This window comes from Gallinula chloropus, assembly GCF_964237585.1.
Source record: "Gallinula chloropus genome assembly, chromosome: 2".
NCBI classification, from domain to species: Eukaryota; Metazoa; Chordata; class Aves; order Gruiformes; family Rallidae; genus Gallinula; species Gallinula chloropus.
Window position 1 is genome coordinate 131713425 of NC_140086.1, and position 144179 is coordinate 131857603.

The following is a 144179-nucleotide window of genomic DNA, read 5'->3' on the forward strand; positions in this document are numbered from 1 at the left end:
CTTTGCCCTTTTCTGGACACTCTCCAATATTTTCATGTCCCTGTTGTACTGTGGTGCCCCAAACTGCACACAGTACTCGAGGTGAGGCTGCACCTGCCACAGTGTAGAGCAGGACAGTCACCTTCCTGGACTGGCTAGCAATGCCATGCTTGATGCACCACAGGATACAGTTGCCCTCCTAGCTCCCTGAGCAGTGAGTCAAATTTATTCTTGTATTTAGACATTGGCATTTTACAAACATTAAAAAGGCCCCACAATTTTTTTTACTAGTCTTGTTGGAGTGGGATTTTGAAGCTGTTTCACCAGTGGCCTTTAAACTTCTTCAGTCCTGCCTCTTTTCTCAGACAGAAAGCACAAGACCAGTTTGATTTGAACCTCACCAGTCCGTCAGTCCACCACTTGCAAACAGAAGGAAATGAACTGATCTCTGCTGTGCATGCCTTCTGTTAAGTCCCCTCCTTCTTCAGATGGCCTGTATGATGTACTTTTTGTGCCTTGACTTAAACCATTTTTGATAATCAGAAATATTGCACAGGTGGAAATAGTGCTGTGTTTATTGAAGTGAAGGGTAATACCACCTAATTCTAAGTTCACAGGTACCTGTTGTCTGTAACATTGATGTATAAAGTTCTTAATTCAGTATCCTATTGCAGTTGGAGTTGTGGGTAGGAAGATGAACCTTGCAGATTTTCTTCTGAAGGGTGTTCATGAATTTGGGGACTTAGTCTGAAGAGTATTAATTGCTTAAATACAGCTGTGCTGTTATTACAGTTTTATTTTATTTTTGACTTGTTTCTTCCCTTAACCCCATACTTCTGGGAGTCACGGGGTAATCCCAGTTCTGTTTTAAATAAATCTGTGTCAGAATGCTACTGTTTCATAAATATCACTATTTTAAGATCATTTATTCCTGTTGTTCAGTATATTTTTGCAATTCTAAGAATTGCATTTCTAAAAATTTCTTCTGGTGCCTCTGAAGTAGTGTAGGTTAGGCTGTGTCTTTGTGATGTAAGGGAATGAACTTGAGCAGGAAGTTTGAGTTGCTACATATCCTGTGGGATGCTCTGCATTTCCGTTCTTCCTGTCAGTGCTGTCAGACCAGGCCAAATAGTAAATACCCCAGAAGTTTACTGTGAAATTCTTGCCACTGCCAACTAGTGCTGATTATGAAACAGCGCCTCAAACTTGGGATAATTTCACTCATGGCTCTTAATTGGTGCCGAAAGCAATGAGAAAGAATTTGCCTGATGTTCCCAGGCATCCTGTATTCAGCATTTGGCATTCCAGACTGCGGATGAATTAGAAATCTGGTGGTGTATGTGCTTGAGGATATAACTATCCAACGCATGTAACTGTAGAAAGTGATTGCTTTAAAGTTCTGCTGATCATGAAAATTATCTTGGAACTGTCTGACATAGAGACGTGATGATGAAGCCTTGCTCGCCCTGCTGCTGTTCTCACTGCTGTGGCAGCCTGAGGAGGGATGTCTGTGGTGAGTCGTGGATCCCTCTGTGAGGCCTGGCACCTCTTGGCTTAAACTTTTGCCTCCCATGTCCTCTTTAATTACTCAGTGTTGTTCATTTTTAGCTTTCCCAAATGTTGTGGTATTTTATAACATTGTAACTTCTTACTTTATTGAAGCACATGTAATGATTTTTGTGCTATCTTGAAAATAATAGGATCAGTAATAGTGGTAAGAATTTCTTATCTATTGAAGGAACTGTGTGTTCTTGAAATTGCATCTGTATTTTGGTCTGTGAGGTTTTGGGTTCTTTTTGTGTGTTTTTTCTCTTAAAATGCTGTACTGATTATTTTCGGTTTGTGTTGTTCTGTGCCCCCATCGTGTATCTTGGCACATTTGTGCTAGCTAACCTCTTTCAATGTACTTGGAAAAAATTACTTTATTATGGTTTATATACTCAGTATTTCTAATCACAGTGCTAACAAAATGCAATTTCAATAACTGTGTGAAGTAAAATCATGTACGATGGAAATCCTAAATCCCATGATCTCTTGATTACGGATTCAAACTGTTGGTACGTACAATGAATTGGGAATTGCTGTGGTTCACTTATTGCTTACTTGTAACTTAAAAATTTTTGTGGAAAACTAATTGGTTTGTGTGAATATAATTTTCATTGTTTTGACAAGATAGTATTTCCTTATAATGGTAGGCTAGGAAAATAAGGCTGTATTTTATATTTGCACTCTTACCACCATTCTCCTTGTCACAGTCAATGTTTATTTTTCCTAAATTAAGTACTCTGCTGTAGTTATGTTAAACAAAATTTCCTCTTGCTGTGTGTGTACAAGCATTGAGTACTAACACCTTGCCTTATGGTCTTGCAACTATATGCTACATTCTCTCTTTTGTGCTTCATGCTTGCATTAATTTGACTTGCAGGTGTGACTAAAACTTTGAAATAAGTATTATTTCTTCATGTTGCTTTTAAGGTCTGAACTTTAAATAGTATTGGTCTTGTGTCTTTCAGTTGGCAGTTGCCATACTGGAGCTTCTTAAAGAATTCTTGAGATGATTACAAGTTAGCAATAGTGAAGTCAAAGGCAAACTTTGTGTTTCTGTGAATGTTCTGAAGCTCTTCCATTACTTAATTGGTTATTATCATTTATTGAATTTTCCAGTTGCTTATGGTCTGTTCTTGGCCATTACTGGTTCCTTTGAATGTGCTCTATTTTACCAGTACATTCTTTTGTTTTCTATTTAAAATTAGTTTTGTGTTAATAATCTCAATATGCTTTCACTCTTCTTTTTTTCTTTATAGATTTCTAGAGATTTGCTCATAATCATTCTGGTTTTTAATGCATTATGCAGAGCATTTTTCTGTTTTCCAGTGACCAAAATAACTGTGTTGCTGGTGTGTGGAATATTATACCTAGGTTAGTCTATGAATGCTTCCACCTTGCTGCCTGTATGGCTCTTTTTTATTACTTGGTGCTCTTCTATATTTCCTTCATCTTCCATATTCTGCTTGTTTTCCTGGTGCTCTCACTGTGGTGGCCATATGTTTTTTCTTAAGGTATCCTACACCATAAAGGAATTTAAGATACAAGAAGTGCCATTTCATATTTGATTTATCTGGATCTAGTTTGGGCTGCTACTAAAGAGGTTTGTCTCCTTCTCACCAGACACAAGCTGGTGTGGTGCTGCTTCTTCTCTCAGGTCTAGCAGCAAAACAGCAACTGCATGAGGAGTTTGTTTTCTCTTGGTGAACTGGCTGCCTGGAGAGGTATGAGGGTGGCGGTGCAGAAGTTGGGAAGTGCCTAGTGCTTTCCTCTACTTCTTGCTCTTTAGATCTAAAGTGAATCAATATCCAAAATAATTGCTGAAATGAAAGCAGGGGTTGTTGTAATTTTTCTGTGACTTCTGAATGCATCTGTGACTCCAGAAGGAAGTTATGAGTAGGGTTAGCTATCTCTGCCTTGGTTAGGTTTCTTTTTTCTTCTTGATGTTCTTGAGCAAGTCAAGTAGGAATGATTGAGGTTTTTAGATATCTTCTGTAAACTTGCCCTGAGATCTGGATACTTCATTAGTTTAATCTATAATTAGTTTCAGTCTATAATCTTGCAGTATTAGTGGCAAGAGTTGATGCGTCATTTCTCTGGTTTCCTTCCCCTTCCCCCCTCCAAAGTTATTTAAATTTGTTGGAAGTATTCCATACCCTGATGTTTGAGAATGAAGTATGTCATCAAGTTTGTGGAACTCTCCCCCTTTGTAGACTTTATTTGCAGGTATTCACACCTGCTTTGCCTCTTCAGTGTCACAGTGTGCAGGAGGTAGTATATGAACCTGGGAAATATCCAGGAAGTAGTTGGCACAGTAACAGTGTGGGATGGGGAAAAGGGATATTAAACACATGAAGGGGATAGGTTAGGAATGTTTTTATTAATATTCCCATTAGATTTATCCCATTGGATAAAGGCAGTAATATTTAAACACCATTTTCCCCTCTTAAGTAAGGCATTTTTGCCATAGAAGTGCTGCTTTTTATGTTGGCACTGTCCATTCTGCCAAAAGCTAGGCATCAGTCACTCAGTAAAGTAGTTGTCTTTCATATTGTGGAGTACTGAATAATTTGGAGACACAATCTCTTTCTCTTGCTTTAGTTTATACAACTGAATGATATTCAGTCTACAAAACAGTTGCAAGAAACTGGAAATTTTGAGACTTACTGCTCTGTAAGTTTTTGTCATTTTGTATAACATCTGTTTTCACAGTTATTTTGTCTTCATCCAGTAAGCGTGCTTGTTAGGAAATTTGGCCTTGTAGGAGTTCAGATGTACTCTCAGGGACTACTGGGAATAGGGGGTTGTATCAGTGTTTTTATTTTGTAACTGAAGAGAACCTGTGATACTTAAAGAAATGTAGCAAGGTTAAACTTCAGAAGGAAGCACTGGAGGAGTATCACAATGTTCAGAGGAAGGTGCTAGTATTCAAGGTGGATTTAAGTTTCTTCTTGAAAACGTACTGTATTTGCAAATTGGGATCTATTTGTTATTTGACTACTGAAAACTGCTCCTTTGTGGTGCATATACTGGTCTTTGAGGTTCCTATATTGTTACATCCATTTAATTTTGTAGTTGGTTAATTAGGATTATATATATTTAAAAATACTGGTGAAATAGCAGTAAATTTTTGAGAAATCAAATATAGTGAAGGAGTGATGATTGCAAAGCAGAGTCCCAACTGAAACTAGATTCATGGTGCTGGCACTCAAGTCTGAGGTCTTGGTATCCCAAAGTATTAAAATCAGTGAATATAATGTTGGTAGCAGTTTCTTCACATTCCTGTGTTTAGGCACAGGAATGTTTATGCCCTTCACTGTGTTGGTGGTAGGTGTGTAGGAAACTATTGCTCTTGCTTGTTTTTGAAGATAAAGATGAGCACTGTGGCATGGAGGAGAGGGGTAAGATTTCTCAAAGTTATGCTACTTCCCAGTCATAGAAAGGAGGGTCAGAATATTAATTAGGAACACCAATAAACTTTTAAAATGACCTGTTCCCTTGGTGTCCAGTGTAGCCTGTGTATGGCTTCAGTGTGTGGATGTGTTTAATTTTGGCACAAAATATCTTGTGGTGCAGTTGGACATTGTACACTGGTTTCCGCTGGATCTGCTGGTGACACTTTATCTGATACAGGCTAGGGTACTGTTGCCTGCACCTGCTACCAGGAGGCTCTGCTGACTCCTGTTCATCTTACTGCCCACCAGGACCCCTGGGTCCCTTTCTGTAGAGCTGCTTCCCAAACAGTTGGCTCCTGGGCCACATTGTGGTGCAGGGTTATTCTACTCCAGATGAAAGCTTGTACTTGTTTTTATTGAACTTCACAAGGTTCCTGTCAACCCATTTCTCTAGCCTGTCAACACCCCCCAAGCAGTAACTCTACCCTCCGGCATATTGAGCACTCTCCCCAGTTTGGGATTCTGTTCAGGTTTACTGGTACTCTGCCCCATCATCCAGTTCCTTATGAAGACATTAGGCAGCATTGGTCCCCATATTGATCTTTGAAGGTTCCCACCTAGTTACTGGCTGCCTGATGAACTTTGCACTGCTGGTCATGTGTCTCTGCGTCCAGCAATCCAGTCAACTTTTCACTTATGTTATCTTCATAGCTCACCAATTTTGTGATAAGGAGACTGAGGGATACTGTGTCAAAGGCCTTGCTAAAGGCAAGATACACAGCATCTAAGCCCCCCACCTTGTCCTCAGCATCAGTCACCTCATCACAGAAGGCGGTTGGGTTGGCCACACATGACTTGTACTCAGTAAATCCATTTCAATTGCTCACAACCTTCTTAGGGGACTGAAATGAGGCTGACTGACATGTATTTTTCTTTCTTTCCTGGCCTGGACCTTCTTGCAGATTCTCATCAGCTGCCACTATAATTTAAGAAATTGCTTATGTTGGTTTTCTCTTGAGCTTTGTCTTTCTGGATTGTAGTACTGGTTACAGTCCTGCCTGTAGTCAGGATGCCATTTGACATTACAGTTGAGATACTCTGTGTGGTTTTCCTTTCTGAGCCCTATATTATTGTTTCAGCTTTTTCCCTCTGTTTAAATAAAGAATAAGATTGCTTTTTTTCAGACCTGGAGAGGGATGAGGCTCTTTTGACCACATTATTTAATTTACCAAAATAATTCCACAAAGATATGTGATATAACTGTAGTTAGAGAAAACAGCCTTGATCACAAGGCACAACATGGAAATTAATTTTTATCCTAGTTGAGCATGCCTTACTGCAAGACTTAATGATAGATAATGTGAATTAGCTTCTTCCACTTGCATTCCATCACATTTGTAACCTGACCTAATAAGGCAATTAGAATCTCTTTATATTTAGTCCAATCTCAGATAAAAATATTCTAAAGCTATGTTGCTAATTTAGTATTTTTAAAGTAACTTTTTAAATTTAGATGAGTGTTGCTTATTAGACAACTTTTAGGTTGTGGTAAGTATTTTTAAAATACTAAAATACTGGACTGCACCCAAAGCAGATTCGCGTTAAAATGGTGGCATAATGTTGTAGTTGAGAGTACTCTGAAAGTTGTGCTTCAAGTAGCAGATATAATGGTGCCAGTGGATTAAAGAAATGAACAAAACTCTTAGGAGACTAATTTTATAGCCTGAGGAAGCCAGGGTACTAAAAATTATGTAAAAGTTCATGACTAAATCTTTCTACAATAAACTTATATATTAGATTTTGTGTGTATGTATTTCACATGTACATAAATATTATATAGAAACATATCATAAGTTTAATACTCAGTTAATCACACACATCCTGCAGATATGTCATCGAAATGCTTGTTTTATCACTGTCTTTAGAAGAAACTACTGCTTTTAAGGATTCTGCTTGAAAATAATTATTTGCTTACAGATGCTTTTGGGCAAGCTATCAGGTGGTAGAAACAAAATCTTCTTTCTCAGTGTAAAATTTGAAGGAATTGTCTGTTGCTTCACGTGATGAGTTCTTTAGGAAAAAGGAAAACCACAATAAGTGCTGCTGTTGTGTGTAGTTATAAAATTTCATAACTTTATGGATTTAATATTTTTATACCTTCATGTCTCAGATGCTTCTATATTTGCAAAAACTAAGCACCTTCGTTTCTATTCTTGTGGGACTGTTTGAAGTTTCTGAGATTTCCTAAAGTAGATACTGTATTGTTGTGTGGCTGGGTTTTTATTTCTTCTTCTTTTAGCTAACTTTATCAATGTAAGATTGCACAAAGTATTCTGAACACAGCAGCAGTTTTTAAATTGTGTGGTATCTCCACAGAAGAAATAATGGATTTACATTAAGGAAAGTAATCATTGTTCAACCATTTATAACCCGTTACCCATCTTTTTCCACTTTCTCCTCCTTATGAAATCATGGACAAGAATGGGTTCCTTTTGAACAGATGAGTGCGCTCCAAAGGATTTTTATATATATATATGGATATATAAATCTTTCTTAGTAAGTATGAGCTGATACAGATAATGGCATAAATTGATCAGTATAGTGGACATTTGTGTTCAAAAGTAGGCAGCTGCTTATTACTTGGCAGTAAGGACGCTCAGCTTAAGTTGTCATTAGCATGGAACAAGAGCTTAAAATTAAGGAGATTTCTACCTTTAAAAAGCATAGCTGTTAAGCATGAAGAAACCTTTTAAAAAAGGTGTCTTCTGCAATTGTTTCTGCAGTATCCCTGAGGCTATGCTCACAAGTTTTAAATTAGACTGAATATAAAAAGACGGCCTACTAAATCTCACTCTTTTGAGGAGAGGCTGATGTATTTCTGTCAGGTTAAATATTGGAAATCTTAATTGGTAGAAATTGTTCTAGAGGCCAGGTTGATGATTCTTTAAATTTGTTTTATGGGACCAGGTTTTGTTAGCAGTGAAGGAAAGAAAACATTGTTGAAAAACTTCAATTGAAACTTTTTACTTTTTGCCTAAAACTGCAGAAAGGATTTAAGTGCTGCTTGAGCATTAATCACAATAAAAATATGCAGTAATGGTTTCTGGACTAAAGAACATATGACTTCATTGTTTGTAGCCATTTTGGAGAACAGACCTTTTGGGGTTTTTTTTTTTTTTACTTTATAAAAGTCATAGGGGCTTCCTTCTGTCTCCCCTTACCAGTGATCTGTGATAGCAAAACTTGAAATAGATATAATCTGTTTATCCAGAGTCTGTACATAGTCCAGATTATTTTATTGGCTTGAATTCAAACTAGGGTTAGAAGGATTACTTTATATTCTCATTTTGGATCACCTTAGGTGATCCTGTCAAGCAGTGAGCTTGGCCCTGTTTGGATCAACTAAGGTGATCAAAATCTTTGATCCTTTCTGTTTTCTATCCACGTAGCTAAAACAGACTAGATAGAATCTGTATTTACTTGTTACAAAGGAAGAGAATTATTTGATTTGGAATGATATTAAAGCTGAGTTTCAGAATGTCACTTAGGTTTAAGAAAGTAGCTGAAAGTAGGCTTGCATATCCTATTTCCAGTTGCTATCTTAGGAGCTCAAGGGCTTCTTTTAAATTTCACCAAAACTCCATATATTTTTAATCTAGAATATAGTTCAGAGTGGGTTTTAATCATAGATTCACAGATTGGTTTGGGTTGGAAAGGACCTTAAAGACCATCTAGTTTCAACCCCCCTTACCTTGGGCAGGGACACCCTGTACTAGCCCAGGTTGCCCAAAGCCCCATCCGACTTGGCCTTGAACACTGCCGTGGGGGGGGCAGCCACAGCTGCTCTGGACAACCTGTGCCAGGGCCTCACCACACTCACAGGGAAGGAGTTCTTTATATCTAATGTAAATCTACCCTCCTTCAGCTTAAGGCTGTTACCCTTTGTGCTGTCACTCCATGCACTTGTAAACAGCCCAGCTCCACCTTCCCTGTAGTTCCCCTTCAGGTACTGGAAGGCCTCAATATGGTCTCCTTGGAGCCTTCTCTTTTCCAGCCACGCCCTCTCCGTCTGTCTTCATAGCTTTCTGGTCATCTTTGTGGCCCTTCTCTGGACTCACTCCAACAGCTTCATGTCCTTATGTGGGAGACCCCAGAGCTGGACACTGTACTCCAAGTGGGGTCTCAGAAAAGTAAAGGAGGGGGAAATCCCTACCTCAGCCTGCCGGTCATAGTTCTTTTGATGCAGCTCAAGATATGGTTGGCTGGAAGTGCAGGCTGCTGGTTCAGGTTAAGCTTCTCATCAACTGACATCCCCCAGCCGTCTTCCTTAGGGCTTCCCTCATTCTCTGCCCGGACTGTAATTGTGCTTGGGTTTGCCATGACCCATGTGCAGGACCTTGCACTTGGTCTTGTTGAACTTCTGGAGGTTTGCAAAGGGTCATGTCTCAATGCAAGCATGTGATCAAAAAGAGTATTTATGTCTGTGAAGTGGCCTCTTGTTTTTCATAGTAAGACAAATACTTATTCCACTTTCAAAATAAGGCTACTTGAAACAAGGCTTTTATGTCCTGTGCTGGTGGTTCTGCTGTTTTATGATAGCTGAAAATAAATGATAGTAAAATGAAGATTGATGTAGAATTAAAAAAAAAATCCACTCCCTAATGTGGATTCCTGTGCTAATCGATGTTGTGATCAGCAAAGCTGGCAGAGCAGGTGTGAGAGGGGGAGAAAAACCCATGAACTTGACTCTTGAAGGCAAGCTGAATTTTACTCTTTTTTTTACTTGAAAAGAATGCTTGGTGTTGAAAATATTTATAGTTTCTGATAGAACAATCATCAGTGCTGATTGGAAGTTGCTTATTTTTCTTCTTCAGTTTTATTTAACAAATCAGTCGTGTCAAAACACAGAACATATTACTATTAAAATTTCAAAAAAATATTCTGACTGCAGCAGGCAGGTTATTTTTAGCAGTGGAATTTTTTGGTGTCTGGATAAATACTGAAGTTGAAGTAATGTGTGCACAATAGCTTCTAAACTTGCATAGACTACTTCCATGTTATGTGCTTTAGGAAAATGTTAGTGTGTGTTTTCATTTAAAGGCTTACGCTTTCAAAAATGAATTTTGTGAATTGTTGAAACAGTGCTGTAGATTGGATTTTTTTTTTTTTTAAGGCTATAAATGAAAAGTTACTGTGTGTCTGTAAAAGCTTTTGTAGACCACATAGTGTCACTGTGGATAAAGGTAGGGGAAAGTGATCCCAAAAGCTTTGCTGTCTCATTCAGTGTGAGAAGCAGCAGGAAAATCCAAACTAAATACAGTTAGACAGTATTGCACTCAAATTAATCCAACTGTTAACCACTTGAGCCATATGACATACAAAGCATGTGTTGAGCGGAAGAAGAGGGGGTGAAAAAGAGTGGACAGATGGACTCTTGCTTAGCAGAAGAGAGGAGAGCTGCCAGGCTCTGTAACCAGGAGGGACCAGCAGGAATATTGCACTTAGACCAATGACATTTATTCTGGTTGACTTCTTGAAACTTAGTATTAACTGTGTATTTTTTTGTTTGTTTAGAAGGTGATTAGTGTGTATTTATATACTTCAATATTTTAGGCTTGCTTTGAGGGAAAAAAGAAACTAACTTTAGAACAACAAAAACAAAATAGACTATAAAATTCCTGAAAAAATCCACTTCATAAGAATTTTGTTGTGAGTACTGTAGTAATTTGCTGTGTAGGTTCACTACAATTATTTTTATGTAATCTGAGGAAGGAGTGGAGCTTAAGGGTTTTCTTTGCCTTGCCTTTTTGGGCTACGGAAGGGAAAGGTCAAAGGAATAAGAAGGGAGAGGTTAGAGACCTGTAGATGTAGTAGGACTGAGGATATGCAGAACCCCGCTTGACATGTCTTTCACTTGATTGCTGTAATTTTGACAGGTAGGAGAATGGAACTATAAAGATGTTAATGGTTTATTTCGCAATTGTTAAATATTTCTCCTAGTAGTATAACATAACAATTTCACCACAGATAAAATTGGCACTCCAGTTGATACAGCTTTCCAATTTTACTTGTCATACTAGTGAAGAGACAGTAATTTAAATCCTAAAATAATGTTTTTAATCACTTGACAAAAATGACACTCACCTTAATTATGGAAAGGTTTATACATGAACACGTTCCATTTACACTCAAAATGGAAGTCAAATTAAAAGGCAGATGTGTAGAATTAACAAAATTAAACTTGACATCTACTGTACATGCAATCCTTGACAATTTTTTTTTAAATGTGAGACTAGAGGTGATGCTGAATACATCTGGCAAAACATCAGATTAAACAAAAAATATTTTACACTTCCCAAATGGTAGAGAATCGTTTGCTTATCAGTGTCTAGTGAGGGACAGGTCAGCTACTGCCCAATTTAATTTTTAATGGACAATTATGGTTGGATACACACAGTGAAAGTATGCTTTTGTTTTTAAGTGGCACTGTTCTTTCATTGTTAAAAAGCATCACAAATGGGAATCATCAGAAGTCGTGTGGGCTTGTTGGATACAGCTGAACCTTCAAGGTCAACAAGTAGATGATTCCAACCTTGGTGTCTGGATGTTCTTTGTTGCCCCTCCTGCTCTGTCTTTAAACTTGAAACCACAGTTACTCTGGGTGTGTAGTGGAACCATGAAGAGAGTGGAGTGCCAGGAACAGCTGCTTCTGGCTGGCCTGGGAGGACAGTGTCATCCAGAAGCTTGTGAGAGGGAATGTCTGTCTTGTTTGCCACCAAAGGGAATGATACGATGGAAAGGACTACCTGCTGGGCAGGCTTCTGGAGCTTTGCAGTAAACCAGAAATGTGTCTTCCTGCCACTTGCAAGCTGAAATCAACAGTACCAGTTTTAAATCCAAACAACAAACCTGTACTTACCTTGGCAATTTGTGTTAGTGAAAGCTGTATCGAGGCTCAAGAGTTTGCTTAAAGATGGGATAGAGGCAAAGCTCTGAAGGATGTCAACTGGATTAAGTGCAAGAAAGCTATCTAAGCTACTTTGAAGTGTAGTAAGACAGTTGTGTTTGTTACTGGAGTAACTCGTTGTGGTTGGTACATTAAATTCTTGCCACACTCCCATTGATTTGCCTGCAAAATAATCTTCCTAATTCATAACTAGTAAATTACGCTACACTTAACTGCATGCATACTAAATTACAGTAGGAGTTTTCTTCTCTTGAAGTGTTGATTCAAGACTGTCAGTGTGGCCTTAGTACGCAGTTCAGAAGCAATGAATCTTGTGGGTTTACATAAACTCCCATGTGAATGGTCATGTTATGTAGCCAGTCATAGCTCAACACTGGTAACAGTAACAGTGTGCAACAGGGGCCGTCAAAATGTTGCATTAATTAGAAGGCTGAAGCCAAAGAGGAAAAGCATGATGTACATGCTTTATGTAAGTTCTTTATGTACTGTTTCTAGTGGTTGGCTGTATACTATGGAAAAAACATTCAGTAGAAAAATGAACAAAGAATAAGTAGGGTTCATTGGAGTTAGTAGCCTTGTTATCTGTAACAGCTGAATCAAGCTCATGTGAATATTCACCTTGCTGTGTCTCTTCTGCCTGTTAAGGCTTTTCAGTGTGCTGTTGGGCTTACAAGCAGCCCTTTCCTTCCACTGTAGTTTGCTAAAGCAATTCTGTAATGTGGGAAGAAAAATACAGAATGAAGGTCTTTCATGTATGTATGCATGTAGTATAGACCCACGTATGCCTACTCCCTTATTAAGGCATATTCTATCTTATCACTGAAGTCACTGTTACTGGAAATTCAGTATGTGACAGTTCAGTTTGGAAGTTTGCCCTCCCAGCATAGGGCACATCAGCTTCTTTTAAAGGGTTTGGGTAGCTGTGACTCAAAGGCCAGCATTATGCCATCTCTTTAGAAGGCTGGCTTGTTCTTTCTGTCAAGAGTGACGAGTATTCACCCTGCAGTGAACTTTAGGCAGAGCTTTGGTATATCTGTGACTTTCCTAAAAAATGTATTATAAATAAAACTTGCAAGTAAGTTGTGAGAAGTGAGATTTGAATTTAAATACGTGAGCTAGTTCCACAGTACTGACCAGCTTCATAGCCATACTTTTGTGTAATGTTTGTAATATTTTTTGCTTTAAATAGCTGTTTTTCACATTGTAAAGGAAATTTAAACAAAGTTTTCGGTTTTGCCTGGGACTCATACTGTTAAAGCCCCTTTAAGAAGTGAGAAGTTACAGGAAGTTTTACTTAAAGTTGGCCTAAATAGAACCATGCTGATGATTTGCATGTCTCCAAATCCCTAAGACTATAAACCACTCATCTGAAATATACAAGAATTGGGCCAGTATCTGTTGTTCTTACTGCAGTGCACCAAGTTGTGGAGTTTTAAGAAATCCTATTAAAATACCAAATGAGATTTGAATCTCTGTAGCCATATGCTAAATTGCAAAACTAGAGTGTAGGACAAAAGGTCGCTGTTTTATCTATTACAGTTATAGAACTTTCTTTGTTAATTATGCATTCATCTAACTCTGAATATGCATCCTGCTATCTAGTTTAATTAAGTTTTGTTAAGTCATTCAGACTGCTTATCCCATATTTAGAACTTAAACTTTTTTGAATAATGACATTAAGCATACTGATTTTTTTGACAAAAAAAGACTGTGATTAAATGTTATCTTCTGTGTGTGTTGTATTCCTGTTGCTTGTGATGCTCTGCAGAAGTTTTAAAATGTGTTTCTGAGGGCATGAATAGGAGGAATCTTACTGAAATGTAGATGTATAATGAGAGCTTGTCTTTGCTTAGTTAATTGTTTTATTTACCAGGGCTTTTTAGCTTGGTGTCTCTCTCCTCCCCACTCCCCGAGCAGTTTATCTACTGTGTTTAATTATGAGTCAATATAATCTTCTACTCAGCCGTGGCCAAGATTTATTTTTTTATATTGTAGCACCATTCTCCAGGGTTTTAGCTATGTGGATTGTATGGTTGATACCATCTAATAAAGAACTTTTTCAGCTTAAAGAGAATTGAATCACTTGCAATCTAGCTTTTGAATTGCAGCACTTTTTTAATTAAATACTTAAGTATATAGGCAACAGCAATTGTTTCCAGCCTCAAACACCAAGAAAGAAAAAGAATACGACTTTTTCATTACTTACTAAGAAACATAAACTAGGAAAAAAGTAGAGTTTAATCTCAACGTTCCAATAAATTTGTAATACACTAGGAAGAGTTAAATTATTACTATGATTTATATCTGTGAAGACCAGTCGTAGAGCTGTGGTTTTGCTTTTGGGAAGTCTGATGTCTTGCACTCAGAAAAGAACTGAAGCTGTTTGATTTGGGAGACATGTAATTTTTCATTGTTTATAGGACTTTTTTAAACTTTTTTCTGAGGAGGTTGATTTTCTGAATCCCATGCCTTAGATGGAAAGATGAAATCTAAATAGTCCCTTAAGAGTACTGAGAGCTGTAGGCAAGCTTCCCCTGTCCTCTGTATTAAACGCTAAAAAAGGGCTTTTTGCAAATACGGTGTTCAATTTCTGCTTGTTTACTAAATGTCAAACTGCAAGACGAGTTTATTTAAATACTTTCTTAGTGTTACTTGTTGACATAGCAGTTGTCTGAGTTCCCATCAGGGTGTCATTTGATCACTGGTAGGAAAGGCGTAAATTAGACAACAAAAAAAAAAAGAAAAGTTGAGAACCTTAGAGCTGGAACAGTTTTGGTGGCCTATAAATACTTGTCATCATCAGTTTCACACTCTTGGGACTTGGCTGAAACATGCTTTCCATATTGAACCAGAGACTAGATTGAATTAAATTTATATAATCTTTGTTGACTGCATTGCAGTATTGTGAAGGTCCAAAGCTATTGGACCTCAGTTCAGGTTTTCATAACTTTGTTTTTAAAATTGCCTTACGTATACTATGTGTATTTGTACATATACACATCTATCCAGATCAAGAGTGTGTGTGTATGTATATGTGTGTGTAACCTATATGGGCACAATAACCTGAATCTTGCTGCTTTTTTCATACTCAGGTGAATCTGCCAGTGCAGGTGAAGTTTTGCCTGTTGTTTTCCATAAAAGCATCAGCTCCCAAATCCCACCAGCCCCACAGTTGCTCTTGAGGCTGACTTTAGCTTCTACCAACCCTTGTCTCCCCCCTGCCAAAGTGTCAGTCCTGCCTGCTAAGTCAGTTCTCTTCTAGGAACATGATAATGCTTGCATGGAGAAAATGTTTGTCTGGGATCTCTCTATTTTTATATTAAGTATCCTGATTTTTAAACAGAATTGTATTTAGATATTTTGAAGAATGCTCATGATTTCTGTGGTAATAATTATTAGAGGTAGTAATAAATTTCTTAAGTTTCCCTTCCTTTTATTTAAAAGGAAGAATAAAAGTAAATATGCACCCAAATATTTGGTGCACCTGCTGACTTTCGTGTGACTTGACCAGAGAAAGGAACACTTCTTTGGTCTTGGATCTACTTTGATCTAGGGAAGAAATACTGCTGCTTGAATGTGGAAAGTTGCATGGTTAATGGCAGTTAGAGGTTGAATTAATTTCTCCCTGTTCTATTACAAAGCCTGCATTTTTCTTGCAAGTAGCAGAGAATTTCATGGGGGGGCAGGGGAGGGAGGGGGAGGGATCTCAAGAAACAAAGGTGCATGAAATGGGGATAGAGAAGAAAAAGGTATCATTTAAAGGGTGGTAGTTACATCTGAACTGAGAGATGGGTAACAATATTATAAAGAAAATGCTCTAATCTTGGCTAAATGGGACTACTAACCCACGAAATAACTTCATAGCAATATGCTTTCTGAAAATGATTTCTATTTCATCAAGCAAAATTTGTGTCATAGCTAGCTAAAACGTACCAAGCTCTGTAGAAAGCACAGATAGTGCTTTGGAGACTTAAAAAGTCATATGAATATCACATTAATTACTCCTTTTCCATGTGTTCTTATTTTACAGACCAGTCTTTCCATATGGGGATGGGGAAGTCTTGGCGTCGTGCTTTTTCTAGTAACTTTTGGACCCTTCGCTATATTTTACTTTGCATTTTATATCCTCTGCTTTGTGGGTGGGTAAGTATACTACTCAGTGTTTTGTATAATTTACTATGACAGTAAAATTTTAATGTGTATATTAACAAATAGTTCACTCTGAAAATCTGAACTGACTTCTATGTAATTAGTGTTTCCACATTTAAGTAGCAATTTGAGCCCAGACTTTTTTTTTTGAAATTTCAGTTTTATCAAAAGGATTATTTTTCTGTATTTATGATACCTTTGCCCAGGCAAAAAAAAAAAAAAAAAAAAAGTATCTATTTATGACAGGTGTTGGAGGACAAATACATAAACCCACTGATTTCAGTTCATCCATTCTATTGCTGTGTTGGTTTCCTTATTGTAATCCCATTTTCCTACCTAAGATACTTCATGAGGAAAGTGAGTGTCTTCCTGGGAGTGTGGAAATGATGCTACAGCTTGAACAAGCAGATCAGTTCAGCAGCTGTAGACATTTCATACTTTGTCTATAGACAGGAAGGGAGCAAACAGGTGATAATTTCATAGTCTTTAGCCCCATTGTTACATACGTATTATAATGTCTGTCTTGTAACCATTTAAACACTTTTAATTTCAGCTCCAAATGTATTAGTGAGATATTCCTCTTTCCCCTCACTCATAAGACTAGTCTGCAGGACAATAACATTTATTGGCTCTCCAAGACCTGTTTGACTTCTAATGGAGTATTTGCACTAGTTTAAATACACCTTTTTAACCTTCGTGTTGGATACAACATGGAATGTATGTATATTTCTATATGTCTCATCAAAAAATGTGGTAGAGTTTAGTGGCTAGAATTAGAGCTACTACACTTGGATTTCAACTGCCTTTATCTTGGAATTTCATTGCTGAGAAACAAAAATAGTTGGTCTATGAGAGCAAGGATTACTTGGAGTAAAACTAATTTTTAAGTAAATGCTTTTTTTCTAACAGAATAGCCAAGTCTTGATACATGCATGATTGGCATATTTTGATGGCTGTTTGTCCGGGCCAAAAGGCCAAGAGTTTGTCCCTTCACTGTTTTGTGTCACCACTTCCTTAGTATTTGCAGTATGAAAAATAATATGGGATATAATAATTTATTACAAGCTTATCCTTCCTTGTTCAATTTCATTTGATTCACCTTTCAAAGCTAACCAACTAACATACTCTTGTGGAGTTTGTCTGAAGGCAGGTACATTTTGTCACTGTGAGATTGCTTCTAGAGACAGAACTCTGTCATTTTCAAGTCAGTCCTGGTATCCCTCTGCTGTGATTGTTTTGCTGCTTTGGTTCATTTTTGTAAGCTAGTCAGTGAACAGTAATCATCTTAAGCATGAATTAATCTTTTAGTCGTGTCTGTTAAAACAGAGTTTGTATCCATCTTGCTGTTATGTGTTTACTTATGTAGACAGATGTGAAGTCACAGCCCTTCCAGTGTAATGCCATTACTTCATTAACATTCGCATCTTCTTGCTAAGGCTGTGATCTGGCCCGTTTTTACACTGTTAATCTCTTTTAAAGTGACATGCCTACTTTAAATGTTAACATTCAGCATACAGATCTGTGAGTGTTAACTAGGTCAAATAGATTTATGTCTAAATTATTCTTGTCTGCTTTTTCTTTTTGAATTAATTCCTGTGACATTATGCAATGCTTGGTCCTCTTTCTCTTAGAAAAAAACAAATTAATGTCATGGAGTAACTTTTTCATGCATTATTAGCAATTGCATATTATAACATTATTTACATTTTTGTTTTCTTAATTTATGTTATTTTGGGTCATGATTATAATAGTTTCCTCAGTACTTACTGTATCCTTATCTGGAGCAAAATAAAAATTTTGGACATAGATTTCTATGGTAGAATTTTATGTTGAAACTTGGGAGTTAATCAATCTGGCATGCAGTTTTCTAGAATTTAAACTTGCTCAAAAACAGGGACCTGCATTAGTAGTTTCTGACTTCCACTAGCTGGGAGTCCACTTTTGTCCCATTTTGCAATTCTATCAAAATAAAATGTTGAATTGCAATTGGCTGCACCTTAAAATTGACCTAAACATTTAAAGTATATGCCAGTGCGTTGTGAAGGAAAACAGTGTTGATGCAATAGCTGTATCAACATAATCTGTTTACATGGTTTCATTTCTGTTATGTGCTAATTATTTATTTTTGATTTACTCTCAACTGTGAGTTCCCTCTTACCCAGATAGCTTAAGTGTACTGTTGCTGTGTGCGTGGAAGGCTACTGAAACCATTTGTGTGCATGAATAAAAACTTAAATTGAAAGTTGTCTTTGAATTTTTTAATTTCTGTTGAATTTCTTATTACATTTTTTCAGGACTGATATATAAAATGGTAGGATTTTTTACTTATTAGTACATCCTTCTTGCTTAGGGATCTGAGCTCTTTCCACTAAAATCAGGAGGCAAAAGATAGATTGCAATAATCTGCGTAGTTGAGACAATTACAAGATACTCATCTTCCTGAAATAACTTTTTACCTCTAAGTTGTCCTGGAGTAAGTACAGTATCCAGCTCTGGGGTCCCCAGTACAAGAAAGACATTAAGCTGTTGGAGCAAGTCCAAAGGAGGGACACAGATCATCAGAGGGCTGGAGCGCCTCTCCTGTGAAGACAGCCTGACAGAGCTGGGCTTGTTCAGCCTGGAGAAGAGAAGACTCCAAGGAGGCATTCCAGTACATAAAGGAGCATACAGAAAAGGTGGAGAAGGGACTGTTTACAAAGGAGTGTAGTGATAGGACAAGGGGTAATGGGTTTAAACTAAAAGAGGGTAGAGTTTCTTGCTAATATCTGACCTAAGTCTTCCCTGTGAGGGTGGTGAGGCCCTGGCAGAGGTTGCCCAGAGAAGCTGTGGCTGTCCCCTCCCTGTCAATGTTCAAGGCCAGGTTGGATGGGGCTTTGGACAACCTGGTTAGTGGAGGGTCCCTGTCCATGGCAGGGGGGTTGGAACTAGGTGGTCAATGAGGTCACTTCCAGCCCAAACCATTCTGGTTGGTGCATACCCCTTGAGTGCTGGGCCTGTCATACCATCTGCCTTTGTGTCATGTATGTGTTTTACCTTACCTTTCTTCTTTCAATCTGAAGGATTGAAATTTTTAATTCACATTAAAAATAATGTGAATTGCAGCTCTGCCAACAGTTTAGTCTTCCAGTGCTATGAGAATTAAAATTTCTTGGACCACTGATAGCTTTGCCATTTAAAGAAATATGCTCTATTGTGAAAAAATGTAATTATTGATACTTAATCACATCCATATATGTGACTGGCTGCCTACACTGATTCTAGCTGCTGATCAAATCAGGAACTGTTCCAAAGCTGCTTTTTGACTTTCACAAAGCATTCAGCTGAGGCTGTTCCTTTTTAGACTTGATGGGAAAATGATAAATCTACAGACTTTCCCTCCTTACCTTCCCCCCAAGCTGCTGATGCATGTTTGAAGTTGGAACTAGTTGGGCCAAAAAAAGAGAAAGTCATTTTGGGTACACTGCTTGCTTTAAAGGAAGACTGAGGTTTCTGATAGTAAAGTAGTAAATAAGAAAACCTGGAGTTTCTAGTAATTTAAACAAAAAAACAAACAACCCCTCCCCCTCCCGCCCCCCCAAACCAAAATGCATAGTAACTTTTAAACATAGCTAAACTAATATTGAGATTTTTTTTCAAAATAAGTTTTTGTCCTTGAAATGAATTATGATGCTATTAACTGTCTGGAAGTATCTGGAGCAGAAGATCAGTTGGACCTGGTTTGGGTTGGTTTTTTTTTTTTTGTTGTTCTCCCATGTAGAATGTACACGCCTGTCAGATAGAGATGGCCAAAAAAGGGTCAAAGTACAAAGTGAAATTTTCTTATACATTCTCAAGTTCCCAATAGTAATTTTGTGTAGTTTGGGTTTAATTATTCAGGGTGGTTTTTTGTTGTGGGTTTGGGGTTTTTTTTATGCTGTTGTGGGGTTTGGATTGTTTTTGTGTTCTTTTTTGTTTGGGTTGTTTTTTTGGTCCTGGAGATGTTCATGTAAAAATTACCACCTATCTGCCTCTGAGTTACTGAGCCTTTAGAGTACTTAATTCTCATACTGGGAATCATTCTTTTTAACACCCTCAAATGGTGTATTTTACCTTGGTTAGGAATTAATTTCTGATCATGTAAGAAAAGAGTATCATATATCAACTGCAATCTGTATTAATAGAATATATCATTTCAGCATGTTTCAAGCCTGAAATAACTCAGAGTGTTCCTGTGGCCACAAAATTTGGTCAGCTGCCCTTAAAATTGAGTGCTTTGTAATCTGTGTGGAAAGCTGTGTATGTTTAGCCATCCCATGTTTGATCAACGGTAACAGTGTATTCTCTTTTTTCCTCCAATGCTTTACTTTTCAAAGGCTACTTACTTTGGTTATGGAGTAATTGGTACAGTCTTTCAGTTTTCATCTATTTCATAATAAAACAAGTTATATTTGTGTGATTTTTTTTGCTTTGCTGTCATAATCTGTAAATAAATTTATTGCTGTTGTGGCAAGGTTGAACTTTTTGTAATGGTTGCTTTTTTCCCCTATGCCTTCATTGTATCATAAAGAAAACAATAATAAAACTAACTGTTGTCCTGGTCAACTAGAAGTCATAATTTAAATTGTAGAATTATATGGGAAGAAGGTAATGAATTCCTGATCGAACATTCTGAATGGTACAGGAGTGCATGATGTAGATTTTATATGCTGTAAAAATACAGAGCAACAATAGCAACAAACCTAACACTCAAAAAAAAAAACAAAAAACCAACTCCCTTACAACTCCATAAACTCCAATGCCTTGTGTTGGACTTCAGGTATCTAGTTTTTCTCCATGACTCTGTTCTTAGGCAGCCTGATGTGACTGCTGGGTTTTGGTTTTGTTTTGTTGGGTTTTCTTTAGTCTTTCTTTGCAGCTTAAAATAAATTCCCGGTTGAAAATTCCCTTACTTCTTGTTTAAATGTATGCAATCAATAGTTGCTACAGTTGCTACATCCATTTCTAACTGGTTTGTGTTTTTGTGGCTTATGCTATGATGTAGTGGCCTCAATATATATCCAAAGAGTTTATTTCTTCATATTATTGAAGTAAAAAAAAATGGTGTATAGATACAAACAGAGCAGCTTATGTGTTTACTCCTCTTTCTACGTACTATTGTTTGTGAGCATAGGTAGCGTGCCATCCCAGGCTTTTCTCCTGCAGCAGGTTGTGTAGCATGGACTGTGCTGTAGAGATCTGCTATGTGATAAGAATATATCAGGACTGATAATGTAAGACTGGGAAACTTCATGCTTAATATTGTGACAGTTATTTTGGGCAGCATGCTGCACTGTTGAAGAGGGCAGTGCTAGAAGAGTAAACAGAAGTCAAGTTGTCACAGTGAGAATTGTCATACTGTCATTTTATAACTTGCTGTGTAATATTTTCTGGGGGTGGAGGGGAAGATAACTGTGTTTCTAGCTGGTCTTTCTTCTTCCGTTTTAGGGGTTTTGTGGTTACTCTTTTATTTGGAAAAAGCAACTCAGAAAAGTATCTTGAACAGTGTGAACATTCATTTCTTCCTTGTACATCAGTTGGGATCCCTAAGGTAAGGAGAGTTTACTCGTCTTCTAGATTAGATGTATAGCTTTGAAGATTAGAATAACACTAATAATCAGTTTTAATTTAAACATTGTACCCATTTGCCAAGGTAAAAGGGCCTGCCCTTATGTTTTGACTCAGCTGCAATATGCAAGTGAAAGGCAAGATTTTTCTTCTTGGAAATACAAGATTTTTAAGCATTTATTGAAAGTTTCTTTGAAGTATTGTTTCTGGCTTAATTATGAGAAATGAGTAAGATGTAACTGGCTAATATTATATGTGAGGGAATTACTAGACTTTCCTTTCTGGACCACTTGTGTTGGGTTGTTGGGTTTTTTTGGGAGGGAGTTGGTAGCTCCTTCTTGGTTTTTTTGGAAGATTGTCATGACTCTAGGATTCTTCCATCACTAGATCTGTGTGCTCTCCAGGTACAATTCTTTTCATTGTTTGTGGTCGTAATGTTGCTCACCTAACTATGAAGAGTTGACCCTAAATAAAGTCTAGATTTACAGTACTTCAGGGATGAGCAATTTATCTTTGACTCTCTTTAAGACCAAGCAAAAGTCCTGGAAATGTGGGATTTCCTTTCAAGTCTCTCTTTTTTTTTTTTTTTTTTGAGTTGTTAACAGACACATCATTTTGGTTGATGGGCATAAATTCTGGGTTTCTAACTGGATGCATCTGCACCTGTTCAGTGCAGAATAAATTCTTAATAGCTAAGAGGTAGAATTTCTTGGAATTCCTAATTTATGAACCAATATATCTTGACAGCTCAGAAATTTACATATCGCTTGGTCTAATCTGTTCACATTTACCAGAATAGAAGAAACACTTCAAACCAAAGATTGCTAGCTATGTTGTTATATTTAATCCTGTAACTGTTTTGACTGAAACATCCTGCCCTTTTTTAGCTGTCAGGTCGCTACACTTAATGTTGTGTGTGAAAGGGGGTGGGAGTGTGTGTTCAACTTTATCAGCAGTGCATAGAAATAAATTTATTGTGGGGATTCAGCAGTATGTTTTCTAATAAGAATTTTTTTTTGTGACTGGTTCATAGCTCAGTGGCTAAGTGGCCTTTTCAATGAAGTTGGTAAATCTGTTGAGAGAAAATCTGGAACTTAAGTATATTCTGAAGTATAAAATAATGTCACCAATCCAAATGAAAAACATAAAGTGTAAGGCTGAAAAAGGGTAGGACAGCAATCAAGTAATGATTCTGTTCCATTAATGAAAGCTCTTTTTAGGGGACTAAGTTTCTTGGTGCTATATGGATTTAAGTGTTTACATTATATGGATTGTGGAGTGTTGCTCATGTCTCGTGTTTTGAGAGCAGATTTTCAAGAAATTTTCTGTCTTTTAAATTTCCTCTACATTGCTGAAACTTCTAACACCACTACTTTGAGCTTAGTGCATATGTATGCTTTGCTTTCTTTAGAAAGGAATAAAATATGGCTGGGATGTTGAGTTGTTTGGTTGTTTTTTTTCCCATAATCCTTCAAATGCCATTTGAAGTTGCTCTACAACTAAAATCTATTTGTCTTCTACAATAGAGTTTTGTATTTCTTTTTTGCCACTGTATTAAAATAGCATTAGCTAGTTCACCTGAGCTTTTCAGTACAAGTTCAAGAAGAGAATCAAATGTGTGATTTGCTTGGGGTCCCTATTTGTCATTTTTAAATTCAATTTCTGCTGACTTACCTTTATAGGGAAATAAAATTTTTAACTTGAAATTGTTTTCATGTTTAAAACCATTGTATCTTGAACAATGAGTCTCTTCTCTGGAGGTATTCAAGACCCATCTGGACACAACCCTGTGCAACGTGCTCTAGGGGATCCAGCTTTGGCAGGAGAGGTGGACAATGTGATTTCCAGAGGTCCATACCACCCCCTACTGCCTTATTACTCTGTGAATATTCTTTCAAGTGGCTACTGTATAGGTTGTGCTTCTTCCACGAACCAAGTACAAACTAAATTCCTCCATATTAAATTTTTGGTAGTACTAGATTTTGAGAAGAAATTGAATGATGTAGGTTATTTATAAGAAACTTTTCCCAAAGGCACTCATAGTCTTACTGATGGCTTTGAGGATTTTTTTGTTGTTTGTGATGTTGTTTAGGTTCTTTTTTTGGTTGGGGGTGTGTGTGGTGGGTGGGGTTTTTTTTTCACCTTCAGGAGAAATAATTATGTAAATTTGATGGAAGATTGTTTCTGTTATTTTGGGGTTTTTTTTCTGCATACACACAGGGAGGTTTAAAAACTAGGATTAGTCTTGCTTTTCCTTTTGTAAGTTTGTATTTTATAAATTCTGTGTCAGACGTATACTTGATGCCATAATGTACTGGCTCTGTGAGATACAGTTGTCTGCAGGTTTGTATTAAAAAGATGTTGAATGAAAGGCAAGTTTAGAGCCTTCTGAACTCTTGACTGGAATGCCATTTTCAATAAAGATTCTAGATTTGGTCCAACTTCAACAGAAGTTTGGAATGTCCAAAAGACAAAGAGTTTCTGTAGGCTGGGTACAATTTTGCAAAGTTACTGCAAGTTGTTATCACTTCTAAGTGCTGGTTGTGTATTTGATGCCTGACTAGTCTCTGAATCTCTTTAAAGAGTCAGTGGTTATATGCTGTTCTATGGGTTTGATGGAGATGGGCAAATCCCCTGTGTCTTGTTCACTCATGAAAGCCTGTGACCTGTATGTGATCTGAGAAATATTGGCATAGTCCAAATGAGGCATTTTTTCATATTTAGCAATTACCTAACATAGTTTAAAAACAGGACTTGAAAAATATCTATTAGTGAAGTCACTGCAATTATGTGCTTGTGTTGCCTGAGTTTGTTGATGCTGCATCTCATTTTGTTAGATGTAATGTTCCACCTTACTCATAAGCGCGTCCTACCTGCCTAAAATGAAATAAATAGGTGTCAGACTTAACAATAGGAAGTATATTAGTTTTTCCTGACTAATGATTTAATATGTCAGACTAGTTTTATTTTATGAAGTGACAGTCAAGTAGGACAGTTGTTGAGCCATCTTTTGAGTCAATGTCTGGATGTCCAGGCTTAATAAAACTAGCAGTGTTTTCCTAGTGAGAACTATGGTCAGCTCTTGAAGTTTCAGTGAAATAAAAGCAGATATTCTGAATTTCAGACATATCAAAGGCAAATCAAATACTCCCTGTACATAAGCAGTTCCCTGGAGAAGAAAATAATATGATGGAATGGTCTAACCTCATAGCTGGCTCTGCTTTGAACAGAAGGTTGGACAAGATGACTTCCTGAAGTCCAGGCTGAAGCCTGAATCCTGTGACACTCTGAACATTCAGATTTTTACCAAGCACCCACTGTGTTTTTTGCTGCTGTTCTGTATTTTCCAACTGTGGTTTTATGCATGGAGTCCTCAAACTTCAAAACTTTTTTTTTCAGTTTGAACTACGCTGTGCTTAGTAAAAATATTTGTTCTCTAGTGCGGTGGTTTGACACTGTCAAGACAAAAGTATTGTGCAAATTCATTAGTTTATAGCTGCAGTATTGTTTGAATAGGAATAAACTTTATTCATATTAAAGTAGCATTGAACTATTCCCTTTTCTTGAAAGTTAAAAAAAATAGAATTTTGCAACAAAGTACTTTTCTGTTGTGATACAGAGTTGGTTCAGTAGGACGAGGAATGTTTTCTGGTCTCAGATATTTCACTGCCAATCACTGTTAACTGGTTTGAGACATATGTAGGGAGAGTCATCTAGACTAGAAATACTGGATGTTTTGGTTTATAACTTTTTCATTTATGTTTTTGACAGTCCTATGTTTCCTATACAGTCATAGCTTTCTAGCTAGATGAAAAATAAAATAACTTGATTTTTTTTGAACAATATTGTAGGCTGTTCTTTCTGTGAAAATAAAGGGATATATTGCAGATTTCATCTGAAGTTTGTAGAAAGACACTGTGTGGGTCCACTCAGAAGCACTGATAAAAGGTGTTCTTTTCGAGTATGTCACTTGCCAAATGTCAGCTCTGAAGTAATTTTTGGTGTTCTGTGTTGCAAGTCCGTCTATAAAGTAATTATTTCTAAAGACTCATCTCTCATGGAGGGATGGTACAAAAAAGTAACTTATTTTCTGGTCTGTAGAATAAACTGTGATGGATAAAGAAACTGGTAAACCCCCCCCCCTCCAAAAAAAACCTTAAAAAAAAATGAAAACAGAAAACCCAACTGAACAATTATCTGCATGAGGTTGCACAGGAAGTTCATTATTAAGTATGTAATTTGGGACTTCCCACAAATTAACCTGTGCTGTTGTCATGTCTGTGCCATACCTGCCCCTCCTCCCTTTTATAACCGAGTTTTATTTTCTTCTGATCTAGTATTTTAGCAAAATTTGCTCCTTTACAGTAAGCAAGCAGTAAGTTTTCAGGTTTGTGCCTCACCCTTTGTAGGTGCCCCAAGGTCAAGATGAACAGGGCTCTGAGCAACCTGATCTAGTTGAAGATGGCAGGGTCCTTCCAACCCAAATCATTCTATCATTGTATCTTACCTGCTCTATAAAATTACAGTAATAGGGAAAAGTTGTTATGATACATGTATCATAAACAGAAGAGCTAACTTATAATTATAGCAAAAACCTGCAAATTTACATTTTCTAATCTCTCAAGTGCATAGAAGAAATGAAACGTGAAGCCAGACCTATTAAGATTGACAGAAGACTGACAGGTGCGAATATAATTGATGAGCCTTTGCAACAGGTAAGTTCTAACCAGGTCTGTTTAACCTATTTCTATTTTTATGCAACTGTTGACTGTGTAATACCTACATAGCTGAGGCACAAATAGCAGCTGAGAAATTTTGTCCTATTTGAGAGTGGTAAGTAAAGAAATGTTGAGGATGGGCCAGTGTTTTTGTTCATATTTGAGTCTGATTTCTTCTGTGTGCTGGAGTTCCTTAGCATAGTTTTGAAGAACGCATGTAAACCAATATGAAAAAGAGATTTCAGTATGTGAGTTGCACTTTTTCACTCTCAAATTCATGATGATAGGGGAGTATGGTTCATTATGTTAACCTTTGAAGACAACCACTGTTGCGTTATTGGGCACAAAAGCTGTTTTGTATTTTGTTGCCTTTTGTTCATCAGTTCGTCTTTATTTTTTTCCTTTCCAAATTCAGGTAATCCAGTTTTCCCTGAGAGACTATGTGCAGTATTGGTATTACACACTAAGTGATGATGAATCGTTTCTCCTGGAAATCAGGCAAGCTCTTCAGTATGCACTTGTTCAGTTTTCTGCCAGGTAAGATTATTTGCTATTTACATCAATACATTATCTAAGCAAGTGGGCAAATACCTCTGTGGGTTATATGGTAGGCGATAAATGATGAAGTTTATCTGTTGGCATAGTTCATTTCACAGAAAAATGTGAAATTTTAAGATGATAATTGAAGAACTACAGTCTCTTGGTGATTCCTTAAGGAATGAATGCAGATGATGTTTATAGTCATGGCCTTTTCAAAATTTAGACTAATGTGTAAAATTACCAAATAACTGCAACTTAAGTGTTGTGTTGCATGAATCATCACCTTTTTATAGGCAGACCTGTTTCATATAAACAGCAGGACTATTCCCAAATAAGGTTGCTCTGGAAGTCTTTAATTCAAATATCTGCATCAGCTCAGATAACTTTTAAAAGTGGTATTGCTCCTCAATATGCAAGAAGAGAGAATATTTTTAATGGGATGGTAATCTGGGGAACAAAAAGCTATGCCAATTATGTCAGTCTTTTTTAAAAGTAGCATTGGTTCAGAACAAATGGATAGTTTGTTATCTGTTCCATGTTTTTTTCTGCTTAGTGAAGTAGCAGTTAGTGAGGGTACTTGTCTGGGAAATGATTTATATTTAGTATGGCTTATTTCTGAGCCCAGGTACCACATGCCTTTATATCCATTCATCCCCCTGTGATGATTTGTTATCTTTTCTCTTCAAAAGAGGTTGCGGGTCACCTAAATACCGTAAGTTTGTTAGCAGTTTTGAGGTGTTGTATCCCTTCCCTCTGTTAACTTCATGTAGGTCAGTGTGCTTTTCTGGCAGGAAAGGTCAAAGACTGGGAGCTAGGTTTAATGCTGAGAAAAATTTAATATAATAAACTTGTATTGTGAAATAATGGAAGTCCTAGGAAACAGCATTGGAAATAGTGAAAAATAGGATAAATCAACTGTATGTTATAGAAAGCAATCCTGAACTTACATGAAATACACCTGGCTACTATACTTAAGCGGTTTTCTCTATTTGGTGAAGTTATTTTATTGAACAGTTATCGAGCACTGGGTTTGTGTCAAAGCAGGTCAAGTTATAGCAAATTTAAGTGTATCTTTTTTTTCCTGCAGTTCTATAGCTCTTCAAAAATACCCACTGCTCCCGTTCAGTCCTTGTATACAAACCAAATTGGTTTCACAGGGCTGCAGCAGTTGTTGTTGTTATTAAGAGAAAATGATCTAGTGTATTTATAATGACTGTAGTTAGATATAACTGTAGCAGTCTTAGGTTAGTACCATCATCTCTAATTTCATACACCCTGTGAGCTTCTGGAGAGTGAATGAATACGGTGGGATTTTTTTTCTCCTTCCTTGAGAGCTTTAGGTTTGGGAGCCTGATGCCAGGCTGCCACCTAGTGTTTGTGTGGGATTTGTTGTTTGAGCGGGTGGTGGATCTGGATTACTGATAGTTTTGATTGACTGACTGCTCTTTGGGACAGCTCTGCTTCTTATTTCCACATCTAGATTTTCCAGTAGGTTTTCCCTCTCTTTCAGAGTTCTTTATCCCTGTCCTTTTCTCAGAGGGAGGAAAGAGCAGATAAGGGAACAAACACTAAAAACTTAAGTGTTGTAGAGAGAATTTGAGCAGTGAAGTACTTAGTGCAGGGTAAAAAGCCATCACTAGCATCTAGCTTCATTAAAGCTATAACCCACGAGTGCCTTTTCAGTTCGGCTGGTAAGGCATGGATGTCATAAGAGTCTCTGCATCTTTTTCGTACTGATAAGGAAATAACGTTATGCAAATCCAACAACAACTATTTTCTGACATGAACCTATGTACATTGTTGGAGATTCATGCGAATTAAGTGGTGAAATCAATTGTTGATGATAATAACTTGCTTGTAGCTTCATGTGAAATGTGTGTTTTCTCACTCATGCACATACTGTAACTTCAGAACAAAATGTTGCTACCTTCCAGAATGATAGAAAGTTTGGCTGAAAAGAGTGAGGAGTGTTTTAGTGTTGGTTTTCTTTTGTTTGTAGATTGTTTCTGTCAGGACTTTTTACATATATTTGATAATTTCATGGATCAGAACTCTTTCAGATACTAATACTAATGTTGACATTAAAGTAATTCAAGTATGAATAGTAGTGTGGTGAAAGTGGTATTTTACAGTGTTTTATTTGTTTTCAGTGTATAGGAAATTAGGAGATGAATTTATTTCTCTGCTTTTCCATGTTTGCTATCAGGGAGGCTCTTGGCAGGGGGTAAGAAATAGACATGTATTATTATTCTATGTGTTCAGAATAAAATTATTAATTTTCATAGATGTTCTCTTCTGCTAGGTCAAAGGAAACAGACTGGCAGCCTTATTTCACTACGCGACTTGTTGATGACTTTGGCACTCATCTTCGAGTTTTCAGAAAAGCTCAGCAAAGAATAGCAGAGAAAGGTGATCAGATGAAAGGTAATGTAATGATTTAAAGATTTTTGATTTGTGTCTAAGTAGGTATTTTACATGTGTGAAATATAGTTAGCTTTATTTTATACTTCAAGTTTACTCTCAAGTTTCTAACCTACATAAGTGTGTTTCTTTTTCATTTTCTTTTGTATAGACCAAGCAGAGGAACTTGTAGATACATTCTTTGAGGTTGAAGTTGAAATGGAAAAAGAAGTCTGTCGTGATCTAGTCTGCACTTCTCCCAAAGATGAAGAAGGTCTCTGAAAATTATGTTCTAAAGTTATTCTATTATAGCAGACATTAAAATACTAACGGCTCACAATATGAGCTATACTGAAATCTTGGCATGTGACTTTCAAAGCGTGATTTTCTACTATACACGTATATTTCCTCTACTTTGTATGTACTAATGCTGTAAGTATAATGAAGTGTGTACATACAGTTCTCTTCCTCTTTTCATTGCAAGAATTTTAAGGTAAAAATATTTTCTGGAAGGCAGGGGATGGCTTTGCAAATTCTTAGGGTTTTTTGTTAGAACTGTCTTCCTTATCACTACTCCGTAGTCTTCATAAAAAAAATTTCTTGGGCAAAGTGTGAAGGAGGGGACAAACACCCTGTATATGTAAAGTAAGGAAAATACATTGGAGTTTCTATTGTCTTGGTTTTGCCTAAGATTTGTCTCTAGTCAACTTAGATGTGTCTCAGGTTTACATCAGTGATGCTTATACTCAAGTCTGAAAGGTGTTTGTCCTGGTTTTGGTCAGGATGGAGTTAACTTCATTTGTAGCAGCGGATGAAATGCTGTGTTTGAGAGTTAAAATGGGAGTAGTGCTGATAACACCCTGATGGTTTTAGTTGTTGTCAGACAGTCAAGGACTTTATCAGCTCTTCATGAGAAAGGAGGGGAGAAGCCAGGACAGGTGAACTAACTGATCAAAGAGAGTATTCCATGCCAGTTATGTCCTGCCCAGGATATCGAGGGCTGACGGGAGGAAGAACAGGGGCGGCTCCGGGACGTGCGGTTCTTGGGGGACAGTCAGGTTCTGGGACGGCTCTGGGTGGCATGGCCTGAGTTGTGTGGTTTGGTGAGAAACTGCATTGTGTATCAACAGCTTCCTATATTTTTGCTCTAAAATCCTGTTAGCATTGTTATATTGTATCTTTCTGATATCTTAGTAAACTATCCTTATCCCAACCCACGGGCCTCTTAGTTTCTTGGTTTTGGGGTTGTTATTTGCCCCTTCCTTTTCCTTCCCTTGCCTTTCATCCCCCCCCTTCCCTCTTCCCCTGCTCTTTAAGGAGCAGGCAGCAGTGTGGATCTCTGCTCTCAGCCAGGGTGAAACCACGACAGTGTTACTGTGATAGTCTCATGTATTCTTATAGTCCAAGTATATTTTAATTAAATTTTAGGGGTTTATCAGTTGGTATTTATTATATCAGGTAAAGATGTGAAATAACATAATGCAAAAGTTGTGCTGACCTTTTTTTTTGCTCCCTCTCTAGGATTCCTAAGGGATCTGTGTGAGGTTTTACTGTATATATTGCTACCTCCTGGAGACTTCCAGAACAAGATCATGCGATACTTTGTCAGGGTAAGTGCAGACTCTAAAAGCCATCCCAATTCTTTCTTTTGGTTTCATGCCATGAAAAAAATCTAGATCTGAACCCCTGCTTTTTTTTTTTGTCAAAATGATCTAATTTAGCATTAGGTTATTTTAAATGCAGTATGATCTGGTAAGTATTTAATAGCTTGTGTAAAACATTTCTGAAGTTGCTTTTGCATCTAGAAACTTTAGAAATGTGTCATAAAATGGATGTTTTTATTCTTATGATGTTAATCTCTTCTAATGTTAAGTGGTAGGGAATGTGCTAACACCTATTGAATTTTTTCTGTAATTACACCTTTTTACTTAGCCTCTACATAGTGATTTTTAAATTGTCGTTATATTAGCTTTATGAATAAATAAATAAAATTATTCTATTTGTTTTTCAGGAAATCCTCTCCCGAGGAATTCTTCTTCCATTAATAAACCAGCTCAGTGATCCTGATTATATTAATCAGTATGTCATATATATGGTAAGATATATAATGTTTATATTTCCAGAATATGTTCATACAAAGTTGTACTTGTTTCTTGGAGTTAGGGCAGATAGATATCAGGTAGAAGTTACCAGTGGATATATTGGCAGATAGTGAAATTATGGCTGTTATATTAAACTATATATATATACACACACGCACATATTCAATATTTACATATGCACACACATATATTCACACTTGATTTGTATTATCTTTACTCTGTGTGGTGGTTGTTTGGCAAAAGTTGTGTAGCTGAGGACAGATACATGACGAAGTGTAAAGTTGAGTCCTTTTACTTAACAGTTCAGGAAGTAAAGCAGTAGCCTTTGAAGTTGGTGTTTTTTTTCCTTGACATCTTTTTATTGTGAAGTTTTTTTATGATTAAGCTTTTTATGAAGCTGAAGAGACCTTCAGAATGGCAAGTAGTAAGATTTGTTTGTATTTTTTTTATTTCTAAGGAATCTCAGGGTGATTGTTTATGCGATATTTGTGGTAATCCTTAATAATTTAACTAAATGGGAAGAAACAGAGTGCTTACTTATATAGCACTCTAATGCACCTGCCAAAAAAACCCCAAAGTTTTAAAAGTACTGTGTATGTAGTGCCTGGAGAAGAGAAGGCTCAGGGAGACCTTATTGCAGCTTTTCAGTAGTTGAAGGGGTCCTACAGGAAAGGTGGAGGGGGACTGTTGATCAGGGAGTATTGTGATAGGATATGAGGAAATGGGCTTAAACTAAAAGAGGGTAGATTTAGATCAGACATTTAGAAAATAAATTCTTCCCCGTGAGAGAGGTTGGTGAGGCCCTGGCATGAGTTGCCCAGAGAAGCTGTGGCTGCCACCTCCATGACAGTGTTCAAGGCCAGGTTGGATGGGGCTTTGAGCAACCTAGAGGAGGGTGTCCCTGCCCATTGCAGGGAGATTGGAACTAGGTGGTTTGAGGTCCTTTCCAGCCCAAACCAGTCTGTGATTCTATGATATAGTAAAATTAACATAAATAGATTTTTCACACGTTATTAATATTGCGGATTTTTTGCGAAGCAATTTAAAACTTTCTCTTGCAGTTTATTATCATCCCTTATAGGTCATGAATCAAGTTCAATTTTTTTTTCCCTTTCCCCATGTTCTCTTTACTTCATATGTTTTAGTCTTGGGATGTACATTTGAGTACTATGTGGAAAATACCCTTGAATTTCAGAGTAAAATTTCTATCCCAGCTGAAACCAAAACAGGAATGATTTCAAGCGTAGGTGTATGTTTAATTCACTCCAGCCACCTCCATTTCATGTAAATGTTTGCATGCTGCTTTTCTACAGGAAATCCAGCTTTAATAAGAAAATACTGCTGCTTATATGGACCAAGCTTTTCAATTTTTTTCCCCTTTCCTCCTATGCATGTTCTTTATTTGTAACTTGGCCTCATTCTTTATTTACTGAGCACTGCCCCTGGCTGTATACAAAGATAGATTGCAGTGGTTTTTACAAAGCTTTCTGTTATGGTGATGATGTCTCAAATATTAATTTTCATTATTTCTTTCTGATAAGAGGAAGCAAATGTGTTGTGAGAAAGTTAAGGAAGGATAAATGCTTTCAAAACTTTAATACAAGATCTTAGGAAAATAAAGATTGTTGAAGAAGTTAAGGTCAGAAGTAGAGATGACTGAAATTCTGACTGCTTTTGGAACCTTTGACATAAGGTCAGATTGGAATGAAAAAAAAATCAGTTTCTGAAAAGAAGTTTCATTCCATGTTTCTAAGCACACCACAATTAGGTATTTAATTATCTTGCAATAAATTATAAGGCTTCAATTAAAATTAGAAGTTAATCAAATGTGTCTCTTCACTATGAAATTCACATTACTACAAAATGTTTGAACTTGAAGTATTACTGTACTATTACATTTAAAAGCAGATGTCTAGGAAGATTTTACCTTCACTTTGGTCAAAGGTATCCAGACTTCATTCTCTCTGCTCCGTGCAACTCATGTCAGTGCACTTCTTCAGTGCAAAGTATTACATTACTGTATCAAGGTGAGCATTTGTGAAAGGTGTGGGTGAAGTGAGTTGTTTTTACTTCAGATGGAAAAGACAGTATTAGAACTCAGCTGTCCTCACCTGCGTGTGTGTTTGTGGTGTAAAGCTGGCAGCCTTCCCCTCGTAGCCACACTGCATTCACAACACTGTGGCTGGTGATCTCTGCAGCACTTCGGGCTTCCTTCACTGGCACAAATTCCTTTGAGTCCCCAGAGCAGATTCACACTATGACAATGCTGGGAATGTAGTATGGATTGCAATAGATAAATAGTGTTCATGGGGCTATTTGGATTAGGATGACAGAGAGGTTATTTCCTTCCCTCCCCAGTTGGTTATGGCTACACTGTAGAATGTTTTAATTATTTTTGTAATTCTGTGTCTTAAAGTATTACACTGGGAGCACCCACACTTGGAAGGGACCTTGGCAGAGCTGCAGCTTTTTCAGTAGTCTCACCAGTTCCTGCCTGCTTAGCTAGGGAGATAAGTAATAGCAGGAGAAGGTTGACTGAGTTTTGGACAAGATCCTTGTTAAGGAGGGTGATGCACTTTTCACGTGTCCTTGTACCTCTTGAAACCAGGCAACGATGGTATGAAATAGGTGTTTACTGGGTGCATGGTTGGACTTTCTTGGACCAAGCAAAATTTTCATGTCAAGATTAAGGTTTAGAAGCATCAACGTGTTTTCAAAATGCCACTTTGTGTTGCTGTATTAAAGGGATTTAACTTAATGAAAAATTGTCATGTGCTTTTACCCATTTTGCATTATTCACAATGTAAAACTTTTGTTTCAGATTCGTGATTCCAACTGTAATTATGAGGCCTTTATGAATATTATTAAATTAAGTGATAATATAGGAGAGTTGGAAGCAGTGAAAGATAAAGCAAGTGAAGAACTGCAGTATCTTCGATCTCTAGATACCGCTGGAGATGGTTAGTGCTGTTTTGTTTCCCAAACATGATCTCTGAAGTGTATTAAAAGAAAATTAGCAAACAAACTGATGCAACATAGTGTAAAATATTTTATTTCAAAATAAATAAATTACATGTGAAGTGTTAAAACTCGAATCTTCATATGTGAAGGCTTACTGGGTAGGTATATATACTTCCACTGAATTGAAACTTGGCTGACTGGTGGTTCTGAATTATGATAGTACATGAGGTATTAACGGGTAATCAGTTAACTGTAAATCTAAAAAAGGAAGGAGAAAACCATTATTTTTCTTGTTCACTTCTATCAGTGAAGTATTTGAACTGAAGAAACCCTTCCTGTCAAAGCTGATGTATTTTCTAAGTCGTATGACAATTCTTGTATGATATTTTTAGAGCATTTCAGAACAAAAGTTTATTTACTCATACACATTGCTTAATTCTCTTTATTTTTGTTTTCAGATATCAACACTATAAAAAATCAAATAAACAGTTTATTATATGTTATTAAAGTATGTGATTCAAGAATTCAGAGGTTGCAGTCAGGAAAAGTAAGTGTTCTAGAATTTTTTTCATTCTGAAAGAGTGAAACTGGAAATGACTTGCATTGAATCACAACTTGAAGTATGAAGTTAGAGGAATCGTTATACAACTGAAGTTAGTCTTGTATTTGCTTTTACGTATGGGAAGAATTTCTAATGGGTCATGTTTAAAGCTTTTTAAATTTTGGGTCTAGCAGTTTAGCTATGTCAGCACATCTTAGAGCTATTCTTACTTTCTCAATGCAAGAGTTAAGCAAAAATGTTACCTAGATGCAAAGCATCTTTGTATTTATACACCTAGATTCAGTGCTCTTTTTGCTGATCCAGTGCATATCCTGTGTCCCTTAAGCTTAGTCTTTGGCAAAGATCTCTTTGGTACCACTGGGTGATTATTTTGCTGTGCCCTGTAGGCTCTTTTGTCAGGTATGTTTCCCTCTTTAGGTATGAGAAACCTAAGGCAAACTGGATGTTAAATTTAAGAACATCATGTAGTTCTGTTTGCTTGTTTTTATATGTTAAGGCTGATAGAGGCAGTATGTTTGACTTCATGTAGTTTCATGGCTCTCTTAATTGGACCTGGATGTGATTCCAAGATAATATAATCTTGTGCATATTGAGTGTTAAATTCTACCACTAGATCTGGAAGTATTACTGTGATACCAAGGAATGTCTTATTCACAGAAGGAAGTTGAGCAGAGGTGAATTGAAGTTGTGGTGACCTGCACCCATCAAACTCTGAAATAAGTTTGTATTGTTAATAAGTTTTCATGCTACTGTCTGTCACTGTTTGTGAGGGACCTGGTTAATTTGACCTGTATGATAGGCAGTGTCAGTAGCCAGCCTCACATGCAGCAGAAAGCATCTATGTTGAAGGCAGAATTATGCGAGCATGACCTTATGATCTAGATCTTGACTTATTAGTGACTGTGAAAGTAACTAACCATTGAGAGGCTGCTTCATTATCTGTAATGTAAATGATTTCTTATGACGTCTGCTTTGTGCTAAGCAGGAAATTGTAAAAGCTAGTTTTAAAAAATAAAGCCTGAGAACACACTGAACTGTGTCTTACAGGAAATAGATACTGTGAAACTGGCAGCAAACTTTGGAAAACTTTGCACAGTCCCTCTGGACCACATTCTGGTAGACAATGTTGCACTACAATTTTTTATGGGTAAGTGTTAATTTATCTGATCTCTTTTGTTTATAAAGAATATGCTGACTCACAGGACGGTGCACTTGAAATTCTCTCTTCTAGGATCCACAAAATAACTATAGTTGTGTGGTGGCTGTTTTCCCTAGATTACATGCAGCAGACTGGTGGCCAAGCACATCTGTTTTTCTGGATGACAGTGGAAGGATACAGGGTTACAGCACAGCAACAGCTGGAGGTACTTCAAAGCCGGCAGAAAGATGGAAAACATCAGACTAATCAAACCAAGGGTCTATTAAGAGCAGCTGCATTTGGAGTTTATGAGCAATATTTATCAGAAAAGGTAAGAACTTGGAATTGTTTGGAATTTCTTCTTTGTACAGATGAGTATTTGGTAGTTATGACTAGATTAATATGAAAAATTGAAATAGAGGTGGTGTAGCACAAGTTGTTTACATGTTGTTATTTAAGCCATTAGTTGTGAATCTTCTCTCTCCTTACATCAAGCAGTAAGAAAATTACTACTTTTTTTTTCCCCATTCCTCTCTATTTAAAAAAGCTCATACTGGCAATGACTATTCAGTCAAGTGTACTGAATGTGTTCCTCAAGAAGCTGACTTGCTAGAATAAAGAGAAACTAGAGAAAACATGAAGACAGAACAAGAAGTTCTGTCCCTGGAGTGTGCTGTTTTTTGCCTTCCTTTTCTCCTGCCCTCTGCTGTGCGCTGCTACCCACAGGTGTTTTCAAAAGGATACAACCCAGTATATATACAAACTTGGATTAAGATTGGATTTTCAAATAAAATAGTCTTCTGTGCATCTCTATGTATAAATTGCTCATAAATTGGATACCTTTCAGTAGGCTATCTTGAAGGCTTCCACCAGTCTTGTAATAACAGAGTCTTCTTTGAATGAAAACACTTGTTGACTTGTTAACAAAACATCTTTTTCTGAATTTGTGTATGCATAAAAATCACATTTCAACACACTCAAAAGCTTTCCTTAACAAATTATCCCTCAAATCTCTTCTATTTTTGCATTGCTGCTTTTGCTTTTTTTTTTCACCTCAATAGTCCATTGACACGGTGGTCTTTAGACTGTGCAGAGATTGCTCGAGTGATTGCTTGAGCTGACTGAAGTCAGGAGCAGAACCTAACAGCAGAGCTGATCCAAAGCTGAGAAACTCGGCCTCTCAGCTTTGCTTAGCAAATCAAGTGAGCTAGGTTGGGTCTGTGTTACTGCTGGCTTCCTCTCTGTCACAGAAAATGGGGAAAATGTGTGAATTTGGGTCCATCTAAAAGAATACATAATGAGCATTTGGAATGTCATGTCAAGGGGTCACTGTGAATCTGATGGCTCATATAGTTAGTATGCTGGTAGTTGTAATAGTCTACATAACAAGCTACCATGATTGCAGCTACTGTTAATCTTTCCAGAAATTATCAGAGTTGGCAAACTGTTAGTCTTTCCTCAGATACTTCCACTTACTTTCTTACTGGCTTGTTCTCCATTTCTGAATCTATATTTCTCTATTTATAAATAAATAAAATCTGTTTTAAAATCTGAGTAAATCTGGTTTAGATATTGCTTCAGAAGAATGTGCATAAATTGTTTTTGAGGTGATTCTTAGTATGTAATCCTGTAACCTCTGGGTTTCTGTTAAATCCCTGGACTTAATTTTTTGGGGAGGAGGTGTGTCTGACTTGTGTTGTGTGTTCTATGCAGTTCTAGACCTAGAAATACCAAGAAGAGATGTAGTTTGCTGAAAATAATTTTGAATTTGGATTTTATTTTATTTATGAGAGTAGGAGTTTTCTTACATTTATGCTGCAAGAGTTGATTTAGATCTCTTGGACAGGCATCTCCAAGAGTCAATATTGATGACAACTTAGTAGCAAAACTGGCAGAAACACTGAACCATGAGGATCCAACACCTGAAATCTTTGATGACATTCAGAGAAAGGTATACTCTTATCCTGTATTTCATATGAACTGCTAAGGCTATATAGTATTAAATGTCACTGCAACCATTGAAAATGGAGGAAAGAACTAAAATATTGGAAACCTAAATCTTGTTCTACTATATTTCTATTCTATAAAAATTATACTGTAAATTGCCAACTTCTGATTTGCAGCATGTAGTCCAGGCTTTTCAAAGCAGTAGACTGAGAAAGAGTTGATGTCCTGTATGAAATTAATTGTGAAGCACTATTTTGAATTATGGGATTGTTATTTGTGTTTATGCACCAATTTAATACAATGTACCAGTGTAGAATAATGAAGTGCTGAAATTTTGATCAAGTTTTAGCACTCTCTTTCAAAGGTGAATGTAAGCACGTTACCATATATACATACACACGTAGAACTTCCCAGAAGTTAATTTGACTGTCCTGTTTCTGCAAGCCTGTGCAGTGTGGCAATCAGAAGCAGAAAATACTGAAGATAAGTGTTTTAACTGCCCACATGCCTGGGCTTTATCACTCAAGTCTAAATCTTTTTCTTTGTTTTTTAGAAAGCGAATTAATATTTGGCCAGTAAATTATATACCTAGTCAGGTTTTTATTTTAGGTCATTAACTTAATGCTCTATTCATGCTAAAATTTAGTGATATGAGCTGTAGAACTTAGAATCACTCTGCTGTACTTCAGGCTCACATTTAGTACTACTGAAGACAACCCTGTGAAATCTGTATTGCTCAAACTAGGTTTCACAGGCTTTGCATGTGATTCCTGCCGAAGACCGTAAATTACTACTGTTACATATGAAGCTGATTTTATCAAACCAAAATGAAACTTTTCTCCATTCTACTGGTGATGGCACTTGTGCAAAGTGTTCCATTAAAAAAAAATTAATATAGTCTAGAGGTGACATGAATATACAAATGTTATTAATTCCCAGTATAAGTAGATATATGTGAGTGTATCTGTACACTGTCACTGTATAGGCTATATGGATAACTTTTTGAGGTGGTGTGATTAAGTCTTTCTCACGTAGGGTTGTAGTGTATTGACTGAACTGGAAATTTTCAGGAAAGTAGTATGTGGTGTCATCCCTCTCTTCCTTTTCCACTTCTCACCCCTCTGCCTAAGCATTTGCAGATCTGCATTTATAGTCTATTAACAAAGAAGGACTCTGAGAGATAACCTGTTGTGAAATGGGTAAAGACCAAGTATGTTTACATTGTAATTGGAAGGGTTAAGAGGAAAGGATGGAAATGTTTACAGTTAATGTGCTGCTTTTCTTCCTATATATGCCTGTCTCACTAGCTGGAAAGGTTCTTTCTGAGGCTGTATTATACTTTTGGCACAATTAGTTCTCATGACCTTTCCGTTAAGAGTAAGCATGATTGAAATTTCACAAACTCACATTAGGGTTTTAAAAGAAACCCAGAGACCCATGTTAGAATGGACAGGGTACATGTTGGTCAAGTAGAACTTATGAAAGCTTGTCTAATGAAGTATTTCTAAGGTTGGCATTTTTATTTCAATAAGGTGTATGAATTGATGCTGCGAGACGAAAGATTCTACCCTTCATTCAAACAGAATGTGTTGTATGTGCGTATGTTAGCTGAGCTGGATATGCTGAAGGATCCTAGTTTCAGAGGATCAGATGATGGTGAAGGAGGTGAGCTCTATAACTATAAGGGAGATGTCCTAGAACTGTTCTTTTTTCTGCTTTAAAATTAAGAAAATTATCTACCCTGTTTTTGAGAAATAAAAAATTCCTGTTGTGTCTTTTATTGTTATATTCACGTTTCCTCCTTGAACATTTCTTGTAAATTTGTTATTGGAGTCAAATAACGGTTTTTAGGGGGGTTTTGTTTGGGTTTTTATTCTTCTGTAGTAACTTTTATTTCTCTCCTGTAAATTTTGGTTTTGTCAAGTCTTGTTACCAAGGGTGTCGCTAAAATAAGTATTCAACTATTTCATTCTTACATTTATTGAAAAGTACTTGAAGTTCTTCAGCATCTTGGGTTGTTTTAATACATAACTATATATTCTTCATCTAGTAATAGAAATTGAAGTACATAGGAGATATGGCTTTTTAAGCAATTAAAATAACTCTTCTCGTACAAGTCTAATGGAAATTGTTTAACTGACGCCTTAATGAAGCTATTTTATGTGGTATATATGTAACAAATGTTCTCTGGAGTATTTACTGCATATATATAGTTGTATAAACTTACTGCGTTTTCCTTTAGGTGTCTTCATTAGAAATTTGATACTTATGTGTTGGATTCAACATTTTGCCCAATGATACAGTTTTCCATTATTTTCCATAATGTCTTTGCATTTTATTTCTTGTGCATGCCCCTACATTGGAGAAAGTCTTCTAACCTGGTTTTTTTTTTCCTTTCTCCTTCCTCACTACTCCCAGAATCTTTTAATGGGTCTCCTACTGGCAGCATAAATCTGGTAGGTTCTTGGATTATGTTTTTTAATTACTATTTTTGCCCCCCAACTCTAGGGAACCTGTTTTAAAATGGTATAAATTGTGTACATTAGAGGTTTCACTTGATTGCAGTTCAATGTTTTAACATGTTCTTGAATCAAATTGAAACATGCATACCTGTGAGATAAAACTGTCCCTTTTCTGGTTTCCCTTGTGTTTAATGAAGTTTTGCATTGTTTCTCACAGAAATAATTTATAGTTCATTTATGCAAAGCATAGTTCCTTATCCATTTTTTAGAAGTAGATATAAATTTGGAGTTAGTTAATAGTAGGTGAAAACAAATCCTTTGAAACAGAAATCTTGAAGGATTAAATTCAAATAAAATGTAAAATGAGGCATTTAATTAGATATTTATAGGTTGATTGCTTTAGTTTCTTAAGGGAGGACTTGATTTAGAAACATAAGGATCTGGAAATTATCTATTCAGAATAAGAATTTTTATTTTCTAATCTGAACAAGTTCACTTTTTTGGCAATTCTAGGTCAGTTTGTGAGAATTGTTTCTCTGCTACATGAATGTACCTAGATATTTGAAATATGCTTCCATGTGTATGAGTGGTTTCATATGTACAAAGAGAACTGTATACTTTTACCAGACTTTTCCTCAATAATCTGTACCACACAGAGCTTACTAGGTTTAAAAACTTTTAAGGTGAAAATCAAATCACAGTTACTAAAAATTGAAAAACATTAAATAATTTGATGTATTTCCTCCTCTCCCTCTTGCTTGTTCCTTCAGACTGCACGTAACTGAGCTATGAGATATGCAAGATGCAATTGTGCGTAGGGGAGAGAGTATTTTTCCAAATCTCTTTATTTTCAAAAGGTTTGCAGTCTGCATGCTGTTTCCTGGTTTGTGGGACTCATAGGTCCTTCTAATTCATTCTCAGAAGATGCTGTAGGTCCATTGATTAGATTGTGCTTGCATGCAGAGGATTAGAGTTTATTTTGTAAAGGAATACATTTAACATAAATGTGTTTACATGTGGGAGTTGGTTGTTTGTGGGGTATGTTTGTAGTGGTTGTTTTTTGAAGCTGGGGTTTGTTTTCCTATTGTTTTCCTCTTGTTTACATTTTGAAATGAAAAGGAGGTGGTCATCTGATACAACTTACAAAAGCTCCTATAAGATGCAGAAGGAAAACTTCATTTAGTCATATTTATCACAATTTTACATGCACTTCTGCTAACATTTCACAAGAGATTCTTTTAATTGACTAATCACTTAAAAAAAATCTTTCAAATGTCTGTACTTTTTTCTAAGAATGGTTTGTTATGTCAAAATCATAGAGTCATAGTGGTTGGAAAAGACCTTCAAGATGAAGTCCAACTATCAGTGCTACACCACCATAACCTCTAAAACATGCCCTGAAGCCATATATATCATATCTTATGGATAGGTACTTGTCAGTGCTGTGGCTTTTCTGGCTAGTGCTTATCTGCTGCTTGGTTTTGTGTGGCCTTTCCAATCTAAGCTAGAAAGTCTTACAGCCTTTATGCAAGTGCTGTTATAGTACAAATAGACATTTACATGGAATACTTCCAAGGCTTGTTTTTTGGTGGTGGTGTGAAAAGTGTATTTGCAGATGACATGTATTATCAAGAGTGAAGAACATCCTAGCAGAACTGCGTACTAAAGTTCTGTTTAAGCAGAAGAACTTTGGATTTCTGCAGTCCATATTGTTTAGGGCTGTTCAGGGTTTTCAGTGCTTTTACAGGTGTTTGAATACTGGAAAATTAGTTTTTCCTGGCTGGATTCCATGTCAGGAGTAAATTTCTGTACACATAGTTTGGCTCCCTTGTGTTAGTCAGTTACATGAAGAAAAATAGACCTTGGAGAGGTTAGTACAAAGGTCAGGGAATTCCTGTACTGTTAGCTAATGACAATGAATTACATGGGTTTTAACTCATGTTCCTGTGAATATACCTAATATCAGAGATACTGGGTTGTATTAAATACATTCTGTTGTGTTAGCTGTTGAAGTTTCAACCATTTCATTTGCTTGTCTTAATTGTTGCTGTATAGTGCCTTGCCACAGCAGTTGACTGTTTCCTAAAGTTTCCATTATAAAATAGACCACCCGCAGTTTACACTGGGACTTCAATGTGGGAGTTTTGTGCTGTAAGACTACAAGCTGTTTCATAAGATACTTACTTGCTGCAATACATGTTAAAGAATAGCTAGTGTGTTGAGATCTCTTTTAACAATACCATTGATACAGTATATAGACTTTATAACAGAAGTGTTATTTCCACAGTGGTTATTTAGGCAGAGACTGATGTGGGTGGTCGAGGCAGAGAAGAGCCATTTCCTTTGGGGAGCTTGAGAAGAATGGAGTAGAGTATTATGTTGTGATATTGTGGAGATGATAAAGATTTAGATGAAGAAGGGGCAAGAGAAAAGTCTTCATATATTCAAATCCATCCTATCTTTTAATGTTGATAATGTAAGATTGGTTGATGTTTAAGGAAACAGACAAGTTTAGAAACTTGATTGATTCTGGTATGGCACCCAGTAGGTCCCATGCTAGGTAACCTTCTGAGGAAACTCACTATTAACCTGGCTTGGTTAAATTATAAAAAATAGCCAATAGCTGCATATTAATTCTGAATGTGCATCTTTGAAGAATTTTAGGGTTTGGGGTACTGGGATCCCAGTGCCCCTGAATTCTGTGGAAGTATCACCTTTTGGTTTGGTTTGCTTTTTGGAACCTGGTAAAAGAAGATTAGAATTGCATGTGTAGTGACCCATCCTCTCTTTCAGTTGCGTATCCAAGTTTCTCATCCAACAACATGCAGAGCTTTATTATGGTAAAACTTAGTGGTCAAGTGTGTTTATTTCAAACAATAGCAAAACTTCTCTAAAAGACCTGTTAGGTTTCTTTTGATCCCAATAATTACTGAATAGGGAGACAGGGCATTATGCAGCTGAGGATGTACCTGTTCATTTCTTACAAGGGAAACACATTTATGACAAATGTATTTGCTGGTTTTTACATACAACAGAGAAAATACTCAGATTTTACTGCAGTGAAAATTTTTTGTAGCACTTTTAATTCAGTTGAAAAAAAGGAGAATGGTGTAAAGACAAACCCAAAAGACCCGTTACAGGACATCTCTATCTCCACGGTTGCTTGGTTTTGTTTGGTTGTTTTTTTTAATGCTCCATAAAAGACTATTTCTAGCTGTACTTCTGCTGTGGTTGAGGTATCAACTGAAAGGGGCGTATATGTTAGAGTGATTACAAAACATTGTGAAACTGGTAGTAGCGATGAAGGTAATAGAAGCACTTAATTGCACTGTTATACTGCATTAAGCTATTCTATTAGTGTAATGAACTGAAAATCTGAAAAACAAATAGATTAAACAAGCATCTTTCAAATGAGATGTATATGTGAGCTTACTCTCTTTTGCCCACTTCTTCCTTCTCCTTTCTCTCCCCTGCCCTGCAGTCTTTAGATGACCTTTCAAATGTCCCTTCTGATGAGACAGTTCAACTCCATGCATACATCTCAGATACTGGTAAGTGAATCTGTTATGATGGTTGCTCTACTTGTTTTCCACCATTTATTATGAGTTTCTTAATATTGCAGTCCTTTTAATTCTAATCCTTTCATTTTTTAACCTCATAAAAAATTTGAATTCATATTTCCCATGAAGGTCTTGTAATGGAAATGGTTACAGAATTGGTGCTGTAAGTCATAGGCTATATAGTCATACATAAGATGTGATTAAATTTTTGTAATTTATGGTGTTATTTTTTCCTACCTCTGGAGAATCATTCATGAAACTTAATATTGAGTAGCATTTATTTTAACAATTATTTAAAGAAAAAATTTTAAGCCATCTTCTTTTTTTTTCTTCTAGTCACACAATTGTAAATCTTAGCTGTTTATTTTTCTTGCTATAATATTTTCCCCTATTTTTGGTGCTTTCTTATTGACCTTAATATAATGACTTCAGCATTTACAGTCGTGGCATTTTTGATGGTCTTTTCAAAAAATCTGCCTAGTAATAAATTATTATAGGAAAGTAAATAACAAAATGTTCTCAGATATTATTTGCAAATATTCTAGTTAGATGATATTGCACTGGGTAATTAAACTATGACTTGAATTTCAGATACTTTTTTGGTAGACTTTACTGTACAATAAACCTTTAAATCTGTGTATTTATATAGCAGGCATGTAAGTTGTGAGAAAGAAATCAATTACTTGACATCTTAATTAAACTCTTACTCCAACCTAGTGTGAGTGCATAGTACAATTTAAGTCACATAATCTGTATCTTGGGGTTCAGTGCTCAGCATTCTTCTTCTGGAGGGTAGATGGCAAAGAAAAGATGCTCAGTGGGCACTGAGCACCTTGCTAGTGAGTACTTCTTACAGTGGCTGCCCTTGTCCTAGAGATGCTCCCTGTCTGCTTACACCTAAGTATTTTACTTGAGAAGTCAAGGCTGAAAGCACAGCAGAGGTTGGAGCTGATGGTTTGTCAGCGAAAGTGTATCTTCTGGAGTGTGTGTGTGCATTGAAAAATTCACAGAACTGGATTAAAAAGTGCTTTCATCTAGCCACTGGAAACTTGTAGTTACTGTGTATTGGCTTCTCTACTTAAAGATACAGCGTGTTACCAGTTTAAACAGAGCACAGTGTAAACAATATTGGTTCTAGGCTATTCTGTGGATTAAATGAAAATTTTTGAAACAAACTCTATGCTGGGAGAACTCTGTGATGGAGTACACAACTCTGGTGGAGGACAGTGGGGTGGATTGAAAATTGCTGAAAGACAGAGCCCAGAGGGTTGTGATCAGTGACACAGAGTCTAGTTGGAGGCCCCTAACAAGTGGTGTTCCTAGGCGGTCAGTCCTGATTCCAGTCCTGGTCAATATATTCATCAATAACTTTGAAGGGACACTGTACCCTCAGCCCTCAAGTTTGCTGACAATACAAAACTGTGAGGAGTGGCTGAAACACCAGAAGGCTGTGGTGCCATCCAGTGAGATCTGGACAGGCTGAAGAGTTGGGCAGAGAGTAAGCTAATGAAATTCAACAAGGGCAAGTGTAGGGTCCAGCACCTAGGGAGGAATAATTCCCTGCACCAATGCAAGTTAGGGGCTGACCTGTTGGAAAGCAGCCCTGTGGAAAAAGACTTGGGAGTCCTGGTGGACAACAGGTTAACGATGAGCCAGCAATGTGCCCTCATTGCTGAGAAAGCCAGTGGCATCCTGAGGTGTATCAAGAAAAGTGTAGCCAGCAAATTGAGGGAGGTCATCTTCTCCCTCTCTGCACTGGTGAAGCCTCATCTGGAATATTGTGTCCAGTTCTGGGCTTCTGAGGTCAAGAAGAACAGGGAGCTACTTGAGAGGTTACAAAAAAGGGCTCTGAAGATGATTAGGGGACCAGAACATCTCTTATGAAGAGAGGCTGAGGGACTTGGGACTTTTTAGCCTAGAGAAGATCCCCTGACGGGGGATCTTAAACATACTTGAGGGGCGTGAGTGTCCAGAGGATGGGGTCAGTTCTTTTTCAGTGATGTCTGGTGACAGGACAAGAGGTAATGGGTACAAACTTGAATATAAGAAGTTCCACCTGAATGACAGGAGGAACTTCTTTACTGTGAGGCACTGGCACAGGCTGCCCAGTGAGGCTGTGGAGTCTCTGTCTCTGGAGACGTTCAGAACCTGCTTGGATGCTGTTCTGTGCAGCCTGCTCTAGGTGATTCTGTTCTGACAGCGGGGTTGGATAAGATGATCTTCAGAGGTCCTTTCCAACCCCTATCCTTCTGTGATTCTGTGAACAATGTCCAAGAAAACACATACTCATTGGAGGAAAAAAAAAAGGGTGTCTGCTTCTGTTTAAGATGGCAACCTGTGTCCTTTCTGTTTATAAACTGCCTTCTTCATAAAATGTGTGTGCACACATATGTACACACAGATAATACATTTTATATATATGAACACACAAACATGCAGAATACATACATGTATGTATATATAATCCCTCTTGACTTAAAGGAGGAGGGGTGGTACTTTTTTTTTGTCTTACGGTAATAAACTGCTGATGTTACTCGCAAAACCGAATGCTTCCAGCTTGCTACCACTCTTATATTTACAGATTCTTTTTTTTTTCATGGACAAACTTTTGCAATATGATTAGACCATTTTGTAGACTGGAATTTCTTCTGGTTTCACAGTTGTCTTTCACCCCTATCTTGAGTTCTGTTGGTTAGAATTTTTTTTTAAGGATTTAGTCACTATTCTTATAAGTTGAAACCTTTTCTTTTTGTTTTGCATGTCAGTGAAACTTGACTAACTTTAAGGCTGCTTGAGCCTTCTGTTTAAGTTTACATAACTTTCTAGAGGGTATCGCTTATGCAGTGTTTTGGATAAAGGGATGGCTTATTCTTCTGCTTGCATGTCCATTTTTGTGTCTCAAGTCTGTCATTCCAGACATTTCTTCACTTCACGTTTGTGTCCTTTCGTCTTCCTTCCTTTCTGTTTGTTCCTTTTTTTATTTTTTTTTAAACTACTAGTCTATGCTGACTGTGACCCATATGCTGTGGCAGGAGTGTGTAACGACCACGGCAAGACGTACGCGCTGTACGCGATCACAGTCCATCGTCGAAATCCAAACAGCGAAGAGACGTGGAAAACATATCGACGCTACAGTGACTTCCATGACTTTCACATGAGGATCACTGAGCAGGTAACTAGGCTTACAAAAATCTTCTAAGGTTTCTTTTGAAAGGTGCTTTTTTGGTGTGATGGTATGGCATGAATGTTGGCTTTCTCAGAGTGACTCAAGGTGGGGAGTTACAGCACTACATTATTTTCCATGGAAATGTACTTTTTTACCATTTGTATCATGCCTTATTTGTACTAAGCAGTTTACATGTGCATATTTAAATACCTGACAATTATATAATTGCTTTAACAAAAGGAAATGGAACTTAGAAACCTTTCCCCTACACACACCCTCCCGTTGCTTAATTTTACTTTGAAATGAAAGTTCCACTGGTCTTGAATAGTGATGTATTTACTGTTATATTTGTCACAGAGATTAAGAAATAAAAACTGAGTTAGGAATTTAGGTTTTAAGTGAAATGCTAAGGATCAATAGGATCTCTAAAGGGACAGCAGCTGTTGGCAGTTCAGTGTACTGCTAGACAATCTGCCTTTTATTGCTGTACTTGTATTCTCAGACTCTTATCCTTCCTGAAAAGAAAGAAATTTTAAAAAAAGAAAACACACTTGTAATTCACCAGCTGGTGCAAAGTAGAACCTGCTGACACAAGTGTTAAAAATTCAGTGCTTTTAAAAGAGGGGTGTGGAATGCTTTTTAAACCAAGTCTTTGGAGAAGTCAGATTTGACTGAATAACCTTTGAACTAGTCAGAAGTGTTGAATTACATCACTTTACTGTTATTGAGAGGCACAGAGAACAAATTTTGTACAGGTAGGTTAGCATTGTAAAGTCACAACAGTAGTAAAAATGGAAAAGACTCTAGTAAAAAAGTAAACATTGAATACCTGTATTAATTATAAACAAAGTCTGACTTTCATTTGAATTTCTGATTTACCTTAGTGTGCCACCAATAAATTTGAAATAGCAATTTTTGTACTTGTGTTCAAATTGTGTGGGTTTTCTTCTTTGTGGGTTTTGGGGTTTGTTTTTTGGAGTGAGTGTGGTTTTTTGGGGAACTTTCTTCCTTAAAGTACTGAGTAGATTCACACTGATTTCTTTAGTCAGTAATGTAATAAATATTATTTGAAGTGGAAAGCTGTATTTAAAATAGAGACTGTTCTTTGCTTAGATTGCTTCTGTTTAGGTACAAGTATCCAAATAAAAAAGATGACCATTTCTGTTCAGTTATTTTCCCACATGATCCATTTGTAAGGGTATGGGATTTATAAAGTTGGGAAGACTAGTTGGTGCTTCCTACAGACTATAAATGTACGACCTTTGTACCCTTCCAAAGTTTAACGATGTCTTTGCAAAATGACACCTTGCAGGGACTGAATGCAATCAATCGCTTATTAAATCTGTCACTTTGTGGCCTTCCTAGAGAGAAAAGGATACAACCCTTTTCTGGGGTGTTTCTTAAAGCCCAGCTATACTATACCTTTCTCTCTTTACTGCTTGAAGAATATTATCTGTTATTTACAGGAAGTCTAGATTCTATATGTGGTTAGTCCTGTGACTCTTCAAGTTTTATTTTTGTCACTTATTTTTGTGCATTGTGGAAAATATGTTCAAACAAGTGTTAAGGCCTCTTGTTTCCCTGCTGCTTCCCTGGAATACCCATGCTTTCTGTAGAATGGGAACAGCAGAAGGCATGTCAACCAGTGCCAATCACTGTCTGGCCTGGAGAAAAGGCACAGGTGATAGCATATCAAGCATGGTATGATAACATGTGTAAACTGGGTGCTGCCATCCACTCCAGGGAAAACAGCTTAACCATTTCTTCAGAGGGTTTGACCAGGAGAGGAAAGGGAAGATGTTTTAGAGTGATTTGCAAGTTCTTTTGAGGTAGTCTCATACTCCTACTAACTTCTGCTCAAATAATAATGATAAAACTTGAGCCTAAACCTTTTGTGTACTATGTTAGTCTTAATTTCAAAAGTATGACATGTGGGATCAGAAATTAAGTATCACCTTTGACAGTCTCCTGATGCTTTTCATGCATTTGTTCTTGATGTTCTATCTTTCCTTTTGGCTTCTCCAAGGAATCTTGAGTTCCGTGCTTGATGCAGAAATTATTTGTTGGGTGTGAAATGGTAGATACTAGGTAAATATAATGACCCCTGTAACTTCTGAGCTTATATGATTGATTTGGAAATCTTTTGAAAACAGAACAAAAAAATGTGTTCCTCTTCTTTTCTAGTTTGAAAACCTTGCAAATATACTGAAGCTTCCTGGCAAAAAAACATTTAATAATATGGATAGAGAATTTTTGGAAAAGAGGAAAAAAGATTTAAATGCATATTTGCAGGTGAGCTGATGCGTGTTTTAATTGAGTTCTTGGTTGGTTTTTTTTCTGAGGAAGAAAACTTGGTAGCATGTTTTTTTTTCTAAAAAAAAAAAAGGCTACGTTGTAGGTGATATACAACTCTAATAAAACCTTTGTATTATTTAATAAGTTTGCCTTTTCTTTCCTGTTTTGGTTTATTCTCAGCCAGCTCTGTCACTGCTCCTATGAGCTGGTGAGATTCCAGCTGTGTTGGTTTTGAGCTCTATGCCATTATCTTTCTTCTGACACGTGTCTCTGTGGTTACTTTCTCTTGTGGTGTTGCATTTGGATTGGTGTGGCACCCAGTCTGGTGGTGTAGCAAACCAGACAGCTTCTCCTTTCAGATAAGGCCTCTATCAGCCTGTATTTAGCACTAAAATATGTTCACCAACTCAGTGGACGTGTTAACAAATAATAAAGGTGGATAAAATGTTGTGAAATCGTATTCTTCATTTTAGAGTGCCAATACTTTTTCCTTTGTGTGAGGTGTGCCCCATCTGTAGTAGCAATATTTTTTTCAGTCACAGCTATTTATCTTTTTTATTGGAGTTATAGAAGTTTGAGTGGTCATGAAGGTGTGTACTTCATCAGATGCTGCAATTGACATACTACTTAAAAATGTGGGAAGTGCCAAGAAGCATGTTGTTTACATCTTGAGAATAGTGGAATAAAATTGGAATGAAATTTATAGAATGAATGAGAAAATAAATTACAAGATTTAATGTCTTTTATTGTGCATGATACACTTACTAAACTGGATGCTATGACCTTTTTCATTTTTTATTAAAAAGCACCTTTAAAATTTATTTTCCTCAGCTCTTGTTAAATCCTGAAATGATGAAAGCTTCTCCAGCTTTAGCCCATTACGTATATGACTTCCTGGAGAATAAAGCCTACAGCAAAGGGAAGGGGGATTTTGCACGAAAGGTAAGAAGCTTTTGCACTGTCCTGGGAACTTCAGAGCATCCATTAGTACAACGATTGCATTAAACTGAGATGTTGAACTGATATTAAACAGCTATACAGCACGTTCAATGCAACTTCTGAGTGTTGTTAATGCTTTGTGAGTGACAAAGGATCTGAGGACGTACAGAACCAAAAATTTTTACAAGTTAATATATTTGATAAAGAAATAAAATTTTCAAATCAGACACAGCATGTTGCACCAAGACTATTTTAAAAGTGTGTTTGGTGCAGGTTTCTGTCAGACATCTGTGATTGATTTTTTTTTTTTGTAGTCTCATTCCTTCTAATTTCTTTTTTTCAGTTCTTTACTCTGTATTTGCTGCTGTTGTCGTGCTCTCCACTCTTCGGCCCAAAAGATGAAATGCACTTCCCTTTAAAGGCAGCTGTTATGTATTTAGCTGTTGTAACTGTTCAAAGTAATTGGTCAAATTCAAAGCTCTAAGCTATGCATCCTTTGTGTTAAGCCACCAGAACTGTCTTCAGACAAGTGATTCTTTGTTCAGTTTGTGTGGGCATCTGCTTTGCAAATATACCTGTTTCTAAACTTCTGGTGATTTGGATATAAAAAAGCATCTGCAACTGTATTGTCTCTTCAAGTTGTTGTTCTACCTATATTCCTTAAATATTTAACAGGGGAACAGTTAAATATTTATCAAGGCTTATATAATGACTGAAGATGATTTGATTTCCAGCTTATCAGGTTTTTCATAACCTTAAAGGCGACTTCATAAACTTAAAGGCATCAGTCTAGTATTTTTGCCTCTGCTTGAACTGAATTTAAACTTCAAGAAAAATTAGAGCAGTTTCTATGGAACACTTTATGGTTTTAATTTTACTTGCCATGATAGTAAAGCATATTACTTCAGTGCAGTTTGAGAGACATGTTTCAAATGTGAGGAGTTGAAAGCAGAAGTGAAACATATTAAAGTAGGAAGCTTGGAAGGGAGAAATGGCACTGAATGGAGAAGAAAAGCAAAATAATTTCAAGCTAAGAAAAGTTGAGGATTGGTAAATGGAAATGACTCAGGAAAAAGGTCTGTTGAAAGATGTGAATAGCTACAGTAGGGCTGTAAAGAATCAGAAATATAAATGAAAGTGAAGCTAAAACTTTATTCTGCTGTCTGTACAATTTGAGTTGTTCTTTATATTATTGTTCTCTGGAACAGTGTGATACTTCTCATAGTGTATTAATATACTGGTGTCCTGATAGATTATACAATTGTGGTTAAACATCTTCCCCTTCAGATGGACACATTTGTAAACCCACTGCGTAACTCTATGAGAAATGTATCAAATGCAGTCAAGTCTCTCCCTGACAGCCTGGCAGAGGGAATGACTAAAATGTCAGACAACATGGGTAAAATGTCAGAGAGATTGGGACAAGACATAAAGCAATCATTTTTCAAGGTAAGAAAATATTTGGTAGTTAACACATACTAGTAAATGAATAGGAGATTAGCTATCAACTCACTTAAACTTATGTTGTAAACTATAATGAAGAGTCAAGTCATTTGACAGGAGAGCAATCTGTTTTCTATGTATGCGGTTTTAATAAGGTTCAGCAGTCATTGTACTGCAGATGTGGAGTGATCTTTGCATCTACAGGCTGTTACAGCAATCCTTCTTCATTTAAACCTGTGCAGCCACTTTACAAGAATGAGAGTCACTGGTTTTCTTAAATTCCTTATAACCATTCTCAGAAAGCTAGCTTGCTGCATCTGCTGCTTTCATCGAAAAAGAGAGTCTTGAAACTTACAATAAGGAGATAGATGGCCTCTTTTCAGCTTATTCCTTGCAGAATTCTGGTTTTAATTAAATTTTCTTCCTGTCTTTCCTGCTATCTTTACTTGTCTTCTATATTCCTAAAAAATATTGCCTTCGAAGTGGGGAATGGTAGCATGGCATGCGAAGTCAAATGAAAGTGATAATCTTCCTTAACATGATCTTGCTTTCTTTTCTCTTACCCTCCTCTTTTTGTGTGTAGCTGTAAAGTCTGTGTTCAGAGATTGTTCCTTTGTTCTATTTGGTATCATTAAACAGTTATATGTGGCAGATGTAGAACAGCAACCAAGATGAGTTAACCCTTAACCTATGAAAGGGAATAATAAATTGGGCAGGTGAGGTGTTTGGCGGGGGGGTGGGGAGGTGCTTTTTTTTTGTTTAGGTGGGGTGGGTTTTCCACTACTTGTGAGATAACAGGGAAGTTACCAGTAATTTTGTGACTAACAGTGTATCTGCATACTCAATGGGAAGTTTGTGACTAGGCAGGACTTTAAATCAAGAGGAAATACTGAAAGACTTATCAGTCCATGTGAATATCTAGGTGTTGTTCAGTTGAAGTCACTTGAAAAACTGTATGTGGATTGTCTTAAAGGTGATGGTAACTATAGGAGAATACCTATTGGTTTGATTTGTCAGCAGATGAAAAGACTGCTGTATTTATCTGCAGGAGTATGCCACTGACTTTTGACAAAATGTTCAATTTTTATTGTCATAATCAATTTTATTATGAATTTTGATCTGATTTATTGCTATTCTAAAGTATTTTTCTCCTCATAAACAATAACCTTTTTCACTGTAGGTGCCTCCTTTGATCCAGAAAACCTATTCGGATCCTGATCACTGCCGTGTTGCAGCACCAATTGATGACAACGTGAGTCTGACATTGTACTTTCAAAGTTGGCTCCCCTAAAAATAAATGAATGAGTTAATCTGTATTAAACTGTGTATGTATTGTTTTCTGATATTATACCAGGGGGTTACTACTTAGCTATTTTTAGAAAGAAACTTATATGCTTCTCTTTAAAATTAAGATCTTTATTAGTATGAAAATTGTTGTCACAACAGTGCAGTAACTTAAGAGTGTATCCACTACTGCTTCTGTGTTCTGTTTTTTCCCTTCTAATTTTTGTCTGTTCAGAGTTAGTATAGTACCAGACTGCTAGCATCATTTCAGTTGACATTTTATGGATTCTGATTTCTGATGTGACTTCTTAAGGAGCGTTTGTTTAATGGGTCAGAAGTAGTGTTTGCTATGTTGTAGAAAAAAAACACTTCCATTTCCTAAATAATAAACTTACAGTATGTGGATATCTAAAATGTATAAAGTAGTAGTATTAGTAACATGAAAGTGAAGTTTAAGCCCTTGATGTTGTCATAAGCTACGGTATTTTGCTATTGTTTCAGTTCAAACATGATCATACATGTGAAAACAAATGGGAAAAAAACCCCTTTTATCTCTAAGTAGGACAGAAAGGCCATAAGATTACCAGCGATTATATGCCATTTGCTATGGTCATAAATCTGCACCTGTTCTGCCCTTCACATTTTGGGTTTTTTGGTCACATCAAAGCATTCCAGTTTGTCTTCCTGTGCATGACTGCTATGATGGCTTGGTAGATGTAGTTTTGCTCAAATAAGAGACATGAGTTCTTCTGCATTTTCTCTTTTCCCATTATTTTTCATTCCCGTTATGTGTCTGTAAATTCACGGTCACAGTTGTGTATCAATACTCATGATGCTTCTGTTCCCCAAAGGCAAAACAAAATAGTATCATTCCAGTATACAAACAGCTTCTCTGCAAATATTTCATTGGTCTTCTATAAAATGAATAGAGGCTGCAATTCTTGATAGCTTCTATGTTAACATACCAAGTGTTTATGAAAGACACATTCCAAATGTTTTAAAAGAACCTTTCAACTGCCTACTGCTCTTTTAAAATGCATTGTTCACAACTTAGTCACTAAATCAGATCAAAAATAGGCCAGTTTAAATAGAATTTTATGTGGAGAAACAGTACTGTGAGGCATGGATTTATCGAATCTTCATCTGGATTATGAGTCTCCTGTCTGTGTTCCAGTTGTATATAAAGATGTACTTGTGTAGTCCACCGAAAAAAAAGTCTGCATAGCTGAGAGATCTTTCTGCTTCTCTGTGTAGGATTAAATACACACTATTAGTCTTCAGGTAGAGCTGTATCAGATGGCAAATATGCAAATTTCTGAATGTTATGCTTAGAATGTAAAGATTCCAATGGGAAAAAAAAAGGCAAACCAGAGAAAGTGCATTCAGTCTTTCAATAACCTTTCTGAGAATATAGTAAGATTTTCAATTTTACTTTGCTATTCTATGAAGTTTTAATAATAAATGCAAATTTTAAAATTTTTTGACTGATACTTAACAATATGTTTTGGTATATAAGCAGGCCATGAGAAACTGCTGTTGTTTTTGTAAGAGGAACATTAGTAGCAACTAAGATGAAAATCTAATACTTTAATACTACAGAGTTTATTAAACACTATCTCAAATTAATATTTGAAAAAATTTTGACTGTTATCTACAAGTGTATGCCATCAATCTTCAGAACTTTTTCATAGCTACTGAATCCTCTGGTTTAGGTTTTCCATTCAGTGTGGTTTTTCCAAGCCGGTCTGGGTAACATCATCTATTAAATGATGAAATTGATGATGCTTCTTTAAATCTACAAGCATAAAAGCACATAATAGCAATTCATGTTAGAACGGTATCTAAACAAAATGCAGTTCATTGCAATGAAGTGTCATTGTTCTTAGCAGGTTCTGAATTTGGTGCAGTGCATCCCTAAAAAGGATTGCAGAGAAAAGCTCCTTCCAGAGTTCTAGGTAGTTGGAAGCTGAGCTACAAAAAAAAGAGTTCAGGGACAAGCTCTCTAGGACACGTTAACTTTATTCAACTTCGGTGAAATAACTGTTCCTTTTGTCCTATTTTTAAAGTTCAATGGATTTAAGACCAGTGTATCTTTAATTTTCAATCTTTGCTATTATTGATGTTACAGAAAACGCAGGGAAGATTACAGTAAAATATGAAGAAAAGTGTTTCTCATTGTTCTGCATATACTGTGAGGTGGCTACTAGAATTGTACCGTGCTGGAACTGAGGAGTTTACTGATTGTTCTACTTCTCGCTTGATCAGGTGGATGACAATATTCCACTGAGAGTGATGCTCCTCCTTATGGATGAAGTCTTTGATCTAAAGGAAAGAAATCAGTGGTTAAGAAGAAATATAAAAAACCTGCTTCAGCAACTTATTAGAGCAACTTATGGTGACACAATTAACAGGTAATACTTTTCTTATATAGAGGAATTGTGTGAGTGAGACTATGTAGACTCTATCTATAAATTTTTTTTGGTGTTACTAAACTATTATGGTTTGGATCTGCATGCATTCCTTCTTAAAGAGGATCAATAAACCAAGTACAAATGTGTTATAAAATGGAAATGGATACATAAAAACACCAATTCCAGTAACTCTGACATGCCAGAAACCTTCCCAAGGAGCTTTTGCATATCAACAAGAGTTCACGTTTCTGTAGATGTAACTTCAGTACTGGTGGTGTCTGTGCTTTTTGCTGGTAATTCCATTGATTACTTTTCGCACTATTTCTGTTTATATTTCTTTGATGCAACAAATGATGCACTGGCACTGTCAAATTCTATGAAGGGTACTCAGTTGCTATGTGAAGTTTTTGCTCTCACACTTTAAAAGATGGAGGGTAGAACAGGAAAGGACTGTTACGGGGTCAGTTTTGACCCCTCCGTATTCTCCATAGTTTACATATGCCCCTTTTCTTGCAAATGTAAAGCAAATTAGGAGGGCTGCATGAGTAATTTTTTTTTTCCTCAGCTTAGAAATCTACTGTTTTCAGGCTTTCACTTGTAATATTTTGTTTCTGAAATGTAAATTAAAAATATAGAACAAAAAGATTCTAGAACCAGGATTGGCACTAAATTGCACTTTGGATTAGTGCCATGAACCAAAAAACTGAATTTCTGGAAGGTGAGACATAGTTTCCTATTAGTTTTTCAGAATGTTCCTCCACTCTATCATTGCTTTTTACCCTTCACAAGTATATTTTTGACGTTATTTCTTTATTGCTGTTAAACATATAGATATGTATATACCACATATGTATGTACCACGGTTATTGTTGTGGTACCAATAGTGATGCAGCCATGTAATACTAATAGCAGCTCTACTGGCATTTGTCAAGTAATTCCTTGTAGCTGGTGACAACTACCTTGACACCTATGTCTCCAAAAGCATGCTGCCTTGTTGAAGAACGCTGAATACTTTTTCCTGTTTTCAGATTGTAGTCTTAACTGGCTGAGCTTGTGCATGGGCTGCTGCTTTTTTACTGCAGCAGTGTGGGCAGAATTATTTTGTTTCTGCATTTGAAGCTATTCCAGATGCTGACACTTCCTCCAGTTCAGCAGTCATACCTTGTCCTAGCAGATTCCTGGGGTTTATTCTGCAGCAAAATTGTGTTTTCTTGTTCCTTAGAAAATTAAATTTAAATTATGTTTAGGAAAATAATCCTGGGATTATGGTGATACACGCACGTGTATCACGTCTGTAAGCATACTAGACTGGGATATTGGGAGGTGTGTGTGTATGTTGATGAATGAAAGTAAAAGTTTATGATCAGTCTGTATCTCCTGTGACAGATTACGAAGTAACTGTATTATGTAAGTATGGTAATTTGAGATTTTTAAATGAGTTCTTTGCTTACAGAAGCAAAAGTTGAACAGCGCTCCATGAAGAGGAGTGCTCCATAAGCAGAGCATTTATCTAATGCTGACTGGGGATGCAACATCAGTTTTCCAGTCTGCTTAGTCATTGAACGTTTACTCAAAAAGGAAATGGCTTTGACTTCAGGAGTAATCAGTGATCTTAGATGTTTACTGTGAGAATCAGCACTTGCCTCCCCAGTTTTATAGAACCTACTTATGGAGTTAGAGAAAGCTGAAACTATACTTTGGTTACTCTCCAGTGGTCTTTAAAATGCTATACTCATTTGTTCTGTGTTTTAAAAATTAAAGGAGAGACTTGTTGCTTTGATTTTAGAAAAATAGTTGATCATGTTGATTGGATGACATCTCCTGAGCAAGTAGCAGATGCCGTGAAACGCTTCAGGTATGTCTTATTGTCGATGCTAAAGATGAAGTACTTGCCAATCAGTGTCTGATATCTGTGTATCCTTCCCTTTCATTTGTGAGGAAATTATTACTGTACAGTATTGCAGTTGGGGCATACACTGCTCATTACACGTCTTTTAATGAGAGAAGGTGATTGTCACATGAAGAAAATATTCTCTCTTCTTCCTTAAAAAGTTCTTTGCTAGCCAGTCCAGAAGAGCTAGAGTACTTGAGAGTATACTTGAGAATTTCGTTGTATCACTGGATAAAGTGTCATGTATACCTTGATGAAGGTATGTGTGTGCCTTGCCTTAAAAGGTAAATGGTTATATCTGAAAAAACTCCAAGTGGGCAGATACAACAGAACTAAGTCTGTGTTTGAAAGTATCAAAGGCTCTGTCATTCCATTTCCTAGAAGTCTTAATGCCTTCTGCTGTGTTGTTGCAGAAGAGGCACCCCAACCCCCACCACCCTCTGCCTTTTTTTTTTTTTTAATGGGATAAAAGAGATAAAGCAGGGTAGCATACTAGCAAAAGGGTCATGCTTTGCACATAGTTTGTTAGTCTGTTATTCTTTAATAAAACTAGCTAAGAATGTGAGCTTCTCACTCAGAAGGAGATTGTATCATTCACTGAGACAAAACACCTTTTTAGCCGGAGGCATATCTTTTGTATCAGGCTTTGTACTACACTGCAGCTACTTCATCTCAACTTCAGATTCTTAATAGTTTAACTACTATCAGAATTCTAATGAAGCAATTAATAGATCAAAGTTGAGCCTCTCAGTGGCAGTAGAGACTGGTAAAAGCAAGTCTTAGGTGTATGTTACAACTATGTAGTACTCAAATGTTTTTCTTAATATTTTCTTTCATCTGATTCTTGTACTAAAAATTTAATATAGCACCTACTAATAGGTTGCATTGTACTTCTTGCTTTTTACTACTTTTTTGCCTTTTCATTGCCCTTTTCTAATATTTGAAGTGTGCACTAGGTTATGTGCAAATTACTTTCTCGTATTTATTTTATGAGAGCTTTGAGAGATTACAAAGTGCCTTTCACTTGATACAATTTTAATGTATTGTGACAGATTTGCTTTTGTTACAGAGATGCTTTTTGGCCCAACGGCATTTTAGCAGAGACTGTTCCACGGAGGGACAAAGCTATTAGGATGAGAACAAGAGTGGCAGGGAAGACCAAATTACTGGAGGTAATGCCAGGTGAGTCTGGGATTGTAGCCTAGTAAATCTTACCATACACTGTTACTGGAATTAATGTCAGTATTCTTGTTGAAACATTGAAAAGAAATGGTGATGTATGAACTGTATTTAAATGAAAAAGCTTTTAATTATTAAAGCACTGAATATTTTCACGTGTACTGTGACTTTGCAATTGTAATCCTTTGAGAACCAACCTGGTATTTATTTTCACTAGAAGATTGAAGTTCAGGGAATGGAATATCTATATTCCAGTACATCATTATTTCATGTAAAAATAGCATGGTTTCACATATATAGTGTGAAAGTAAATAATTCTCAGAAATCCTTTCAGTTGTAAGAAAAATTTTACCTTAGTCATATTGTGTAAAATAAGAGGTGCTGTTACTTCAAATTCCAAGCGATGTCATTGGAAAGATTTCATATTGAGTTTGTTAAATTTGTTTCTTTGCAGATGAACTGAAGCACATCATAGGTGCTGAGACAACACGGAAAGGCATTCTTCGGGTCTTTGAAATGTTCCAGCACACTCAGCTGAATAAGAGAATGGTGTATGTGTTTCTGGAGAGATTCCTAGAAACCTTATTTCCACAAAATAAGTTCCACGAGCTCTTCAACAAACTGCATTCACGGTCAAAGCAGATGCAGAGGTATAAGCAGAGACTACATTCTACTCAAGCGCCTTCCTTGCAGAAAAGGTGACACTTCAAACCTGTTAAGCTGGTGTACGTTTGTCCAGGACTAATTCCTTGGACAGATTCTCTGGGGCTTCAAACTCACATGCTGTTATTTCTGCACCAGTCTTCTAGTGTCACATATTAGATTATTAATGCATCTGTAAGACCTGTGGATCTTCTCATCTTCACTTGTAATTCAACCACTACCAGAAGGGTTTGTGTGTCTTAAATGATTTGGTGCGTCTTCATGCAACATTGAGAAGAATACTGGCCCAATATCTAAGAATGCTGATTCCTTCCGTTCCCGAGTCGATGTTTTGCCAGCAGTGAAAAGTGCCAGACTGTCCAAGTAAAGCACAACCATGGTGATACAATGGAAGAGAATGATGTTTTGGCACTGGGAGATAAGTGCAATGTGTGAGAATCAGGTGGAATTATTCTACGTTCTGATTGTTGAGGCTCTGTAGGGCTCTCTTAACATTCCTGTAAATGCTGAGCTAGCAGGAAAAAACACTTTCTGGAATAACAGATTCATAGGAGAAGGGGAGAAATAGTTAGAGCCCCATCGTAAAACTACATTTATTAAAGAAAAGTTGGAGTAGTGTGACTTTTATGCCACATTTACTTCACCTTTCATGTTTTTGAAAAATAAATTAATGTTAGATCTAATGGGGGGTTTAGTAAAGTGAGAGGTGCAGTAGAAATAAACCCTTTATTCTGATTATTCTGTAGCTTTAAGGGCCATATTCTGCTCTTACAGCACCTGGCATACCTTTTGCATGTATTTTCAGTGGAGAAGGGGCATCATCTTTACGTTCAGTTGGCATATGTGAACATGTCAAGTTGATAGTCATAAAGGAAGGGGGTACATGTTTCAGAGAGGATAGACATCATGATTGAAGATGAGGAAATTGCACTAAGGCACAGTTTACACACAACTCCCCACTAAATTTGAAACTTTTTTGGGTATAATTGAAAGATTCCTTATCTTTTTGTGTGTAAGCCTCGTATGGAAAAAAGCTAGAACTAGTTGGTTCCTCACAGGTAAAGGATTTCATTAGTCACATGCAAACACTTGGAAATTCCTGAATGCATCTCAGTGTATATATGAAAATAAAAAGGAGATAAAACTACAATATTTTTTTAAATAATTTTTTTATTTTTTGCATAGTGTAAAATTTTAATAAAAATTTGACATCAAGGCCCCCCCCCCACCCATCTGTTTAGTTTCAGTGAAGAATTTCTGTCAAATTAAAAATAAACTAAACTGAATAATCCTGTTTGGCCACAGCGTATCTCAGTTTGTTTCCTTTTACATAGTCCCCAGCTGTTTGAGCACTACTATCTGGGTGAATAGAAAGTAATCCTATAGAGTCCGTTTTTTTCTGAATGCTAAACACAGGGTAAGATACAGCTATTGATCAAGGATCCTTGTAGTAATTTGTGTCTTCATGGGAACAAATGATCCTTTTTATGAGCGGGAGGAACACAGACCTTTCATGAAAGCGTTCTGAGAGAAGATAGAAGGCTCTCAAAGGACCTAGTTAAAGTGAGTGAAGCCTCTACATAGAGCATTTTTTCTCATGGACTCTATAAATGCAATGTAGCCTTTTATCATACTACTTAATGATGATCATATTGTACTGTTAACATTCTCATACAGTATGCATGGGCTCAAGTGCACTTGGTTTTGGTTTTTTTTTTTCTCCTTTAATGCAGAACTAAATACTGTAAATGAAATCCCTTTCTTTTATAATCCCTAGGAAGACAAGTTGGTGAATATCTAAGAACCCTTCCCCCTTCCTCTCTGCAGGTTCTGTAGAAGTGTGATGATTTCAGTGCTGTTGAATTTAACAAAATTCTTGAGTTCTGTGTAAAGTAATCAACATAGCCAGCTCCTGTTGTTTACACGCCTGTATCCTCCTCTCATGTCGGGGTGCTCAAGCATGCCTGCAGCTGACTGATGAAAGATCATTCAGCAGGTTGTTCTTGGTGATATAGTAAATATATCATTGATCCTACCAAATCTAACTTAGGTCTTTTAAATCACTGAATTTGTTAAGCAGTATGAAAGTGGGAAGGTCAAATACTGTTTTGTCCAATCTGTGGAACCTTTTGTCTATCTGTAGGTACCATGAGAAATTTCAAGATAATAGTGATCCTGTGCAAATTTGGGATTTTTTTTTTAATTATCTGGTACATTTCTGTAAAAATAATATCTCTAGGAATGTGAACTGAACATAACACGCCATGTTTATTAGTCATTTTACTTAATGAATTTATTACATATATATACCTATACACACATTTATATACATGTGTGTGCATATGTATATATGTATTGAAGTTTTGTGTTCTGTATTTAATTACAGAATGTGGCTTCCTAATTCAGTGGTGCCTGTTGGCTGGCAAGAATCATCAGAAATTAATTTTTTTTGTTAAAAAGAGTTTGTATGTATCTTTATTTAAATGGTTTTCCTGTTGACCACTTCAAGTACCTGCCCTGTCAACCCATGCAGCCTATTATCCTAGAAAGTGTCCAAAACTGAATGTTAATATACAGCACTTAAGTGTCTGGATCTATCTTCTGGCCTTTGGGTGCTGTGACTGGCCGCTGAAAATTGTGCCATTGTCAACAAATGCACTTGTTTTAGCCTTAATTATTTTTAAAAGAAAATGAGCAATTCTATTTTTCATTTGGTTCATCCACAAGCTTGTGCTGCTGGTGTTTGCTAGAAATAAACAGTAAATTTTAAGTGCTACCAGAATGTGTACCAAAATAAAAATATATGAATTCCACAATCTAAATTTTAATTTTGTGCAATATTTTCATTTAATGCATGTGTATTTGAATAACTGTAAAATAAATGAATTTTTAATGTTTTGAAGTCTAGGTTAAAAATGTCTTCTCAGCTGCACAGTTTTGCATTCTGTTGCTGCGTTAGCTTATTTAAGGACTTGTTTTAAAAGTCTTGTTTGTTACTCCTTTGTTAATTCCCTTGTTCTCAATGATCTTTGCTCATCTGAGCAAAGCTCATATATTGCAGGGGAAAAACCTGAAGAGCACATCTCATGAATATAGCTGTTATAAATTACTTGTGCATATCATTGTACAGGAAATGTCAGCTGTGTGCCTAATTGTTCTATTGATGCTTTTCCCTTCCCTCTCCCTCCTCTCGTTTCCGTAACAAAGAATGAACATGAACAGGCTGCCATGGTCACTTCTACTGAATGGCAGAGAACTCTGAATTTTTTATTTTTGAGTTTGCATTTATGTTCTGTCCAATAGAAAGCTAAAAAAAATACACTAATAAAGTATTAACAGGATTACTAAGAGTCTCTAAATGTTTGCTTTCAAAGTAACGTCCTTGCTAGCAGGTATGAATGTTTTTCAAGTCTGGGGAAAAAAATCACTGAAGAGAAAAAAATAATGCTGTTAAGTGATACTTAAAAAAAAAATCATTCCTTGAATTATTTTTAAAGCAATTTATAAGCTGGTTTTGCTTTTAAAAGATATTTCTCTGCCTTCATTTTTAACCAGTATTTGCAAGGTGTCCTCTATTTTAAAAGGGCCTATGTGGAAATGCATAGTGTGAGAGGCTTTTTTGTATTGTTGGGTTTTTCTACTCTTTGGCTTTTTCCCCCAGGGTTTATTTTTGCAGCAGCTGGATCTACCATGGAAGCACAATTGTTGCCCTTGATATATTTATTCCAGCTGTTTCACATTCATCAAAAAGATGTCCTGAGCTACAGAGATGTTAGTTCTTTGACCCTAGGGTAAAGTGTTTACCACGTTTGCTGCAGGATATAGGCACATCTCAGGGATTTTACTAGCTGATTGCAAGCTCTTATTTGTTGAAGCTATTGCTTTAGGATAATTTTACAGAAACAAACCCATTATAAACTTCTAAAAAGTCTTTAAATTATCAGCCATTTTTAAGTGAGGATAATGTGTCTGTGGTTTACTTAACTCTCAGGTCTATCACATTATCTGGTTTATATCTGTTTTGGTGTTTAGTTGAATGTGTGAGGATTGCTGAGGTGTTTGTAAAGTTCAGTAGTTGGCATGCTCTGCAACAAGCTGAAAGGTACACAGCTTATCTTTTGGAAGAAAAGAAATGATGTGAAAACAATTAGTTCACTGTTGTTAAGAACTTAAGCTTTATTTTCTTGAACCACTTGAAAGGTCTGTGCCACTGCAGTTTCTCCCCTGTCCTAGCCCCCCAAATGCATCTGAACAGTTCTGTATTCAAATACCTCAACCCCCTACATCATTTTTGCCATCAAAGTCTGCCCATACCTATGGTAAAAAGCATGAGATGTAATTTGGGGAGAAAAGGGATAGAAGCCTGTTCACCGTTCAGCTGTCTTGGGTGATCATGTCAGTGCAAAGTGAAACTTGGCTGTCATGGAATTAGGAATTCCCCTATTTTGCTACATCTGCAGTGCCATGTAGAGGAAACATGGGCCCAGGTTCTTGGGTAGATCACACATGTAAAATGACAGCTAAGATAACTTTTTTTTCATTACCTGTAGGTTTGAACTGGTGCTGAGGCTTTGGTTAATAGTTGTGCTAAAGGACTTCAAGTATGCCATAGCCTAACAGTTCTGCTCATGACATAAGTACAACCTGCAAAAGTGTGGGTTTCATTCACAGGGGTTCTTTAGAACTGGCTCCCAACAGTGAAAGAAGTTGCTGAAGTACCTGAGCAATTCCAAGTCATATAAACTTTTGGGCCAACTACTTATCTCGCTATATAATCAATCCATCCTGTTTTTTCTGTCAGCAGTACTGGTATTACCAAGAATACAGTATCCAGAGAGTCATCTTGAGCCATAAGCAGTGTGGAAATATTCAGTAGTTGGCTTTTTCTATAGGTGGACTGTCTTGGCTTGACATCACTGGGGACATGGATAACGGTATAGATAATTAGTTTTTCCAAATATGTAATTTATTGAAATAACACACAAATGGAATTACTTGAGCAGTCACTTGAGTTCTTCAGTTAAGTTTTGGTAGTATAGTACTTTATGTGATAAGATTTTTTTTGTGGAAAAGGCTGTACTATGATTTGAACACTAGAATCAATCACATAGTAATTGTAGCAGTCTGTCACAACAGATTTTGACCACCTTGGGCAGAGAATGGATTGAGAACAGCCTGAGGAGAAGGATTTGGGGGTGCTGGTGGACAAGAAGATGAATGTGACCTCGCAGTGTACACGTGCAGCCCAGAAAGCCAACCTGGGGATGACCAGCAGTTCGAGGGAGGCGATTCTGCCCCTTGACTCTGGTCTTGTGAGACTCCCCCTGGTGTACTGTGTCCAGCTCTGGGGTCTTCAACATAAGAATGATGTTGACCTGTTGGAGCCAGTCTGGAGAGGGGTCATGAAAATGACCAAATGGATGGAGTACCTCTCCTATGAGATCAGGCTCAGGGATTTGGGGTTGTTCAACCTGGAGAAGAAGTGGCCCTGGGCAGACCTTAGAACAGCCTTCCAGTGCCTAAAGGGGCCTATAAGAAAACTGGAGAGGGACTATTTACAAGGGCTGGTGGTGATAAGACAAGGGATAATGGCCTTAAGCTAAAAGAGAGTAGATTTGGTCATTCTTCCCTATGAGGTTGGTGAGGCCCTGGCACAGGTTGCCCAGAGAAGCTATGGCTGCCCTTTCCCTGGCAGTGTTAAAGGCCAGGTTGGATGGGGCTCTGGGCAACCTGGACTAGTGGATGGTGTCCATGCCCATGGCAGGGGGGTTGGAACTAGGTGGTCTTTGAGGTCTCTTCAAACCCAAACCAGTCTGTGATTCTGTTCTGTGAAACATGGCCTGCTGAGATGGGAGAGTGAGTTGTACGTTTTATCTAGCTCACCACCAAAAAAAAAAACCCCAACCAAACAAAAAGCCTTAAAACCAACCCACAAACCTGAACAAAGAAAAACTGTTGAGAGCATGTAAGTACCTGAGCTGTTAAAGAAACTTGTTCCAGTATAAACGTGGGAAAGGACAGAGAGTGAAATCTTGGTGAGCTGCAGCCAACAGTGGAACAGGCAAAAACTGAATGAATGAGATTCCTGTCCTTGCGCCTGATTTGTCTATGTATGTTTTTGCCTTCTATGAGGTGGCAGTTCCTTAAGTTAATTGAGAAAGAAATTGCATTTAGGACTTTCATGGGCCTTGAATAATTTCATTTAAATTGTTCTTCTCTTTACTATTAACAGCTCGATGTGCAAGGTAAATTCTATTGTTTAATATTAATATCCTGCTGCATCTTTTGAATCCTTTCCATTCACAAGAACTAAGAACAAAATTCTGCAAGGATGATTACCTGACACTTTCAACATTTCATTCATGTTAAAAAATAATGATAAATCTGCTGCTGATTTACAAAGAAGCATTTGATGCAAAGCAGACATTTCTAGCCCTTTTTCTTTTTTTGTGCTTAGTAGGTTTTGCTGTAGCAACTATTGTTTACTCAGTGTAGGAATATGTATGAGAGGCTGCTTTTTGTTAAACTATCTAAACTTAAAAAAAAATTCAATACAGTTCCAAATACATTGAAACCAGATAAAACGTGCTCTGTTTCAATTATATAGCCTGTATTGAACCCTTTTTAACTCATTAGATGGGCTTGTTCTAAGTGCAACCAAGACAGTCTGCTTCTAAAACAGAATTTATTTTGGAGGAGATTGCATTCTGCAAGTGTCCATTGAGTGACATGGGAGATAAGGTGCTCGTGGACCGGTTAATGAAGCTACTGAGAGCAATTAGGAAGAAGTGGGATGAAGAAGCTGAAGCTCCGTACGTAAGGTCCCTTGATTGCAAAGGTTAAAAAGAAGTCAGGCAGTGAAGTTCTTGGATCTGCACCACTTCCACCCATCCTTCCATCCGTCATTCCCGCTCCCTACAGAGTGCTTTGGGTATGGTTTATGGCTTCAAAATTCAAGGAGTCTGTCTCCTGGCTTGGTTCGCTGCTGACGTTTCACAGGAATAGTTGGTTATATGAGATGAAAACAAATACTTCAGAAATATTTATGAATTTTGATCCGAAACTTGGACAGCAAGTTCCAGACCTCTGTTCTCATTTAATCTAACCCTGAACCCCGTTCCCAGTCTACATTCCTCTCTCTTTACAAAGCGTTTTATGTGCTGTGGTTTTTATCAGTGTGTGATGGGCCAACAGTGCCTAAGATCTGCTTGGTATAAAGAAAGTGATTGTATATGACAGTACGAGCAGTGGGTGCCGTAATGGAGCTGCAGTGGGGGAAAACTGACACACAGCAGGTGTGCAAGGAATAAGGAAAAACATTTTATTATGATAATGATCATGAAACTGAAGGCCAGAGAATGTGAACTATTTCTAAGGCCCCTGACATTTTCATCAAGTGGTCTTACAGAACGCGCTTGCCATCATCTGTTCAGCCGCGGAGAGTTGGGAGGGGGAAAAGTTAAATCAAGGCTGTTGTGTTCAACAGAGCCCCAAAACTTCACGTTATCACATAAAAGTGAGCTTAAAAATGATGGAAGGCATAGCTTGGCGTACTTTCCCCCAGAGCACTTGGGATCTGTGCATCATAGCATGTTTGGGAAGGGTCGTGTTTTGCAGTTAAGTTTACAGGGGGCAGGAACAAGTGTGTTTCTGAGCCCCACAGAATGGGGTTGAGTATTTGCTGCAAGCCAAGCATGATCAGGATGGGTATATCCTTACCTAGCTGGTGGCAAGCTCCTCCAAAATAATTTGTTCTGGTTCTTTTAGGAAAGAGGGAAATGTCTGCTTTGAAAGTTGCTCTGGGGCTGCAGTCCCTACTTAAGAGACCTGTCCATCTTTTTGCTTCAAGGGAGACTTCTTTGACACTACCAGAGCTGGGGGTGTACGAAGAGTTTCTCTTGGATTTAGCAGTTAGACATGGCATATCTTCTACCTGCTGTTATGCTACCGGCACGTTTCGTTTGAGTCGGGGACCTCCTTGGCATCTGAATCAGATCAAGAGAAATGACCAGTTTGTTAGTAGGTTGATTTGCAGAAAATCTTCAGTAGCTTTCCTGTGAGGAGAGAAGCTTAGAGTAGGACCTAGTTGTGTGGAGCCCACATGGAGCAGGAGAAGCCTTGAGAAACCTCTGGAGGGCCTTTTCTTCAGCCAAGAGTGGGCCAGGCTCGGTGCTGAGCCCGTGGGAGCCTCCATGCTTGAGTAGGAGAGGCTACCCCAAGTAGTGGAAAAAGTTTTACTTCTCACCATGCAGAGGCCAGCTGCAGCTCTGGTGGAATTGACGTTCAGTGTTGTGGTACCAGGGTGATCTCCTGCACCCTGTCAGCTAACCCCTCACTTTTGGGGAGCCCTGAATGGAGCTTATACAATGCCACAGTCCCACTTTCAGAGGCACAGAAATAGCACAAAGCAATGCAGGGAACAACTTGGCCTGCTGCATTTTGCTTTGGTCCTTCCCAGCAACTTCAGGATGGTGCCTGCAGGTTTTGGCTTAGTCTCTGAACAACAACTATTCATAGAATCATAGAATTGTAGGGGTATTATGGCAGGGGTATTATTGTAGGGGTATTATGGCATCCATGAATGATGCAGATAACTAAATCCAGCTTGGTGGTATTTAAAAGCCCCGAGTTTAGTGCTACTTATTGGACTAATTAAAAAATTAATCCGATTGGAGTCACCCAACATACACTTAAATTTTTGCCTTAGTGTATCAGCCTGGCCATTCCAGCCTCACAGTAGCTGGGCACTTTCACTCTCTTGGAAAAAACTTTCAAGCTACAGGTGTTTTTCTTTTTCCATAGGGGGGTTCTCGAAGGTCACCCAAGCATGAAATCTATCCTAATTCAGCTTAGCTGCTAATCACATAGAGAGAAAGGAAAGTGTGACTGAGTATTGAGTAAATGTCAGTTGGCACCTGTTTTCACAATCTCAATTTGTTTTTCTTCTCACACCATATTACACCTCTTAATTTAATTTGCGACTGGCCTTTTCTCCTCCCAGCTGTCCGGGGCTGCAGTGCACACGTTCCAGCTGGTGTTACCAGGGGGTTTGTTCTGCCCAAGGACCAAGCTGAGCAAAACACCCAAGTCCTGCAGCCGCCCCAGGGTCTGGGCACTCTCTGCCTGCCTTATCTCACTTACAGGCTGGTAATTCGATTCCCTGGAGCTGAAATGGAGTATGCATACTTCAAATACCTTTAAAAAGTCTTTCCCATCCTAACTATGTTGTTTTGGGATTAAAATGGACTTTGGGTAACAGAGTGACCCATTCAGCAGCTTTGCAGTAATTGCAGTGCTAATGTTGGTTTAAGTTTGGGTTTTTGAACAGAAAAGTTCCTAATGGCATTTGCAGAAGGGTAGGCTGCCTGGCCGCTGTACTGTGAGCGTGTCACGTGTAAGGGCTGCGTTCTCTTTCCTTCCCATGTGCACAAAAAGCAGCAGAGCTGGAGAAATCCAGCATCCCACCCCCATGCCCCAGAAAAGTTTAAGGCAGTCCCAAAGTGACGTTCAGAGAAGTGGCAAATTTAATTTCTTGGACCTCGGGCTATGATAGCTTAATCCTTCCTCTCTAGAACAGCTATCTTAAAAAATAAGATGCATGGATGTCTGGCAGAATTAACAGACCGACTGAAAGATGATGAATTTGCAAGGTGCAGCAGCCAGTGTTATCTCCAGAGCTTCCCTTTGTAGAGAATCACAGCGTTCCACGTCAAGAAAGAAGAAAATTGCCCAGCCCTGTTCTCCTGGAGCAAATGTTTCTTGTCTCCCCTCAGCTCCAAGGATTTCTAAAAATGACAGTGTTCCTATGGTGGTGCATGTGATTAAATAGCTGTTAATTTTCTCTACCAGAAGATAGTCCAAGTTACCAGCTCTGGCTACCACTGAAACCTGTTAGCTCAGGGTATTTCTGTCCTTATAACTTCACTGCCTCACAAAACTCGTCACTGTTACTAGTTTGTTATTATTGTTGCAAGAATGTGACTGTTGTCACTAAGTTTTGCTGGTTTAACTTAGGGAAAGCCCTGTATAACAGTGCTTTCCCTATGCTAAACAGCACCTCTCCTTTTCCTCTCTGTAAGTCATTCCAGAGTGAATATGTTAACAGCTGTCTTTGAATAGTAAGTTAGATATTGAAAACATATTTCTGAAAATGGGTCCTGAACTGAAGACCTGCATGAAGGTATTTTTAAATTTTATTTTTATGTTCGGTTTAGGGGTCTTTTTTGTGGCTTCATGGGAAAAAATTAAAGAACATTTAATTCAGAAGCAATTTTGGTCAGCACAGTCTGTGATTGCTGATGGTGTTGGCAGAGCAGGCATCAGACACATGGTCTTGTAGGTGGAAATGGCAAAGACCTGGATGGAAGCTCTCAGCCCTGCCAGCTTGCAGGGACTGTGTAAGGAAGCTCTAGAAACTCTTCTTTTCCCCAAACCCAAAACATTTGCCTTGTTTGTATTATGGATGGCCCGATGTCCTATTTGGATCCATCAGGTCATTCTCTACTACCCTTCTCTGTCATTATCTCCACATATCTGTAAAAGCTCCTGGTGGGCAAGAGAACCACCATCTACCAAAACGTTACCCTCGTTCTGCATTTTTTTTCATGGATGTAGGATGGGCATTTGAGAAGAAACAATCTTTCAGTCTTGAGGGTTTGATTCTTACCAAGTCTCTGCTTGCACATGATGACTAAAGAGGAATTTTTAGAAAAGTCACTCTTGTCACAGCCGGTTGCTGCTTGAAGCTTGAAACTCAACATGTGTCAAGGCTATCGTCATTCAGGTTACTGTAGCTTGTTTTTTTCCCTGGCTTTGGCAAGCGCAATCTTACCTCTCCAGAGTGCTGTCACAAAGACCATATTTTTAACTTAGGCTATTCTAATTTTCTGCTTTCCTGCTCTAGCTGTTCTCAGAGTACTTGATCTTTCTAGTCCCCCGGAACCTGTAGAATCAGTAATTGTAACAGAAAAAAAATGAAGCTGCAGAGAGATCCCAGGACAAATCCTGAAGAGCTCTCTTCACCACATTTTGATCTATGTTATTTAAAAATCCTCCATGGACTGAGCTTCATTTGCAGTTAAAAAAAAACAAAACCAACAAACACACAAACTGTCCCTGTTGTGCTACATTATTGTCCTCTTAGACCTACTTTATGTGTACAGCAAATATTTCTTTAAGCAAATTTGGTGCAAAGTCTAGTGCCCAGGTGAAGTCTGGTGGCTGCTGTGGCAACTGGTCATAGACCTGCGCCTGCTCATGGCAGCATCTTCCTAATCACCCAGGGCGAAGCATCATGAGATCCATCTACAGAGTGATACAGGTTCATTTTACTGACACTTGCTTTCCATGCATGCAATGTTTGACAATATTATGACAGTGAAATGGGGAGCTACATTTTACATCTGTTTTGAATTTCTATATATTCTTTTTCCTGTCTCCTAGTCTTGCAGGTTTGCCATTATAGAACTATGGAGTTGACTTTTTTTTTACTTGCCTGAATTTACTTAACATTTCATGCTGATTGCCACTATTTTGAGTCAAAAATGTGTGGATGGTAAGGCTCTGTTTTGACAGATTTCCAGCTAAACTCAGAAAGTGGCAGGTCTGTGTAAAATGTTGGAAGAGATTTCTGGCTTGCTGGCAGCCTTCCTTCTCCCTTGCCTCACTTCTCCCTGTTCATTTCAACCCTTACATTGAACCCTACCCCTTCAAAAGGTATCATGGGGTGATATTGCAAATAACTGTGTGCCTGTTATTGATGACAGAAGTGACTGGTAAAACTCCATGTATGGGTTAATCTCTGGAGGCTTCTGAATTCCTCTTCTATTCTCTCTGATGAAGGATGCTGCTGCTTAAGATTGTCACATAGAGATAGAGAAAATAAACGTAAAGCTTGGAAAGAAGGTAAACGCTGGCAAAATGCATTTGCCTAATTAGCACTGGTGAGAGTGGGCTGGATTGGATTTCCTAAGTTCATTCTGTCTCCTGATGAACTTTTATTTTTTTCAGTGCAGGGAAGTTTGTTAATAAAAGCTGAAAGATTAAGGTGCTTGGCTCAAAAGTAGCATCACTTAAAAAGAAGTCATCTTCTTTCCCTGCAGTAAAAGAGAAGTTGCTATCCTGAGTGTTTTTCAGACTCCGCACATCTTGAAAAGTCATGAGGAGCAACATCCAAAGTTTGCAAGGAGAAGTGGTGCATCCTTTTCCTGTGAGGGGTGGGGAGGAAGATAAATTTGGTGGAACATTTCTCTTGAGGGGAGCCAAATGTTCATTGAAGAGATGGAAGAAGGCTTCCCAGCTGAAATTGCAGCATGATTTTGTATGTTATTTTTTTTATCAGCTCTGAATAATTTAGCCAAATAAATCAATAAAATGAGACTTCTAAAAGAATTGCCTCTCTGTTCCAGAAGGTCTGGGCTGCATAGATACTTCAGTGTCTACATGATTTCTTCTGTCTGAGATGAACAACTCCCACTCTTGTGTTTCTTAAATTGCTCATACACAGCTCCATGGCCCACCCCACCGTGGTGGGGGAAGAACACAGTAGACCTTTTACCATGCAGCAGAAGAAGAGCAACAAAGCTGGTGAAGGGTATGTAGCACAGGTCTTATGAGGAGCTGCTGAGAGAACTGGGGCTGTTCAGCCTAGAGAAAAGGAGAAGGCTTAGGAGAGACCTTACCACTCTCTACAACTGGAAGAAGGTTGTAACTAGGTGGAGGGGTTGGTCTCTTTCCTTGCAAGTAACAATGTTTGTCAATCATTGGAACAGGCTGCAATTTGGTCACTCTCCCTGGGGGTATTTAAAGGACATGTAGATGTGGTGCTTAGGGACATGATTTAGTGATGGACTTGGGAGGGCTAAGGTAACAGTTGAATTTAATGATCTCAAAAGTCTTTTGCAACCTAAAGAATTCTATGATTCCCTAAAACTTATCCGAAGCCTCTGCTGCTAAAGGAGGTGGCCTAGGCAGTCCCTGGTTGTTCTTGCCTGAAGGACAGCATGGAGGAACCCCAGTGATGTAGTGCCAGTGTTATGTCACTGCCTCGACCGCCTATGCCCACTTGGATCTTTCAGCATGTCTGAGAATGAACACTGGTGGATAAGGTCCCTTGATGACTGTGCCTGGTACCTGGTAACTGATGTTGGTTCAAGCTCTCTTTTTAAAACATGCCCAGCTGCCGCTCACCCCTCATGTTCTGTAGAAAGGCATTTTCAGACTAGATGTGCTTCAGTACTGAATCTACTTGTTAAAGGAAACTTTGCTGCCTCAAGTTTTTATAGCTGACTGCCTTAACTTAAACACATGTGCAGATTTCTCTGGGAGAACATCTTTTCCCCAGCAATTTGTGACTTTGCTTTGGGCTGCCGGCTTCTTCAACCACATGATAGCATATAATAACTAAGGTAGGAAATACATGGCTGTAGTTGTCCTGTCTTGTACTTGCCTTTGCTACTGGCAAACTCTTAGACAAAGGAAATGTTCAGATAAGCATGTTTCTCACAAAGTTCATTGCCAAATTGGAGAGTTCAAATAGCGGATAATATTTTGGTGCCTTAAGACAGAAACCTCTTCTGTCCTTGCTCAACTAAAAGTCCTACTAATGACTGTAAGTGCACTTATTAATAAAGCTCATATTTTATGTAAAGCACCTCTGAAGTAATACTTAAACTACTGTATATATAGCATTTACTGGAAGATGTCTGATACTTCCCAGATGCAACTATACCTAATCTAAGGGCAGCGAAATATGATGTAATGGTACTACTTTTCACATTTGAAATGTGCAGGTACTGTAAGTATCCTAAACTGCTAGCAAGTACAATGCCTTAATAATAATAATATATAACTCATTTTATAGATTAAATACATGATTTTGCTAAAGTTTGTCCAGCTGCCTGACTATTCAATCTCTCTTACAACATAACATTGCCTTGCCTCTTGTGCATCTCCACACTCCAGAGTTAAAGGAACTGAGAAGAAAATGATGGTTACACAAAACTTTGCAAGAAATTTATATTGTCACCATGTATTCTAGATCATGCTTTTACTCTTCCTTCTGGCTGTTTTTTACAAGGCTCCACAGGGGGTTGGGTACATTGCCAGTGGTGCCCCAGCAGGTCTCTGTTTAACGTGTGTCTGTGATCCTAGGGTGAGATAGAGTGCATGGGATTACTGGGCTTCAGAGCGTTACTTTGGACCCCACGTGTGGGCTCATTGGCAGCACAGCTTGGTTCAGGGAGTGCTTTGAAGCGGAAGCAGGGTAGTGGCTCGCTGAGCAAAAGGGAGGGAGAGAATGTTCTCAGGTCTAGAATGTTCCTGGAGTCCATTTCCAATTCCTCAATAATTCATGTTGTGCTGTGTTCGGTTTGGGGCACACATGGAAAACTGGCAGAAATTGCTCTCCGTCCTTCCCTGTAGCCCCTGACGTTCTTCTGACAGGGCCCAGGAAGACAGCTTCTGTGATGCGTTAACAGGCTGCACAGTGAGTGCCATTCTCTTCTTGACAGCTTGTCGAGGTACTTTGTTAGCACAGTGCTCTTAAAAAGTGCTGTTTTACTTAAGTGTTGATGTGATGTAATCTAAATTCAAAGGGAGGATTTTTATCATACTTTCTGGAAAGCTAAGCACAACGATGGTGCCCTCCAACATTTCCTCTCTCAAGGCTGCAGGGCTTTGCAGAATGGAGCACACTGCTGCTTTTTCCTTTCCTTGTATTTACCAAGAGGGAGGGGTGCTAGCAGCAACCGTAATAAACTTCAGCAGAGGGCATTTCCCAATGAGCTGATGACTGATTGGTTTTAATGACCCTCAGCCTTTCTCTGGGTCATTAACTCTCCTAGGTAGTTATTAATCCCCAGGAAACATCCTGGGTCTCAATGTTCAGTACTTAAAGACAAGACAGTCTGTTGCAGATATTTTTCCTACAAAGCATCCAAGACACACATTCAACTGAATATTTTCTTTTCAGTCCAGATGTTCCAGTGTTTTTCAGACTCCTGGAGAAATCTCCTGTTATCTTAGTGATTTATTTTGGCCTGATGTTGAATTGGGAGGTTGCTGTTATTCTGTGGCTGCAGGAGATGGAAGGTTTCTACACCTTTGGTCTTTGGGGCCTTTGCTCTCACTTCATTAAGCTAATGGCAAATGTCTGCACACAACATCATGATTGTTGGCCTTTGAAGCAGGTAATTTATTGGCTCAATTCTTGCTTTCTGTCTTTTTCAGTTACTGTGCTGCACTGATGCCCAGAGCAAGAGCCACTCACAGAGGATGGAGAGATTGATGCCATTACAGAGGCTGGTGCAACCATGTCCTCTCCACGTTAACAATTAATGCAATGTTTTCGGAGCTGGGGATGAGGACCAATGTGGTTCAGCAGCCACAGCATGGAGTGAATGGAGGATGCCTCAAAGAACCAGAAATACTGTCATTTTACTTGTACGTGCTCTTATTTCCTTTAAAATACAAAGTCTCAGGGAGGGACTTTGGAAAAATTTACATGATGATGAAAAGGCATCTGCTGTAAAGCACGGCTGAGTCTTGGGGGAAAACCATTTTGGCTGCCACCTTTGCAGGCACAGAAGTACATTAATGCATATTATGGGATGCTCCTGAGAAACCTCGGGCGCTGTTTATGGACAAGCTCTTCCTTGAACATTAAATGTTTTGGAATCTTTAACATCAGAAATGGTTTACTGCTACCTGATTAGACTAAATTATGTGAGGTATCACACATATTAGAGTAATCCTTCCAGAGAGCACATGCACTGGCAAAAAATCTATAACTGACCTGAGACTGCGACATCTGCAAAAGTTTCCACTAAAACCGCTTTCTGTGACACACTTTTGTGTCTCGGTGTGTCTCTGGCTGAATCCAGGATCTTGGGAAGGCCAAACTGTCCCAAAAACACGTGGAAAAGGAGAAGAGTAGACCTGAGGAGTGACTCTGGTTCAATAGGGATCACAGACTTTTCTGTGCTAAATCTCTCATTTCCTTCATTGAGTAGGATGTTGGCGGTGGGAGAAGGCCCTGTGCAAGAAGTAACACCTTCCCTGTGCAGAGCTTTTGTATTACTCCTGGTTCTTCTAGGAAGCAAGCTTTACAGCACCTTCACCGTGCAGAGAGCTTCCCTGGGCTCATTTTATGAGCTAGAAAAATTACACTTCCAGTAAAGAAACAAAAGCTTTCCATTGCACATAGTTTGACTTAAAAAGTTCTTCTTCTAAAAACAGGCCTATGATCAGCTTCTCAGTCCCAAAGCATAATTTATAAAAGGACAGTTGTAAAATAATTCTACCTACCAAGAGCAACCTTTTAAAAATTATAGTTTCCCATCTAAATGCTCAACTCTTTAATATCTTTATCTCTAGAGACAACGACTTGTTTGGGATTTTTCCCTTTGCTTTGGCGCCCATGACTAGTCTGTAGCTGCCAGTTTAAAATCGAGTTGTTGTTTTCATTTACTCTGCAGGCGCTCGGGTCAGTCGGGCTGCAGGACTGTGGCTGGAAATGGTACAAATGTGAAACAAGATTGCCACCTTCTGGAAAGGCCGTAGAAACTGAGCTGAACGGGATGTGTTGCAATTTGGGAGATATTTATTTATTTTAACAGATCTAAGGTGATGGTCTTTATTAACGTCTGCCTTTCTGGCTGTGTGGTAGGTAACTGTGTGGCTGGTCAGAGGCTGAGTTCCTCTGCTGTGATGAGTCCGTGGTAGCCTGGAGACAGCCACGCAGGGAAGCCATTGCAGTCATGGCGAGGTGCAATCTTCACCTTTAGTAACATTTGCTGCCTCTTGAAAGCCCTGAAATACAGGGAGCATGCATAATAACCAATTTAAAGATATTAAGTAGTTATAGATGTGGGATGTGTAACTGGTTAGAGCTGTCTTTGCTGTCTTAAAAACTTAAAAAGACTTGTAGTAGCTCAAATATTCCAGTTGGGGATAACAAAGGACAAAGATTTCATATTTGATCCCTTTCAACTATCTCTATGTAACCCCAGTGATGAGAAATGTGGGTGTTTAATAATAATGCTTGGTTTTCAGAATTTCTTTTTGATTCCCTCATTTAATGCCTGGAAGTGAATTTAGCAAAGATTGTTTCAAGCACCATGGTAATATCTCAGTGTCAAATGTGCAGTTGTGTGGGTAAACACTTGCAGTCCCAGCTAGTTCCAAACCAAAGGTGACTTCCCTAGAAAGCAGAAGCTGCGATACCAGAACTGAATCACTTCACTGACCATGTAGTTGAGTACTTCAACAGTGGAGCAAGCAACGTTTGCATTTACATTTCTACTGCTGTTATTCTCCTTAAAGACATGTATGTAGCAATTGGCATAAGTCAATGAAGCAAGTGAGGCTGTAGACCTCATATGCAGTATTTAAAAAAAAAATAAGTATATCCCTAACAATTTTTAAGGAACACTTTTCAAAGCTGAATATCTGGGACCACCGTGGATGGAGAGCCCTGCTACAGGTCCTCTGCCTCAGTGGGTGCACTTGGCTTGGCCATGTGAATGGGTGACCATGACCAGAGGTCTTCTCAGTTGCCAAACTACATTCATGCTGTTTCTTGGCTCCCAGTTCTGGCTGTGACTGATGTCTCCCCTGGGATGCCAATAAGAGATAAGCATTGTGTTTGCTTCTTTGTACTTTTGGCACAGTTTGCGTAAAAACATAAACTGGTCTTTCTGACCTGTTGTCTTGAAGTGGTGCACTTGCTGTCAACGTTATTCTGCTGTTCAAAAGCCACTTGAAATGGCACTTCTGCTGTATCATCACGATGCAAAATTATTTGTGAAGACTGAAGTTGCTTCACTGATCTTTTTACAACAGTAAGGGAAAAGCAAACAGACTGTATGGAAGCTGTACAGCCGTACATCCAAAGTAGGGATAAACCCACTTATCCAATATCTATAGAAAATGGCTAAATGCTACATCATCCAAACAAAACTGGGCAAACTCCATCTACCTTAACTGACCTCTGAATATGTTAGTCTGTTGTATTGTATTTGTACATTATGCATTTATATGGCACCAATATGAATAATTATTTGTCATTATTGCTTACAATATGCCACTTCAAGTGAACTAAACTTACGTCTACTAGATACAGCTGACTGAAGTCCTCTTATACCATTACCCTGCAATAAGGAAAAGCTTCAGAAGAAAACCTACTCATGAAAGAGACCTTTTCCGTGTACATTTTATTAGGGACGTCCAGAAAACAGAGGCAAAAATAACCCTGAGAGTACCAATTACTTGATGCTTATTGATGAAAGAGAAAAAGAAAATTCCCAAGGTTTGGAAACTGGACCCTTCCAATGCTCAGAGGTGACTCCGGTCTTGTTTAATGTTGTTTCTGAAAAACACAGCAACCCATAATGAATTGCACGTAATGTGGGAAGTGCTGAGCAATGTGATGTCTGAAAGTAACCTTGGTGTTGGTAAGATTGGGAATGATACCCTGCAATGTGTTTAAGTTAGTAAATGTCCAGAATAAGCACCCTAAGATCTTGCTTTGAAAAAGAATCAGCTGAGCTAAGCATTCATTGCAGACTTGACTTTGGCTTTAAACAACAGCAACAAAAAGAAACTCCTCATCTTACAGCTTTGGGTGATTGTGCATTGGCTGAGGCGATGATGCAATGAGCCACTGACACAGCATGAAACAGAAGGAAAACTGTGCCCAGGTTCCGTGTTTAATGAGCTGACGCCGTGTGGGAGGCTGTTAGTGCTCTCAGGAGGTTTGTGTGACAGGCATGTCCCGTCACGCTGTGGCTGCGAGGGCGCAGCAGTGCGGTTAACCTCGCATGTGTTCACTTAGGTACAGCTGGCCGTGCGCAGCCACAGCAGGATGAGGCACGGATGCACTGTTTTCTTCCAAAGACAGGGTCTGAGAGCTGGAAGGTAGGTATATCAGCTGTTATTTATCTGATGGGAGTTGGACTGACTCATTTAGTGGAGGTCATTACTAGCGCTTTGCAGCTGTCCCTGTTGCATCACTGGGAGGAAGACTTCAGACTCCCGGCTATGAAGCGCTTGTGAAGTAACGCATTAACTCCTATCAGACTCAGTGCTTGTTTCTTCCTTTTACAGGATTTGCTTGGTGAAACAGCAAAATGAAGGCGTGTGCCCAGAGACAGACATACAGCACTAAGCATAACTGCTGAAAATTTGGGGAGAGCTGCCAACTAATTAACACATCCAAGCAGCTTGGCTTTCCTGCCGCGTTACAGCTGCAGAGGGACTATTTGAGGGAGCCAGTTGGGAGCACAGTAGTGCTCTGTGCCTATTTCTGAACTTCTGATATGTGAGCAAGTGACAAACTGGAAGAGGAAAAAACATTCAAATAAATGCTTTAAAAGGATCTCAGGAATTACTTAGAAGCACCTGTTCCCATGAATATTAACATATGAATTAAAAAAAACCCCAAACCCATGCTCTGTATGGAAGTGCTGGTAATATGCTTAATACAGAAGGGCTGATTTAACAGGGATGTTCATCTCTAGTATTTATGATTCTGACACCTTCTTAGAGTGAAATTGATTCCATCTCCTATTTCATCACCTGAGATCCAGGTTTTCATAATGAACCAAACCGTTAAGTGGCTTTGAAAACATAACCCTAGAGGCCTCTTGGCCATTTGGAAATCCAGTGCTTGATTTACTCTCCGAGCAAGGCTGGAGTTTGTCCCCTGGGAGTTCTGAGACAGACATGTGGTGTGACTGGACCTTTCTTTTCTGTGATGCACCAGTTAGACATTAATTGTTACCTTCATAAGGACTTTGCAAGAGCTCATGCTCCTTCTCCCTAGGTACTGGGTGGCTGTCAGGCCTGCACGAGCACTCTGGTCTCTCCTTTTTGGGTCTCACATACAGAAGCCTCCAGCATTAGATCTATGTTGTAGCTAGACCACAGACAACTTCTTAAATAATGTTCCTTGTGCATACAGGCCTTTTCTGCTATGCAAGTGGGAAGGAGCTTTACAGCAGAACCTGTCTGTGACTTTTACATCCAGGAGAAGAAGAATCCCAAGGGGAGCAGGCACTGGTCTTCTATGGGTAACCATCAAATCTTCACTTGGACCAAACAGCTATTTCTTATTTTGGCTATATTTACAGCTATTTCTTATTTTGGCTTTTCTCTGACTTTTCCTTCCCTGGGGGCTGGTGCTTACCCATTCCATGGCCCATGGACAAGATGCAGTGGTCTCCAGGAAAAGTAATGCCCTGAGCATGTTGGAGAAACAGCCAGGCATAGAGCAGGGGCTGCTGCTTTCCTTCCCCAGCAAATAAAAATCACCTTTTTTTCTTTCACCCTTTGTCTTTCTAATTGGCCTTTCGGATTTTTGAGTGACTGAGGAAACCAGCATCAGAGAGCAGGCCAGGTTTAAAAGTGTTTTGCTGCATGTCAAACCTGCTGCATACTTTAGTGAACAACCCCTGGGCTGGCACATCTGCTCTCCCTGTTAGTGCACAGGCCTTGGCAGAAAGCTCTCCGTGCTGTCGCACTATCAGCTCTTCAGACTAAGAAAAGTCAGGCTCTAACTTCAGTTCCCTGTACTTCCACATTGTTTTCTCAACAAAGAACAGCAAACCTCTACCTTAAGTTTTAGTAATCAATAACCCAATGGCTACAAACAAAAGTAAATATAATCTATTATTATTATTACATCTTGGACTCCACAACTGAATGTTTAGAAATGCATAAATTTTTCTGGTGCCTCAGATTTCCCCCACTCCCCTTAATATTTTCTTGTGCAGAATATAAACACTTTCAGTGAAGGTTCAGTTGCATGTTAGTTGTCGTTCCTTTCCCCCTCTCAAGTGCCAGATCTTTTCTTTTATGTGGTTGTATCACCATTGAGAGCATTATAAATACACAGCCATGTATGGTTGTGCTGCATTTTGTGGCTTTAAATCCTACAGGCTTTTTGAAAAATTTCTCTCCTGCTCAAGAGGGAAAAACACGCCAAGTTAAAACCCAGAAGAACTCTTAAAGAAGGCTTAAAAACATAATGCTGCTTTTCAGACAGACATCTGCAACAGCTACCGGAGAAAAGGCTGGTGAGCTGTTAATGTGTTAGTGCAGGACTGACAGGCTAGTAGTGCCACCTAGTGAATAAGGAAGAATTCGCAAATTTCTACACCCCTCTAGTAAATGAAGTTACAGCTTCTACAGTTATAACGTGTAGAAGAGTTGCTTTAAGAAGTAAATATGTTTTCCTCAGATTTCAAGCCTGAAATGCTTGGACTTGAAATAACAGACCGTATTTATGCTACTTGTCTATTTGGCAAAGTGCTGCCACAAGGTGGTACACGTCAGGTCACAGGCTTCATTTGTCAGACGTGTAATGGCTCATAAAACCAGTGCTGGTTACTTTTCATGGACACTTTGAAAAGCTTCCCACTCTGTCTCTGTAGAAACTTGTTTTATGCTCAAGCATGCACACAGGGGTAGCATGTGCATTTGATGCTGCTCCTGAGTGACATCTTCACTGGCAGGCTGCAAGGATGTGACAGCAGGAAATCAAGTGCAGCTGCAAATTTCCATTTATTTATTTATTTATTTAAAAGAGGAACTTTGAAATCTCATATTTTGACTCAAAAATATGCATCTGTACGTTGTATCCATCCTCTCCAAGGTGATCTGGGGGACTGCTTTCTGTTCCTTGAAATGTTTTAAATACGATGAAATCCTGAGTGATTTTGGGTACTGTCTTGACTACTAATGACATGCTTGGCTGATAGGGAAAAGAGATTGTAACCAGATAGTATAGCTTTGCAGAGAGCTGCACACTGTAAAGTGTTAGGTCTTACACACACGTTGAAGATATATACAGGAGACTCAGTGTTTTACTTTTCTTGTATACCACAAGATGCGGGTTAATGCAAACAAGTTTTTGAAAGTATTTCCTTTAAGATATGCACACACACACACACAAAAGGCTATTCAAGTAATGTGGAAAGAAAAGCAAGGAAAAAAATTGCTTCTCTGTTGTTGGCTGAAGTGGGTTTTGTATTTTGGTGTTGTTTTTTTTCTCCTTTCTTCACTTCAAACCATCTGAAACACACATTTGAGATCAAAATAGTTACTGGAAACCAGAATGCTTACCATCAATAACCTTGATGCGTCACCCTGCTTGCTTCCTGCTTTGATGTATTTGTCTTTTAAAAGGAGAGAGATACTTAAGCAAAAAAGTTTTTTGCAGTTTCTCTCTGCTTGAATTATTTAAGAAAAAAAAAATCTGTCTGTCTGTCTATTCTGCAGTTTTTGTTGATTTTGGTAGTAATTGCTGTCATTCCCCTTCTTATACCATTATTCATATGTTAGGAGCTCCCTGCCTGCAGTTGAGTGCAAATAAAGGCTCCCTTGTGGCCCAGCTCATGCTGACTGGACCCTGTTGTGGGATGGCTCTGATTTAGTTGTATATTATTATTGTTGTTTGGGGTTTTTTCCCCCCTTCCCCTGCTCTGAATGGATCTCTTTGGTTAGTTTTACTGGCACGTGGAGGTCTGTGATTGCTCTGCTTGGCAGGTCTTTCTCTGCCAGAAATAATGGAGCAGGCTCTGTTCTGAATGCCTCAAAAAGGTTTTCCAGCCTGGATGAACCCCTTCTTGAATCACCACCACAAATTGTTGTAGAAAGGAAATGCAATTAGGGAAATATTAGCCCCAGCGCCTAGATGTGTCTTCAGGAAAACCAACCAACAACAGATGCACAGTCTATTGCTGACCTCCAAGGTCAAAAACTTGCCCATTTAAGAGAAAAATGCTTTGGTGACTAATGGAGATCTTTAGGCAACATCCTTTCCCAGCCCAGGAGAGTGGCCATTTCAGCTTCATCAGAAAACTGCCTCTGAATTGTGTCATGAGCCCTGATAACTAACCCGTTCAAAGTAGAAAAAAATTCTAAAGCCTTCAAAAGGGACTCTGATCTTTCATCTTTAGCCATACTGGGTTGTGGGTGAAAGAGCATGAGCACCCTGGGCATGCTAAGAATAGATAGATCTTGTGTCAGTGTAGCAATAAGCATGCTGGAGGCTATTTGTTTTTCCAAGAAGCCATTCTGTTTGATGCACTAAATCATACTCCTATGAGGTTAAATTTCAGATATAAATAAAGTAGAAAAGTTCAGGTGGCTTTTTGTTACGTTAATGCTACCCCCTTGTGCATAATGTGCATTTGTTTTGCTAGCAGAACCTTTCACAACACAATTGTGCAATATTGACTACTCATATCATTTTTTCCCTTCGATGTCTGTGTGTTTAGGGTGTTTAGGACAGTGGGCTAGAAAGTCATGAGATTTATTCAGAGTTTCAAACTGAATGTAGCATTTTTCTTTCATATTTAAACAACACTTTACTAAAAATCCAAGGTTCTTGTCTCCAATGTCAGAAGAAGGCAAAGGAGAAAATGGTGAGGAACCCAGGCTGGGGTGAGGTTTTGGCACGAACTGTTTACGGCACAGCACAGAACAGTCAGCTCCAAAGGGATGGAGATACATGCCTTTCAAACTCATTCTTTCTGAGAGCCAACACAGGCCTTGGCACAGGATCACACAACTCAGACACTTCAGAAAGTCCCTATTTGTTTGGCTGGACAGTCAGATAAAAGGCATTTACTTGCCCATCGGTGAGGCAAGCCAATGGCATACCAGGTGTTACTGATAGTTTCTTGGGGCTGGGGAGGCAATCTTTTGCGTCATAGATCCTCCTCTGCTCACATTCTTCTCTTTAATGCATTCCCAACCCATCAACAGTCAAGATGTTTGAGTAACTTCCCATCATGAATGCATAGAGAACACCTCATCTGGCAAGTACAACCCCCTTCATGATTCCTCACGGCTCTAGATTCTTCCCCTGCTTAGTGGTCTGGGTACATCCTGAAGAAGCAGGTTCACTCACCGGTACTTATCACAGCTTTTAATGCTGGCTCTGCAAAAAAACCCCAATTCCCACCAAAGTAAATAGCTAGCTGTTAATATGATTGAAATGCTCTAGTGTGTTTAGCCAGTTTCGCTATTTTTGGTGCTATTAGGTTAAGAGGCACTTTTGCTTTCTGTGCACTCTGTCTTTCAATTTCTGTTTGATTAGCTGTGGGCGAGCTGCCTTTTTTGGAAGAGAGAGGAAAAAGACACTCAACAAGCTTTCAAGGCTATTTGATTTTGTCCTTTCCAGCTGAGAAAGCTATCTTTGATCTCAAACAACTGAAGTCAGATGGCAACGAGTGACTGCAGTCATTCTTTGCTATGAAAAACATACTGAGGGTCATGTATGTTCATCACTGGTATCAGGCTACTGTAGGCAGCTTGCTTCAGTACAGTTCAGATGGTCAAAATCAGAAGCCTAAATTTTCAAATGCAGTGCAGATGGATATAGATATTGAGTACACATAGCTACAAATTATCACTCACGCTGACGTGACTGTAAGGAAAACTCATCTTGCTTCCATAACTTCGACTTGTATGCTAGATACAGTTGAGAGTTCGCTGTGCCTTTCTTGTTTCTGTGCAGTCTTTCCTGAGGGAAGGAGCAGGATTATGTTTTTGTAGTGTTGCATTTGCTTGTTTGTTCTGCTGAAGGTGGTGACAGTGGAAGCAGTGGAAGAGTTCAGGCTGATTTTCCTTATCAAACTGATCTTATGCTTTGACACCCAGTAAGTGCTTTTGTATTCAGCATTCATAATGAACTCCCGTGACCCTTGCTGAGAGATTTGAGGTATTCCCACTCTAACAGGATTTGCAGAGAGATGCTGGGAACATTGGCCATGAGCTGGCTGGCCAATGCCATGTCTGCACTGGTGACATGTCAGTACATGCCTGCACCAGCTGATGGCTGAACGATAAGTCCTTTTTCTATGGCTAGATGGCATTGTGTCTTGAGGAAGGAAATGCTGCATGACTATCCATGCTCATTTTAATCAGCCTATCTTTCTGTTATGCTCTAGCAGCTGTTTGTTTGGTTTTGTTTTGTTTTGTTTTCCCCAGTATTTTTTTAAAATTCTGATTCAAAATACCTATTCAGTTAAAGGAGGTGTTATTACTGTGCCTCACAATTCGGAGGAAACCATATCCCAGGTGCTTTATCTTCATTGCCTTCTAGAGGTAACTTGCAGCCTTAAATTTGAAGCTTGCTGCCTAATGATGTGCTAAAGGGTAGAGCTGTGCCTTTGAAAAGTTTTCATTCTGTTGCAGAATGACTCAAGAAAGATCCCTGTTTGAGAACTACTGAGTAGAAAAGGGTTTAGGTACCAGAACAGGTACTTTCAATGTGAAGATGCACATCTAGTACACATTTACACATCTAGTAAGTTCTTGCAGGCTTATGCAAAAAATGCATCTAGTTCCAAGCTAACCTTGCTTCACTTGGGGGGAGGTGGGGAGGGAAAGAAAATGTTACAGAAGGAGCAAAGAAGAAAATTTATGCCTTCGACTGACAGAGGCTTGGCACAGCAGGCTACCTTCAAAGTGTACTAATACTCTCCAGAGATCAGTAAACATGATTAATATATAGGCTGTGGGATATTTTTGTGTGTGTGAAGTTACATAGACTTCTAAAAACAAAAACAACTTTTATATTTAATGTCTAATGCATTCCATCTGGTGGAGTGTGTATCAATATGTTCTTATTAAGGGCCGGATTAGGGACACAGCACACATGCTGGGTAGTAATTTAGTCTGCAAATAGTGCAATAGTGCTGTTCTAATGAGGAAATCATCAGCGTGTGAATTTAAATCTCCCGTATCACTGTGTTTTGAAAAGCAGCAACATACTGCTCCAGGTTTTCTCTTCTGTGCCATACCTATTGGCCCCCTCTAGCAGACAGCATGTGCAACCTCGAAGCTCTGATACTCATTTTTATTCTGTGGTGGGTCTGCTCTGTGTCAGACTACATGGTCTGTGTTACTCATGCCAGTGTGGCTTTACTGGAAATTCTTTCCCAGAAGTTGCTCTTCCTTTGTGCATCTTAATTTAGCTTAATGGGTGATACATCTTTTCATCAGCGGATGCCATGAGCCCAGAGCACTGTACTGATGGGTCTTTTGTTTCATGTAGTAATCGTGCTCTGATTCAGGTGTCCTGAGTCATCTGTTCATATGCCTTTGCTTTCTTTAAATGTCAACATTTCTGGGGTTTGTGCATTTGTATTTTGTAGACTTTGAGGAGTCTGCTTTGGATAGTGCAGGGCAGTTAAACTACAGTCCTTGTCCTGTCTAGCAAACAGTATAATCTGTGCTGTTCTGTTACTACTGGTCTTCCAGCTAGTGCAGAAACTGGTGCTTGTAAATGGCCGCGCCAGTTTCCTTCTAAAATGAAGGGGGCAGGGGGACATGTTTCAAGTATTTTCTTCCTTTCTGCACTTCTCCCTGAAATAATTTTTACCAAAGTTATAAGCTGTTAATTATAAATTAAGTTTCCCTGTTCTTCCTCCTCTGCAGCTGTTGAACAGTTGGCAACCAGCTGTAGGTTAAAAGAAGACCTCTGAGGGCATGGGGGATTTTCTGCTGGCATCACTGCCAGCTCTGCCTGTGGCCCCACTCAGGTTTGCTGAATTGGTGCAGCACGCATGTGTTCCCTCTGCGCTCTCTGCTGCAAATGCTGTAAGCCTGGAGAACACAGCCAATTCCCACTACCTTGGCTGGCCTGTGTCAGCTGCCCTTTCATCCAGGGCATTGCCTGGTATAGTCTATGAGTGAATGCAGTGAAGGGTACATTAGTTTTCTTCATTCAACTTCTTGAAAGAGGGGCTATCCAGTGTATGACCTAAACTTGTGTCCTGGTTTCTGCTGAGATAATTTTCTTCATAGTAACTAGAATGGGGCTGTGTTTTGGATCTGTGTTGGAAACAGTGCTGATAACATAGAGATGGTTTTGTTATACAGAAGCGTTTTTTGTTATTGCTGAGCAGAACCTACACAGAGCCAAGGCTTCTTCTGCTTCCCACAGTGCCCTGCCAGTGGGATGGCTAGGGATGCACAAGGAATTGGGAAGGGACACAGTTGGGACAGCTGACCCCAACTGACCAAAGGGATATCCCACACCATAGGACTTCATGCTCAGTTTATGAGGGGTTTGGGGACGAGGAAGGACTGAGGGGGTGGTAACATTGGGAGAGATGTCTTTTATCACTGATGACACTTAGGGAGTGATGGGCATTTGTCTTCCCACATAACCATGAACGAGTGGCTGCATGGTGCTTAGTTACCAGCTGGAGCTAAACTGTGAGAACTTGTGAATACCAAACAGTGAAACACTGTGGATTTCAACCTGAAATCCACAAAATACTTGCCTGCAATGTGCAGAGAAGTACCTGGTTGTCTAGTATGGATTGTATCCTGTATCTCAAACAGCATGGTAAGTTTGGATGCTTGGTGATAGGACCATGGGTCAACTAATATCTGTATCAGCAATAAAGACATGATCATCTCCTTTCTGGAACTATTATTTAAAACAAACTATTTTGAAGTATGAACCTACTGCTGTTACTGTGGGTGCCCAAGAGAAGAAGAACAAATAGTTTTTATGAGGGCTTCAATCTGTTCACTGTACACTGCTCTGTTGGTCAGAGTGGGAAAACTGGGATGTGGACACATCCTAACATTACAGAAGAGATACAACCCTCTGAACTTTGGCTGTCCACTTAGAAATGGGCCATGGGCATCCTGGAGGCTGGAGCTCTCCCATTCTGACTAGCATACCGATATTATCAAGGGGAGACATCCAGGGCTGATTTTCTGGAGGAAGACCCATCTTCATCAGGCTGAGTGGGATTGCTGTGGATCATGGCTTTCTTGCAAGATGGAAAGAAATGTCTTAGGGTGTTTCCACTGCTGCGGAGTTACCAGTATTTGGGAGGATTTAACTGTTGTTGGTGAGATACTATTTGGGGATTTTTCTCTCTGATCCATGAAATGAATTTATAATAACAAAAGCACTAAGTACTTGCAAGGATTTGGATTTGTTACAGTTGATTTAATTTTGAGTTGATTGCTGAAATTTGTACCTATATTTTTAAAATGTATTTTTATTGTCCTGTAATTTGACCATGGATCAGAGTAATAAAACCCTGTTATACAACGTTCTTGGCAGCGTGTTTGCACTGGAAATCTGTTTGAAATCCATTCAGTATTCTAAAATCTTATGAAAATTTGGTGCTTTGTTCAATAACAACAGACAATTAACTCAGAAACTTATATATGCAACCTTTTCAATCTGGTTCCCTTGCCTGGGATTGCACAAGCAACAGGATGCATCAGGTTTTGACTCAATATACGGTGTAACCAACATGTGCAAAATGTGAATAGGGTTTCCAGTGGGGACATTGAGCTCTAGGATGGAAATAGTAATCTTTTCTAAAGGCTTTTAAAATTCATATTCCATCAAAACCAAATATTGGTGTGATCAATAGCTTCTTGTTCGAAGAATTCCTCTCTTGAGGATGAAAATAAAAGCCTCAGGGCACTATTGGATTGAGAGAGAGCAGGCAGTGAAGTTCTCCAAAACCGCCAGGATTCTTTCAGATTGAAATCCATTCCCTTTTGCCATCTGCTATGCTAATCTTGATCTGAAATGCCTTAAGCTGTCCCAGGTTGCAAAGGGTTAATTAAATATTAATATGTTTTCATTAAGGTTTCCCCCTCTGGATTTCTCTATCAAAGAGAAATAACACAATAAACCACAATATTTTGGAAGGTATTCCTCCTCTGGGAGAGAGACATTTACAGAAATCCCGGACATGAAAATGTCAAGCGTTACTCATCCTCTCTGTGTTTTTTTTTCTTTCCCTTTTTGAAGTATGTTTGCTTCCACTTGGTAGCTGAGGGTGTCACTGCTTGTTATTTGATACGTGGAACTGGGGCACACAAAAGAATGACTAATCCCATTTACTGGAATTTTACAGTTTTCATCAAGGCCACAGTTTCCATTTCAGGCTTTATAGTAAAAGCAAAACACAAACTGGCAAACTGACTTCTGTTATTGTTGTTGTAAATGAATATGGATTACTGTTACAGTAAAAGGCTCCTTTTTGAAGATTGCTTCTTGAATTGAAAAGAAACTTGCATTTAAATATTTAATGAGGGGCAGTTTATAGTAACTATATATACAGAACAGAAGGCTCCCTGTTCTTTGCTCAGCGGTGCCAGCCAGTGTATTGTGTCCTGTTGCAAATAGGCCAGCTCGCTCTCTTTCTCTCTGTGTCTTAGTCTCTCTTTTTTCTTTTTCATTTTTCTCTTCTCAGGACCAATGCATAACTTTTGTAGTAGCCTTGTAACTCATAGTTATCAGTGAAGAATATGTGCCTCCCTGCTGACTTGAATAATTTTTCCTTAATGTTCTTGAGGGAAAAACAAAACTTCATAGTCATTGTCTCAAGCTGTTCCTTGCATAAACCTTTTCTGCTTTTAGGCTCTCTTATGCTTCTACTGCAGTGGTGTTTCTAGAGTCTCGGCAAGGGCAGCTAGTGCAAGTCTTCAAAAAACAGTCTGAGCTTATTGTGACAAATCTGATTACCTTTTTTTTTTTAAAAAAAAAAAAAAAAGAAAATCTAATTCTAAGGTAGCCATCTGCTTGCATTCCAGATCTAAGCCCCTTTCATTTAAATCACTGTGCTGGTCCCTCCTCGGTAGTCTCAGATCACTCCTGCTGCTTTTCCCTGCTTCCTTTCTGCTCCTGGGAGTTCCAGTGAGCACGTTATGTCTCCTTCCATCTTACACTCTCCATAATACACCTATTATAACCCACCTCTCAACCTCCTGTGCAGTGGATTGGTGCAAGAGGGCACAGCCGTTGGAGTAACAGCACAGATGTAAGCGCATTAAAACGAGATTAGATTTATACAGAAATAAAATTAAGGTTGCCTGCTCTTTGTTTTACTGTGGATCCTACAGTACCTGGTATTTCTAAAACCGCCAGCTGCTGGGGGCTTGTCATATGAGGACATGACCTTCTAGGGGAGGCTAGAGGACTGATGTAAGTCAATTCGAAGGGATGGAAATCACAAGTCTGGAAATTTCATGGGTTTTAGACCATATATGTGATCAGCCCTTATTATGTGAGATCTTTTTTAATGCCTCATGGATTTTTCTCCTCTTGTCTTCTGGAAAGTGTGTCTGTGTAGCAAAGTCTCCTTGACTACTTTTTGTGATCACAAAAGTATTTTGGGACAGGTAGAGTCCTCATTTGAATGGAATCAGAAAAAGGAACTACCAAGACACAAAAGATAATGGCAACGTTTGGAAATAAATTATTAGGCTAATTACCACTGAGAAGACTTCTGTTGTGAATTTAGCACTCTTGAAGATTGAAACCCCCTATTGCTGTCGGTGCTGGGACCATTTTCAGTTTCTTCAGACCAAATGCAGGTTTTTTCCATGTGCTGGTTCCATGTTGGGACCAGATGAGCCAGTTGTGCAGCCTGACCTGCTCTGGGGCTCTGAAATCTGGGATGTTGCCATGACAGGTAAGTCTGGGGACAGCCTGGCTGTATAAGTGGCAGATCAGACAAGGGTTTGCCACACCGTGATGCCAGCCTGCTCCACCTCTATGGGGTGAGGGCTTGGTGGTAGCAGCACTCAACTTGTGTCTTCTGGGCTGAGTCAGTGCCTGGTGGGTTTGTTTCAGTCCCCTAAGAGGACAGCCATGCTCACCTGACATACTTTGCTTTGATAGTTGGAATGGCTCTTTCCCATATAATACAGTTTCCTTTCCCATATGATCCTGTGTCCAAACTAAAGGTCAGCCCCTCATCTGGTTTATATCATCATGGTTATGCTGATTTCATGCTTACATATACTAACTAATGAGCTGGAAATTTACAACCAGCACTGTTACACAAATGGCACTGGGGTCATCAGTGACAACGTAAGGAGGTTGAGACATTTTGGAGTTCCTACTCATGATGTCCATAGCTGAGAATTTGGGAAAATCACAATGCCATACTCTTTGTGGGGCCCTAGGGCTCTGCTTTCAGTTAGGTTTCAGCTTTTTATAATAAACTGTCTCTACTCCTACGCCATTCCTGCACAAGCTATTCTTCAGCGTAGGGCTGCTAACGAAGTGAACGTGGCCAGCCCCAGATGCCAGACCTTACTTGTAAAACTTGTGTTTGCTTAAATGGCAGACAACCTCAAAGCCCTTCTTGTTTGTAAGTCTAGTGAGACACAACAGAGCTGCTATTGCGACAGTGTATTGCGAGCAGCATAAGAAACTACTGTTGATGCCGGCGTAACTCCCTTCTGACTTAAACGCTGAGGGAGCAGTGGATGAAACTGGGAACTGTGCCACGACAGTGGATTGTCAGCAGCTGAACTGCTGTCTAGAAATGGAAAATGTATTTAAACATCTTCTGCTACTCTCCTCTCATGGAGTTTGAGGGATATTTTTCCTTGTTTCTCCCACCTAACCAAGTTAGAAGTGTGAACTTCAACTTCTATTCTCCCTTACAGACTTCTAGTATTATCACAAGTGTACCTCTCAAAAGACAGCAATCTTTTTAGAGAGAATTTGAAACAGAATAAATTAATATCCATCAAATACATTCTATTTTTCTTCTTTTTTAACTCTGTGAAATGCTAGGCAGAGCCACGCTACAATTGAGTGTGCTTTTATGTCTGAAAAATCTATATGACCAGATTAATTACTAAGCAGTAGGTTAATTTTCTTACAGCTGAAGTTGTAGGATGGCTATAACAATATTGCTCAGGTATTTTAACATCAGAAGTCTGCCAGGAGTGAGTAGTCCAAAGCTTCTCTGTGCTGATTCATGCTTGTCCACACGTGTTCATTCCTCTATGGAGTAGGTTTTCCCCTCTCCTAAGTTTTTCCAGAAGGTGTCACTGTAAGGCAGTGATGGTCAAAAGTACGTAGATTTAAAAATAAACGAGTGAAAAGGACTTAATAGCTTTTATTTTCTTGCAATGATTATTCAACTCCTAGTAAATCAACCTCAACAGTTTAAAACACTAGAATGGGAACAAGAAGGGGGACCATCAAAGTTTCATCTTAATTTGAATTTATGGTCTGTCTAAGAACATGTAATTCCAAAGAAAATCCAGCTTCCCAGGCTATCAGTTTAATAACTGAGAGTGTGAAACTATCAAAATGACTGAGCAGTTTTACAGCCTACTCTTTTAATGCTCATCTTCTGTGTCTGCACACAGGGGTTCATCTGAGAAGCACATGTGCGCACCAGTGGATGCAACTTCGTAATGAAAAGCTGCTAACAAAAACATCTATTTTTCCAGGTACTCAGTGAGATGTGGTCTGTTTTCAGACTTCAGATTCCATGGTCTGGGGGTCTCAGCCCAACGCACTGGAGGCCGTTATGAAACGAGTGGGTGACACAACACTTGGGAAATGTCATTGTTGTGGGTACGGACTGGGATGTAGTTCTGTGAGGGTGGGTGAGTGTGATGTCTCCAGCTGTCCAAAGGGGATGTACATCTTGCAGTGAAATGCAAAGGCTCACACCTAGCAACAGTGAGCCAGAAGTGCATCAGTGGGCAACAAAAGAAGAGAAGAAAGCTTGAGTTAAGGCTGTCGCTAATGGGCTGCTGATATAATCTGTCATTGAAAAATGTAAGTACGGCCTGGAACAAAACAGAAGAGGTTTTGAAGAGGTTTTTCCAGTGAAGCCAGAAGAACTTTAGCACCTCTTGATCTGAGGCCAGCTGAGCACTCACCTGGACAGATGCACTCAGCTCTGGTCCATTGGTTAGAATGGTGGTGAGTGCGGGCTGAAAGTGGAGAAGCACTAACATGCCTGATTAAGCCAATGGTAGCATGCCAGAAACATGATCTGGGTTCAGGAGAGTGTGTGTCCTCCCTATGTCTCCATGAGATAACCATGTGCAAGCACTGGATGATTCATTCTTCTCTCACTTGCACCCTGTATAGGGAGGGTGCAGCCTCAGAAATGATCCTATGTGACATTGCCATTGTGCCAGTTTACCAACAGGGAGACAAGGTCTCTCACATTCTGCCAGACTAGCAGACATCACCTGATGTGGGTTTTGAAATTGAGTCTGTATGGTAGGACAGTGTCTTTGCTGTGGTCATGGTAGTCTTCCTAGAAGAACTTCATCTTGTGTGAAACCGCTCTGGCAGGAGCAGTTTTTGGGCAGGGGTAAATGGAGCTCAAGAGGCTCCTTTGAGTCCAGTGAAGAGAGAAATGCCTGGGAAAAGTGCAGTGCCCTTGGCAGTCCTGGTTCCGCTTTTGCAGACTTGGTTTGTGGGCCCTTTGGAGTGAAAAGCAGACCTGAAAGAGGGGAACAAAGCCATATTTCTCCTGCAATTTCTATTTCCTGAGGACAACCATCAGAGTGGGAGAGGGAGAGCAGGAGGGAGTAGGGAGGGAGGCAAGGCTAGCATCTGAGGTATGTCCCCGAAGGACCCTACCAAGGCAGACTTTCAAGTACTCATTCTTACAGCACAGTCTTAGGCAACAAATTTTCTATTTAACCGATGTGTTGACAAATCAATCCTGATCTGAATTTGTACGTTGCTTTGATTCTTCAGGCAAGTCTTGGATATGTAGCCAGATTCTTAATATAGAAGCAACTGGAAGTAGGTCATTTCCGCCCTTCGAATGCCATTAAAAAGCTCAACTCTGCTATGGAAGAAAGGGAAGTTTCCCCCGTCTTTTCATCTTCCGAGGTTTCTGTTGCGCAAAGCGCTCTATGAAAATTAATTGGCTTCAAATAAAAATGTTATTTCCTTTTTCCTTCAATTTTACTCTTCATCAGGACAATTTTAATGAAATCCATCTATTTAGTTTGTGGGATTCTAGTAACGTACCTTCTCATTATACCATAAATAATGGTGAAGTAAGAATCTTGTGACTATTACTTTTAAATCAAAGTTATGGGTTTTCTAATGGATTCCATAATACAGATTTCAAAGTTTACAGTAGTTTAACCATAGACAAACATTGTATCCTTCCCTCCTTTGTAATTCAGCTGCTCTTTATTTTCTTCTGCAGCTTCATATGGTTTAAAGATCTGTGCCTTCGGAGCCGTTCCATGCCTGCTCTCTTTATTAGGGGTCTTGGTGTTGGAGCCTACAACCGAACGCCAGAGTCCTTCCCTTTGTGTTCTTCAGTGACGTACACAAGAACTTTGAGGTGGTGTAAGAACAGAGGGATTCATGGCTAATAAATGCTTCATCTAAATGGGTGAGTGTTTGAGCTAGGCTGTTAGCTTAATTCTAACCATAAGGAGCAGTAACCGCAGCATACTTTGGGTGGGAGAAGACATCAATCACTGTCACTTTTCAGTGGAAGAAAATGAGTGGAGAGGGAAGAAGCTGGGGTAGATTTTAGCTTTTGGAATCTGAGATGTAAGCTTTTCATCCAGGTTAATTCTCTTCTAGGTTGTTGATGTTCCTGACACTTTATTTCAGTGCTAAGATTACTCCTGTTATTAGGTAAAATAAGATTATTATTGTGTGTATTCTGACCACAGCTGGCTACAGATAAGTTATCCAATTGTGTTTGATATTAGGAAGATCCTCACTAATGTCGGTCTCTGGGTCTGCAGGGAGGTTTTGCACATCAGCTTGCTTGACATACCAGAATTAACACACCTCTATTGTGCTCTTATTTCAAATTATTCCGCTTAGGGAGATGTCTTATGACTCCTGTCACAAGTTAACACGCTGCCATATCAAGCATTCTGTAATTTCAGAAGCTTCTTTCTCATGGTCATTTCAAGCTTCGTTTACATTGACATTAGTAGGCAATGAGAAGATTTGCTTTTAAATCAGGTTTATCAGAGGAAGTGATTCCTTGACAGAACTCTTTCTGATATGGAAATTATTTGCTCCCTTTACTAAGCTTTGCATTCACTGTTTTGCATGCTGAGGGTGAGCTCCTGGCCCTGCAAATGCCAGGAGAAGTTTTGCCTTTGAGTTCTAAAGGCAAAGTCTTGAAATTCTGTCTTCAATGCAGTCTGTCTCTCCCCACAATCCTTATTTCCCCAGCAATCTCCTCCAATGATTCGATGATTATTAAAAAACCTCATTGACACTGTCCTTTCATATTTGGTTTTTGGACTCTATGTGCACCCAAGAAAACCTCATTTTCAGCAGCAGCAGCATCACTGCTGTCACTGTCATGGGGAAGGGGCAGCTCTGACACTGCCTTGTTGTCTGTGCCCATTACCAGGAGAGGATAGAGATCTCCTATATGTCTTATTCATTTAGAGGGATGCTTTTCCAACTGCAAAGCTTCAGCCTTGTAACTGTATTCACCACAGATATTTTTTTCTTACAGACATATTCTGCCACATTGAAGCAGCTGAGATTTTTTAAATAAAATGAATATTTGTCTTTATTCAAGAAAACGGCTGCCATTCAGATGACTTGCTATTTCTCTCAAATCTCTGTCACTGCCTAATTCATTTGAGAGCCAACTGACTCATATACAATACATAAATGAGAATTAAATGAGAAGGACATTTGATCTGTATTCTTTTCCTAATCATTATTACTCTACCATGTCAGCTTCAGATTTATATCAGATTAAATTTTGAAAAGAAGGAAAGCTAACATAATCCAACAGGATCTCCCAATTAAACTTTTTCAATCTGTGCTATTTTTTCCCCTTTTTGCTATAACTTTTGAAGCTTTAGTGGCCTGATCGGGTTGGAAATGTTCTGTTTGTACCCTTTGTGAAAGCATGGAAGAAATTCTTGTACTGAAATAGTCATAAACAGTTTTGTCATTCACTTCAGTGGAACTGAGACTTTTCTTCTGAATCAACAGAAAAAAACTCTAATGTCTCTTGATAATGCTTTTTATTTACAAAAGAAAAAAAAAGAAAAAAGGCATAGCTTTTAAAGGCGATACAACTGAATAGGTTCATCATATAATTTTTCCCAAGAAAATAATTTTCTAAGCAGAATGTTTTAATTGAAAAAGTTGAGTTTTCTTTTTCTACTTTTAATTTTAGCCTGACTGTTAAAAATTTGATGGTTTGAATGTTTTCTTATGCTTTGTTGCCCATTTTTTTTTCTTTTTCACTACCATTTCTTTGAATCTTTCTTCCATTTTCACTTCATGTCTTTTTATTTGTTTTCATTTTTATCTCCTTATTTATATCTATATTTATGTGTTGGGTTTTGTTTTTTTTTTCTTTTGCTTTTCAAATGTCTTCATCATTGGAGGTATCTATTCCCTTCTCTCCTCTATCATATCTCATTTCCTTAATCATACTGCTGCTCTATTAATGAAGAAGGGGCTAGAACCTCAAAATATAATTAAGAGGATCCTTTTATCTACTTTTTTTTAAAAACTGAGATTTTTAATACCACCATCTAGCATGCAGCCACTAAGGAAGGAAGGTAATTTACCAGGCATCTAGAGACTCCCCGTAATACTTATAAAAGGATAGGGACAGTGTGAAGTACTTCTCCTGAGATGGGAATAATAATGTGGGTGGTGTTGGAGGAAGAGAAGACTGTCAACCATTGCACTTGACCTGACTAGTCAGAGACTCAGCATAAAGTGGAGTTGCAGTGGACCTGTGCAACCCAGCCTGGGAAAATACTAAACGGTTTTACTGGGTCTTTCTCAACACATATGTGCATGCAGAGCCATAACTGCTTTCATAACTGCAAAGCTTTAGCTAAGCACATGGTGGGCAAGAGTTGCAATAGTAGTTAAGTTGCAATTTTGGTACACAATTTCTGATGCAACAGCTCCCAGCCATGACTGGCAAAAAGGAATTTTTGGTCAGAGATGTTGATTGGGTGTGTGTCCTCTGATTTCACTCATCTCCAGCCAGTAGCCTGTCTTCTCCTCAGTGATTACTGGGGACAAAAATGTACACTTCCAGTTGCCTCATGTATTTAAAAATTTTGTTTCTAGACCTGTGATTTTTAGGGTTTCTGAAACATAGGAGGAGTTTGGGTGTGTGCATTTTATTTGCATTTTACTTGATCTACTGGGGAAAGAGTTATCATTCTCCTTAAATCTAGTTCTCATTTCTGAGGCTCTTTACAAATATTTTGAAGGAAGTACTCTCTCTAAATTAAACTTTCAGTCTGTGACATTTTCTTTTTAAGACCATTTTTTTCTTTCATCCAGAACAGCATTAATATTTCCAGCCACTCCATGCTGTTTTGTTTCCTTCAAATCAGTCATCAAACTGAGAAAAGCAATTAGTTGAACTTTTCTGTTTACCTGTTAAAATCATTCACTTCTTGCCATGAAATGAAGTGTGAAATGAAGGATAACTGCTTTGAAAGGTTTTGTGCCTTTCTTCTGTTACACAAAATAGAAGTGGCTGAACAGACTAAATCTGCTCTTATTCTTGAAATAGTTCTCGACTGGGAACGTTCAGCACACTGGTTGGTGTGTTTATGTGTTTGCCATTGAAGAATAAATGTCTCCATGCTTACACTGTAAAACAAACACTCTCCCTCCCACAACTGGCCACGTCCTCTCTTGAGCGTTATTACTGACCAGGCAAGGACAAAACACATCAGCCCTGAGAGATTTAGCTGATTATGTCAGAAGTAGAATCCAAACCATATACCTAAAAGTTGTCTTGCAACACTTCTGATATGACACTAAACCTGAAGGCAACTTGATCTGGCACATCTCCCATAAATGACCATCCTTCACCCCTTTGGACTAATTTATTAAAACTGTTTGGCAGTGTAACTTCAACAGTTGTCCAATTCAGTGTCATGAGTTTCAAGAGCACCTTCTCTCTTGTGATAGTAAGGAAATTGACCTTGATATCCAAATAATTTCTGCCTGTTCCACATTGGATCTCTCCAAGTGACTACTTCAACTAATTCTCTTGTAATTTGTGTGTTACTACATATCTTTTAATCCTGTTAAGAAAGGAATAGTAATTATTTAGTAAAGGACCTCATTGGAAAAATGATCTAAAGTGTGCTCTGAATGATTAAACAAAGCCCATAATTGAATTATGTAACACTTGGGAGGATTTTTTTCTGCTTGTTCTGGTGGCTCAGCAACGAATATCGTTTCACATTTATTTAACTTTGACTACAAGCACAAGGAAGAATGCTTTTCTTCAGCAGTGTTTCTTATTTCTCCCCATGTTACCACTGAATTGATTTAAAAATTTGAGATTGAATGGAGTCTAAAAAAATCCATGAGAATGTATTGTCATGCAGCTGTAATTTTTTTTGAGCCATCTGAAGCATCTGTCAGCTCATCTTGATGACACAGTTTGACTATTGACCTGCTGATTAGGTTCAGTCTGGCCTTTAGTGTATTTGAAAAAAAATCAAACTTTTATTGTATTTTTCTTTTTATAGACAACTTTATTAATTTTGAATATATTAGCTGATGTTCCATTGCACTCCCAAAGCTCATTCTCCCCAATTCCTTAAAGACATTGCTCTTCTGAAAAGCCAAACCTACCTGCCTAGGTAGGTAGGCTTGGTAGGTCAGCCTGACTTGGTAGGTTTTGCCATCCAGCAAAAGTCAAGAGAATAGATTTAGCAGAAGTCAAGATAATTGGGAAACATTTCAGAGGAATGGTGGAATTCTGAAGTGTGGTGGTGATTGTGTCTCTTGAAAAGATCTGATTACTCTTGCAGGAAGAAGATTTATCTACTTATCTGGTAACAAATTATAAATCAAACCCTGTTTTTAATTTTGTTCTTCTCGTAGGAATATTGTAGCACCAAGTGACAGGACAGACCACAATGACAAGTGTTTAAAATGCCTGTTTTCAATATTATAAAAGTTGTAGGATTTCCCGCTATTTCTTAATTCTGAAAATGTTTCTGGAATATTGAGCTCTCTTCTGTACTTCACCTTTTGGTAGATAAAAGAGAAATTCAAACCCTGTGTTAATGTTAGAGGTAATGCCTGGCTATGCATCTTCAGCAATATTATATTAGACAGATGAAAGCAAAATAGTGTTCAAAATAGCAAAAACTGTAAAAAAAATTCTCACACCCCCTCTCTTAGTGCTTTGAAAGAGCAGTTTCATAAAGCTGAAAGCAATTAAGACCTAAATCATTTGGGAGAAAACATTTAAACAGAAAAATGTGAATGATAATTGGGAGCTGCTTAGGAATATTTTACCAAATGTTCCAAAAGCCACAATTGAAAGACAAGGCCATATTTTTTTAAAAAAACAATACTACCCAAACAAAACAAAACTCTGGCTCAAAGGGAAAGTGGAAACAGATATGAAACACACACAGCTCCCCAAAACAGAAAAAAAGAAAAAAAAATTTTATAAAAATGGGAGAGAGGAAAATTTGGTAGTAGTACAATTTGGAAAGTGTAGGAATCAATCAATGCTTGTTAAGGAAAGAAGAAAAAGAAAGAACTCCAGTTTACTTCTAGAGTGTAAGAGAGTTTTAAAATATACCAAGGAATCTTACAATTGTACTGCTTCTTAGCTAGAAAGTATTGGTAGAAATATCTATAATGGCACAAAGGGGTGGAACTGCTTAGTAAGCAGTCATGTCCCGAATAAAGAGAAAGAACGAAGAGATATATTCGCAGCATTCATCCAGTATTTAAGAAGGACGTTAAAAACATACCATTCAAGCTATGCATTTTTATATCAGCTAGCTTGATAAACCTCCACCTAAATGCATGGAAAAATTAATCCCACACTGATATTTTAAAAGATGAAGAGGGTGACCCCAATAGCTGAGGAATGCTGGGAAGGTGTTGAAGAACTTATATGTAAAAAATGCAGTAAGTGCACTAGTGTCAGCATCAGTTGACAAAGGTTTACAGAAAACAGCTTTTGATATTTTATAAAAAATGAGATAACTTTGGTTAATAAAGACATTGGCACCAAAGTGCTTTGTTGTTCTGTTCAAGACATGAAAGGTACAATCCGTTATGCAGCAGAGATGAAAACCTCAGCATGAGATCCCAAATTGTAACCTGTCATTAACAAGAGGACATTACTGTGGTAACATTTTCATCACTGACACAAAAGAAAATACAACAATTATTTCTGATAGGGTTCTTAGAGGCCACTGAGATGGGGCATGAAGAAAACCATCCAAAAAAGAAGGGCTTGGAGTACTGATGGAAAAAGACTGTGGGGTTTTTTTTTTCATACTGGAAGGACATCCATCCCAGAATAGAAATGTACAGCAATGCAGCAAATGACTATGCAAAAGTGGTGACAATTTGAGCAGGCTCAGAGAATGGCTGTCCTGCAAAGTTTGGGTTTGGCTTTTCAGTATAGCAACAAAAAAAATCAGTATGGCTAGCAAGTATAGTCATGGGTTGTCTTTTCCTGTAATTCAAGGCAAGCCTGTTTTAAGAATTAATTCTGCGAAGTCCTGCAGTCTGTGAGAGGATCAGACTAGATGGTCCCTTGCAATCTATGAAGCTGTAAAGAAAGAAATGACCATCCAAACCAGGAAATTCTGGGGAGGTGGGGGGAGGGGACGGGGGAAGAGATCTACCCAGATCTGAAAATATTGCTGCAGATGTCACAACTCACATAACATTTGGAGAGTTTTACACTAATGTAATCCATCTCTGCAAAAATGACACATCTGTTTCCACTTTCTGTTCCTTATATTATCTTTGTAACATCACTGTAGACTCCATCTGGAACTGAAATTCTCTTTAATTTTTTTAAAGCAACGTTTCTGATAAAATCTGGCATTGTAATGATTTGAAGGCAAGTATAAGCTTGGAAAATGGAACATTTTCTGTTTCCTGCCTGTGTAACTATGGTCCTTCCCTCTCTGCAGGCACACATGGTAAAGATATATACAAATATGAATGCATTTACACTTCATGTATACCGAGAATAAAAAAAACACAATTAGACTAAAAAATTGATTCTTGCTTTCTATCAGTTACATGTATACTAATCATTAAAAAAAATTAAAACGCGCATTAGAAGTATTTTAAATATTAATAGGTGTGATTTCTAGTTTTGTAGTATTAATATTTGTTTGCTGATCCTTCTTTTTTTACTACTTATATTTTAAAATCTCCCTTGGCTTTGTAGTGAATCCAGGCTGCTGAGGCTTGCTCTTGTGTTACTGCAGCTTAAAGGAATTTTGCCATTGGTTTCAGTAAGAGCCAGATCTACTTTTACTTTTGTTTTGCAGCCTCTTTTAATTTCCTTTACTATATACATTAGCCTAGAAGTAATATTTCCAATCCTTTTACGGGAAGGTCTTTTTTAAAATTTCAGCTTTTAACTATTTCAGTGTAAGTGTGAATCCTTTTTGTGTGTGTGTGTGTGTGTGTGTTTTGATGATTAATACTGTGGGGAACTATTAATCTGTAACCTTAAACTCTTTATCTATATGCTTAACTGGGGGAAAATATATTTGGAAATCTTAAAAATGTTCTTTCTTAATAATGGGTGATCTCAGGTGTGTCTTATTGTGCTAGGAAGAAAAAATAAATGCAATTACTGGAAAACCTGTTTAGTCTCATTATGTTTCTCCTAGAGATCACAGTACAAAGCCTACAGGAGTCAATGGAGTCTTGGAGTTCAAGCAGTCTTCCAGTGCCTTTGGTTTAGCAGTAACAGTGATTTATTAATCTTCAGTTGCTAGACTAGAGTGGATATCTGCCCTGGTATCAGCTAGGATATGTTTTCTTCCTTGCATCTGGTATAGTGCTGAGTTTTGGTTTTAGAATGAAAATAATGTTGGTAGCACAATGGTGTTTTAGTTGTTGCTGAGCAGTGTTTACGATTAAGTCAAAGACCTTTAAGTTTCCCAGGCCCTGACAGTGAGGAGGCATGAGTCTTCTGCACAACACCCTTCTGCACAGACAGGACAGCTGACCCAAATGGGACAAAGGGATATTCTACACATATGATGCCATGCTCCTTATAGAAGCTGGGGAGAGTTGGTTGCAGGGTGCTGTTGCTTGGGAACTAGCTAGATATTGGTCAGCAGGTGGTTAGCAATTGTGTTGTGCATCACTGGTTTTGTGTAGTATTATTACTAATATTATTACTATCATAATCTTCTTCCTTTTCTGTCCTATTAAACTGTTTGTATCTCAAACCACAAGTTGTAATTTTTTTTAATTCTCTCTCCTATCCCACTGGGGGTGTGGTGAGTGAACAAACAACTATGTGGTTGTTTTAGCTGCCTGCTAGGTTAAACCACAATAATATCTTTCCAGGAAAAAATGAGCACTAATGTTTTGCTCAAGAAAAAGAAGGAAAAGAAAATAATTTTAAAAACCCACTATATTTTTAAGCAACAAATCCATTCAATCCCCTTTAAAATGAGAAGGAGGTAGTCAGGAGCGTTTTCTGGTAATTTACCAATCTCTCTGTGTCTTTTTCCTGGATGGCTAGTCAGGGACTTCAGGATTTTTGCTGGGCTGGAAAGGAAAGAATAAGTAATGCCAATCATATGACAAAAGTTTGAACATGGAGTAAAAGAGGGCAATACCAGGGAGATCTGAAGACCATTTCTCATTCAGGTTCATAGCTTAGTTTAATTTAGATGGTTTTATGGAGGAAGAGAAGGGAACTATTTTGCAGCATCACATGTGGTTAAAATGGAGCTATCCCTGGACTTCTCTTTCTTCTTTTGTTCCTCTGTGCTCCTGTTTCCTGCCTCAGGTTTGGGAAGGAAATGCACTGTAGCTCCAACACAATGACCTAGTCCTTCACAGCTTGCAGGCAAGGTCTGAGAACTTGTAAACGGTGGTGGGCTGGCAATATCCTTTCTCTTATGAGAGTTGGCATAACTCATCCTTATGACTTCACTCCTGCTTTTTCCCAGTGACTTATCTGTGTGATGACAATATTCAACAGGGATTTTTTCTGGTAAAAGCCAACTAAAATCTCAAAGCTGTGGTCATTCTTCAACTTTTCCACCTAACACAGAAGGGATATTTAGGTGGTTTTCCTGTGTCCAAAATAAACAACTACTTAGCTAGTAATACTCCCATCAATCAATTCTGTCCATCTAGGACTGATGTTTAGACTCTCTCCCTCACTCTGTGCCAGATATCTACTTTTCTAATCCAGGTATCTATCTATTGGTCTAACATAGGTAGATAGACAGACAGACTGATAGATAGATAAAAAAATGGAATCGCTATGGGAGGAGCTTTTTTACCAGCTTTTAAAACACCACAGAGAACAGTTCATGCAGTCCATGGAGACAGGCTAAGAGAGTTGGACTTGTTCAGTCTGGAAAAGGCTCCAGGGAGACCTAATTACAGCCTACCAATACTTAGAGGGGTCATGCAGGAAAACAGGAGAGGGACTGTTCCTCAGTGAATGTAGTAACAGAACAAGGGACAGTGACTTCAAGCTGAAAGAGGGAAGGTTTAGATTAGATGTTAAGAATAAATTCTTTACTATGAGGGTGGTGAGGCACTGGAACAGGTTGCCCAGAGAGCTTGTGGAGGCCCCATCCCTGGAGGCGTTTAAGGCCAGGTTGGATGGTGCTTTGGACAACCTGGTCTAGTGAGGGTGTCCTTGCCCATAGCAGGGGTTTTGGGACTAAATGATCTCTGAGGTAGCTTCCAACTCAAAGCATTTTATGATTCTATGATTCTATTTAACTGTTAAAATTCTGTCTTTCAGGGAAGACTAAGCATAGTTCCAAATACTTTAGAAAGACAAAAGAAATCAAGAGGTAATCGTTAAAACAGTTGGAAGGTTTCTATTGCCTTTAGAGGAGACTGGATCAGCTCTCCGGCCACATCATTCAGTCTTGGCTATCAAGAAATACTGATAAATAGTCATACTAATATTGAAGGTATTGCTCAAGGAACAAGACAAAGTTGTTGTGTATGCATACATGTAACATCAATCCTGTATGTTAACAAATCCTCAGTAATCAGGAATGTTGTGTGATTCCCTGGTAAGCTGCTGGTTGTACACATTTTTCCTTTTACAAGTTGTTTTTGTTGGTGGTGGTTTTGGTTTTGTTGTTATTACTGCTAGTAAGCAACCCAGGCGGTCACAGTGAACCTCTTACAAACCATCAGTGTATGAAAATTACATCTTACCAGAACTGGAATTTAAGCTAAAGAGGAAAAAACTTAAGACTAGAATTTAGTAATACTTACAATCCTGTGAAGATTTTTTAGTAGCTCATCTGGTAATAAATTGCATACCCAACAGTTCACCTTTTTGTTACCAATTCAAACCAGACTGAGACTGAAAAAGTCTCAAAGTTAACATGGAGTAAACAAACTGAACCTTCAGTAATAAGTCATTAGCAGGGATGGCCACATCAAAAACCTGCCCTCATATCTAGCACAGTTTTCAACAGAGGCATCTGTTTCTGTTCATGAGTAGAGAAAAATAATTGTCATTTCAACTCAAAAGGAGTTAGCTCAGGGATTGCCATCTTAACTCCCCGTTGGCCAGATGTGAAACATTAAGTAGTCTGTCGGGGGAGAACTTGCAGCATAATAGTGCTGACTGGGTGCACTGAGCACTATTTCCATCAAAACATTCATTACTGCATTGCTGAAAGGTTATTGCAAGCATCAGTAGCAATATAACTTAGGTTTTAATTCACATTTTACATTGCTTTGAACCTTCATAGGAGGGAGATAGAAAATTAAAGTGAAAATAAATAGAAAAGAAGTTAGTATACCTTATGTTACTAATTTATGCTGTTCAAGCAATGAAAAGGGTACTCACTGCAAGTGGTACAATCTGTTGGCTTTAATCAGGGCTCATGAATATGTATTTTCTGAAAAGCCCCTTGTAACTTCCTATGTTTAAATGCAAGATAAGGAACTTATCACATTTGCTGGGAGCTATTTCTGATCTGTGAAATGAAACAATCTGAAAATAGTTGATTTTAGGACTTAAGCAAAATTGATCCATGGAAAGATAAGGAATTATTACTTTTCTGCAGTTGGGATGGTGTTGAACTGGCTTGAGCAATATATTAAATTGTTTAGTTCTTCATTTTTTTCTCACCACAGAAATGGAACTGACAATTTGTTGTAAAATTTTCCCATTTTGCATTAAGGAAGATCTATAAAGTCTGGGTTTACTTTTGATTTTTCTAATGCTTTTGATGTTAAAAAGGTTGGTTTCAAAATGAAAATGTTTTGTAAGCAAAATGCCAAAGATGCATTCCTATTTAAAATGTTTTGTCAGGAGAAACAGAATTTTGCAAAAGCCTTGTATTTCCCAGAAACTGAATTCTTTCATAGAATTTCTACAACTTGTTAAAAAAATATTAATCCAGTATTAATCTTAACTTGCACTGATATGAGTGTGAGAGGAGTGTTTGGTCATGTGTTCCCATCTGTTCATTCTAAGCCCTTTTATAAAGTGTCCAATTTCAGTACAATCATGTCAGATTTGAGATATCCACAGATCTGTTCTGAGATCAGCCATCAGGAAACATTTTTAAAGGTCAAGTTGTCTGCAAGTGCTTGTGTGTGTAAGTGTGCACACACATGGACCTTTGGAGTTTTCCTTTGAGGCTATGGATTGAGATTTCATCCAATTTTACATAGACCATTTAGTTTTAATGGAAGCTCTGATCATTGATAGAAGAAAACAGCTTTCATTAATCAATTTTAGAATGAAAAGGATGACTTAACAGTGAAGTGTGTGCTTACGTGTGTACACATGCTTCAGTCCCAGTGTACTAATTTTTGTACTTTAATTAGTTCCTCCCAAGAACACTGTGTTCTATTCCAAAGATTGAAGCCGATAAGACACAAAGATGTCTCTTTCATAGATACTGAGTCCATAGGATCACCATTCTTGTTAATTAATCCTACTTTGGAAATTTTCAGAAGTCATCAGTTGTGGAAATGATGATAAACAAGAGCTGTATCTTTACAGAGAAAGATTTCTTCTTGGGAATGAATGAGAACGGTCATTCAAGGATTGGCCTTGGATGAAGCATCCAGCTCTGAAGGGCCTGGGAATTGTGACACCATTTCATAGACATTGCAAAATGGATTTTTACAAAAATAATAATAACAAATAGCTCCTCTTAAAATAAGATTTTCTTCTAAGGAAAGTCATGTCGAAAGATAGGAGACAATAGCGACATGAGTCAAATATCAAGATATTGAGAGAGCAAGATAGAAATAAGATGACTAAAAGAAAGACCTGGTCTCATTCCCTGTTCTACTGTTCGGCCACAGGAAAACATCTCAGCTCCAGTAAAATCCCTGGGGTTTTATACTAAATTCAATTGATCTTGGCTTTGGTTTTGGTGCTTTTGTTGTTGTTCGTGGTGGTGGTTGGTTTTGTTTTTCCTCTAAAGTATGTTGCATGAAGAACATAAAGCTGTGCCTTTATATGCATTTAGTGAAGAAATAATGAGAGTAGCTAACCCCATAATGTGGATTATTCAACTAATTATCTGCATGGAAAAAGAAAATGACACAAAAATGACATTTAAAACACTTTAGTAGCTTGCTAAATCAGGAAATGCAGATTTGAATGGATTTCTTGTAATTAACTAGGCCCACATAATCCTATATATATAAGCATCCCAAGTCTTTTAAAAGAAGTCTTTGAATGTCGCTCTGTGTGTTGAGGTTGCAGTTCCAACCATCATTTTTTGCTTCCTCTGCCCATGTACATACAATCCAGAGGACTAACATTGTTGTCTCAACATTTCTCTGTGTTTGACTATGTTTTATACAGCATGTAGCCAAACAGCTAGGTCAGAATGTAAGAAAGATCAGTCTCTCTCTTGCTTTTTTGTTTCTTGTATGGCATGTGTCAGCAGGACGGGCACAGCGTGAGTTTTGCCAGGTCCCTTTTTCATCTTTCCTCCAAAAAGAACTGTTTCTCCTGTACTTTTCTGAAGATGAATGACTTGCACTTCCAAAGGCTTATTACTGTTTGACAGTGGGTAGAAAACACTATTGCATATGATCTTTTTCTTCACAGTTAAGTCTTTCGTCTTTCTGAACTCTTCAAAGTGTTTTCTTTGAAGCCTGCTGCGAGCTCAGAGGGAGACTGGCAGCCAACCAGGATCTGACCCAGCATCCTTAGGCTTCCTTGTGCAACCAAGTGTTGTGGCTGTGCTGGTACTACTACAATGCACTACAATAAGCTCTGGACAAGAAAATGAACAGAAAAAGAGTGTTACTTTTCTTAACATGATATTCTTGTCTGGTGAGAAGTTTTGGTTTTGCCTTCATTCTTAAGAAACTTCAAAAAGCTTGTAAAGGTGATGGATAGGAAAGACTTTCAGTGGAGATGTATTATGTAGTTAAACTATATACCCTCTTACACAGGCATGTTTGGATGTAATGGAGAACCTGGGTCACTCCATAGCTGCTTGGGCATTCTCAGCAGTAGGTTTGCTGTGATCTCACAGCTCCTGACCAGAAAGCATCCCTCTGATGTGACCGCAGAGAGTGATCAGATCCATCCTTCCAAGGATCATCACTGCTAAATCCTTTCCATGTTCAGCCTATCTCCTTTCTGTCATCAGAATGTTGATCTCACAACCTGTTTACTAGTGAAACAGAGGAAAAACAGCTGTTATAGGTCCATCAGCATCAGCATTTTAGTTTACATCAGGAGTTAACTTCTGAAATGAGTCTCCTATTATGCCCACTTTTTGAAATTTGTTTACTCCAATACTATGTATAATGTGGACCGTATTGGAGAGCTTTCAAATCAGAAGATGAGATCCAGTCAGCCAGGATCCACAAGTGTTCACACCACTTCTGACCCACTGCGACAGACTCTAACTAGTCTGAAATAAAATCCTCTGTAATGAGCAAAAAGTGGAGAATCTGGGTCCTCAAGAAGAATTGTTTCTCTCTAAAATTATGTATCTATTACAATCCACCATATAGTAATGTAGGTAGAGACAGTTGTGTCATAGAGATTGTTGTGACACAGATATACTTTGGTGTTTGCCAAAAACTGATGACTGAACAGCTTTGTATGATGGTATCTTCTATGCACAACTGTCCTCCAGAGCTTGACCCTACCATATCCACCATTTAAGTATGGATGTTTCCCTCCTTGGCTGCTTCTCGTGACTCAGAGTAAAGGCTAAGGCTTCCTTCCTGTGTGACACTAGACTGACCAGCTGCCACACCTCTTTACTGATGGATTGAAGTGTTTTCAGGCCTGAAGTTGCATTCCCTCCAGCTGCTATTGATGTATACAATTTTTACTAGTCAAGAAAAAAGGGATTTAAGGGAAGAAAGAATAAAAGTGAATTGTCAAAGGAAATCCTGCTATTGGTTTCCCCTATTTCCTTCTATTGTTGAATGTCGCAGATGCTGAAGTAAATTTCTACTGAGACGAGAATCCCACATTAACTATTGTCATCTATGTTTGGTCATGGCCAGCAGTTAAATCATTTTTCCTTCTCATCTGAGCAGCTGGAGTGTACAGTGGTATTTCAGCTATTTTTCTGAGTAAGCATGCATAGTACTTCCCACAGGTCACTGTCCTCTGGAATAGGCCAAAAGGATTGAAATAAAAAACTTGAACCTTTCATAAACTGTCTGGCAGTTCCCATGGAATGGCATAGAGCAGGATGCTTGCCAAAACAAGCAACTTATATAAGTGCCATCTTTTTTGGGTTTTTTCCTTCTCTCTGTTTTTAGATTAATTTGTATGGGAAATAATTGAATTCCTCCATGATACTGTTGATTCAGTCCCTGATGAGTTATCGAGGAAATTTCTGAGAATTCCTTCCAGCTCTGAAATGCTTCTCAAAACACTATCCCCTGAAGGCATAAATTCATATTATGGGGCAATCCCTTTTTTAAATATGGTGCTTAAAAGAAGGTTTAAAAACCTCATTGTGAATCAGTTCTAACAGTGCTATGTCTGTAAAGGGAACTCGTGGTCCTCCTCCACCGATCAGACGTGACATTACCCTTGCAGGCTTGATTGTATTTTCTCTGCTTGAACATGAATATCCTTTACTGGGTGAATGTGGGTCCTGAATGTTCACTCCGATCCTCAGTTCTGCTCACAAAGGCACAAAAAAATATCCCAGTGAGAAATCACCCGAAGAAAGAATCCAAGTAATAGGGTTAAGCTGCTAACACTTGTTAATATGCTGCAGATGCAAAGAATGGAAGAGTAGAAAGACAAGCAGCAGCCCAACATGTAAAGTGATATAACAGGCAGTGTCTTTAATAAATTGTTACTTAAGAGATGGAAAGAATCTAAAATCTGTGGCCTGTAGATTTTTCCTTCAGAGAAGTCTCCTAAGTGAGGCGAAGGCACAAGTCCTCTGCCCCCCACTGCTCCCACCCCTGTTGCAATAGGCAGCATGAGGACATGCTGGGGGGCCAGCTGTGACAGGACATACTGTAAGCAGCTACAGGCTCCACCTATGCCAATCTTAGCCCTGTGGCTGAAATTACTCAAGACGTTGGCATTGCTGGAAAAACTGGCTTCAGAAATTTCCAGCTTCCCCCCCTTCCCTGCCCTGGCGCCTTGTATCCCCTGTGCTAGTGTTTACCATACCCTCAGGTTTTACTTCTGTGACAAATTAAACCAATCTGAGTCAGCACAACCATGGTCAGACCTTAATACTTTGCTCTGGCTCTCCCACCGTCTCTCTTGCACTACCCCTGGCACTGAGAGTGCCAGGAAACCCTACAGAAAGCCCTAATAGGTTTCTGTTAAGCCCTTTGAACTAGCTCCGAGTCACTGGGAACCATCAGTGCCAGCATAACAGGGGTGGAGATCACAAGAAAAAGGGAGGGAGGATGGTGGCAAAGCCGCTTTAGATTGGTTTAAGATGTTGAGAAACCTCATCCTCGTTGCACAAGAACAGCAGCATGTGGGGCTGCTCAATGAGCTAAATTACTGAAAGGATCTACATTAAAAAAATATAAATAAAAAAAAAATAAATCCCTTGTTGTAAAGTGTTGCATTGGTGTGGCTGAAGTGGCAGCAAACTCCTGCAGAGTATTTGTTCCTGTGGGGTCACTATGGCTCTCAGTCCATCCCATAAATGTTCTCCAGAACTAAGCAGAGAATGTAACATGCAAGACCAGAAAACAAGAAAAGTCAAAAGGCCTTTTTTTAAAGAGAAAGATTTGGGTTAGAGGTGCTTAATTAAGCAATCCAATTAAAATAGCCTGTTCAAAGTTATTGAACATATATGTAGATACTCTGCATCATAGTTCAGTTAACAAAAACCTGTTATGTCTTTCAGGAAAGATAATTAACTTTCCTAAATGTGTTTGCCAGAAATATTGGAATATAAATCATCCCAACAGAGTGGTTTGAACAAATTAAAACCAGTCTGTTACAGTGACAGCATGCTTACTTAACTAGAGATACTGTAATGGGCTCTTTGATGTTGTTCTCATTGAACCAGCTTCCTCAAATGCTTTTCTATATTCCATTTTAATGTCTTCAATTCTGGGTTTGTGTCTGATTGAAATAAAATCACATCTATTTTATATTTTTAGGAGAAGCACCACCTGCCTTGAAATATTTTTATACAAAATATTTATAATTTCGACAGAATTTTAGGCACCAGATCATTATGGGTTATTTATTTATGTGAAAGACAGCAGAGCTTTCTTTTTCATCAGTCATATAGATAATCTGAGTGGCCGAACAAATGCTTCCTTCATCTTTCTTTTTGGATGTTTCTATGTGAGGAGAATATCTTGTGTAAAAAAGCTCTGTTCATAGTTGAACAGATCTTTTAACATTGTTTACTTCCCAGGGGAGAGCATATAGCAGGACTGTCCTTAGTAACATGCTCTTGACATCTTGCTGTTTATTAAAGAAGGACATAATAACATAGCAACTGACTTACTGGGTGCTTGTATGTGAATTTTACCCCTTATTGTTCAGGGTCTGTGCATCTCTTCCCCAGTCTCATTTGTTCTGTTCCATTAGTACCCATATCTCATGATGTTTTAGTTTCCACAGCACTCAAGGGAATCTCCTGGAGATAAAAGTTCTGCATAGTACCTGTCCTTTAACTATGTGGTACTGGGTAGTTCGTATGACATTATTTCTTTAGTGCATCTATGCCTTCCTGTTCCTGCACGTAGACCTTAATGCAAAGTTGATTTTCTTTCATAGACAGTGTGGTTGCAACAACTCTACCCCCACTGGAGCTGACAGCAGCACTGTATAACGTGTGGACATAAAAATTCAAATCATTACATGCCTTGCACCTTTTTCTTAGATAAAGTAATGGATGGTCAGAATAGATCACTCAAGATGTTCGTAGCACCTTTAAAAGAAAAAAACATCTAAAGCAAACAGAAGAGTGGTGTGACTTGTTCACATGCTCTGCAAGGATGCCTTCAGAGCTCTGAAAATAAAATAAAAAAAGGTTTCAGCAGAGGGCACAGCTATGTCCCAAATCACTTCTCTCATTTGCTCAAATGACTTCAAAGAAACCGATGAAATGAAAAAGTCAGCCTTGTGGCATAGTGCACTGGAACCAACGCCTTCTACTGAGATTTATGGTTATATCTGGGAAAAAAGAGGTCTTTCTGTTCTCTGTCCTAAATTAAGCAACTGTTACCGTTATAGACAGGATTATAAAGGTCTGTGGGCGCTGACTCCAGAATTCTACTTTCTTGGGTGGAGGGAAAGAAAAGGAAGAAATCCTTAGAGGAGGTGAGGGAGAATGTGAGCATTTCAGTGTTTTGTATTATATACTTCTGTTTCTTGTCAAACCCTCCTCGTTCCTGTTCTATTCATAGACTACTTTACAGGAAAACAAACTAATAGCTAGCATCTGAGGAATCCATAGGCAAAACAGACTTTAAAGGCTCTCTTGGACCAACCCCCAAAATGTAGAATTTATTATGCTAATTTGAATTAATGCACTTTGACAATATGATTCAGAGTTGCAACAGTTTAAGTGGCTTAAATAAAAGAGGCTTGTTTTCAGAGTTTCTGAACTTCTGTTGTTCCCAATGGATTCAATAAGAAAACAGAGCACTAGAGAAGGAAAGATTTTCCCCATACCCATCCCCAGTTCATGTTTGGAGCAAAAAATCCTCCATAGATAACTCACAGTTTGTACTTTCAACTTTTAAAATATCAGATAGGAATCACGCTGGGTAAGTTAAATTACCAAAACTTCAGGACTGAAGTTTAACAGGCTGTTGGGTAGTCCCCAAGATAAGGAATGTATCTTGTAGGTGTCAGAGATTGGTGGGTCTGCTCTCCCCCATTCCTTTGAGACGGTTTGTGAGATGAAGAAGGGGTCCTTCTGGAGAACTGTGCTTTGGCAAGACAGTGCCTGCCCAGAAGCAGTGGAAAGTCATTGGCTTAATTTATCGTCCTTTTTTATTGCACTATTAAACAGGATCTTCATTAGCTCTTTAATGTGCATTTTGTGTGGCAGAGAATGGCATCTCTAGAGCTAATGCAGAGGTGCCAGTTACTGCAGTAGTCCTCAAATGCACATACTTCCTGGGAATTATTCTTATCCTCTTCGACATTAAATTGTCATTCCTCATCTTCATTCCTAATCTTTGTATTATTACAAATATCAATTATTAAGAGTATGAATAATATATTCTTCAGAGTTGCCACTGCACTGAAACATAAATGAATATTAAAAAAAATTACTCTGATGGAAAGTTATCTTAAGGCACAGTAAAACACTTATTTCCCTTTTATATTTTCCTATTTTGCTTTTAAATCATAGTTGCTGGCAGTCCTTGAGATTTATTCTGGGAATTTTTTGATTACAAGCAACCAAGACAACACTGCAGCACTCAGTCTCACAATGCAGAGCCAAAACTGTGCCAGCTGCAGCAACATGATCTTTTCCAAATTTATTTTTTAAAGTTCTTAATAGGCAGATGAGAATGTAGTTTCTGAAGTTCAACAAGACAGGCAGTTGCCTAACCAAAAATTCCTTGCGCGGATTGTGAAAACAGAGGTTAAGATGCTGTTCTCTAATTGGCCAGAAGTGGCAGTAAGGATCTTTTTTTCTTAAGTAAAATAACTTTGATTTGACTAAGCCGAAATCTGAAAAAATAGTACTAAAGGTGTCCCCAGTGAAAGGAAATTTGCTGCAGAACCCTTTGAGACTGTGCTGTGTACCAGTGTATACGCACATGTACAAGCACATGCCTGCGTGCGCTGTGAAATGGGGACGTGTCTGGAAACAATTTTCAGATGTAGCACTTTTTATGACACTTCAACATTTATGTGAAGTGAAGTTGACTGCATTTTCTACCTGCAGTGATTACCCAGCCAGGTTAGAAGCAAACAAAGCACACAAGCAGTATGTTTTCTCTGGTGCCTCTGTTGCCTGCACCAGTTTTCTCTGATGCTGACTAAGCCTCACTGCTAATTCTGATGGATCAGCCTGAATAAAGGGGTCAAAATCTCACCCCTCAAGACTAGCAGATAAAAATTCTAGACTGAACTTCTTATTTTTTTTATTGAACTTGGGCCAGAGTGAAATCTTTCCAAAAAAATAAAAATCCTTGCCAGAGTACACGTATGTCAAAATCCATCCATACATATTTCACACCCTGAATTTTGCTCTTTGAAATGTGGTGTACCTTTTGCTCCCAAGGAGGAGGAAACAACCAATAAATGAGTTCTTTCTAGATTTTTCACTGAAGTGTTTTGGAGTAGGTGACCAAAAGGCACATTAATTTTTTTTTTCTTTTTTTTTGGTGGGGTTATTTTTCAAAAATTTTTTAAAAAAAACATGTTTAAGATATTAATTTCCTGCAACGCTACTGTTGCAGGAACACCCAAAGTTCTGTGTATCCTATGGCTCCTATGGTTGATACTGGTAGCAGAAGTAACATGAACACTATCTGATGAGTGATTTTTGCCTGAAAAAAAATGCAAAGCAGAGCTGGTTAATATTACTAAACAACTACTACTGAAAGATAATATAAAACAACACCTAACATTCACTGAAATATTCTTAGCACCAGAAAAAAACTCCTTTTAGCATTAGTACCTGACTATGTGAAAGATCTAGGCAGCAGTGCTAATCTATCTACTAAAAAAACCCCACATACCCAAAAAGGAGGTATGTGAATTTTACAAATGCCTTCTCAAATTAAAAAAAAGTAGCCTTAACACATGATGTTGAGAAATTTGATTTTTAACTGAAAGTTGGAATTAGATTGGTGTCCAAGTTCTGAATATAATGTCTATCTTTTCAACATACGTTTTTTTTTCACTTTATTGGGCAATCTAGTTTCTTACACACAGCCTAATACTGTATCCCTTGTTTCAGGGAGTGGTATCTAGCCATATAAATAGCTAGGATTAAGTGCATGCCTGAATACTGAAGTGGAACTACTTGCATAAGGAGCTACCACTCAGTGGGAATAAAACAGAATTGGGTGTAGAATTATTTGTTTATTACTCATCAGGCAGAATTATTTGACCACCCAAATGAAGTCCCTGAGGCAATATCTGAAAAGCCAGAAGTAAAAAAAAAAAAACAAAACAGATTATGCTCTTACAAGTGGTCTTGACAGTGGTATTTTTCTTTAGTTTTGTTCTGGATAGTTTTTTTTTTACAGTTTATTAGTGACAGGGTTAAAAAGAGAGCATTTGAATTTAATTAGAGATGTAAGATAATACATATAATTACAGTATGAAAAGAAGCTAAAATATCTTGGTACATACAAGTGGTTGCATTTATTACCACAGTTATTAAGCCACATATAAAAGGAGTTTTCAAACCAAATTCTTGAAGCTAGTGACAAATTTGGACAGCTTTCTTAAACTGTAAGAACCTCAGTGGCGCCATCCGACTTCCTCTGAAGTTAATTTTGCCTGCGACTTCAGTAGAAGTAAACAATGAAGTAGTTTGGAAAACAAAGTGAAAAAGTAGCCATTAGTGAGTCATGAAATCTGGAATCAAACTCCATGGAGTCTCCACATCCTTTGGTCTCCATGTAAATGTACAAAGAAGAATTTTTTCCCTTTTTTTTAAGTAGAACGCCGAGAGAGAGCAGTGCTTTCTGACATAGTATGTCCCCGTATGTGAACCATTAGGCAAATGTTCCTGCTGCTCTACCCAGAGCTCTGATTCTGAATTTCAGCCTTTTTGAGCCTGATGTACCTCATGTATGGCCAGAGATGTGGGTATTCAAAGCCTAGAATGGTGCAGTGGTCTTGTAAAACTAATCTACAGTTGCCTAAATCATATCTCGTGTATTAAAAGAGATGGGATCAAATTTTACATTTTATTAAAAAATTTAAATATCTTCTTAAGAATTTTTAGCAACTTTTTAGAAAAAGTTCATAAAAAGTTGAGAGTATTCCTTGAAATAAGCATACATACAGAACCTGTAATTAGAGTAATCAATGACAACATGAACTTTTGGAGTGGGAGATCCTTTCTTTACAAGGTATAATGAGAAAACATTTTCCCACGTAAGATCCTTTGTTGCTTAAAGGTTGAAAAATGCTCACATCAGGATAGAAGATAGGGGAAAACATGACTTGTATGGAGTTAAAGCCCCTGTGAAAGTAGTATGGGAAAGGACACTTCAATAAGTGCACAATTGTACAAATAAGGATTTCATCCACTGGTCTGCCATGATTTCTCAGAATACAACGGCGGTTCAGTTTGAATGTATTGTGCATATATCTGAGTTCTGCATGCTGGCTGTCAAGTCTCTCTCTTCAGACAAAGTCTTATTGTTTATTAAAATGTTTCATAAGTCCTTGTTGTGGGAGCAACAAAACTCTCCTCCCTACCAAAGCCAGATCCTGTTCAGAGCACAATTTGGAATGCATGTCCTTGTTAATTTAAAGTACAGAATAGCCTCTCTGTGGTCTGTGCTAAAAATCCATCTGAATGCAACGTCTTTCCCCTAAGCTTAAATGGGCCATGGTGTTTTGTGTCAAACGAAAGCATACACTGACCCCGACCCTCTGCTCTGGCTAAACCATTTTCTCTCTACAAGTGGAGAGGAATGTACAAAGAATGAGTATTTTAGTCTATTTCCTAGTGTCCCCTCTTTTTTTACTCATAGTATAAGTAAATCTACTTTATTAAAGGCTTTGCTAAACTTTGCTTATCTGTGTCTTCTTCAGGAGACACTGAAACAAAGAAATAGCCTTCACACTTTGGATCTACCAAAGTGTGACCTTTCCATGCCTTGGATGCTGGGGCTGCAAAAAGGATGACACAGAGATGCTCTACTCCTTATTTTTCTGGGATTTTGTTCATTTGCAGCATCAGAAATGCTAGAGAAGCTGCAGTATAGCAGATTTAACCCACCCATTTCCTAAATTCTGATCTTTTAAGTACTTATTCCAAACATTTGTTTTCAAGTTGGGATATTTAGTCATAATTTTCTCTAATTACTTAACAATGACACTTAAGACCATTTGCATCATTCTGATTGCCTGAAATACGTATTTGAGTTTCTGCTTATAGTAGTTAGATATATTAACTCATGAATACTAGACTTCAAAGCTTGTATCCATTGGTAAATGAAAGTTATTCATGCATAAAATCTTTTCTCAGGGAATCAGAAGCTGTAGAGTGGCAAAGATGTCTTTTACTTATTGTTGCTAAACAAGACCACAAGTCTGTGTCAAATCTCAGGCTGTTGACTCCCTTAGTACTTACCAAGAGAACTTTAATTACCTGTCCAGCCCATGGGTTAAAAAGTCCCCTTACTGATGAAGAAGTGGGATGTATAATCTCTTGGGTAAATGGCTTTATAATTTTAAATGTTGCAAACAGTTTAATGGTATTTAGAATAATTTATTTTTTCCTAAGAAAACTATTTTTATTCTCAATTTCACTGTTTTCTAAAGTCTTCTGATCCAAAACAATTCTGTAGGTGGCTGGGGCTATACCACAGAGTCCTTCCATTTCACAGAATCACAGAATCATAGAACAGTATGGGCTTCCTTGTGACAGAATCTTTACTCAAGACAATCCACCTTCTATTTATTTTTGGGGTGGTGGTGGGAGTGAGGTGGGTAAAGGACAAATAAAATCCCTCAGTGGCCCATACAGTATGTTTTAGCCCAAAGGTTTAAAGAAAAAGATACTGTACAGCAAGATAAAGAACTGAAAATATAACAATAAAGTGCATCCTGGATAAATATACAAAACAAATTATTCTGCTCTTTCTTTACCCGCCCCCCCCCCACCCCCCTCCCCCCAGTATTTTAAATGTAAATAAAACCCAGGGTTTTTCTTCTGAAAAAACCTCAAACCCCAATGCAAGCACATTCCAAAATAACCTCTGGAGCAAACTGCCCAACATAAACAACAATGGCCCACAAAAAGCATTTTTGGACCATTGATGAACTTTCCATTTTTCTTCAAACTGACAGCTTACAAGAGCTTCCAAGTGTGTGGGTACATGCAATTTATCAGTATCCTATCAAAATGAGAGCACACTAACCTAAGCTCTCTATAGTCACTGACAGGTCTGTATGGAAAATGTCCATCACTGAAGCTTGGCACAGCTTACTGCCTCTCCAGCAGGGCTGTGTGAACTTCCAGTGTGCAAGGGACTGCTCATGAGCGTGCTAAAGCAATCTGCTGTGCTCCTTGGTGAAAGGGAAGATTACCTACTGGTTTGTTTTGGTTTTAATTGCCTGTATCTCAAATGTAGGATCACTGTTTGCTGTTTGTTTTATGCCAAGTGTTATTTGGTTTTTGATGGAAACTAATAGTTTTCACCAAAACCTTTTGCCTCTGCCTTGCATTTTACTTTGAAGACTTAATTATCTAAGCATTGCACACTTGCTGCTTGGCTGAACTGGGATTTGCTTGGCTGTCCATTTTTATTTTGTTTTTCATCCTTCTTTGAGTACTGGTCCAGGGCAGAAGTGAGTGTACATGTGTATCAGTAAGTACCTGGGCAAACTGGGTGTGGGAAGGACTCACTCTCCCAGTCTCCATAGCAAAATGGTGCTTTGTTTTCAGTAGTTTTGCTCTTGGAGGCAAATAAACCTTTTGTTCCCTGAGTGCCCTTACTGCCCAGCGAGCCATGGCTGGACAACCCTCTTCTTCCTCACCTCTTTGGTCTGGAGGCTGCCTAGAATCTGAAACTTTGTTTTGGACTTTTGAGACAAACTCTAGTGTTTCTGCCTTTGTCTGGGGATCCAGCCACTACTACCACAGTTCCTTGTTCAGCTCCATGCTTGTTTTCATCCTGACCTTTGCCTAGCCAGAGGAAGGAGAGGAAGGGAGGGAAGAGAGACCTGCACACCCAGAAAACATTTAATAAATCATCACAGCTTTGTTTTCTGCATTGTGTCCACACAAACACCCATGAAATGAGAATCCGCTCAGCATACCTCACCACAGGAATCTCTGGCTCCCGTACAGTGTACACAAATAAACACAGGGGCCTCTTTAAATTAGGTTTCTTTACTTTCAGGAAAATTAAGGCTTTATAAAATTGACTATTTCACAATCATTTAACATCTTGCCCTGCAAAAAGCCCCCCAAAACCAACTTACACAGAATGCTTTTTTTCTTTTTTTGAGTCAGGCATATTTGCAGAACAAAGGAAGCTTTCTCTGGATTTTTTTTATGCAAATGTGACTTAAAACTTTTCTTTTTTTGTGATAATTTTCAAGCAAATTCCTTGTATTTAGGATGGCTTATGAAAATACCGTAAGAAATTAATTTTACTGGGGAGTTTTGTAAATGAAATGCATTCAATGAAGTTTCAACCCAAAATATATTTGAAATAATAAAGGTGACATTACAATCTGTGTATACCTTTAACTGATGTACTGAAAGAGTCATGTACGTGTCCAAAATACACAACATAAAAAGCCTTCATCCTGCTTCTTTTCTATTTACTGATTCATTCTTGATGACTGGCACAATTACGACATCACTGCTTTGCCCTGCCAGATACCAGTCATCTCCCCCCACGCCAGTGACCGTGCCCGTTCAAACAGAGCTCCACGTGGCCCACTGTAATTAATGATGACAGTTTTTCAAAGAGAAGGAGGGCCTGGAGGATGGGCTGGTCTACAGCCTTTGACTGTTAAGCCTTTTGGCTTGTTTACTCAGAACATTTTTTCCCACCTACAGATCTATCAGAGGGGTGAGTCACATGCATGTCCATAACATTGCTTAGGTAAGCCATCTCATTAAGTTCAGTATGGTAAGGTGCACATGGGTGGTTTCAGACTAAGGACACGGGACTGCAAGCACTGATTATTATGTGACTACCCTTTTCAACATCTGTCTGTATAGCTTGTACTAGAAAACAGCTCCTGTATTATACAGGGCTTTCAGGTGTTACTGCAAATGTCACCAGACAGTAGAGCACATGCATGTCTCCTGGTCTGTCAATAGAGAAAGAGAACAAGACACTATACCAGCTCAGAGGCAATCTTGTATTTCTTGGAAGTGAAAATAGCTGAATATGCACCTGTCCAGGCGATACGTTCCTAACACATGCTGCTTCTCAGCGTAGCTGTCAAAAAACACGTCCGTGTTTGACTCTAAGAGGTGCTGAGTGGTTTCTTCAAGGTCTTAGGCATCTATGTGAAATGTTGCCAAGATAGCAGAGAATGAAGTTATAACAGCCAGATTTTTCTTCCTTCAAAGTCACGGACAGAGCATATTGCAGTTAAGGTAAGAGAGGACTGCAAGTTTGCCATCTCTCTCTAAAACAGGGAATTTCACCCTGGTGACACCATGTTAGGTATACACATTTACCTTGTCTCAGTGACAATGTTTCTGCATCTTGATTTGAAATTTGAGGTTGCTACAGTTTTCTCTGTTGTACAGACCTGTGGGAAGGAGTTGAAGAAGGTTGCAGATGTTTACTGTAGGCTCTTTTTTGAATAACATCAGATTAAAAAGGGCCTAAAGGTCCGTTGTCCCACTAGAGCATAGGCATTTTAGCCCAATCTATTTTATGCGTATGCAGCCTAGGAATTAGATAGAGGTGGTGAAACAAGACAGGGAAAATCCATTTTTTTCTCAGGAATGGCATCCTGTGTGCGCTGCCTGCCTCACAGCGAGCTTTTCTGCCTCAAGAGTCAAATTCCTCCTACAAACATGAAAGCAGAAAGTAAGGTCCCCTGCATGCAGTGGCTTTCCTAGAAGTCTGGCATCCCTAACTATAAACAGTTCAGCATTTCTTCAAGCACTGGAATCATGCCCATGCACCAGAAGAAGAAAACATTATGTAATTTTATATTATGATTAATAATACCACTAGGTGATACTAACAATAAGACAATCGTGTTTGTGTCTTTTTTCTTTGTATTTTATATCTTAGATTTAATAAATGGAATTATTTTTAATCATGTTACCAAGACTCTAGAGGTGGCATGGTTGGTTCCTTGAGTGAGAGGAAATTTTTGTAGGATGCAACAGCAGATCTCTATTATAATGGTTGATTCAGGTGAGCAAGGAAACAAAATCTGGAAGTACAATTAATTCTAGAAGTTCTGGAAATGGAAGGGCAAGGGCAAAGGATTCTTCTTCACTGGCTCCTCACTTCCTAAAGCCAGGTCCACTGCAGTCCTCCTCTGAAATCAAGGGCATGAGGATATGAACAAGCTATGACTGCACCAGACAATAGCAGAGTGTTTCTGTAGAGAAAAACCTATTGCTCTCCTTGACTGGAGCTGCAGCGAACAAGTGCCGCTGCTGCCCATCCCTCGTCACTGCTCTGGCACAAATGCAATGCCAATGCCTGTACGTCTGCACCCTTCAAGCAGAGGTGGACACCATCCTATCTATTCACTCACAGAGTTGTACTCTATGGAATGTTGCTACGGAAGATGTGGTGTCACTGTATGCAACTTGCAGAACTTAAAAACTAAGAATAGGCAGGGTAGCAGAGGTTTTGCCCCAGCCAAATTTAATCAATGTATTTTCCTTGTTGTCTGTCAGCTTCGCTCTACCCTCTCCACCACACAAATGCATTAATTAAAGAACAGCTTATCTATTTACTTTCTTTAGCATTATTCTCAGTTATTAGTGACAGCAAACCCAAATTATTTTTTGCCTGATGAAATTAAGGCTCCTGCCTGGGGCATTAATATACAGATGGCTTGACTGTTCAGAAGTGAAATGCCACATCAGCTGCTGAGAGATCTTATTATATATATTTAGAACAAATTATCTTTAAAAAGAAGCCATGCAGTAACAGAGGAATATTATTGGTAATTTCAACTATGGGTTCTTTTCTTGGGGTCAGACTTGATAGACCCTTGCTCTGTGATGCCTCCAGAAAAGCAGATTAATACTGCTTGACTTATTTGTAATGAGGAAAGTGTAGGGAGTTTTTATTTTTGCAATGATCATTTGGACTAAATTGCTACATAACTTCACTGGTCTCAGCCTACAAATGCAGAAACAGCAGTACATTCTTGATTGATTTCCTTTTTTGTGATTAATGAAGACATTCACTTGCAAATTATGTCTGTATGAGCTAGTGTCAGGAGAAAGCATTGCATTTCACTATACTGTGGTTTGAATCAGACGGATTATATTAATTTCAGCCTTTTATAAATACATATAGTACTTAAAATTTCTGGCAATACATGCAACAGAATGAAAAAGAAACCTTTTCTCAGAACACTCCCAGCACTGGAACCTTCTGTTTCCATGTCCAACGAATACCTTCATTCAAATACCTGCTTTGCATGCTTGTGTAGGAGCCCCAAGAAGGAACTTTGTGTTGGGGATTAGGACATGCTCTGTCTGACAAATAGATGAAGATGAAAAGATTGCACAGTAGCATTAGCACAGCCTGGTCATAGTGGTTGCACACAGTTCTTCTCCATTACAGCTTTAAGGCTTATGTTTTCAATGCTATGCACTACAGAGCTCTTCCGCTTTTCACGACACATATGTGCTGAAACTCATTACTGGCATACCAAAATGTATAAATTCTTTCTGTGGGTCGACATCCCAAAAATAGAAGCTAAGACTTTGAAATTTCTTAATTGCATGCCATGTATTTACCTTTGCATTATTTTGAAATCAAGGCCTTTGCAAAATGAATGTTTCTGACAAAACGGTCCGATTCCAAAGAGATTCTCTCCACCAATAATATAGAGGTTTTTACCACCTACCTTGTCCCACGTTATCACTCCAACATCTGTTTTTCTTCACAAACTCTGTCCTCATTTATGCTTGCATTCCCTAATATATCCAGTTATGATAATATAACCACATAATATCCAGTTCTAGTGCTACACCAACTGGAACATTTTTGTGAAAAAGAATGATTTTCAGTATAGCAGAGAAATGAAAAACACAAGTTCACTTCAAAGAAAGCAGCTTTTCTTTCTTTTTCTTTTTTTTTTTTTTCTTTGTTAACTATGCATATCAACTAGTAAATTTAATTACTTATTTCTTAATATTTATAGTCTGGTATTAGAATGACCTGTTTAGCAAGCAAGCATTTAATTGTCCCCAAAGTTACTCCAAAGTTAGTTCAAAGAATACTGAATACCCAAGTATTTAATAGAAGAGTTGAAAATAGTTAACAGAAGACAAATGCTGTCTGGAAAAAAAATCATTTGCTGCTTACCTTCTCTTTGGTTTTGGATGAAAAATTGGTACTATTGTACTCAAGGAGAAAGTCATATAGTTTGGGTAAACTCCAAAGGACAGATTTAAAAATGATCGGGGAAAAAAAAGTTTATTTTGAATAGAATGTTTTTGTGAATGAGAGCCTAAATTTAGCATTTTATTCAGAAGCATCCTGCTCTTCTATAAACCACTGAGCCTGTGTACACATAGGCCTTCTTGAATGTGATGTTTATTTGCAGATGCCAAGATGTCCTTCAGACAAATATCTAACTCAATATTACAGAAAGTGGATGCAAAACTAACTCCTGCTGTCGAGGACAGCCAGCTGGCCCCCATGTGTTCAAGCGTCAAGAGAAGCTGATGGGCGGTCCATCTTTCCCACATTGCAGGGGTTGTGAACATCTTCAAAATTCCCCCAAGAGTGGTTTTGTTTAGCAATTAAAGAGATTAAGATTTGTGCTTTTGTTCGAGTTTTAGTATGTCCATGAGGTAACTGAACCCAGAGTGTCAGCACACAGTCAGGGCACCCTATGAAAGCCCAATTGAGTTTAAATGGTTTTAAGCACAAAAGCAAGAAGCTGTTTCTTGAGTGGTGACAATGCAGAGCAATGAAGGAGATCAGGAAGCAAGAAAGCTGAGATAAGATTTTGATTTGGAGGACTCTTCATTCCAGACAGAAAAATAGGTCTGGTTTTGGGAGAGGGTGAGCACCCTCAACTCCAGAAAACAGCCAGCAGTCCTTGAGAAGATCAGGCCCATAAAGTACTGCAAGATGTGCTGCTGTGTTTTGTGCAGAAGCGTAAGAATACCTGTGTCTGTATTTTTCTTCTGGTTTTGCCACTGAAACTTTCTGCGAATACAATTGATTAAATCTTTATGTCTTGCTTTCCAGTGTAAAAAAAGGGCATCAACTTTTCAAGGCAGCAGGATCCTGAGATTGGTTGGAAGTACTAAAATGTATGTCAGAGAGAATGTTGTTGAGACCCTACTGGCAGAAGTGGATTTTCTGCCAAACTCTGCAAAAAGCATGGTCTAAAACACCGTGACTTAAATGTTGCTCTTGTTCTGTTTTTAACTTTATTTTGCTGCCCCACACTTACTGAATCAAGCTATTATTTCTGTATAACAGTGTGCTCTGCTTTAAAGTGAGAACTCCAAAATCACTTGGAACTGGCAATGGCATTGGCACTTGGAATGGAAGCCACTCAAGAATGCAAAGGTTATGGATTTTTTACAGTATCTGAACCTGTTGCTATTAACTCCAGAAGATTCAGCAACACTGTCTACAAAGGCATATTAAATTATAGAAATATAATTCTCTCACCTTCATGCAATTTTTCTATATTTTATAATTGCTCCTCTGAATCTTCATGGAACACCAAAATAAAAAAACCCAAAACAAAAAAACAAGCAAAAAAGGAAGAAAAAAAAAGCAGAGTGAGCCTGTGAAGAGAACACATTTTACATTGCTTGTGTCAAAGTAAATACTGATAATTTTACTGAAAGTGTGTTTGCATTTTATGCTCCCATTGTTTATGTAATATTGCACTTTATTTTCTCAGTAATCATTATTATTAATAATCTTTAACTTTACTTTTGTCTTTCTTTTATTCAGCTTTGCATGTTCTCAAACCCATGGCTTAAAAAAAAGAGTGAAATAAAAGAGGCAAAATTGGGAAGAGAATTATCTTTTATTACATTGGCAATAATGAATTACAGTTTTCTATATATTGTGTTCTTCTTGGGAGCTTGCACACAGCAAGCCAAAGCAGACTTACTCCTTTCTGTCACTGTTAATCATTTAAAAAAAAACTTTTCTCTGCCCTTCTTAGAAATCTCTCCCTAATCCTCTTTCTTTAAACTTTCACCTTTACACACCTGCCGAGGTGTTCTAGGAGGTGTTTTGGGTATGTCTGATCTCCTACTTACACATCCTTTGGAGCAAGGGCAACTTATTTCTCCATCATCTCCAGACAGCTCTGTGACTTCTGAAATCAGTGCCTCTCCCACTGATGTCTGGTGTTCTCTCCATAGCTAACATTTCCCTTCCCCCATTCTTGTTATGTGTAGTTTTCCTTGGGCTGCTGCATGCCATTCTAATTTTCTGCTACATGCCATCCACTCACTTTCCCTCTGGCTCCAGAGGCAGGTTTAGTGAGCTTTGTGAGATCTATTTAATTACTAAAAACCTATGCAGTCCAGCAGTAAATGTAGTATGCATTCCAGAAGACCTACAGACAAGTTTTTCTTGGCACTCACGGCAATGAGGTAAGAGAATAAAATGAGTTTGTGGTCACATAACCAGACCACCAGCAGAGAGTTATGAGAAAGCTAGACCCATTTTAATTAGGAAAAATGTAAAATGCTTACACGAGAGCCATCATTCTGGTCCTCTGGGAACCACAAGCTGTAATTGTGTAAACTATAACTATGAATTTTCTTAGCTTTATTCTTGGATTTTAATATCACTGTGTAAAACAAAAAGTTGAATTTGCTTCAGATTTCTCAAAGTAAGCCTTTAATAAAAAAAAATCTTCCTCCAAAAAGCCACAGGAGATCAGACCTAATAATCAGCATGGTCTCCTTTAATTGAAAATTACCCCCTCATATTGGGGGAGTCCAGGGCATTGTATCAACCTGTGCATTACCTTTGTATTTTTAAGGCTGATTTCTAAGTGAGTATAACTGTAGAAATATAAAAACCGAACCCTGTGACTACTGTAAGTGGGCAATTTAGATCTTCAGCATTTCTCTGAAACATTTCAGTTCTATGGAGTGATTTCATATTTGACATTTACAGTGATCTCATGCTAGGAATTTTGTAGTCTAACCCCAGTCTAACTATGCACTATGCTACCGCTTGCTCACCCCTCCTCCCCCCAAGGGGATGGGGAAGAGAATGGAAAAAAGAACTTGTGGTTTGAGATAAAGACAGTTTAATACAATAACAAGGAAAGGAAAAGTAATAACAACAGTAATAACAATAATAACAACATTAATAACAATAATAGCAATAATAACAATATTAACAACATCAATATTAATATCAAAAATAAAAGTGAGGCACAAATGCAATTACTCACCACACATTAGAGCAAAAGTAAAGAATCCAATGCCCAGTCTGCTTACAAACATTAATTCTGCCTCCCAGCTATATCTGGAGCATGATGTAGGGAATCTTCCTTCAGCTGCTCTGGGTGAGCTGTCCTGGCTGGTCTCTTCCATCTCCTTCTGCACCTGACAGTGTGAGAAGTTGAAAAGGCCTTGACTTAGTGTAGACACTACAAGTACATAGCAACAAGTAAAAACATCAGTGTTATCAGCATTATTCTCATCCTACATCCAAAACACTATACTGGCTACTTGAAAGAAAATTAACTCCATCTCAGCTGAAACTAGGATAAGGATGTACTGTTGCTTATGCTGACTAAAGTTAATTTCTTGGGATGCGGGAGCCAAATGTATCTTTTCAGTCAGGTGTTGTGGTCGTGTCAGTGGATGGGAAGAAATTTTTGCTCTAGTGACTTGCTCAAAAGATGATTAACTTGATAAAAAGATGCATAGATATCACAGTGTCTGGCATTTGATTACATCAGCATGGTTATGGCTGGATTGAAATAATTCTGTGCCGTGTTAAAAAGCTGAAACTCTCATCAAACAAGTTGGTATCTTTATGTGGCATAATACCGTATCTTGCTCATCGATAGCAGCTGGCTTGGGGTACAGTAATGAGATAGCTGTATAAACATGATGTGATGCCTGAACCAATTAACCTCACAACTGGGCTGTCTGGCAGTGGTGAATCTGTCTTCGCTTTCTTTGAAGGTACTGCACTGCCCATCTTTAATTCAATATTTCAGTGATTTGGACACTCGTGGGAATGTGACATAACTGAATTAATTTCCTTCTGCTGCGTGCTGAATCTTGAGATCTTGCCATCTTCCAAGCAAAAGCAATAAGCTTGATGACAATTCTATCAGTGTGCATAGCTGCAGAGGAAGGGACAGACAATGACTGGAAGGAGTATGTCTCTCTCTCTCTGTAATTGAGGCTGTTTTATTTTAATTAAACATTTGTTCTCTCAAGAAAGTGACTGCTAAAATGATGCTTACTGTCACAAAGTTCAGAGAAAGTGGAAATGTGGAATTCATTCTTTCTGTCAAAAATAATCTTAGCAGTTCTACAAGATGGCACATGTTCAAGAACAGGGACTGAGAAAACCATTTAAGGAAGACTTCTATACAGGATGCTGCAGTACTTGCTCAGAAGGTATGCCTCAGAATGTATGCCTTCTGAGCAAGTAGAGCTGGAAGAGTGGTGGCATGGGTGAGTGAATTAGCCCTTTGGCTGTTGGATAATTTGTTATTATCAAATCCAGCTTTGGATGTATGTTATTTTTGTGTCTGGATGCTGGGCAGTCCAGGACTTCATAATCATTTGCAATGGTAATATAGGTTTCTACCAGGAGTCTAGAGTGAGTCCTGTACCTGAGGAGCATGCTGGGTGCTCTGCACTGGTGGTATAGATCTGTGGCAGAAATGCCAGCTGTACTACACATCTAGTAAATCAGTATTTAATCCACATATCTCACCCTTCCTGGAAGGCTGCAAGCCTACTATCCAAACACAAGGTATTGTGGTGAGAGGATTTGCTGAAGCTGCCCCTCCCCAGCACAGCCTCCTGCTCTGTTCAGAACACATCTCCTGCATCAAACCGATGGCAGTGCAGGTGTCAGAAAAAAGCACACTTTTCTGGAAAGCTGTATGAGCAGGAATACAGAGGTATGCGTGGACTCTTGGTGCCTCGGAGGCAAATCTATACTGAGAGTGAGTTTTGAGGTTCTGAACTTCAGAAACAGGCATGCCCCCAACCTAGCTATAGGAAATACTGTTGAAATATGGTAGCACCGACTTAACAAAACTCAAAGCAAGCCCTGATGGGAGGGGAAAATGGCTTAATTTAAAGTTAAAACTGAAAGAAAAATCATTTTACCCATTTATATTTACACCATCACTCCTACACCAAGATGTGTGTATACAGGTAGCCTGTTCAACATGCAGGCACCAAGGCAGTTGTATCCAGGTGTTTAAGAGTCTGTGATGACATGGGATAAAGGATGCCAGCTGCTGAGTCCTCCTTACCTCCACTGAGTTCCCTTTGTATTGACAGCCATCTCTTTCTTTAGGCTATGATCTTTCTGAGCCTATCTTATCCTATCCTATCCTATCCTATCCCTTCCTACCTCTGCCATCAGGATTTTCTCTCAGTGCTTGGTGCTTTGAACTGGGTGTCCTGAATATCTGTGAATAGTCAGCTCCTGCTGACTGGCTTAGCCAAGTCCCATCAGCACACACTATTCATATAACATTTCTCCTGTGGATTTTTCCTCTGATTCTTTCATAGCTTTTCATGAATTGGAATTTTTTTAGCGTAATTTGGAATATTCATCAGTGTGACTGGAAACTTAATGAAGACCCAAGTTCATGAATTTTTGGAATTTTTTCCAAGCAGTGTTTCAAAATTTTCTTGGGTATTGCTCATGTAAATTCACTGTTGTTTAGGATCCTGATGAACTTCTACAAGCTAAGGCATTTTTAACGTGCTTTTCTTGAAAAAAACATTAAAAATGCATTGCCAGTCAAAGGTCAAAGAAAGCAAAATCCTAAGGCATTGCTGTTTAAAAATTGCATCCTTGTCGTGACTAATAATTAATTTTGGTGATTTACCTGGCAGAAAAATATCAGTAATCCTGAATATTTGTGGTAATCCAATGACTGTCACTTTCTTTAATGTTTTTCTGTGCTTCAGGCCAAGGAAATAACATTTATTTTGAAAATAGACCTTGCTTCCTCGAGTTGTCCTTGGAAGACAGTCCCTGGAAGCATTAGTGTTTTGCATACTTAAAGTGCTTCTTAAATCTTTAATTGTTTCCTTACACTTCTGTCCCCATATGTGATCTGTGGTTTTACCTCTCTTATTTACATTAGCCAGAGAACAGATTTTATTTTATGAGATCACTTATGTAGCTTTGGGCAAATTCAACTGTATGTCTCTGCAGACTGACCTTAGGAAACATCATGGAAATTATTAATCTAAAATGTACTAGTCCTGATAGGCTCATTTAAAGATTAGTGAGTAATCCCATCACGTCCAAGAAACTAAATGTGATCATAAACATTACTTGTAAGAGTAAAATTCACTAATTCCTTATCTTAACTTCTGAAGATGGCATTTCCTTTCCTGTTTGGCTTTATTTTTTTGCCTTCTTGAATATTAGAGCTGTGTCCTCAGCTGGTATAAACCAAAATCCTATAAAGTCAGTCTGATTTAGACCAGCTGAGCCACTCTACCCCCATTTATGTACAGACTTTGTGCTTGTTCTCCATGCTTCCAGCTGTGTGCTCCTTTGCTGATGGCCTCCAACAGCTCATTAAAACCTACTTAAGTGTAACTTTTGTTGCTTTGCTCATATAAAAATCTTTGTGGAGGAATGCCATTAATATAATTTAGAAAAATCTAGAAGAAACACCTTTGTGCCAAGTATCAAGCAGAGCAGTGTATATCAAGTTTTGTTTTCATCTTGCAAACATGGGGTCTAGCAATGATCTAAGTTTCTACCAGACCACAGTTCCATAGTCTTTAACATTAACTTTTACCTCTGGAGTGGTTAGTACAACAAATTTGATACAGAAATGTCAGATCAATCCCAGACTTGTGGCAAACTGTGGGATGCCCACTCTATTGTACCATGGGGTTGGTTGGGGTGGCTTGCCAAAGACTTATCTTTATGTGTTGCACTTCAGCCCATCAAAAGTCTGGGACTTTTGTCTCTCGTGATTGGCAGAATAGAATCATATCTGCTCATTAAAATAATATAATTGAGTATTATCTTTAAGATGCCCTGTGGCATGGGAACTAAGATCATCTCTCACTATGTAACACATAGAGAAGATTCAATTGCACTGCCAGGTGGTCCCCTGCTGAATATATTTAAATTATGGTTTCTTCTCAGCATGACACATAAACTTCCAACGAGAGGCTGGCATAAGACATGCAAAGAAGTTTTCAGGACAGGAAAGAAGAATTTTCTGGAAATCTGTCCAAAACTTAGTGAAGCAAGTGACCTATACAATGTGCTTTGAGAAGAGTGTAGCTGAGGCTGAAAATCCAAATTTATAATAATTTGTTGATCATCACTTTGGAATTAGAACATTAGCCAGAAAAGTATTTGAAGAAATTATATCCACTATTTGCGAAGTACATTAACCCTTTTTACCTGCAGCTGATGAACATGCAGGAAACACAACAGGCTTTGACTATGTGATGTTACCACTGATACGAGAAACATTTTTTTATCTACCTAGGTCTTCCTTGCATCTAGATCAGATGGGATTGGGTATTGCTCTTTAGAGGGTAAGTTGTGCTTTATGACCTCATTACCAGGGATGGGAATGAGCAAGCAGAGCCAGCCAGGTCAGCTGCCAGTGTTAGAGCGGATGAACAGCCAGATGAAGTAGTATTTCTAGAGACAAATCTGTTCCCCCACCCAGACAAGAACAGCAGCTATGTGGTACAGGCCTGCACATGTAGTGTGGGGCTCCAGTGCCCTGCACTGGGCAAACAAGAAGCTACCTTTGGCTCCCCTGTGGCATCTTCCACTGAAGTCCTCCTCTTGCTTCTCTTTCACAGAAGAGGTGAATCACTCCTGAACAGTTGACTCTCCAGAGTCCCTATCACATTTTGGGATTCCAGCTTTGTCTGTCTAGAAGGGGTGGCCACGCTTCTCCTAGCAGGAATAGCATTTCAAGACAGTCTGGGTTCTGTTGCCAAAAGAGATTTTAAGTGACAGGCAGCTGCTACTGAAGTGGCTTAAAAGCAGACATCCAAATCCTTGTGACAAAGGAATGAGTGAACTTTTTCAATAACTATGGGCAGGTTTATGTGTTTATATATATATATATATGATAACTATATCTAGATCTAGATCTAGATATAGATATAGATATATGATATCAATATATATGTCCGTATACCTCATGGACTACAATATAAAGATTTATATTATTGTCTTTTTAAAACAGTTCTTTTTTAATTATGCAGCCACACATAGTTGTGGGAGAGAAACCAGTGCTTGAGAATTTCTGATAGATTTACTTTTGTTATAATTTAGAGAATGCAGAAAATCCACCTAGTTTGGGGGCTTTCTGTGAAATACTTCAGGAATATTCAACCTGCATATTTCATTTTGTCACCTTGCCAACATTCCTGTCCTTGTGGTGTGCTATAGGGAGCAGTTGCTTGCCCTTGTAACTTCCCAGCTTTACACAATGTAATTTCCTGTGTTTGTGGGCCAACTAACCCTTGATTGGAGAGACCTACAGACTGATTTAATAGCCTATGAGGTATGGTTTAGCGTAACTCTCGAAGCAAAATGGATACTGATATTTTGCTCAGTAGCATTCTTCTTTCAATTTGTCTGATAGGTTCTTAAAAGCAACAGTAATTTTAAAATTTAAGTTCTTTGCCAAAAACCTCTGCAAAATGGTTTGTTGGCTGGTTATCAGTTCAAGATATCTGAGATGATTCAGAAATATTTTCATAAATAAAAGCAATTACTCTATTTTGTTGTTTTGTATTTTTATGATGTCTTATAATTGGCATTTAGGACTGATTGAATTGCTGTTAATTATTTGCTAAAAGCAACATGAAGACTGAAAGTTCAGTAAATGTTAGTAACAATTCATTAAGTTATTATGGTACACTGATAATCTAGTTCTGTTTCTGTAAGAGTCATTGCTGTTCTTCACTGCCATTATGTCTTCCAGACTTTTTTTCTTCATGGTACACACAACACTAGATTTTCAAATTAATGCTACTGCCCTGCTGGAATCACTTCTGTAGAACAAGTCCAGGAAGAAGAACTTCCAAAAAAACCTTCTGAGGCTAAATTTTCTGAGAAGTTATTTTGATAATACTTTCAAAGCATCCCTACTTACAGAGAAATCTAGATTGGTCAGCTAACAATTACTAATCTGAAGAAATATCCAAGTGTGGTGGGTAAATTATTCTTGGCTTTGAATGTAAACTGGAAAATCAGCTGCCTCGGCTTGTCAAAAGTGCCTCTTAAAGTCTAACTAGCGTTTTCCCAAAAAATGTAGCTTAGGAAACTGATAAGCTAAACCTCTACAGGAAAAGAACTTCTGATCATTAGCTGACATCATACTTAGTTGAAGGAATAACAAAGACTTTCAGAATTGAAATTAGTCTTGTCCTGTTTGGAGAGGAAATACCTTTAGCCTTTTGCTGTATAACTGTTGCTCTTACCAGTTTGTAAAAGCACAACCATGGGGCACACGATGGTATGTGTCAGCTTCTAAACAATGGGGCTCTGCCACTACATACAAGCAAGCTCGGAACCTTGTCACACCAGGTGATTGTTTCTTCACAGAAAACAACAAGCAAGTGGCTTTGCTAGAAGCTAGAAACTGCTCTGTCCACATCTCAGAAACATTTAGCTGCTTTTCAAAATTGTAGCCATACTCCTTTTCCCAGACTTTATCAAAGTCCCAACCCTTGAAAATAGTGCTAATCTGTTACCTGCTGCAAGAGTGAGCAGCCACAGTGAAGTCACATGCCTTGTGATGTAATTTAATGTCTGCTGATACGAGGTGTAATATAAGTAAGAGAGAGAGGGGCATTTTGATTTGTTTAACTGCATTTATATAAAAACAAATATGGGGCATATTTCACCTCATTTTGATTATCCAGAAACTGGATAGGTAGCCTGAGCTGCGTGTCTAGGTGGCCATGCCTCAGTACTCACCTGAGAAAACAGGCAGATATCTTTGCTTCTGGAACCTGTGATTTACGGCTCCTAACTTGATATGAAATGAAGTCTTTGGGGGTAAGGAACTCTTCATTAATTAAGAAAGTGACTTTAGCTAAAAGCTCATTTTTAAATAGTGGAATTTACATGGGATAAATTCCTTTCTTCATGGCAAACTCCGAAGGCAGAAGCTGCAGAAGAATTATTTTCTATGAAGCAAATATTAAGAGTTATTATCCCAGAGCACCATATCTTAAATCCTTGCTCTCACTGAACATTTACATTTCTGTCCCTGCATGGCTTTGTCTTTGTTAAAGTTTTATTTTAACATCTGCTTTCTGAAACGATAATGACACCATATATAAACCCAATATGTGATAATGTCTTTTACTCTACCATTCAAGTAATCCCACACTGCTAATGTGCCCTTTCATGAGATAGGAATGTAGAAGTAAAATAAGGTTGTGCAGTACCCTAAAATTTCAAAATATCAGGGAAGACAGACAGAGATATTCTAAACATTTACTGCAAACACTTGAAAGTTCAGTTATAAGATTTAGATGGGCTATTTTATAATCATACTTGAGGGCTGGCTGCTTCCTATCTTTTTCTGTCAGTGATGCACAGTTCCCTATCTTCTGTGCTGAGGACAAGCTATGCAGACAGGCATGGCAGTCTACTGCACTTTTGACCTGCTGGTTGCCTTTGTTTCCTGTCTACCTACATTAATATTGGTTCATTTGCACAAGTCTTCATGTGCAGCAAAATAAATACAATCTCATAATGTACTTTCTGCCTGTGATTAGGTGGAATAATTAGTCAACATTTATTCTTTATTTGCATATATAGCTTTTGCATGCAGGAGATGTTGAATTGATATAAAAAAACAGCATAATGCCACAGATCTCACTGTTCTAGGTCATTTGGCTTTCAGACTCTGAAGCTGGCCTCTCTTGGGAAGGTCTGATGTCTTCCAGTGGAAGGAAGGAGGAAATGAAAACAACTCTGTGGAAAAAGAAAAAAGGAATATTTTTCCTTCCTTGCTGGATTATATTCCTTTAGGGCTCAGCAGAAGCCTGTAGTGCATACTGAATATCACTAGATGGTTCTGCTATTGCTAATTTTGTTGTAATAATCCAGCAAGATAAAAAAAAAAAGCTAATAGGCTGCCCATGTGTTTAAAATAGTCTTCCAAAAATACATTTTAAAATAAATATATTCCAGAAGATGGACTGGAAAGAAACATTTTTTTATATCCTAATTGGATACACTCCTCCACCCCATCAGAATTGATGTGAGTTTCTCCACTGAATTCAGTGGAGACTAGACTTCTAAGAAGCACTTCTTGAGAACTGTGTAGGGAGTCTAGCCTCAATGTAGAGGCAGGTTTGTGGCAAATCCAAATATTTGTGGAGTATCTGCTTTCTCACAAGTGTGACAGAACTAATGAATAGCTACTGAATAATGACTGCCTACATAATTCTATTTGCCATCTTCATTATATATGAATGTAGTAAGAGGTTTGCTAGTTTTTCTATGTAAAATCCTGGTACTGATGAGTCTTTTGCTGCATGTATTCCCAAGAAATAGTGGCGCCATCTTTTCTTTTGGCAGTTTCTGTCTACTTCTGTGATATGAGCTGTCATAGCTTCTTCACCAGTTTTTGCATTCCTAATGTCTGTTGCCTTCCCTAAAAGCCATATGTTTCTTGTAAAAGCTTCTGTTAACTTTTTTTTTGATGCCGCTTTCTTATGGTTTCCATGTGGCAGCACACAGATTATTCCCCGTTCTATTTTTCCTTTTGGTAGCAACTATCTCTAGCTTTACTTATTTCTATAGTCCTTCCACTCTGCCTGCAGCCTCTAAAGGTGTTTTCTGTTCCTTTTTTCTCTGCAGACCTCACTCTCATTGAGTTTTTATTGTGCCAGACACTGGATACAACAAACCTGCTATTAAAGTTGGTTAAATATAATCTACTGCATGTGGAATTTCTGTAGAAAAGAGAGATCAGCTAAGCAATGGCTGACATTAAAGCATAAAAGTGCTTAATAACTACATAAATGGCATAAAAAGAAAGGATTTGTCTGGATGTCTCTGTAGACATGGATTTCTTAGAAAGTATTTTAGTCTTACATATCTAAATAAAGTGTCAGTACTCTCCTAATATTTATTCTGTAGTTAAAGGTCCAGAGTTCTCCATCATAATACCAAAATAAAGCTGAGAAGACTCTGCACATATTTGCCCATCAATTGTGGACAAAGTAAATGAGAGGAGAAAAGCAGTCAGAGTCAGAACTGAAGGTGTTTTTTTTCCCCACAATTCTTTCCAGGGTTTTGTCAATGTGGCATCATGAGTACACAAGTGCAAGCTAATGCTTTCTAATATACCAGAGCAAATATAGACTGTTCTTAAGAGAACAGAGAAATATTGGATGTAAGTAGCAGGTGAGAGGACTGTCTAACTACAAAAGTTGTTAAAAACCAGGTCATATTTTCAGGCGGCTTTATCTGCCCTTGATCAAGATTTCTCAATAAAAATCTTAAATTAGACAGGTTTTTTTCTAATTTTATTTGTTATGTTAACACAATGTTTTAATTTTGAACTGAATTATCAGGAACAACAGGAGGCTAGAGACCTTTTCAAAGGCATCTTAATAAATTACAACACGGAAGGCTAAAAATTCGGGTATAATGTCTGAAAGAACTCCATACTTCAGGTTCTGCACAGGTGAACTTTTCTTGGACATTCTGAAAGCCAGATGAAGTTTGTCTTATCACAAGGTGATCTGACCATTTAATCAGACTATCCTTTCAGAATTAAGTAGCAAAACTTGCAGATGATATTATTCTGTGATCAAATTATCATGAAGTTTGAGTGGTTTTGAGACATTCTGAAAGCTGGAAGATTATTATTAATCATTGCAAATACACCTACATCTCATAAGTTCATTTGCTGTGTCATTAGTCTGTGTTACTTAGAATCACACAAGTACACTGCTCATCATCTTCCCAGTTGAACAAATGAATATAATTACTTTTTAATCTGAACCATCCTAACATTTTGTTTTAAATAACAGCTTTTTGATCTCTGAATACATTCATAGCATGCTAACAAAAAGAAAACTGTTACTCTACAAAAATGAAATGCGGTTGGGTTTTCTCATACGGATGCAATAAAGAACACTTCTGGTGGCTTGACATTGCACAGATTAATAGTTTTTGACAGGGAAAATGACTATAGTTTAGTCTGAGCTTTGGCAGTACTACAAGATATTAAATACTTGAAGTAATCCAGTAAGTGAAACTTTGTTATAAGCAGGTTGCTTCAAAGTATATTATCTCCATACAGACATTTTCATTATTGTAGCATTCTTTAATATTTCAATGTACTGCTTGCTTCTTAATTTTTATATTGTTTCTGGGACTGATTGATGGCATTTTGGAAGAGTTTTCTGTTTGCTCTCCTCATTTGTCCTCTTACAAATAGGATGAATTTGTTCTGAAAAGTGTAACACAGTGTTATGGTAAAAATAATAAAAAAGAAAAAGTTCAGAGCTGCTGTTCAAATCAACTAGAACTCATTTGGTTTTGGTTGGTTGGTTGGTTGGTTGGTTGGTTGGGTTTGCTTTGTTTTTTCCCCAGTATTGAGTTTTATGTACCTCTCACATTTCCTTATTTTTCAAAAATAGTAGTGTAGCACCGAGTACATGTTACCTTAGTTATCCTTTGTGCTTCTACTACCACAGCATAAGATTTCATCAATTTTAATGTACTTCTCTTTGCTGCAGTTAGAATCACTGCTCTAAGTGCAGATGAGGAAATGGGGACACCTGTGTGACAGCACATGGCGCACCACGCCTGCACACGGGGATACCCAAGGGACTTCCAGACAGACAGCTTGGACATAGCCGGAGGAATGACTCCAGCGCTGCACAACAGCACTGCTGTACCACTTCCAGGGTCGCAGGTGATATCTCTGATGAGAGTTGTGTGTGCTGTGGGTGTGCTCCAACCTGCTGGCCCACACACAGATAGGGAGTGTGTTTTGGGATGGGGCACCAGCTCCATGTTGGTAAACTCCGTGTCCTAGTTGAGGAGCACTGTCTCTGTCACATTCCTTCTGCCCAACAAACCACCACAGCAGAAAGCTGCTGTAGCAGATGGAAAGGAACACAATGGTTTTGGCTGACTTTTGTTCTCCTTGGTGCAGACACCTGACTCAGTCAGATGTGCTTATAGGGAGGTCTCAGCTGGGTGAGCTCTACTGCTGTTCCAGGGTCACATTCTCAGGGTTTGGAACAAATGCCTTCACACATTGTAGGGGGAAAGTGAAAACCAGTTCTTTGGCTTGCTAACTTGAAAAAGAAAAGAGGAAAGGATTCACATCATGGGAATATCAAGCCAAAGGCAGAGAAATTATTGAATGAAGGTGAGAGAACTGTAGGTGACATAGAGAGGTGTTGAGTAATGTAGCACATTAAATGTGAAATGTCCAAATCACAGTGCCAAAACATTTTTCCAAGTATTTCTAAATTTGGCTGTGCTTCCTTAAAGAAAGTTACAATTAATGTCTCTTTCTAGTGATGATCAATAGGCCAAATTCATATGTAGAATGGATTCGTTCAAAGGACAATTTTTTATCTCTGACACTTGCAGTTCTTTTAATTCTGTCTTGCAGCAATGTGGTATGAGGTAGTATTGAAGGTGAGGAATGATCAGCTTAGAATTACAGCACTGTCAGGTGAATAGTGGCAAACAGACTAGAGGGTGATGGAAAATTTTCCAGAATATGATTATATTTCAGGAAAAAATTAAGTTCCAACATTAGGTCTTCTGTGCCCATTTCATCAAATCTGATTTGTTTTTTACTAAAAACAAATACAATCTGAAAACAAAAAAAAAGTAATGGATTACATTTTTAATGAATGGGAGTTTATGCAGTGAAATAGCCAATGCTGAAACTCTTAGTGAAATCAACTGAACTTTTGTGAGTCATTTTATAAATGACAAGGTTTGTATAAGGTCATTCTATACCATATTACAAAATAATGCACCAGTTAAGCCATTCTGGCAGTCATGATAGCAGATTTGTTCCTTGAGATTTATTAGTTTTTAGCATTACCCATATTACCATGGATGCAACGTATTTCTATGGGATTGATAATTTTAACCCTTCTATTCATTAGAATAACAAAATATTTTTTTGAAAGTAGACTGTTTTGTATAAACCCAGCCTAAGGCCTCTAACTGTGCAAGAAACCATGCAATTTTATACAGTCTCTGGGGACATTTAATAAAAAAAAAAGATATTTATATTTAAATTTTGTTATTATGCTCACAGTGTAAAGTTACTGTTTCTTTTTGAAATTCAGAAGGCAACAATATTAGCTTTCTGGAGCTGAGCCAGAGTCTTTATTAAATTGTAATCACAACTATTTTGCAAAGATCAAGTAGATATCAAGTAGAGGTACAGAAACATTTGCAAATGCATCTATATTTTAAGACAGCTGTTCATGTTTTCTCTTATTTTCAACACATTCATTAGGAAAATATTTACTAATTTGCAAATCCTTAATGTATTTAATAAGGTGGCTGAGCATTACTCATAGTACTACAAATATAAAGCTTGAGTATTACAAAGGGAGGCACCAATGCAAGTAGCTCTTCTGTCAGGTACCTGGTAGGTAATGAATTATGGGACTGGTTAGAAGTTGACAGAGCTGTGCTTTATAGCACTCGTGGTCAGAGTTGAGGGATGCTGGTCTGAGTCGTGCAGAGGAGAGTGCAGGAGAGGAAGGTGGGCCTTCGTACTGAGCTGTGAGACTGGTACTAGGTTACAAAGGTCAGATATTTAATAGCACTCTTTCATTTTGCAGCTTTATTCCAGGTATGAAGGTAGTCTAGGAATCCAGCTTAGATAAAGAACAGGCAGAAATATGTTTTTTGCTATGCTTTGATTCTGGGTCTGGTTTATGTTTCTTTATTATAATACTAGAGCCTCGAGGACTGCTGTGTTCTCAACTCAGCAACCAAAGATACAGCTGTGACCTAACCACCCATACTGCAGTGTGCTGTCTTGGGGAAACAGAGGAGAAACCAATTCCAGTTATCAGAGTTACTCTGAACTTCCTAATGGTGGGTTCAGAGAAATTTCTCTGTTCTGAATTAAAAAATTGCTAAAAACTACCAGAATTCCAGTGCTCTGTAGGAACTCTTCCATGTACTTAATAAATTTCTGCTTGTAAAAATACAGCTTTTCATCAAACATTATTTAAATCATAAATATCTAAAAATGTGTCTGAAAAGTTTAAAAGCTCCTACCCATTTCTCCCCAGCTAAGAGAGTTGGTTGAGAGTTGTATCAGGACTAGAGAAAGGAAATAAATATTTAAATTCTCAACTTGCAGGTGCCAAAAATAGTATTGGCAGACAGCATTTCTCTCCAGCCCACAGGCTGGAAGGTGTGAATTCAGGGTGGAGAAGAAAAAGCCTGCAAAGAAGTCCTGTTCTTATAATTTGTAGCAAAATTCAGTTGGCTCTAGAATCACTTAAATTTCTTTTTGAGGTTCCTTGACAGATGATCTGTAACCACACAAAAGAGGTGTGTATGTGTACCTGGAAATTTGGATGGTCTTGGTAGGACATCAAGAGAAGATGTGTAGGATTTTGTTCTGCAACATCCTGTAGGAGACCTTATCTCCACTGACAGGACAGGGAGTCCTGTGAGACTAGCAGCTTACTTCAAGACTTCTATTTATTGTTCAAAATGGAAGTATTATGAAAATCCCATAGGCAGCATGTGCCCTCCATTTTCTGGGGTGGGATTACAGTGGCCCCATTGTATAAAGATAAGTCACATGTTCATATGTCCTGGACCAACAGAACCAACAGTCCCTTTCTATTTTTTCTTATTACTTATCTCAATGAAGGTCCATTCTATCTGATTCTTTTCCACATTACTGAAAAGTAAATATTTTTTTAAATAGTAAAATAACTCTAGTGTGTTATAATGTTGAATTACATGTGCGTTTGTATAATTTTCTCCAAAAAATAGCCGTGTATGATCCTTAACATAGGTCATGTCTGTAAGCAGCTCTGTGAAAATACTCAGCATTTGTGCAGGTGAAACCCACCAAAAATGTGAGCATTTGTGCAATTTGAATAAATATTATTAACCCATATTTCCAATTAATTTACATTTTTTTCCTACTAAGTTTATGAACATGTTCTATAGCTGTGGCTCATCTTCTACCCTGACCTAACCTGTGCCAACACAGTTACTCAGAGAAATGAATCCTTGCTCAATCTTACCATAGATCCTTTCTGAAGAAGGGAGGGAGAAGAGAGGCGAGAGGAAAGTGTAGCTGTCTTGGTGGCTCAGAATTCCATTTGATCTTATTGGGACTGATGCCATTTACTGTTACCTGCTTAAAACTCTTTGACCTGAAGACTAGAACTTGATTGTTAATAAAATGCCATGAAACACATCTGAAATGGTAATCAAATGAGTGAACAGAAAATGCCCCCATTCAGGGACAAATAAAACATATAAATAAACCCCATTTTTTTCCTTGATAAAAATGGACTGCTGCCATCAAGCTAATGCTGAGAATTATTATTGTGTGAAAGAACTGCGTAATTTAAAGAAAAAATGTGTTCACTAACTAAATTTCAATTTCTTAAAGCTTTTCTAGATTTAAACTTTCTCAGGGGTCTACAGAAACCAGTAATTTCTGTTTATGTGAGGCGGAAGGGATTCTTTGCACAAGTACGGCAGTAATAGCTCTGGTATGTACTTTGAGGTCTGCAAAATTGCTTTTTCTAGGGAAAGCAGTTCATGAGATTTCCACAGCTAAGGCCAATTTGCACAATCCAAGTCAATGTTCTGGGGTATTCTCTGAGGGCTAAAGGGCTGAATACACCCACTGTACCTCCTCCCACCAGCAGTGGTCATGGAGGCCCGGGGTAATAGGCGTCCTCTCTTACACGTCCTCTGGAGTCACATCACTTCTGAAGCGATCCTTATGCCCCATTCTCACATAACAATAATTAATAACAATTCTAGATAATAATATTGTTCAGGAACACAAAGACAAAATGCAGGCTTACTCCCAGGGAATCAAAGGAAAATTTGCATTATCTTTAGGGTGGCGGCAATGTTTTACACAGTGGGTGTGGACATTTTTTTGCAGGATTTTGCATTACATCCCTCACATTCAGTACACATGGGGAAAGGAGGGGAAGTATACAACTTCTCACAGTAATGCATTAAAATGCAATGAATATACATATATCTTCTATTTTATTTTTTTGGCCTTGGATTTAAGGGTTCAGCTTTTGCCCTCCATATTGTCCAACAATCTGCTAAAAATTTCCAGCAGCTACATTTTTCAGTGAAGCCAAGTACAGTATGAGGTTTTCCAAAAGGTGGATGAAATAATCCATTGAAAATGTCAGTCAGAAGCCAGAGTATAATTTTATTTATTTTTTTGTTCCTTGTTCAGATTTCATATGATTAGCATGTGGCAAACTGTAAAACGAAGTGGAACAAAAGTGCCTGAAATAAATTTCACCTTGACCTGATTTCCACTTGACTGAAATTGTTGTAGTAAACTGGTGACACATAGTGGATAAACAGTAACACATGTCTACATTTGAAAAGAGAGAACAGATGGTAAACACACTGATATAAGGGCTGTTACACAAGAGCTGTGTGTATAATTCAGAAAGGTCAAATCCCCTGAAAGCCGAAACAGGTTTGGGAAGGGAAAGTAGGAGTCAAGTGGGCACAACTGAAGGAGATAAGCCTTCATGCTCCTCAGTGGGTTTTGCTCAGATAAAGCATCTGGCCACATCTGTCTCCTTTTGTAAAACCACTGTCAGAGGTGTTAGTCACAGGGATATTTGTTCGGAAAGGCACTTCCTCAGAGGATACCACTGCTGGTCCATTGGTTTTATGCCACTGTCCTAAAAAACACCTCTTGTGCAACAGTAAAATTCATGCTTTATGGTTTGGAAAGTATTTTGGCCTTCCAAAGATATTTATTTACTGGATCTCGGCTTCTGCAGTGTGGGTTATCTGCTCACATTGGTGACTACCAGCTGACCATGAACACCCTGTTGGGTAAAGGAGTCTAAGCTGAGTTTGGGAAGGCAGCTGTCTGAAGGTCTTTGCTGTTTGCATGTCCACTGGTATGACAGGAAGGGTCACTCTGCTCATTTCACACATTGGGGCCAAATAATTTGTCCAGTGGCCATCTGGGGTAGAGCAATGAGCTGAACAGAGATCTCTGAGGCGCTTAGTAAATTCTCTGCACACTAAACCTGCCTTCTGTCAGAAGCACACAAGAAGGATTTGGTCAGGATAGACTTGAACAGGAAAAGAGCTACTCAGCCTCACAGATGTTTGAAGTATTCATGGTCAGTAAGAGCAAAGAGGGAAAAAAAAGAAAGATGAAAATGACAAGTGGTCATTAGCTAACAGTGGTGATGGTGGTAAGCTCCTTGCCTGCACTCCAGCAGTAATTCAAGAAAACTGAGTTTTAAAAGCTATGAAAATACAATTTTCCTTGCAAGCAGCATTGTTTTATCTTGTAATATGGTTCTAAAATCTTAACTTTTGCTGCTCAGAAAGGCTTCAAAACATGATGTGATAAGTGATAGACTAAGTTATTTAGTAGAACATAATCTGCAGATTATTAAGGTTTTAATTTTCATAATCATTCAAAAGAATTTTATTAAACTGTAATTCATGGTATAATAGAAATTCATCTTTAAAGTTAGTTTCTACTGTTAAAAATATACCTAGAGAGTGTTATCTGTAAACCATATTTTTTCAATCAATTCTTGGCAGGAGACTATAAATTTAAAATTGAAGTTGTTCTGCTTAAGGACTCCCAGAAAACAGAGATGGAGTGAAAAATTAGGTGCTGAAGTCAGGCATGTTGAATGTTCAGCCTGTATCTGCTTTTAAGAATTAACAATGCCAAAGTCATTTCACTTGTGACTTACTTAACAGCTGTCTGCAATTGGAGATCCAAATTTAGTCTCTTATCACATCTTTTACTCAAGGGACTACTTATTCCCTTAAAACAAAAGTGATCTAAGCCAACAATTTTTTCCCAATAATGCAAGATTTTCTTTTAGCTAAAGTAAGGATCTTAGTGGTGTCCTTGCCAAAAAAAAAAAAAAGATGTATCTTTACTTCTCACCAATGTGCCTGACATTTCTTTAGTGGTTACAGTTCCAAGGCTAAAAAATTTGTGGCCGTGATACTTTCAGAGCCTAAGATGCATAGAGAGGCTGTTATGTTCCCCCCCCAGCTGCTCAAACAATGGAAAAATTCCCCTTCAACTACCCTACACCTCCATCCCTGGCCTCTATTTGGCATCTCCCTGTGGTAATTTTGACACATGACCTGAGGGAAGGCCAAAGTGCACAGAACATGGCACAGCTCTGTACTTCCTGGGGAATCTGCAGAGGGAAAATAAATGTGCCTCTCCTTGCAGTTCTTGTGCTACAGACAGCCTGCCTCTCCTGTGCTCCTGCATCATCATCTAATTTAGCTTCATCAATAAGCAGTCCAGCTAATGTACTCTAAACACAATTTGCCTGGTGAGCCAAAGCACATAAAGAGGTAAAATCGTATGAGCAATTTTAGAAGTGCAATCTTAATCTAAACCAAACTGGTTAAGCGTTAGTTGTATCTATAACCATGTATCCAGCCTGCAGATAATGAGTATCAAAGAGCTTCTTGGGCTGAAGTGCATTTGTACAAAGAAAGTGGTAAATGGAAAATCAACATGAATCTAGGTCTGTTACTGAAGGGTATAGGGACAGAAGGAGTACTGACTTGTTGGGTGTTCTGTGTGTGAGAAAGAAATTAATTGTCATTAGCAAAGCAGTCATCATGTCATAAAAATTTAAATGTCTCCTTCTCACTCACTTGGGAGATCCAGGTGAATATTTAGACTGTTAATATATAAATTATATAGGTCTAATATAAACTCTGAAACCAGTTGCTAAAAACTGGCCATCTGAGAATCAAATCAGCATTTTTATTCAAGGAACAAAATTAACATTTAAACCCTCCAAGAAACAAGCATTTTATCTAAGGTGAGTATATACAGAAAATATTGCCTCTAATTTAGAAAATATAGCTAGTTTCTGGAATCAGATGTGTATTTAATAACTGTAACATGGTGCCATATTTCTATAACAGCATATTAACCTGACCATATTATTACAGTCCTACCTTTATTTTATGAACCTGGAAAAATACTGTGATTTTTTTTTCATGAAGTGACATTTAAGAGAAAGGATCACTGAGGTTACTTGAGTGCTGCTCTTTCAGAACTACTTATTAGTTCTTTCTGTAAAGGTCAGCAATAAAGGGTAAAGTTCCTGGCTTTCCATTTTTAAGAGTATTTTTCCCCCTATTTTTACTTAATGGAGGATATTTCAAATTTCTCAATCCCAAGATAAGGTTCTAAAAAACCGTGACAAGACAAGCAGTTATCAAGTCCACCATGTGCTTTGTAGAGGGACCATGTTATCAGTGTATTATGCAGATTGTTATCAGTTGCCCATAAAGGACATGATATTAATGGATTATTTTTTTTTTTTCTGTTCAGTGCTGGTATGTTCCATCAGTGCATCATATATCTCTATAGCTAGGCTGAATTACTTAATTTTTCAAGCTTAAACTTATAGTAAGAAATATTACAGAACTCATACATGGCCACTTGAGGACCATGTTTAATTTTCAAGTAACTGCCTCATCTCTGACACTTGTTGATTTGCAATAGGAATTTTAATAATAACAAATGATAAACGAAATCACAAAACAACTATTAAAACCTCTGCCAGTTCCTCATCTGATCCATGGAAAATGTTTTTTTGACCATCCATTCTCATCAAACAAAGCTGATTGATAGAATAATTCAGTTCTTTTCTGGTTTTGAGATCGCACACACCCCAGGGAGATGCAGTTCGGCAAACGCCTACATGCAAATGCAACATATATGGCTTCCCATGAATGAAGCAAGTCATTTGTGAAACATACAAGAAAGATTCAACAGCTGGTTGCTTGTTGGATACTTACATCCTTACAATAGGTACCAACAAATATATTGTACCACTTATATTTCACCAGTTTGGACACGGCCAAAAGATTATTTGCATTATTTAGATTATTTATATCTCTGCAACTAGACAATCAGGCCATTAAACTCAAAATTCTCCCTAGCAATGATTATAACCATATACCATGGACATATCTTCAAGGGCTTGTGGAGTATATCACTAATCACATTCACTAAGCTCAAGCACTTAGTGGCTGCTGTGACCATGCAACCTGAAGCCTGCTTCTATGACTTTTCATTTACAGGAGTTTTTAAGGGTCTCCTTGTGCCTACTAGCAAAAAATTTGAAATAAAGTATTAAAAAGGGATTGCATTTGTGGAAAGAAAAATTTATGTGGTCATGTGGTATCAAATATTAAATATATTTCTAGAACAACCAAAAAGGGCTTTATTTTACCACAACTGGGATCCTAAGAATGCTTCAGAAAGTCTATTTTATCATCATAACCAACAGGCTAACTGTTGTCTTTCTTACAAATCACCTGCCTTTTTTCAATTATCAAGACATGTA

General features: G+C 38.2%; 1 protein-coding gene across 2 annotated transcripts; it reads left to right on the forward strand.

Annotated features, from left to right (window-relative positions):
* Nucleotides 1-15793: 15793 nt before the first annotated feature.
* SNX13 (sorting nexin 13) lies at nucleotides 15794-59318 on the forward strand (the record flags this gene model as incomplete). 2 transcript variants are annotated; one of them, XM_084280158.1, is made up of 25 exons in its annotated part: nucleotides 15794-16029; nucleotides 21499-21601; nucleotides 26244-26333; nucleotides 26752-26873; nucleotides 29179-29300; nucleotides 29449-29550; nucleotides 30798-30886; nucleotides 31288-31371; nucleotides 34200-34338; nucleotides 34798-34886; nucleotides 35949-36048; nucleotides 36177-36370; nucleotides 37886-37990; nucleotides 39519-39651; nucleotides 40405-40442; nucleotides 43930-43999; nucleotides 47008-47180; nucleotides 49359-49466; nucleotides 50301-50411; nucleotides 51696-51857; nucleotides 53032-53103; nucleotides 55401-55546; nucleotides 57333-57401; nucleotides 58507-58619; nucleotides 59071-59318. In XM_084280158.1, exons 1-25 carry the CDS (start codon nucleotides 15869-15871, stop codon nucleotides 59316-59318), a joined length of 2943 nt encoding a protein of 980 aa, XP_084136284.1. In that variant the 5' UTR covers nucleotides 15794-15868. The 2 variants fall into 2 exon arrangements, with proteins under 2 accessions (XP_084136284.1, XP_084136285.1); XM_084280159.1 differs by having other exon boundaries at nucleotides 47041-47180.
* Nucleotides 59319-144179: the final 84861 nt, after the last annotated feature.